The following is a 144,179-nucleotide window of genomic DNA, read 5'->3' as shown; positions in this document are numbered from 1 at the left end:
TGCTAGCAGAATATCTGCAGCACACGTGCTCAGGTTGTGTTCTTTGTATGTTTTTAAAGTTAAAACAAACTTTACTTGAAGGGTGATTTAAAACAGTAGGTTGATCATAACGCACCGTCCGTGCTTATGCATTTTAATTCTTTTATTAACCCTGGTATTTTAAAGGTATGTGTTTGATACTGGTGCTAAGCTATCAGCTTCTTTGTTAGCTTCAACTGCTAACAGGTAAGGACATGTGCTTGCTGCTAAATAATATCTACCCAGAAAGGTTTAGTTTCAATCCAGTAAATAATAGTCCCTAAACATCATTTACTAGATTTGATAAATAAGTAAACACCATTAAGCCCCATTTCTCCAGAAAGATTTGGCTCTTTTCCTAAATACTCCCTTAATAATATTTATTCAAATATTATTTTAATAAATAAAGGCAGCTAATTAGACACCGTTGAGAAATGGTCATCCAGAAGGTTGGTTTTATTCAGCAGATCATTATTTAAAACATTATTAAAATAATATTTTACCTGATCTTGCATTGTGAATGGTTGTCTAAAGGTATGCTGGTTATTGTCTAAGTTAGTTCCAAGACTTAACTTAATTTCCAGATTCTTCAAGATAATCCTTGGTCCTCAAACATAAACATTACATGTTAATGTTGCATCACTCTTTTGGTCATGATTTTCAATCATCTTTAATCAACTTGTTTATATTGTACATAGCCTATTAGTCTTCGTTATTCTTTAAGTCTGCTTGGTAGTTTAGTTGGATTGTTTTAGCATAGTAAAGAGTTTGTTGATTGAAATATGTTTGACTTTGAGTTGACTTATTTTTGTTAATAAATTCTTGTATTTTAAGAAATTGTATGAATTCATTCCATGTGTATGCAGAGTTGATGCTGTTCAATAATGTCAGAGCTCATCTCACACCTTTCTATTTTGTCCTAATACCATCACCTTACTGGGCTGGTATTCACAGGACAATCCTTAACAGACCGAAATATTATTTGATAAAATAATAAAATATTAATATTAAATAATATTCTCAGATTAATAATCCCAACACAGCGATCATTCAGTTCCGGCCAGAAATGTTGGTGCTGACATTGTGTTGACAGTAAAATAGTAGCAAAATGGTAGGGGCCATATGAGATCCAGAAGAAACTTGCACAAATGACCTACAAGGTCGCCAGTCCAGATCAGCCCCGCTCCAGCAGAGTACTACATATCAACCCGCTTAAAGAATGGGTGGAAAGATCAAAAGCAGATGTTTTTTTCTTATTCAGGAGGTGTCTGACAAAGAGGAAGTGCATGATCAGTATCTTCCAAAACCTGCGCCTCGAAGACCTTAGCCTTTGTTGCCAGTTTTTGAGTAGTTTCCAGGTTTGACCTCTTTTATGGGCCCAGTATATTAATTTTTGTATAATTTATTCAAGTTTGTTTTTCTGTGTTACACAAAAGTCCATTTTTTTGCACTTTAACCTGTGCCTCACTGTCCTTTACTGCTCGACCCACCACATTCAACATAATTGCAATTAATGATGTGTAAGAGGTTACGGTTGGCTCATGACTTAATATGAAAAAAGTAGGAATGTAACTGAAATTAACATAATTTTCTGTCTCTAAAGCTCCCTGTAAAACAACTGAACAAGGGGTAGTTGCAAGACAACATAGAAACATGTTTAATCAGAAAGGAATACCTAAATATGCAGCTGCAGAAAACACTAATTGAAATACAACTGCTGGAACATCAGTTACATGTGGGTGAGGTGCCCACAGAGATGGATGATTTTATTCGTTTGAACAAAATCCTGTAGTTTCACTTGCAGGCAATAAAGAACACTTTTTGAAATGACTGTTGTCTTTGGTTTGGGAAGTGATTATAGAAATTATTATAACAAATATTGTTTTTACAGTACAAAACTACAATTAGCTGCTATGTCAACTACATTTTTATTTATTAAGTGTAGTTAATACAGAATAGAATAGAACAAAACCCAGTCTCAAACCCCCAGTCGGTCGTGGCAGATGGCTGCTCACACTGAGCCTGGTTCTGCTGGAGGTTTCTTCCTGTTAAAAGGGAGTTTTTCCTCTCCACTGTCGCTACATGCATGCTCAGTATGAGGGATTGCTGCAAAGTCAACGCCAGTGACTGTCCACTGTCTTTACATGCTCATCCAGGAGGAGTGAATGCTGCAAGTCACTGACTGGATGCAATCTGTTGGGTTTCCTTAGACAGAAAAACTTTTTATCCAATTTGAATAAATAGCTGAATCTGACTGCACTGTTCAATGGTTAGGATTATTTGGAATGTATGAACCTGACTTGTGAAGTGCCTTGAGACAACATGTGTTGTGAATTGGCACTATATAAATAGAAGAAAGAAAATGTACGTTTTTCTTCGTGTGTTTTTTAAGTAAATGGTCTTAATATTTTAATATGTTATAGAACATCAACCTATATAATAGGTTATATTAGTGATCGACTTCCCCTAGCGGTCTGGTGCAATTTCGTTTTGTGGAGCGAGTTTGCAGCTTTTGTTGTTTTTCCTATTTGCAGCCTTTTTCCCCTTGATGTCTATTTTCTGTGACTGCAACATTTTTTTCTTTTGCAGGGTTTTTCTGTTGCATTGGATTTTTGTGTTTGTGTGTTTTGAGGTTTGCATTATTCGTGTGTTTGCAGCTCATTTTCACTGCTTCTGGCGTGTTCAGCTGTTTGCTGTACTTTTGCACCTGTCAGCCACCGTTAAATGGTAATATGTTTAAGATTACAGCATAAGTACTAATTTCCACGTTGGCATGCTTTCATTGTTGCACATAAAAATAAATGCTGGTTTATTGTACAGGTCCTTCTCAAAATATTAGCATATTGTGATAAAATTCATTATTTTCCATAATGTCATGATGAAAATTTAACATTCATATATTTAAGATTCATAGCACACTAACTGAAATATTTCAGGTCTTTTATTGTCTTAATACGGATGATTTTGGCATACAGCTCATGAAAACCCAAAATTCCTATCTCACAAAATTAGCATATTATTAAAAGGGTCTCTAAACGAGCTATGAACCTAATCATCTGAATCAACGAGTTAACTCTAAACACCTGCAAAAGATTCCTGAGGCCTTCAAAACTCCCAGCCTGGTTCATCACTCAAAACCCCAATCATGGGTAAGACTGCCGACCTGACTGCTGTCCAGAAGGCCACTATTGACACCCTCAAACAAGAGGGTAAGACACAGAAAGAAATTTCTGAACGAATAGGCTGTTCCCAGAGTGCTGTATCAAGGCACCTCAGTGGGAAGTCTGTGGGAAGGAAAAAGTGTGGCAGAAAACGCTGCACAACGAGAAAAGGTGACCAGACCCTGAGGAAGATTGTGGAGAAGGGCCGATTCCAGACCCTGGGGGACCTGCGGAAGCAGTGGACTGAGTCTGGAGTAGAAACATCCAGAGCCACCGTGCACAGGCGTGTGCAGGAAATGGGCTACAGGTGCCGCATTCCCCAGGTCAAGCCACTTTTGAACCAGAAACAGCGGCAGAAGCGCCTGACCTGGGCTACAGAGAAGCAGCACTGGACTGTTGCTCAGTGGTCCAAAGTACTTTTTTCGGATGAAAGCAAATTCTGCATGTCATTCGGAAATCAAGGTGCCAGAGTCTGGAGGAAGACTGGGGAGAAGGAAATGCCAAAATGCCAGAAGTCCAGTGTCAAGTACCCACAGTCAGTGATGGTCTGGGGTGCCGTGTCAGCTGCTGGTGTTGGTCCACTGTGTTTTATCAAGGGCAGGGTCAATGCAGCTAGCTATCAGGAGATTTTGGAGCACTTCATGCTTCCATCTGCTGAAAAGCTTTATGGAGATGAAGATTTCATTTTTCAGCACGACCTGGCACCTGCTCACAGTGCCAAAACCACTGGTAAATGGTTTACTGACCATGGTATCACTGTGCTCAATTGGCCTGCCAACTCTCCTGACCTGAACCCCATAGAGAATCTGTGGGATATTGTGAAGAGAACGTTGAGAGACTCAAGACCCAACACTCTGGATGAGCTAAAGGCCGCTATCGAAGCATCCTGGGCCTCCATAAGACCTCAGCAGTGCCACAGGCTGATTGCCTCCATGCCACGCCGCATTGAAGCAGTCATGTCTGCCAAAGGATTCCCGACCAAGTATTGAGTGTATAACTGTACATGATTATTTGAAGGTTGACGTTTTTTGTATTAAAAACACTTTTCTTTTATTGGTCGGATGAAATATGCTAATTTTGTGAGATAGGAATTTTGGGTTTTCATGAGCTGTATGCCACAATCATCCGTATTAAGACAATAAAAGACCTGAAATATTTCAGTTAGTGTGCAATGAATCTAAAATATATGAATGTTAAATTTTCATCATTACATTATGGAAAATAATGAACTTTATCACAATATGCTAATATTTTGAGAAGGACCTGTAGGTTTACACTGCACAGTTTATTATTAGTTTATCCAATAAATGTATAATTTTTTATATCGTAATTAATGAATCCAAGACCACAATGGCGCTACTGATTGGAGCCTGGGAGCTCTGCTCTCTCATTTTCTTTACCTTCAGGTTGGCGCTACAGAGTGCTGCCTGGTAAAACCAGCTCCCACAGAGACAATTTCTTCCACCAGGCTGTTTTCTGATGAACACTTGTCAGAGCTCCAGAACAATACCATGCATACTTGTACTGATCTCAAATTTTATTCGATTGTAAAGTAAATTGTGTATACATGTACATTTAAAAAGATATTCTTTATTATTCAGAGCAAAGTGTACCGGAGTCAAATTCCATGTTTGTCTGTACAAATTCAAAAGCTTAAGTCCAAGTGCTTCCCACCAACAACCACCTGAAGAAGTCAATACTATTTTGTGGCACTGTATATTTTTACAACTTCTGTGATTCGCAAAAGTATCCAGTCAGCATTTCTTCCTCTTCTATTTATCAGCTACGACTGTTGCCCAAATTTCTTTTTAAGTAGATGTCTGCCTTATAGCAACTTTTTTCTTAAGTGGAACATAGGCTTGCCTTGAAACCCTGAAATTTTCCAACAGTATATGATTTATTGCCAAGAACTAATCAACCAAACACAAATTTCATTACTTTTTGTGCCTATTTTAGTTTATATTTTATACATTTTGATAGTTGAAGTTTACCGTTATAAATTAGAAAATAACTATGGACGTTCTTTGTGGAGTTTTCATGTGCTTCCTGTGCATGTGGGTTTCCTCCAAGTTCTCCCGGCTCTTCCAATATCTCCTGCCCCCAATAATAAATGTGTGTTAGGATAGTTGGTAACTTTAAATTGCAATTAGGTGTAAGTACATGCGTGCTTGTCTGCCTTTGTGTGTCTTTGTGGTAATGATGTGATGCATTGGGCTGTACATTGCCCTTCCTTTGTTGACAGCTGAGATATTCATCTCACTTGACCCTGAGCACCAAGTCAGTGATAAATCTTCTGTTGGTGATGATTCTAGGGGCATCCTTTCTCAAACAAAAGATGGGACACATGTGCTGTCGTCGGGAATGGTGGGATCCTGGCAAACAGCAACTGTGGAGAAATGATCAACTCAGCTGAGTTTGTTATCAGGTGAGAAAGTCACCGAGGGTAAAACCCATCTTCAAAATGAAAAAAATAAAAACATTTTCAAATCTGAATTCATGTTTGTTCTTCAGATGCAACCTACCTCCTTTGTCAGATGGATATGAGAAACATGTTGGTACCAAGACAGACCTTGTGACTGCAAACCCAACAATCTTCTTTAAAAAGTGAGTAGATATTAAAATTCAATTGTCACCTTACAAATATTACATATAGTTGTGTTTCTCAAAATATGTTTTATTTGTAGGTTTGAGTCTCTTGTAGGACGCCGACGTCCACTAATGGAAAAGCTGAGCAGCTACGGCAACTCGATGGTGCTCCTTCCTGCCTTCTCCTTTGGAATGAACACAGCTGTATGTATGCGGGCTCTTTACACCATCCAGGACTTTCAAAGTGCCATCCAACCTGTTTTCTTCAACCCTGAGTACCTCTATAAACTCTCTCTCTTTTGGCGCTCACACGGGCTGAAAGAAGCACGGCTCAGCACTGGAGTCATGATGACAAGCCTGGCTTTGGAGCTCTGTGACAATGTGCATCTTTACGGGTTTTGGCCCTTCAGTGTTCATCCATACAGCTTCAAGAACCTGACCAACCACTATTATGATGACATGAAGCCAAATACAAATTTTCACTCCATGCCAGTTGAGTTTAACATTTTGTTGCAGCTACACAAACAGGGTGTGCTACGCCTACACCTTGGCGAGTGTAAGCCAAATGATTACTAATCACGTAAGGGATTAAGAGTCTTTGTTTGGTGATGACAGGATGCAAATGATTGACACACTTAATCCTTTTTGAAGAAGGGACTGTGCCTAGTGCAAATATTGAAAATAATTTTCTAGGCTTGTTAAACTACCATAACATACAATGTATTCTTCAAAAGAGGTAAGGTCTGTTTATATTGATAATAATTGACAAAAACAGCAAATAAGAACCAACCTGCCCAATAGCTTTCTTAAGGTGATTGAGATTTACAAAAGAGGCTGCACAGAAAAGGGTATTCCATTTGATTTAACAACACTAATAACTAATGACACCTCAGTACCAGAAGTAATAAAATGTGCTGTCAATGCACTCAGGAGGAAATGTAGATGTTCCATTGATTTCTCCATGTAGAATAAACAGAGGAGGTGGCAGCTATGTGTTACTAATTATTAAGCTGCCCTGACAGACAAAACATATGAAATTAACATCTGGTTTTAACCACATGTGAAGTTACACATGTTGTAATCACATGTGAAACACAGCTTTTGCATATTAGCCACATGTGGATGTTGAACATTTTGATGTTGTGAAAGCCCGAGTGGAGCAGACGAAAGTGATGCAGGAGAGACTGTGCACTTTGAAGGGGAGAGACAGAATCAGGCTTACGCCTTAATTTAACCGCATCGCCAACTCCATCGTCCGTCTGAACGTGTATGACTTCATGGGAGTTGCCAGAAGAAAGCCTCTTCTCTTTAAATAATGAACATGGCAACGCAATCAGTTTGCAAGGCTGCAACTAAATGAGCCACAACCACAATGTAGAGTGCTATGCAACTGCCAATGCTTGACCCAAATTAAACAGGACAATAATGTCAAATGTAGCATCAGATTGACAGCAGAGTGGATAAAAAACAAATAAATAAAGCTGTTGTGATGGACCCGTCAAAGTCCAGACCTTAACCTGATTAAATTGCTGCAACAAAACCTTGAGAAAGATGTGCAGAAATGAACAGACGAACCTCAACAAACTAAAATAATCTTGTGAGGAGAATGGGCTAAAAATCCTCTTTAAAATGTGAGACACTAAATGTTAAACAGACAGAGACTGCTGAGTTACTGGTGTTAAACATAGTTTAAGCTGTTGAAACACAGGAAGTTTGTTGTAATAAGAATGCACAAACAGGTATTTTGAATCATTGTCATTGTAAGTCTGCAGTCAGTCCTATCTTTTAGTTACTAATTATAACTTTTCAAATCACAGTTATTGTATTTTCAAGGTGGCCCATTGCCCCGGGTTGAGCATTTTCAATGAAACCACTTTCACACTGATTAGGAAACTTCTTTAGACATTTTTCCATAACAAAGCTTTTAACCCGTTTAAACAAAGTGTAACTTAGTTAAGAAAAATGTTTGTAATTAGAAAAACTGATAGTAATGAATGTATTTTCCACAAACAAATAGTAAAGCAGGTTAAATATGGAGACTTCAAAGGAATGAGGTGCTTTGTCTGCATTGTACAGCTCCCCACAGCTGGTAATACACATGTACTGGCACAGTTGTAAATTAATAAATGCAATATTTACAGCCTGAAGTAAGAAAATATGATCATGAAGAGACAATTTAAGAGCAAAATTTTGTTCACGAGGGTTTTTTTTTTTGCAACAGTTTTTTCAACTTTTGTCAGATCTTACTAATTTTCATGTTTGCACATTACTTTTCTGTGTACCACACCTAATTGGTGTCAGTAGCTGAAATGACACAACCAGTTTTATGGACATCTCGGTCTGATGATTACTCTGTACTCTGAAGTCATAAATTCTTACTTTCAGGTGAGAAAATCAAACAGAGCAATGGCAATAGTAGGTAATAACCCCACTAATAGTCTTACTCTGAGATCCCAGTACAGCCTAAAGATCAAACTCCAATATGATTGTCACATCAACGTATCAACTCTGACAAGTCTCCTGCTTGTAATGACACTTTTGTAAATCCATCTGCTGGAGTTCACGTAGTACTGCTGAATTCACTTTGGATGTCAGTTCTGTTGGCAAGGAGTGACAAGAATGGCTGTTGAGGAATTTCATGAATCAAAGTAAAACAAAACCTCATCATACCAGAAATCACATCACACCCAGGTACATGTATTAATCAGTGTTCTTACTGGCATTTCAACAGTTTTTTTTATATGCCCCATGACTAAATTAAAAAGGCTTCAATGCCTTTGTTTATTCTGTCATCGTATTTAAAGAACAGGCATGTCAAAATGTCCTGACACTGACAAATCATCTGAAAAGGCTATGGTATTGTCCTTCACCTTTCTTTTGGTTTACATGTTTCTGTTCTAGACTAAGGAACAGTTAAAACACAGTTGTGACGCAAGATCTTGAACATACTACTTTATTTAGAATCAGAACTACAACCAAATTGAGAAAAAAACTCTCTGGTCGGTGCATGAGCAATAAATAGTTTATGTAAATAGAAAAATAAAAGCAGTTGTTAAAAGAATAAAATAAAAACATTGGAAACACAGCACATGTACACATTCATACTATCTGCGCTTTCCCTTTATTGAATCCTACTTTACATTTTAGTTGTTTTGAGTTTAGCTATTGCTGTTGGATGGAAACTGTTGTTAAACCTGTTTGTTCTTGCTTCAGTTGATCTAACTGATGATAACAAATCAAACAGATCGTGAATCAGATCTTATGTTCTGGGCCTTTTGGAGACAGTGGAAACTGTGAAGTTGTTTAAGTGTGTGGAGAGGGCTACCAACAATCTTTTGGGCCACATTAAAGACCCTCTGGAGCGCTTTCCTCTGAGTTACTGTACAGCTGTTGTACCACACAGATGCAGTAGGTCATTTTGCTCTCAGAAGAGCACTGATACAAGAACACCAGCAGTCTCTGTGTGATGTTAATTCTCCTAAGAACCCTCAGGAAGCACACTCTCTACTGGGACTTAATCAGCAGCTCAGAGATGTTTATGCTCCAGGTCAGGTTCTATTCGATGTGGACTGCCAGGAAGCGGAAGTCAGCCAACCTCTCCACACCGTCCCCGCTTGATGATCAGTGATGAAATATCCATCCTCTTTTTTCCTAATGTCCACTATTATCTCCTTGGTTATGGAAATGTGGAGCAACAAGTTGTTCTTTGTGTAGCACGCTGTCAGCTGCTTCACCTCGTCCCTATAGGCAGACTCATCACCCCAGAGATGAACTCTAGTACTGTGGTGTCATCTGCAAACTTGACAATAGTGTTGGTGTGGTGAGTGGGGGTGCAGTCGTAGGTGTAAAAGGTAAAGAGCAGGGGGCTGACCCAGGCTAATCCCAACAGCAAGCCGTGGATCCACATGCAGGTGGAGTGTGGCAGTCCAGTGTCCCTCAGTTTGTCCACCAGTCTGTGGGGATGATGGTGTTGAATGATGACCTGCAGTCCACAAAAAGCAGATGCATGTAGCTCCCCTGCTGTTCTAGATGGGACAGTGCAGCATGAAGGTCTGTGGCTACTGTATCCTCAGTGGATTTATTAGCTCTGTACGCGAGCTGGTTGGAGTCGAAGTATTTTGTGAGGAGTGATGTGATCCCTTACCAGATGTTAAAAGCATTTCACGAGCACTGGTGTCATTGCAACTGGTCGGTAGTCATTCAAATTATATAAACAAGCTCTAACAAATAGTAATGCAGGTAAAATTTGTAGCACATGTCAGAATTGGTGGGATCCTAGCAAACATCCGCTTGTGTTTTTATGTCGGGTCTAAAGTAATTAAATTTTTGACTCTAGTTTGACTGCTTTTCCACCACACTTTCAGACTGGTAGCAAAAACCTCAGGTGGGTCTAATGTGAAACAAAGAATAAATATGATGAAAAGCACCTCAAGGTCATCACTGGGTTTTTAAGCAGGATAACCATTAAAAACCAAATCAACACAAACATTTTCAAAAGACACTGAAAAACTTTTTCCTGTGGTCATTTCGATCACAAGACCTACATCCTTTAAAAACCTCTGGATGATCTGGAGCGAAGTAAAGCAGGAAGTTTCCCTGAAGTGAAACTTATGTCTCTTAATGAGACAGTACTGCCACAGGCTGTGACAACAACTGGCAAGTTTCTGAAGAATTCTAATGGAAACTATTTACTCATAGCAAAGCAATAAGACCAGTACTAAAATATACACACCCATTCAGTAAATTGGAATATTATTGAAAGTACATTTATTTCGGTAACTCAATTCATTAAGTGAAACACATTATATAGATAAAATACCCACAGACAGATGTTTTCAACCCTTCATTAGCTTAGTGTTTTTAGAACAGTTTTACAGTTTTAGAACCATGCTTTGCTTTGTCAGCTTCTCATAACAGAACCACAACAATAGAACAGTAAACTCAGTGCCGACTGTGGGCTTTGCCTTGTTATATGCAGACTAGGCAAATGCATAGGTCTTACAAACCATGAGGGGGGCACAAAGCTGTGCAAGTAAAAATCGCTGTCCAGCATCAGTGAGCTTGGCCAAAACGGTTCAAGTGCAACATTGTTGTGCTGATTTGGGACTTAGCTGCTATCTCGCTCTTTGCCACATAGTGGCAATACACTTAGTAAACTGAGTAAAGTTTTTTTTTTGTTTTACTCAAGTGTATTGTAATCTATGCTATATACGACTTTTACCTCTGCCCACACAAAACAATTGGGTAAGACCATATCACCAGTTAAATACGTGTTGACTGCTTTAAAATCCAATGTAAAATATAAGTAGATTTCTATTGTATCAAATAGTGGTCACCAGTCGTAATTTCATTTTATTTACTATGAAAAGTACGATGTGTAAATAAAAGCAGTAAACCTTATTAGGAAAATATAATATATATATATATATATATTTTTTTTTTTTCCTAATAAATCACATTTTTATATTTAGCTTGCTAACTAAATATGTAGTTTGAAGCTATTCTTTTAGCTTGCTAATTAAATATTTAACTTGCTAACTAAATATTTAACTTGCTAACTAAATATTTAGTTTGGAGCAAAATATTTAACATGCTGTGATGGCTGCAGTTACAGTCACACAAATTAGATAATTTCTATCCAACGTCACATTGCCACAGTAGAGAATTACACATTTCACTACACTTATTTTCTGCTTTCTTTAAATATAGCATTTTGATTTCTGGGTTACTTCAGTGGCATAATTCAGAAGGAAGGAAGACAGCAGAGACCGCATCACCGTGGTTACGGTAACGTGCAGTGTGGTTGGCGGACACATCAACAAGCCATCTTTCATACGCAGCTAAGGAGGTTAGCTGTAGCTAACCATTGTTCACTGTGGATACTTTCTTCAAACTTCGTCGTCACCCGGACAACGTTTCTCACCACAGTTCATGAGGTTAAGTGTTTGGGCCGAGAAATAGAAGGATTTAGATTGAAATGATCTAAACGTTTTTCTTTTCATTTTATGAAGTTTGGTTTTGTTTGTGCTGAACTATCTTGGTGCTAGCAGAATATCTGCAGCACACGTGCTCAGGTTGTGTTCTTTGTATGTTTTTAAAGTTAAAACAAACTTTACTTGAAGGGTGATTTAAAACAGAAGGTTGATCATAACGCACCGTCCGTGCTTATGCATTTTAATTCTTTTATTAACCCTGGTATTTTAAAGGTATGTGTTTGATTCTGGTGCTAAGCTATCAGCTTCTTTGTTAGCTTCAACTGCTAACAGGTAAGGACATGTGCTTGCTGCTAAATAATATCTACCCAGAAAGGTTTAGTTTCAATTCAGTAAATAATAGTCCCTAAACATCATTTACTAGATTTGATAAATAAGTAAACACCATTAAGCCCCATTTCTCCAGAAAGATTTGGCTCTTTTCCTAAATACTCCCTTAATAATATTTCTTCAAATATTATTTTAATAAATAAAGGCAGCTAGTTAGACACCGTTGAGAAATGGTCATCCAGAAGGTTGGTTTTATTCAGTAGATCATTATTTAAAACATTATTAAAATAATATTTTATCTGATCTTGCATTGTGAATGGTTGTCTAAAAGTATGCTGGTTATTGTCTTAAGTTGGTTCCAAGACTAACTTAACTTCATTTCCAGATTCTTCAAGATAATCCTTGGTTCTCAAACATAAACATTACATGTTAATGTTGCATCACTCTTTTGGTCATGATTTTCAATCATCTTTAATCAACTTGTTTATATTGTACATAGCCTATTAGTCTTCGTTATTCTTTAAGTCTGCTTGGTAGTTTAGTTGGATTGTTTTAGCATAGTAAAGAGTTTGTTGATTGAAATATGTTTGACTTTGAGTTGACTTATTTTTGTTAATAAATTCTTGTATTTTAAGAAATTGTATGAATTCATTCCATGTGTATGCAGAGTTGATGCTGTTCAATAATGTCAGAGCTCATCTCACACCTTTCTATTTTGTCCTAATACCATCACCTTACTGGGCTGGTATTCACAGGACAACCCTTAACAGACCGAAATATTATTTGATAAAATAATAAAATATTAATATTAAATAATATTCTCAGATTCATAATCCCAACACAGCGATCATTCAGTTCCGGCCAGAAATGTTGGTGCTGACATTGTGTTGACAGTAAGCTGTTACCTACAATGGTAGGGCCATATGAGATCCAGAAGAAACTTGCACAAATGACCTACAAGGTCGCCAGTCCAGATCAGCCCCGCTCCAGCAGAGTACTACATATCAACCCGCTTAAAGAATGGGTGGAAAGATCAAAAGCAGATGTTTTTTTCTTATTCAGGAGGTGTCTGACAAAGAGGAAGTGCATGATCAGTATCTTCCAAAACCTGCGCCTCGAAGACCTTAGCCTTTGTTGCCAGTTTTTGAGTAGTTTCCAGGTTTGACCTCTTTTATGGGCCCAGTATAACAATTTTTGTATAATTTATTCAAGTTTGTTTTTCTGTGTTACACAAAAGCCCATTTTTTTGCACTTTAACCTGTGCCTCACTGTCCTTTACTGCTCGACCCACCACATTCAACATAATTGCAATTAATGATGTGTAAGAGGTTAAGGTTGGCTCATGACTTAATATGAAAAAAGTAGACATGTAACTGAAATTAACATAATTTTATGTCTCTAAAGCTCCCTGTAAAACAACTGTACAAGGGGTAGTTGCAAGACAACATAGAAACATGTTTAATCAGAAAGGAATACCTAAATATGCAGCTGCAGAAAACACTAATTGAAATACAACTGCTGGAACATCAGTTACATGTGGGTGAGGTGCCCACAGAGATGGATGATTTTATTCGTTTGAACAAAATCCTGTAGTTTCACTTGCAGGCAATAAAGAACACTTTTTGAAACGACTGTTGTCTTTGGTTTGGGAAGTGATTATAGAAATTATTATAACAAATATTGTTTTTACAGTACAAAACTACAATTAGCTGCTATGTCAACTACATTTTTATTTATTAAGTGTAGTTAATACAGAATAGAATAGAACAAAACCCAGTCTCAAACCCCCAGTTGGTCGTGGCAGATGGCCGCTCATACTGAGCCTGGTTCTGCTGGAGGTTTCTTCCTGTTAAAAGGGAGTTTTTCCTCTCCACTGTCGCTACATGCATGCTCAGTATGAGGGATTGCTGCAAAGTCAACGCCAGTGACTGTCCACTGTCTTTACATGCTCATCCAGGAGGAGTGAATGCTGCAAGTCACTGACTGGATGCAATCTGTTGGGTTTCCTTAGATAGAAAAACTTTTTATCCAATTTGAATAAATAACTGAATGTGACTGCACTGTTCAATGGTTAGGATTAATTGGAATGTATGTACCTGACTGTTGTGAAGTGCCTTGAGACAACATGTGTTGTGAATTGGCACTATATAAATAGAAGAAAGAAAATGTATGTTTTTCTTCGTGTGTTTTTTAAGTAAATGGTCTTAATATTTTAATATGTTACAGAACATCAACCTATATAATAGGTTATATTAGTGATCGACTTCCCCTAGCGGTCTGGTGCAATTTCGTTTTGTGGAGCGAGTTTGCAGCTTTTATTGTTTTTGCTATTTGCAGCCTTTTTCCCCTTGATGTCTATTTTCTGTGACTGCAACATTTTTTTCTTTTGCAGGGTTTTTCTGTTGCATTGGATTTTTGTGTTTGTGTGTTTTGAGGTTTGCATTATTCGTGTGTTTGCAGCTCATTTTCACCGTTTCTGGCGTGTTCAGCTGTTTGCTGTACTTTTGCACCTGTCAGCCACCGTTAAATGGTAATATGTTTCATTTAAGAGTACAGCATAAGTACTAATTTCAACGTTGGCATGCTTTCATTGTTGCACATAAAAATAAATGCTGGTTTATTGTACAGGTCCTTCTCAAAATATTAGCATATTGTGATAAAATTCATTATTTTCCATAATGTCATGATGAAAATTTAACATTCATATATTTAAGATTCATAGCACACTAACTGAAATATTTCAGGTCTTTTATTGTCTTAATACGGATGATTTTGGCATACAGCTCATGAAAACCCAAAATTCCTATCTCACAAAATTAGCATATTATTAAAAGGGTCTCTAAACGAGCTATGAACCTAATCATCTGAATCAACGAGTTAACTCTAAACACCTGCAAAAGATTCCTGAGGCCTTTAAAACTCCCAGCCTGGTTCATCACTCAAAACCCCAATCATGGGTAAGACTGCCGACCTGACTGCTGTCCAGAAGGCCACTATTGACACCCTCAAACAAGAGGGTAAGACACAGAAAGAAATTTCTGAACGAATAGGCTGTTCCCAGAGTGCTGTATCAAGGCACCTCAGTGGGAAGTCTGTGGGAAGGAAAAAGTGTGGCAGAAAACGCTGCACAACGAGAAAAGGTGACCAGACCCTGAGGAAGATTGTGGAGAAGGGCCGATTCCAGACCCTGGGGGACCTGCGGAAGCAGTGGACTGAGTCTGGAGTAGAAACATCCAGAGCCACCGTGCACAGGCGTGTGCAGGAAATGGGCTACAGGTGCCGCATTCCCCAGGTCAAGCCACTTTTGAACCAGAAACAGCGGCAGAAGCGCCTGACCTGGGCTACAGAGAAGCAGCACTGGACTGTTGCTCAGTGGTCCAAAGTACTTTTTTCGGATGAAAGCAAATTCTGCATGTCATTCGGAAATCAAGGTGCCAGAGTCTGGAGGAAGACTGGGGAGAAGGAAATGCCAAAATGCCAGAAGTCCAGTGTCAAGTACCCACAGTCAGTGATGGTCTGGGGTGCCGTGTCAGCTGCTGGTGTTGGTCCACTGTGTTTTATCAAGGGCAGGGTCAATGCAGCTAGCTATCAGGAGATTTTGGAGCACTTCATGCTTCCATCTGCTGAAAAGCTTTATGGAGATGAAGATTTCATTTTTCAGCACGACCTGGCACCTGCTCACAGTGCCAAAACCACTGGTAAATGGTTTACTGACCATGGTATCACTGTGCTCAATTGGCCTGCCAACTCTCCTGACCTGAACCCCATAGAGAATCTGTGGGATATTGTGAAGAGAACATTGAGAGACTCAAGACCCAACACTCTGGATGAGCTAAAGGCCGCTATCGAAGCATCCTGGGCCTCCATAAGACCTCAGCAGTGCCACAGGCTGATTGCCTCCATGCCACGCCGCATTGAAGCAGTCATTTCTGCAAAAGGATTCCCGACCAAGTATTGAGTGTATAACTGTACATGATTATTTGAAGGTTGACGTTTTCTATATTAAAAACACTTTTCTTTTATTGGTCGGATTAAATATGCTAATTTTGTGAGATAGGAATTTTGGGTTTTCATGAGCTGTATGCCACAATCATCCGTATTAAGACAATAAAAGACCTGAAATATTTCCGTTAGTGTGTAATGAATCTAAAATATATGAATGTTAAATTTTCATCATGACATTATGGAAAATAATGAACTTTATCACAATATGCTAATATTTTGAGAAGGACCTGTATTTTTTATTGCAGGTAACAGTCTGTATTGATTTATGCTTATTAACTGCAATGGCCAAACAAACAGTAACATATCCAATATAGTCCTTAAGGGGTTGACTGTTACATGTTTAGTTCTCTACTACATCCAACAATATTAGTGTTGCTACAGGTGTTTGTGATTCTATTGTTTGCAAATTGATATGCAAATCAGTGGGTAAACTAATTAATTTGCCCCTACAAAGCTAAATTATACAAATTTCATAATTTCTAAACAGAAAAAACAAATCCAGTGAGGAAAAAGAGGGATTTGTAGCCGTTACAGCGAGAGAAGCAAAAATATGCAGTGGACCAAATAATAAGTGATTTTTATTGAGTGTCCTGCGAAGAAAATTTAACTCAGCACTTTTAGCACATGTTGAAGTCAAAAAGACTTTTAACACATCCAGACTTTGACATTAGGCAGATAATAAGGTAGATTTCACTTTTCTATCAGAGAAGACAAAATAATTCAAGAACCATTTTGTATGAGTAGTTCTTGAAATAGTTAAATAGTAAAAACACAAGAAAACTACAACCTTTGCCCTAAAATTTCATTTTAAAGTGTGCAGAAACATAATGGAATCTTCAATAGTGTTAAGTTTCAACAAGGCATAATAAGTGTAATATTATAAAACTTTGTTTAGAAACACATACAAAATGTAAAATTTCACATTTCTTCTGCAGCTTTAAGAATTGCTTTGGTTTTTTTTTCCAGCATGCTTGTTCACAAATAGGTTTTAATTTCATTTCCTGTTTAATGAGAAGTGGTTGTCTCTCAGTTAACGTTCTCTGCAATCAGTGCTGTGCCCTCCAGTCATCTTTACATCCTAAACCACAAAATCGGTGCCATTTTTCTTTTATATATTTTCATCTTAAATCTGTAAGGTTAAGTAGTGGTAAAACATTTGAAAAGAATGGTAAAGTAGAGTGAATTATTTTACAAGAGTTTTCGCCACCTAGTGGTTGAATCCTGTATAAAAATACCTGAAACGTTTAATGTCCTGTGTTTGTTTTTAAAATTAGAGATTTGTGAGCTCGTTAGAAAAAAATGAAGGACCAAAGAAGAGTTAAAAGGTCTGACCAATTAGGATTCAGAATTTTCTTTTAAAATAAAAATAGTTTATCCCTTTTAAGTACTGGAGCTAAATGTTTAATCTAAAAACGTTTCGACACATCTAAACCTTTGATATTTGTGCAGCCCTTTACTTGTTGTCTATTTATTATTTTTGTTTGTTCTAAACAAGCAACAGATTTTTCTTCACCCAAAACATTGATAAATGTTTTAATACTTTCAGATAGAAGGTTCTAATGGCCATTACAACCATTGCAGGAAGTATAAAATATACATGTGCATCACTAAGTGACTGTTTACATGCCTTACACAAGGTGTTTTGCTGTAGGTGATTTTGTCTGCTTGTGACATTTGCCAGCTTCGACGTTTCACTATGAATGTTTCTTAGACATGCAGGGCGTCAATCGGTCAAACAGGCACAAGCTTGCAGGCCTCATGCTAAGCAGCTGTGGAATGCACAAGGATCAGCTGTTCCTCAGCCACATGACACCTTACTGCCCCCCCGTAGGCCCATGTCTTCCATCACAACTCCTGTGGAGCCATTTGCTAGTTACAAACTATGAGAGTTAGGTACAGGGAGTTTACAACTGAGGAGCTAACAGCTGGAGAACAAAAAAAAAATCCTATGTTTGGGAACGCTAGTTCGCTAGAATGTCTTTTACCTTGTCAAGTCCAAGGCCTGATAACATCCAAAAGCTGCCATTACTCAGAAAAATGGGAAATTCCAAAGATCTTAGTAAAGCTCTAAAGAGAACTGAAGATTTAAACATGAAGATTTAAACCAGTTAGGAAAGTCTTTGGAACCATTTCTAAACAACTGCAACTTCCCACATGTTGTGATTATTAATCTGAGAATATTATTTAATATTTAATTTTAATATTTTATCAAATAATATTCCGGTCTGTTAAGGATTGTCCTGTGAATACCAGCCCAGTAAGGCGATGGTATTAGGACAAAATAGAAAGGTGTGAGACGAGCTCTGACATTATTGAACAGCATAAACTCTGCACATATATGGAATGAATTCACACAATTTCTTAAAGTACAATAATTTATTAACAAAAATAAGTCAACTCAAAGTAAAACATATTTCAATCAACAAACTCTTTACTATGCTAAACCAATCCAACTAAACTACCAAGCAGAATTGAAGAATAGGGAAGACTAATGGGGCTATGTACAATATAAACAAGTTGATTAAAGATGATTGGAAATTATGACCAATAGAGTGATGCAACATTACCATGCAATGTTTATGTCTGAGAACCAAGGATTATCTTGAAGAATCTTGAAATGAAGTTAAGTTAGTCTTGGGCAACTTAGGCAACAATCAGCAAACGTTTAGACAACCAATCACAATGCAAGATCATATAAAATAATGTTTTAAATAATGATCCGCTGAGTAAAACCAACCTTCTGGATGACCATTTCTCAACGGTGTCTAATTAGCTGCCTTTATTTATTGAAATAATATTTGAAGAAATATTATTAAGGGAGTATTTTGGAAACGAGCCAAATCTTTCTGGAGAAATGGGGCTTAATGGTGTTTACTTAGTTATCAAATCTAGTAAATTATGTTTAGGGACTATTATTCACTAGCTTGAAAACTAACAACCTTTCTGTTAAATACTCTTTAGTAGCAAGCACGTGTTCTTACCGGTTAGCAGTTGAGCTAACAAAAGAAGCCAATAGCTTAGCACCAGAATCAAACACATACCTTTAAAATACCAGGGTTAATAAAAGGGTTAAAAAGCATAAGCACGGACGGCGCATTATGATCAATGTTCTGTTTAAAATCACCCTTTAAATAAAGTTTGTCTTAACTTTAAAAACATACAAAGAACACAAACAGGGCACGTGTGCTGCAGATAGCCTGTTAGCACTAAGATAGCTGAGTTTCACACAAACAAAACTTCATAAAATGAAAAACGTTTAGATCATTTCATCCTAACTGTTAATCTGCCCAAACCTAACCTCATGAACTGTGGTAAGGAATGTTGTCCAAAAGACGATGAAGTTTGAAGAAGGTATCCACAGAGAACAAAGGGTTAGCTCCGGAGCTGTAGCTGGGCGGCCCATCCTGTCCGCTGACCACACGGGTTAACACGATGATGCGGTCTCTGCTGTCTTCCTTCCAGACTGGGAGACCGCGTCTTTGCAGGGGTTTCTGTCGAACACCGTTTGCTTCTGCAGGGCTCGGAAGGAAAGTCAAGCAATGCTTGTACCTTAATTACCCCCGTTCATGAATGAAAATACCGGATACACAGACAGTATTTCATTCGTACTTATCTTTGCATATGATCGATGATCGTATGACACTCTTGGATCCAGTTTGAGGAGTTTATGTCTTTTTGCTAGCAAGGAGACATCAGCGCGGTTGTCTCCCCTGTCTGGTCTCTTTCGAAGGCCGTGTGGAAGAGGGCGGATGTAGCAACAGCTGTGCTTTTATTTGGGTAGTGGCGTCACAGGAAGTCCGCAGTTATCCCGTTTCCTGGCTGTACCAGAAGAAGGTTAATGCACTTTATTTTGAAAAGTTCCAGAGGAGTTTGTACCGGAGTTTAATGTTGAAATCCATGGCTGTGGGTCCCAACATCCCCCCTTTTAGTTCCGAAGAATGGGATAAAGTCCACAGTTTTGGGGCTAACAATTGGTCCTCAGCCATGAGAAAAGAGTCACTGGGGTCCTGTAGGTAGGCAGAGTTCAAGAGTTCATTCTGGTTCAGAGGTTAGTGTTTGGACAGGCGTGAGACAGGCTTGGGCAGAGATTAACACTAATAAAATGTTTTAAAGAGAAAAAAAAAAAAAAAAGCCATGCATTAATTTTCACACAATAATACTGCTTTTAAAACCTTAATAATTTTTCAAGTTCAAAACCATAAGAAAGAAAAAGATTAAAACAGAATATAGGGTGTTGGAAATTATTTACCATCTTCATACCTTGTTTGATAGATTTTACAGGGTTGATTCTGGACTGCAACAGCTTGCCATGTCTTTTAGAAATGCCGTTACCTCAGTTATAACACACCTGCAGATCATCTCAAACTCCTCCTTTGTGATGACATCTTTGGAGTGGCTCAACTCTTTACCACCAACCTTACAGGTCGATGTTGCACTGTGAAAAGGTGTTTGTCTTTTAACTGGTGGTTTGGGTTGTGGCTGGCGCCAGTTATCACCCCCCTGGTTCTGTTGCATCACTTGGGGACTTACTTTGCGCTTCTTCTTAGGCCTGTTCTCAGTTTGAATGTTTAACACTCTAACATTGCCTTTTCCTGCTCTGTCTGAACGAACACGTGTTTCCCACACAAGCTGAGTATATCTACGAGTCTCCTGCATGGAGAGATTCTCTGTTAGGCAATGCATGGTCACGTCATACTGCACGCTAACGTGGAGGTTGTGAAGAAACAAAGACTTAAAAGTGTGGTCTTCTTCAAGACCTGGAGCATAACATTCCTGAAAATAAGCTGTCTTTAAACGGTGGAAATATTCTCGGGGAGGTTCATCCTCTTTTTGCAAAAGTGTCAAAGCATTAATAATGGCAGCGGCTTCATCTCTGTAAACATAGTACTCTTCTCTAAGAGCCTGTCAGAGAGCTGGATAACTGTCATTAATGTCTGGAGGAAGAGTTTTTATGAACACATGAACACTCTTAGCTGTTGTTTTCCAAATAAGCCTCAGCTTCTCACGATCAGTAGGAAAACGCAAGTTAAGAAGGTAAGCCTCAATATTTGACTCCTGGCTACCTGGATCAAAAACTTCTATGTCTTTAGCAAGGGATTCAAGCTGTTTGAAATGGACACCATGCTCCCAAGGTGGACCACGTCCATCTGAGAATTCACGTTGGTTAGGTTCATGAAATGGTGGAAGATCATGACAAAACCTCTGGGGAAGGAAACAAGTTTTCTCATGATTTAAATGAGAGCTTTCTAATGAATGGACTCGTGCAAGTGGTGGTGGGTCAGGTTGGATTGAGTCACCTGAGAGCCATGTGCGTCTCTCCTGGCCCCTAGGGGTCGACACAGAGTCACAAGGGAGAGGGGTGCCGATCAGGCCAGAAGGGTGCTCCTCCCGCCCAAGTGGACCACTTGTGGACGCTGAGTCAGGCACTTGGTCATCTTGGTGTTTGTTCACTGCCATGGGATTTGGCAGGACACCACTGGAGACCATCTGACTTCCAACACTTCTGTTAAGGTCTGTGGAAGTAAGTTGAACACTTGGACTAAATTTAGGAAGGGGAGACTCTGACCTAGGTGCTGGATGCCTGCTGTCTGAGTCTGCCCACTGCTGTGGCTGCTGCAGCTGCTGTGAGTGAAAATGCAAATTTGGTACCTGAACGGTGGGGGTCTGTCCCCCCTTTGGGATGAAGCTTTCTTGAGCTCATCTGCCTTCAGGTCCACTAACTTTGCTTCAGCTTTCTTGGTCCTCTCCTCAGCTTTTGAGAGCTCAAGCTTTGCAGCATTCTCTCTTTCGAGGGCCATCTGATGGTCAATCTGTAACTGAAGATATCTTTTAGCTTCCAGTTGTGATTTCTGCTGATACAACAAGGTAAGCTGACAAAGAACATCTGAAATCAGAGCCTCTCTAGTCGGATACTTAATGAAGTTTATTAACTCCTGAATCCTCTCATCACATGTGGCAAGGTCAAACTGATTTAAAGCATCCCACTCATCTGGAGACAAACGGATGAGATCAGCAACCACCACTTTCTGCATCTCCACGTCTGCTGAATTCATAATGGATTTTGATTCCATCATCCTGGCAGACACTACAAAACAACAACAAAGTTATGAGAATATTGCTAAAAGCAACAACATCTAACAAATGTATGTCCAGCTATATATGTATTTTTGAATATACATATATTGGAAACATTTGATTTTTAATTTTTCACCTTTCTTCGGGAGAACTAGTGATTAGACACTAAAATTGGGATTTAATCTGGCAATAAATCCTTTCTTTCAAAACATAAAACAAACTATAAACTTCCTGAATGGATACATGCATCAAAATTAGGTCAGATACTAAAATTAACTGCAAAGTTAATTCAGTTTCAAATTGTGGTCGTACACAAAACACAGCCTCTGGATACAGATGTGCAGCAACTGTCTGGACATTGAGGTTAACTGAAGTTAAACCAAGTCTCAAGTTATTGCTTACTCAGAAGAAACCAGACTGAGTCAGAACATCTAAAATTTTTCCTATGTAGCAGAGTTGATTGTTACTAGCACGGAGACATTGGAGTTATTAATTTTGACGAAAGTCTAAAATTGTGAACTCCTGGAGTGTCACGAGTTATAATGTTCTCTTAAATATTATCAGTGACATCTGATGTTAGAACTCTGATGTTTTGAGTCCTATTGTGACCAGTGACAGCTGGTCTTAAGCTAATCACTTGGTACATCAATAATGTGCAGTTGTGGTTTATTCATTCGCATTTATGTACAGTGCAAGCTGTTCATAATAATGCCCACCCAGGGCACCACCCATTGTTGGACCACTTGTTTGCTGAATATTGGACCATTTGCACGTTGTTGGACGCCACTATGCCTTTCCAACGTCATCGGCCATTTTGTACCACAGGATAGTCCTACAAAACCCAGCAGCCCCTGCGGCTGATAAGACAGGGGCGTCGCAGCCCTGAGGCCACCGTCGACTATATAACAGAGGATGAGATGACCCACCATTTGCCTTCAGCTGGAGACCGTGACGGTGACCACGCAACTGAAGCATCATCTGGAGAGGAGTCCCGAGTGGATATCATTTATTCTCCTTCGTTGGTCAACAAAAAATTCATAACTGAGGTTTCTGGAATGAGAAGGCTAGAAATTTCACTTTGCCAATCGAAGACGTGAGTTTAACACATAACCAGAACCACGGAGTTTCAAGGAGACGCAACTTTCCCTTCGTGCTCGGTTCTAGCCGACTGCTGACGGTCAGATAATATTTTTCCTTTTTACCAAGGAGGACAAAGGACAAAAATTGACTGCTCTTCCCGAAGTTAACTGTGGACGCACATTAACTTCCAACTTTTTTTTTTCCTCTCTTCAACTCTGCTCAGAAGGAGACAACGACAAGTAAAACCCATCCTTTATTTTTATTTCTTTCTTAGAAAGTCTGAGCAGGGTAGAGGAGGTTTTAGTGCAATTAGATTCGCCATTTAATCTAATGTGTTCTGAATTATATGTGCATGCAACCTTTTTATTGAAACTTTGACGTGCTGTGTTGGATGTCTGGAAGCCGCAGTGCTACCCAGCTTTCTGTGTGCTTTGCGGGGTTATTTACCACCTGGGAGCAAGCGCAGGTGCGCTGTGAGACTGGACTGTTAACCTCATGGTGAAATTCACCCTTTTCTTTGTCTTCAACTTTACTGCCTACTAGCTTGCCACCAAAAGTTTTATAACGCTTTGTGTGCTCAGCCGCGCAGAGTTGGGTGATGTTTTATGACTAAATTGCAGTTTGAGATCCGCTCATAACCTCCACTCACCACCACATCCCTTTGTCATATTATCATTATTGCCATAACTGCTGGTTTGATCCCATACACACCCACTGCTGTTTTGCTTTATTTTGTTTAGTTAGATATTTTACCCCTTTTGTGTAGAACTTTGCATGTTTGATTAGGTGAAGATTATTGAATCGGAATAGCGAGGGAGATCAGGCGGTTGATTCAATAAAGATTCACGTAGATAAAGAAGGCGGTTTGTGTTTATTTTGTGTAAGAGTGACTCGTCAGTCAAGATAAGGTTGAAGTTCCACACGTTTCGGCAGAAACGGTCGATTAAACGGTGACATCTCTGGTAATAGTTATTAATTATTACTCAGTATTTAAGGGTTGTAATTATCAAAGGCGTTGAGCCACAATTACAACACCAGAAGACATCTCTGGTCTCGATTCTTAAAAGAGAATTTTGGTTAAGAAATTAATTTTGTCAAATTATGATTTTTAATTATAATTATTGATAAAGATTAATTAATCAATAATCATAATTCTAACACCATTGTTGTGATTATTAATCTGAGAATATTATTTAATATTTAATTTTAATATTTTATCAAATAATATTCCGGTCTGTTAAGGGTTGTCCTGTGACTACCAGCCCAGTAAGGTGATGGTATTAGGACAAAATAGAAAGGTGTGAGACGAGCTCTGACATTATTGAACAGCATAAACTCTGCACATATATGGAATGGATTCACACAATTTCTTAAAGTACAAGAATTTATTGACAAAAATAAATCAACTCAAAATAAAACATATTTCAATCAACAAACTCTACTATGCTAAAACAATCCAACTAAACTACCAAGCAGAATTAAAGAATAACGAAGACTAATGGGCTATGTACAATATAAACAAGTTGATTAAAGTTGATTAAAGATGATTGGAAATTATGACCAATAGAGTGATGCAACATTACCATGCAATGTTTATGTCTGAGAACCAAGGATTATCTTGAAGAATCTGGAAGTGAAGTTAAGTTAGTTTTGGAACCAACTTAGGCAATAATCAGCAAACGTTTAGACAACCAATCACAATGCAAGATCAGATGAAATATTATTTTAATAAAATAATGTTTTAAATAATGATCTGCTGAATAAAACCAACCTTCTGGATGACCATTTCTCAACGGTGTCTAATTAGCTGCCTTTATTTATTGAAATAATATTTGAAGAAATATTATTAAGGGAGTATTTTGGAAACGAGCCAAATCTTTCTGGAGAAATGGGGCTTAATGGTGTTTACTTAGTTATCAAATCTAGTAAATTATGTTTAGGACTATTATTCACTAGCTTGAAAACTAACAACCTTTCTGTTAAATACTCTTTAGTAGCAAGCACGTGTTCTTACCGGTTAGCTGTTGAGCTAACAAAAGAAGCTAATAGCTTAGCACCAGAATCAAACACATACCTTTAAAATACCAGGGTTAATAAAAGGGTTAAAAAGCATAAGCACGGATGGCACATTATGATCAATGTTCTGTTTAAAATCACCCTTTAAATAAAGTTTGTCTTAACTTTAAAAACATACAAAGAACACAAACAGGGCACGTGTGCTGCAGATAGCCTGCTAGCACTAAGATAGCTGAGTTTCACACAAACAAAACTTCATAAAATGAAAAACGTTTAGATCATTTCATCCTAACTGTTAATCTGCCCAAACCTAACCTCATGAACTGTGGTAAGGAATGTTGTCCAAAAGACGATGAAGTTTGAAGAAGGTATCCACAGTGAACAAAGGGTTAGCTCCGGAGCTGTAGCTGGGCAGCCTATCCTGTCCGCTGACCACACGGGTTAACACGATGATGTGGTCTCTGCTGTCTTCCTTCCAGACTGGGAGACCGCGTATTTGCAGGGGTTTCTCTCAAACACTGTTTGCTTCTGCAGGGCTCGGAAGGAAAGTCAAGCAATGCTTGTACCTTAATTACCCCCGTTCATAAATGAAAATACCGGATACACAGACAGTATTTCATTCGTACTTATCTTTGCATATGATTGATGATCGTATGACACTCTTGGATCCAGTTTGAGGAGTTTATGTCTTTTTGCTAGCAAGGAGACATCAGCGCGGTTGTCTCCCCTGTCCGGTCTCTTTCGAAGGCCGTGTGGAAGAGGGCGGATGTAGCAACAGCTGTGCTTTTATTTGGGTAGTGGCGTCACAGGAAGTCCGCAGTTATCCCGTTTCCTGGCTGTACCGGAAGAAGGTTAATGCACTTTATTTTGAAAAGTTCCAGAAGAGTTCGTACCGGAGTTTAATGTTGAAATCCATGGCTGTGGGTCCCAACACACATTATGATGAAGAGTGGAAAATGTACAGTTTCCTTTGTTGGGACATATCCATCTCTTTTTTGTTCTTACTCAATGATAATCAAAATGACTGGGAATGAAAGTTCAGAGCCAATTCTATGAGTGCCCCAAGTGGTCAAATAACCATTAGCTGAAGTAACAATAAAATAGATCAGGCTGTCCTACTGTTGGAGCCACTTCGAGCATTCTGCATGCCGAGGCAAGGGAATCTCACTCTGAGTCTGCCTGGCATAGTATGAGAATAATCTGTGGCTCAGTGGATAGAATAGTCACCTTGTAATCTGAAAGTTGTGGGTTTTAGCCCGCTTCCTCCTGCCACATGTTGATGTGCCCTTGGGCAAGGCACTAAATTGCAAGTTGATAAATGTGTGCGAGTTTGTGAGTGCGATTGGCTGAATATGGCTCAAGTGTAAAATGCTGTCAGCGTTTAGCATAACTGGAAAAGCATTTTATATATATATATATATATACAGGGGTTGGACAATGAAACTGAAACACCTGTCATTTTAGTGTGGGAGGTTTCATGGCTAAATTGGACCAGCCTGGTAGCCAGTCTTCATTGATTGCACATTGCACCAGTAAGAGCAGAGTGTGAAGGTTCAATTAGCAGGGTAAGAGCACAGTTTTGCTCAAAATATTGAAATGCACACAACATTATGGGTGACATACCAGAGTTCAAAAGAGGACAAATTGTTGGTGCACATCTTGCTGGCATCTGTGACCAAGACAGCAAGTCTTTGTGATGTATCAAGAGCCACGGTATCCAGGGTAATGTCAGCATACCACCAAGAAGGACGAACCACATCCAACAGGATTAACTGTGGACGCAAGAGGAAGCTGTCTGAAAGGGATGTTCGGGTGCTAACCCGGATTGTATCCAAAAAACATAAAACCACGGCTGCCCAAATCACGGCAGACTTAAATGTGCACCTCAACTCTCCTGTTTCCACCAGAACTGTCCGTCGGGAGCTCCACAGGGTCAATATACACAGCCGGGCTGCTATAGCCAAACCTTTGGTCACTCATGCCAATGCCAAACGTCGGTTTTAATGGTGTGAGGAGCGCAAATCTTGGGCTGTGGACAATGTGAAACATGTATTGTTCTCTGATGAGTCCACCTTTACTGTTTTCCCCACATCCGGGAGAGTTACGGTGTGGAGAAGCCCCAAAGAAGCGTCCCACCCAGACTGTTGCATGTCCAGAGTGAAGCATGGGGGTGGATCAGTGATGGTTTGGGCTGCCATATCATGGCATTCTCTTGGCCCAATACTTGTGCTAGATGGGCGCGTCACTGCCAAGGACTACCGAACCATTCTTGAGGACCATGTGCATCCAATGGTTCAAACATTGTATCCTGAAGGTGGTGCCATGTATCAGGATGACAATGCACCAATACATATAGCAAGACTGGTGAAAGATTGGTTTGATGAACATGAAAGTGAAGTTGAACATCTCCCATGGCCTGCACAGTCACCAGATCTAAATATTATTGAGCCACTTTGGGGTGTTTTGGAGGAGCGAGTCAGGAAAAGTTTTCCTCCACCAGTATCACGTAGTGACCTGGCCACTATCCTGCAAGGAAAATGGCTTAAAATCCCTCTGACCACTGTGCAGGACTTGTATATGTCATTCCCAAGACAAATTGACGCTGTATTGGCTGCAAAAGGAGGCCCTACACCATACTAATAAATCATTGTGGTCTAAAACCAGGTGTTTCAGTTTCATTGTCCAACCCCTGTATATATATATATATTTTACCATTAAACCATGCTTTGCATGGACTTATGCTACCATAGCCTTTGCAGCAGTGTGCAACATTTACAAAATAGACTTTGTACTTCATTTGCAACACCCTTTTCACATGAGGATTTGTTAAAAAAAAATAAGGATATTGTCTAAAGGTTAATTTTGACACACTGTCAGATTTCACTTTATACTGACTGTATTTCTATTAAACTTTAAATGGAAGCTGAATATGTTAATGACTGAGAGAAAGAAAACATTAACTGTGACAGTTTTGGGAAAATCCTAAGCCTTCCGCTCGTTTAGCCACTCTCAGATTCTTCAATAAAATTTTGTTATTTTAATGTCAAAGTTATTACCAAATGTGTTGGCACGTTTGGAAGTCTCCTCATATCAGACACATAGCATTTTGCTCAAGTAGGAGTTGCATTTCTTCAATATATTATTACTCAAGTAGAAGTAAAAAGTTGTCATCCAAAGAATTACTCAAGTAAGAGCAAAATAGTATTTGATAAAAAGACTAGTAACTGATCATCTCATATAATTCAAAATATGATGTAATCAGATGGACAAAATTCTAAAGTTATGAGAAGATTCTGGTATTTAAAAGAATAAAATAAGAAATTTGTAAAATAAATTATGATCATTACAAAATAACAAATTCAGGCAGAAGAAACAGACATTTCCAAATGTAGTTTTTACATAACATAAAGTTTTTAAAACCAATACTTAGAGTTAATTTATATGTCAGTGCAAAGTACTTCTAGTCACAATATATACAGATTCCTGTATATTCAGTTGACCACCAAATGACACAGCAGGCTAGAAAATAACAGAACAATAAAGCTTGTGTACAAACAGAACAACAAGTATCACTTTAACATGAATTGTGTTTTTTGTTCCTGGTGCATTTTGGGCTAAAACATGTTTGTCCTCAATTAAGTGGCATAACTGGAGGCGGGTAGAGTAGCCAGAAATTGTACTCAAGAGTAGTGTTAATTGAAAATAATATTAATCAAGTAGAGGTATGGTGTTTTCAAAAAAAGACTCTAGCAAATGTAACAGTAAATGTCACCTCTGCCTCTCATGCTGAAGTTACAGAAAATGCAACGAAAAACTGAGTGTAATCTATGATCTGCACTTCTTTCACCACCTGTTTACAGATAGGCCCTCAGATAGTGAGAGTAAAGCAGCTATCTATAGCAAGCAGTTTTCTGATTCACTGATTACCTCTGTTTAACTGTGTGACAGACAATAGATTTAGCTTATGCAACTGCAGCGTGGTCAGGGACAGAAGCAAAAAGAGTTTAGTCAGTCTGCCGGAAGAAAATGAACACAGTCATACTTTAAGACTCAGGCGAGCGGAAAAACAAGATAGTTGCAACGTACTCGATTTGCACCTAGTGTTTCTGACATCTGCAGCAAAAACAGTGCTAGGAAAAGTTTTTTCCCCTGTGTAGATTTCTTCTGTTTTTGCTTTTTGTCACACTCATCTAGCCACATACTATGAAATGTAGGGACATCCTTCTTAAATTTTTGGTCTAAACCATTTTTCCCTCTAATTTCACAAATTCAGTCTATACAAAGTTTTGCTCTGACCTTTCCTGTCTCAGAATGACAGATGAAACCCAAAAAGCGTTGTCTTAATGGCACAACCGTTCATCATTCCTTATAATTTGGGAATCAAATGGATTTCAACATGCAAGTGAATTGGACAATGCTGGACTGTCTCTTGCATTACAAGATTATGAATGTCATCATAAAAAATACCTTCTTTGGGTTTAATATAGTTAAAAAGCTAATGGGGTCTTGAGATGGAAATGGCACCGACTGTAATACTCTAATCACTGACGTGTGTGTGTGTGTGTGTGTGTGTGTGTGTGTGTGTGTGTGTGTGTAGCATGTTGGGGGGAAACGCAACATGGCAGATTGTATTCAGTGGAAAACAAGTTAAATCTAGATATTTTCTTCAACAGCTTGCCAGAAAAACAGGCTTTCTGCTCTTTTTTGATACAGTATAAATATTTGTTAGCGCTGCGCCATTTGCCCAGAAGCTTCCTATTATATCAACACTTGCAAATCTGAGTTATCTCAGACTACCCTTCACATATCTTGCTGTGTCTCATGATGCATGACAGGTCATGCAAATATGTGAGTCTTTCTCTCACTGGTGATGTATTGTTCTCCTGTTACCCAATAACTGTTCTGGCTTCACTTCAGAAAAAAATTGTTTCAGATCTCAGTTTCAGTAAATTTGAATGTAGGGACTTGTAGTGGCAAATGATGGCTGTTATAATTTTGCATACCCATTAAAGATTTATAAAATCCAAAGATAGTGCACATCCCACATGAGAGGCATAACTACTACATTTGATCAGAATTAAATAAAGACTGAAAACACAGAAGACATTTTCCAAGAAACCCCTGTGTACCCTCTAAAAAACCTTCCACAGACTTGTCTGTTTTGGGTTGTCTATGTGTTGGCTGATGAGACTGCTTTTGCACATTTTTGCTTACTCAGGATGCAGGCATGAAGCATGATTCATTTATTGCTCACAGAACTGCAAAGGTCTATCCTGTTAAAGCCAGAATTACTGGGTACAGATGCAGTCCAGATGGGGGAGCAATTTCCCAAGATCCTCCTTCAGCTTCACCTTCAAGAGTTCATTCCTTTTTCTAGCACTGTTGAAAATACAGAGCTCTGAATGAGAGCAAAAGAACCAAGAAGTTAGAGTTTTTGCTTAATGGTTCTGTTATTTCTGCCACTGTTAAATTAGGTGATAGTTAATCTACTCTGTAATGACTAAATAGGTTTCCTTAAAGGATTTTTTCCTCTTCCAAAGTAAAACAAAACAAATCCTGTTTTTTGCAGAGCTGATACAGCTGGGAATGTTTGCCATTTGGATGAAGGTGGCTTGTGTAAATAGGTGAGATTTAGAGGCATTAGGAGTCCAACAGTGGACCAATTCAGCACTGGGAACTCATGTTACTGCCCTGCCTTCTCTTTGTGAAAATAGGAGAAGGGAGAGGGGGCTTAGGAAGTGTGGGCAGAGCACAGATGGGGGTGGGAGGGGCAAGCAAATGGAGAAGGCTGAGGCTCTGGCATGGGGGTGGAGAATAGAAAGACCTCTGCCTGTGGGACTGTGGTGGAAAGTAGGGCTGTGTGAGTTTGTCTGTTTAGGCAAATGTGGAAAGAAAAAGGGACAGAAGACAAAAACACGGTGGCTGGACCAAAAAGACATGAAAAGGACTTACAGATGAAGAGGATGGACGAAACAGCAGTTTCAATTCAACTGATCTGAACCCAAAAAGAAGGAGAGAAAGATAAAGTAGCGCTAGAGAAGACCGGGGACATGTCGGTACAGGAGGAAAGGAAAAAATCAGTGAGCAGTCTTTGACTTATGCCTCTAACAGTTGAGGGGCAAATTCAGTCACACCAGTTAGACAGGAAGACAAAGAGAGGGTCTGTTCCAAAGTGTTAGAAAACAGGTGGACACAAAGAAAAGATTGCGTATCTAGTCAGAGCAAGCAAAAACGAAAGGGAGGAGGAAATCTGAAATCATAGCAGCCGTGACAGTCAGCAGATAAAGTGGAGGTTGTAATGGAGAGGGGGAACAGAAGGTGAGGGGAGCGTAACGGGTGAGGAAGTTATGAGGGGACAGCTCTTGAAGACCTTCCTCTCTTTGATGGTCACTGTCCTGTTGGTGAGCCTTCTGACAACCTTCATGTGGTACAGGCTAGACAACAAGTAAGTTCCTCTTTTACACGGTTGGTGTTAATGTTAATCATAGAGGGAAAGCAATGCTGCTGGGATTTAACAGCAGGAGTCAAAGAGACTATTAAGACGGAAATAGTAGTAGAAGTAGTAGTAGAAGTAAGTTAGTGTTAAGAAAATTAACGGTTCCCAGCATAAGCAAATGCATCTCATGATGATTGACATGCGTAAGGAATTTTTTATTTTTTAGTCTATAAAACACAGGGAAGTCATTCATTGCAGACATCCTTCAATATCTAAATCCCAAAGTTATAAATAGAGAGGAAGAAAGTTTGCTTGGTTGATAATCATAAATATTTCTCAACATTTTGCCACAATGTTTTTCCTGCAACAAATAAGAACAGGAATCAACAACTTAATTTAAAATCTCGAACAATAAAAACAAACTCCAATTCATGCAACAGATTCAACTTGCACATTTGAAATACAATCTAATCTAAAATCAGGTCATCAAGTGAGTAGACTTGAAAACAGGAAGAGGAAGCCATGAGAACACAAGACACTCATACCATAGACCAAAGCAAGTCTCCAGCTGAGAGATGACTAAATGGCAGCGGTGCTTGCATCACAGTTTGCAGACTGGCTGCTAACGTATACGTGTACATGCAAAAGCATATCCCTTGAACCTTCTTCAGATTCAAACCACAGACTTCAATGTATTTTAGTCCTTTTTTATGTGATTAACCTAAGCAGAGTAGTGTGGTGTGCATCTGTGTTAATGGTTCCTGAAATAAAACTTTGTAGAAATAGTTTTGCGGAAGTATTTTTTGCAGAGTACGAGTTTGAAATTTTTGCCCATACTTCCATGCAAAAGAGCTTAAACTCCATCAGAGTACATGGACTTTGACAGGGCCCTTCGAACACATGAATATACTTTGATAAAAACCATTCCATTGTAGCTATGGCTGTATATTTAGCGCTGCTCTTGCTGGAAGGAGCTTAAAAAGCTTCAAGACCTGCCCCTGTTTCTTAGACAAGACGAAACCAACAACAGGTTTTGTCTTGCCAGTCTGGATAAAGGCCAGATTTGTGGGGTGCGGGACTAATAGTTGAGGTGTCTACCAATTCACCCATGCAAGCTGTGGGTCTCTGCAGTTCCTCCATGAGTTTCCATGAATTTCTTGGCAGCTTCTCTGATTATTGCTTCCCTTGCCTGGCCCGTCAGTTTAGGTGGGTCACAGGTCTTGGTAGGTTTGTAGTAGAATATGGTAGCATACTCTTTCCACACATGATTTATTGAACAGTGCCCTGTCAGATGTTTACAGCTTGGCATATTGTTTTTTAACCTAAATATTCATAATTCTCCACAACTTCATCCCTGATCTGTCTACAGGGTTTCTTGGTTTTCATGATTGTGTTTATTCATTTATGTTTTCTAACAGGCCTCTGAGGACTTCACAGAACAGCTGGATTTATACTGAGATTCAGTAACACACAAGTGGACCATATTTACATATTAGCTGAATTCTCAGGCTATTAATGGTGCTGGATTTTTTTAAAGGAACATTCTTCCAGAGTAAAAGGGGCTTGATAAAAATGCACAGCACTGTTCAGTGGTGATACCATTGGTCCTTTTACTTTGCTTAGCAATTTCACGCTACGTTCGGTGGACCTGTCACATGGAATACAGTCAAGTGTCTGGTTGTGATGTGACAAAATGTAAGAGTTCAAGGAGTATGAAGACTTTCTCAAGGTAGTAAATGTTTAAGGGTTTATTCATTAAGACCTGCACATGTTTGATCACATGCAAACAACAGATCTGCAATGATTAAGCTCTTGTCTTATGAAAGCTTATATTTTCCACAGTAATGTGCAACCTCAGCGATCACATCCTCAAAAGAATAGTGCTCCTAAATCCTCTGCTTCATGCAAAGACTGCAGGTGAGAAAAAAACTGATGCAGCCTTGTTTATACCACAATCAAAAGAAGTCATAACAGGAATACTGAGATGACAAACATCACAGTGTATCTGCATGTGTTTATCTATGACAGGGAGAATATAAATAAAGTGTTAGAGCTCTACTCAGGAGCCTGGAAGAAACAAGAGGCGAGTTACCAAACGTTCAGGTAAGATGTTAAACGGCCTAAAAGCGCTGAATCTGCATCTTTTATTCTGTTCGAGTCAGAATAATGAAACTAAAGGAGCAGTTTTATATTTTTGATATTTTTATGGAGACAGTCTATAATCAGTCTGTGAAATTTGACCTTAAAAATACGTTAAAGACATAATTGATGACCAGACTTGCCTTTCATTGATAAGAGGATGCCTAACCACAGACCAGGAAGGAGAGCAGAATAGAAACAAGGATTAAGAAAGAGGAACTAGACTGCATTATGTAAATATAACTTTTCAACTTCCCTTTATTGTAATGTAACACATTATTTTCATTAAATTACTACTGACAGCTTTATCTATTTCTTGATCTATCTACCAGATTTAAAACCTAAATAAGTGTGTCAGTCTTGGTATATTTTAAGTGAAATGGGAAATCTTATGTTGTTAACTTCACTGTGAGAGTCATCAGAGTACTTGTGGCTCCCCAGGTCGCAGCTGAGCACCAAGTGCCATGGTTTTGAGAAGGCCACCATTACCCAGACGAACACTCCAGTGGGAACAAAGCTTGTTTATGATGGAGACAGGAAGAGAACGCTTCAGGTGAACCTGGAGATTTTCAGCACCTTTTATAAAGTAGGTAATTTTCTATTTCCATTTGAAACCAGATAACTGTAGTAATCTGCGGTTGAATGTTGTACCACTGTTTTATATCCCCTGCCTGTATTAGAGTAATAGGCAGTTCTGTTTTTGCTTTTGTGTCATCAAACAAATTTTGATATCAGAACAATATAATCTGAGTAAATAAAAAATGCTGTGTTTCAGAGGGTTTCATATATTAAAGCAAAAATGGAGTTCAGTTTAAATAGCCACACCCAGGTCAGATAATTACCGGACCTGTAGAATCAATAAAACATAAAATCTATCTGACAAAATAAGTTGTCCAAAGCATTACAAAAAGCATTACATTATGGACTGATCTTAGGAAATTTCAGAACAGATGAGAAGCTTACAAAGGCTTACAAAGGTTTTTCCAGTGCTTTTGGACTCCGGTGAACAACAAGAGCCATGCAACAGTTCATAGGAGTGACTGGACTACTAAAATTACCCTAGAAGCACATAACAACTCATCCTGAAGGTAACAAAAAAACAAAATGAACAAGAAAAAAATTATAAAGCAGTTCGGACCCCACCTGCCTCTGTTAAAGTCAGTGTTTATTATTCAGCAGTATGAAAGAGACTGGGAAAATGCCATCCATGGGAGAATTCCAAGGCTAAAAATAACACAAAGGCCCCTCTCAACTTTGACAATAAAACATTTTCAGGTATGTGTCCTCTTGCATATGATGGAAAACAGAAATTTTACCAGTCTAACATGGTATTTTAGGTTTTGTGTTCTGAGTGCTTTACTGCTTTACGACCTGGTTGACTTCCTTCAATTGGTGAAACCATGAATTCTTCTCTCTACCAGAAAATTCTGAAGGATAATGTCTGGCCATCCCATTGTAACCTTTAACTTAAGCACGATTGGGTTATGCAGCAAGACAATGATCCAAAGCACACCAGCATTTCACCTCTGACTGACTCAAAATTATTACATAAACGTTTTTATTTTATTTATTTATTTTTTTTTTTTGTTCGAATAGCCTGGCCAAAGTCTAGACCTAAATCTGTCTGAGATGCTGAGGCCTTACGTTCTTGCTCAAAATGTCATGGTGTGGTGAAAGAAGGAGTGTGGCTGTGGAAAAATTAAGTTTTAATGAACAAAAAATAAGGCGGTAAACTTTCAAGGCAGTCACAGGAAGAATAATAAACTGGGTAATGGGAGCAATCATAGCAGACTAACAAACCATAACCAGAGGAATCCAACGATGAACAGAGAGAAATCATGCGCTTAAATTCTGAGGCAGCGGAGGAGAAATGACAAGCCAGCCAAAAGAGCAATCGGAGAAGATGTGTATCAGCTGTGACAGAAGGAAAGCAGGGAATCTGAAGGTGTTGGACCACTTGTTTGCTGAATATTGGACTATTTGCACGTTGCTGGACGCCACCAGGCCTCCTGGCGTTTTTGGCCATTTTGTATCCAGGACATTGCGACTAATATGACGGGATGCCCCATGTCTGACGTCACAGGGCGCTATATATGGAGGCACCCATTTTGAACACCCCGCATTCAGCTGGAGATCGTGACCCGATCCCCAACATCTGAAGCATCACCTGGAGAAGAGTCCCGAGTGGATCTCATTTATTCTCTCTCGTTGGCCAACGAACAATTCATAACTGAGGTTTCTGGACTAAGAAGGCCAGAAATTTCACTTTGCCGATCGAAGACGTGAGTTTAACACTTAACTAAAAACACAGAGTTCGAGAGACGAACCGCCACCGTGTTTCATCCTAAGTCAACTTTGATGGTCAGATCACGTTTTTCCCTTTTCGCCAAGGAGGCCAAAGGACGAAGACTGACCGCTTTCTTGGAGTTTAACTGCGGACGTGCAGCCACGCTTCACCCCCCTTTTTCCCTCTCACTCGCTGCCCTAGAAGGAAACTTCACCAAGTAAAACCCATCCTTTGTTTTAATCTTTTCATTTCTTTATTAGGAATAGCCGGGCAGGGTAGAGGAGATTTTTAGTGCAGTTAGAGTCTAATGTGTTCTGAATGATATGTGCATGTAACCTTGTTATTGAAACTTTGATGTGCTGTGTGACATCTGGAAGCCACTGCGCTCTCTGTGCGTGTTTTGTGGGGTATTTACCACCTGAGAGTCAGCGCAGGTGCGCTGTGAGACTGGATTGCTAAAATAACCTCATGGTGAAATTCCCCATTTTCTTGGTCTTCAACCTCACTGCTTGCTAGCTTGCTGCCAAAAGTTTTATAACTCTTTGTCTGCTCAGGAGTTGGGGGAGGTTTTATGAGTCAGAATAACTGAGTTACAGTTGGAGCTGCGCCTCCCACCCTCCACTCAACCCCACACCCCTTTGTCATATTCTCATTTTTGCCATAACTGCTGGTTGATTCAATACACACCCACTGCTGTTTTCTTTATTTTGCTTAGTTAGATAATTTACCCCTTTTATGTAGAACTTTGCATGTTGAGTAGGTGATTTAATAAATGTTCACGTAGATGATAACAGAAGGCGTTCTGTGTTTATTTTGTACAAGAGTTATTTGTCAGTCAAGATAAGGTTAAAGTTCCACACGTTTCGGCAGAAACGGTCGATTAAACAGTGACATCTCCGGTAATAGTTATTAATTATTACGGAGTAGTTAACGGTTGTAATTGTCAAAGGCGTTGAGCCACAATTACAACACCAGAAACATCTCTGGTCTCAATTCATAAATGAGGATTTTGGTTAAGAATTGATTTTGTCAAATTATGATTTTTAATTATAATTATTGATCAAGATTAATCAATCAATAACCATAACTCCCAACAAGGGGAAGAGACAAATTAACACAAATGGAGCTGAACTGAGACATAAAGAAACCATTAAGCTACAGTGGAAAATAAAGAAAGATCTAAGAGAAATAAATCCAAATGTAAAAACAACAGGACACATAAATAAAGGCAACAACTTACTAACAATAATGAGCACAGCAAAATTAACCGAATAGGGCAGGACCAAAAGAACATAAAAAACAAAAAGGGAAAGGTCAAAACCCAAACATCTACAGATCATGACACAAAAACCATCCAATGTCACTCAATTAAAACATTCTGCAACAAGAGTTGGCCAATATTCCTCCACAGTGATGTGAAAGACAATCACAAATATATCACTAATGATAGACAGCAATTATTACCACCCAGTATGGCATACCCATACTGGGGGTAATTAATTTTACATGACGCCGGTTGGGTTGGGATACGTTTTTTCACTTAATAAATGCAGTGATCAAACCTTGCAGTTTTATTGACTGTGTGATAAAAAAGAAAAAGCAGAAGAAATCTACAAGCAGGCAGCTACTTTTTCACATCACTGTAAACAAAACCAGACCATATATCCAACGAATGAATCCTGACATATGTAAGTAAATATGGGATGCTGGTCTTTTTGGGTCTTCACCATTTCAAACCTTTGCAGTTTTGATTGTTTTGCAACCAACATTTTCTAGTATATAATGGCTCATCTTTTCTGGGAACGTGCCAGTCATGCATCAATTCACATCCACCTTAGGGACGTGTTTTTTACCTGCTTTGAAAACCACTGATTTAAAGAAATAATCTATGATCTGCTCCTAGTTTAGCATAAGGAAATGTATTTATGTAAAAAGAGATCATATCTACCAGTAGGAGATCAGACATTGTTATTTTGGTTTAATCGGGGCTCATAAGATCAGGGATCAGGACCACAGTTAAAGGAAATAAGTTGTCATATAAAGTCTGCAGAGAATATTATACATATAAAATTACACTCTACATTAAATCAATGCACAGACTGGTATGTAATTGGTTGCTTCCTGACAAAAATGGAAGAAGGTTCAGATAAAAGCAGGATTGGGGCCTGGTGATGGGAAAAACTGACCCAGAGGTCAGAGGTAACATTTTGTAGGCTCAATTTAAAAGACCAAATGGCACTACCACTCTAAACGCATAATTTCTAGAATTGCGCCGCTCAAGGTGGCAGCAGGTTGGAGTAGCTCTGTTACTTTTGATTCTGATTTATTCTTTTTTGGGAACTATTCCTCTTGTGGTGGATACAGTTGATTTTTTTTTGGATGACTGTCCACTCCAGTGTCGGATGCTGTGCAGCTTGGAGGATTTTTCTTAATACTTTCTATTTTTGGACATTTGTTATGATGCATTGCCATGGCAACGGGGTTGTTTCTTACAACCGGGAGCAGCTGATTAATATCTCAAAAGCTCAGATAATACTTCAGCTACAACCCCAAATCCCTGATGAGTTGAAAAGGAGACGCCGTGGATGCAGAGCAGGAGCTAAGAGAAGAGAGAGAAGGAGGAAGTTCAAACCATCTCTTCCGTCGATTTTGATGGGCAATGTGAGATCGTTGGGAAACAAGTTGGATGAACTCCAAGCCGTACAAAGGACCCAGCCAGAGTACCGGGCATTCAGTATCATGTGTTTTACTGAGATATGGCTGCAGGATCATATCCCCGACTCCAGCGTCTCCCTGCCGGGCTTTTTAACCATACGAGCAAACAGAGATTTAAAGAGGAGCAGCAAATGTAAAGGAGGTGGACTGGCAGTACTTGTGAACAACAGATGGTGTAATCCAGGACATGTTACTGTGAAGTGTCATCTCTGCAGTCCAGATATTGAACTGTTGGCAGTAAGTTTTCGTCCATATTATTTACCCAGAGTTCACCAGTGTTATTTTGGCAACAGTTTACGTTCCACCTTCCGCTGTTGCTGACACTGCATGTGATGCCATCAGTTCAGTTGTTGCTAAGCTATAGACACAAAACCCCAATGCTTTTGTGGCAATTTCTGGTGATTTTAACCATGCTTCACTCTCTGCTACACTTCCAACGTTTCAACAATTTGTCAGGTGCTCTACCAGAGAAAACAAAACATTAGATTTGTTTTATGCAAATGTCAAGGACTCATACATCTCTACAGCAAGACCTCCTCTAGGCAAATCAGATCACAATCTTGTTTTTCTCTGCTCGAAATATAAGCCCCTTGTTCAGAGGCAACCTGTAATAAAGAGGACTGTGAGAAAATGGTCACAAGAAGCTGAAGAAGCTCTGCAAGGTTGCTTTGAGGCTACAGACTGGGATGCACTGTGCCAGCCACATGGAGATGACATCAATGCCATGACTGAGTGTGAAACCGACTATATAAACTTCTGTGTGGATAACATCATCCCCACCAGAACCGTGAGATGCTTCCCCAATAACAAACATTGGATCACCAGTGACCTGAAGCACCTGCTTAACAAGAAAAAAAGAGCCTTCAGAGAGGGAGACAGAGAATTATTGAGGATTATACAGAGGCAACTTAAAGTCAAGATAAGAGACAGCAAGGAGGTGTACAAGAAGAAGCTGGAGAGCAAGCTCCAGCAAAACAATATCAGAGATGTGTGGACAGGGATGAACAAGATCACAGGCTTCAAGCAGAAGGACGAACAGACCGATGGAGGTCTGGACAGAGCCAATGAACTGAACACATTCTTCAATAGGTTCAGTTCAGAAACCATCTTCACATCCTCCTCTCCTGCTCACAGCCAAACAGACATTCCATCTTCCTTTGACCCACAGGACCCACAGCTGTCCAGTAACACTTCACATTTTTTATCTTCCACCTCAGCCCTAGACCCTTCTGCTTCTACATGTTTGCCTTCAACCATATCAGAAGATGCTGATGCTTCCTTTGCTTCCCCCTTCCACCTGTGTGTCTCAAGAAGTCAGGTGAAGAGACAACTGGAGAGACTGAATCGGAATAAGGCTGCAGGTCCAGATCATGTCAGCCCTAGAGTCCTGAAGGGCTGTGCAGAGCAGCTCTGTGGGATTCTGCAGCACCTCTTCAACCTTAGCCTGGCCCAGAAGAAGGTTCCGGTGTTGTGGAAGACCTCCTGTCTTGTTCCGGTACCAAAGAAAACTCACCCATCAGTCCTCAATGACTATAGACCTGTTCCCCTGACATCTCACATCATGAAGGTCCTAGAGAGACTCCTGCTGGCCCACCTGAGTAAGCAAACAGTAAACCATCAGGACCCCCTTCAGTTTGCTTATCGCTGTGGAGTTGGAGTTGAAGATGCCATCATACACCTGCTTCAACAAACCCACTGTCATCTGTACAAAGCCAGTAGCACTGTGAGGATCATGTTCTTTGATTTCTCCAGTGCATTTAATACAATCCAACCTGATTTGCTTTGTCAGAAACTCCAGAAGACTCAGGTGGAGGCCTCAACAATCTCCTGGATTAAAGACTACCTGACAAACAGACCACAGTTTGTGAGACTGAAGGGTTGTCTAACCAGGTAGTCAGCAGCACAGGAGCACCACAGGGGACTGTACTCTCACCATTCCTCTTCACTCTGTACACCTCAGACTTCCAGTACAAGACAGACTCCTGTCATCTGCAGAAATACTCGGATGATTCTGCAGTCGTGGGGTGGATCAGAGATGGACAAGAAGCTGAGTACAGGAAGGTGGTGGACCGCTTTGTGGCATGGTGTGGAAACAATCATCTAATTTTGAACGTGACTAAAACAAAGGAGATGATTGTAGATTTTAAGAGAAACAGGAATAAGTCAAAAACTATTTCTATCATGGGAGAAGAAGTGGAGGTGGTGGAGGAGTATAAATACCTCGGTGTTCACCTGGACAACAGACTAGAGTGGAGATGCAACTGTGAAGCCATCTACAAGAAGGGACAGAGCAGACTGTACTTCTTGAGGAAGCTTAGGTCCTTTGGTGTTTGCAGCAAGATGTTGCATATCTTCTATAAGTCTGTTGTGGAGAGTGTGATCTCTTCTACCATCTTCTGCTGGGGAAGCAGCATCAGAGCCAGGGACTTAAAAAAGCTCAACAAGCTGATAAAAAAAGCTGGCTCTGTTCTGGGGACTCCTCTGGAACCTCTGGAGATCATTGTGGAAAGACGGATTCTTCATAAAATGAAGAACATTATGGAGAACCCTGAGCATCCTCTTCATGAGACTGTCTTACAACAACAGAGTGTCTTCAGTCAGAGGCTTCTTCAGATCTGCTGTAAGACGGAGCGCTACAGGAGATCCTTCCTGCCCACAGCCATCAGCATCTACAACGGCTCTTTGAGGAAACCTTCATAATATGAGCTACAACAACATTTAATTTCCCTTTGGGATTAATAAAGTATTTTTGAATTTTGAATTTGAATAACAAAAAGAAGTGGGAATCCCCAACCCCCCTAGGAGGAACACGAAAAACGTTGAGGTACAGGGGAAAAGTTGAAATGTTTTTAATCCTTAAGTAATATTACAGGTCCTTCTCAAAAAATTAGCATATTGTGATAAAGTTCATTATTTTCCATAATGTCATGATGAAAATTTAACATTCATATATTTTAGATTCATTGCACACTAACTGAAATATTTCAGGTCTTTTATTGTCTTAATACGGATGATTTTGGCATACAGCTCATGAAAACCCAAAATTCCTATCTCACAAAATTAGCATATCATTAAAAGGGTCTCTAAACAAGCTATGAACCTAATCATCTGAATCAACGAGTTAACTCTAAACACCTGCAAAAGATTCCTGAGGCCTTTAAAACTCCCAGCCTGGTTCATCACTCAAAACCCCAATCATGGGTAAGACTGCCGACCTGACTGCTGTCCAGAAGGCCACTATTGACACCCTCAAGCAAGAGGGTAAGACACAGAAAGAAATTTCTGAACGAATAGGCTGTTCCCAGAGTGCTGTATCAAGGCACCTCAGTGGGAAGTCTGTCGGAAGGAAAAAGTGTGGCAGAAAACGCTGCACAATGAGAAGAGGGGACCGGACCCTGAGGAAGATTGTGGAGAAGGGCCGATTCCAGACCTTGGGGGACCTGCGGAAGCAGTGGACTGAGTCTGGAGTAGAAACATCCAGAGCCACCGTGCACAGGCGTGTGCAGGAAATGGGCTACAGGTGCCGCATTCCCCAGACCTGGGCTACAGAGAAGCAGCACTGGACTGTTGCTCAGTGGTCCAAAGTACTTTTTTCGGATGAAAGCAAATTCTGCATGTCATTCGGAAATCAAGGTGCCAGAGTCTGGAGGAAGACTGGGGAGAAGGAAATGCCAAAATGCCAGAAGTCCAGTGTCAAGTACCCACAGTCAGTGATGGTCTGGGGTGCCGTGTCAGCTGCTGGTGTTGGTCCACTGTGTTTTATCAAGGGCAGGGTCAATGCAGCTAGCTATCAGGAGATTTTGGAGCACTTCATGCTTCCATCTGCTGAAAAGCTTTATGGAGATGAAGATTTCATTTTTCAGCACGACGTGGCACCTGCTCACAGTGCCAAAACCACTGGTAAATGGTTTACTGACCATGGTATCACTGTGCTCAATTGGCCTGCCAACTCTCCTGACCTGAACCCCATAGAGAATCTGTGGGATATTGTGAAGAGAACGTTGAGACACTCAAGACCCAACACTCTGGATGAGCTAAATGCCGCTATCGAAGCATCCTGGGCCTCCATAAGACCTCATCAGTGCCACAGGCTGATTGCCTCCATGCCACGCCGCATTGAAGCAGTCATTTCTGCCAAAGGATTCCCGACCAAGTATTGAGTGCATAACTGTACATGATTATTTGAAGGTTGACGTTTTTTGTATTAAAAACACTTTTCTTTTATTGGTCAGATGAAATATGCTAATTTTGTGAGATAGGAATTTTGGGTTTTCATGAGCTGTATGCCAAAATCATCCGTATTAAGACAATAAAGGACCTGAAATATTTCAGTTAGTGTGCAATGAATCTAAAATATATGAATGTTAAATTTTCATCATGACATTATGGAAAATAATGAACTTTATCACAATATGCTAATATTTTGAGAAGGACCTGTATATAGAAGTATAGCTAAAACAAGTTTAGAATATTGTGAAAAAGTTTAATATTTTTTGTCAGTCATTCCAGAAAGTTAAACTCATATGTTATATAGATTCATTTCACCTAGAGTGAAATATTTCAAGCCTTAATTTTTGTAATTTTTAAGATTATGGCTTATGGTTTATAAAAACCCAAAATTGAATAAAGGTTTGAAATACACTATATTGCCTAAAGTATTTGTCTGTCTACTTTTACATGTACATAAACTTTGATGACATTAACTCGCATTAATCTTGGATTAATCTTGGATAATTCATACTTTGTGTTGTGTTGATTCCAGGGGCATCCTTTCCCAAATAAAACATGGCACACATGTGCTGTTGTTGGGAATGGTGGGATTCTGGCAAACAGCAGCTGTGGTAAAATGATTGACTCAGCTGAGTTTGTTATCAGGTGAGAACTTTTTCCAGATTTTTCACATTATAAAACTCCACATTTGGAAATATCCTCCACTACTAACTGTGCACGTGTTAATTCATCAGGTGCAATCTACCTCCTTTGTCTAATGGGTATGAGAAACATGTGGGCATCAAGACAGACCTTGTGACAGCAAACCCAAGCATCCTTTTGGAAAAGTGAGTACTTTTCCCACCTTAAATAATATTACTTTAGTTTGTACCTTTTTTATCAGACCATCTTTATGTTTGTAGGTTTGGGGGTCTCATGGGACGTCGACGTATGTTTGTGGAGAGTCTGCGCAGCTATAGCCACTCTTTGTTGCTTCTTCCTGCCTTCTCCTTTGCCCACAACACTCCTGTGTCTCTACGGGCTTTTTACACACTGGAGGACTTTGAAAGCCCCATCAGACCAATCTTCTTCAATCCAGGGTACCTCAAGAGTCTGGCCCTCTTCTGGCGCTCTCAGGGCCTAAGAACAGTACGGCTCAGCACTGGTATCATAATGACAAGCCTAGCTCTGGAACTCTGTGACAACGTGCAGCTGTATGGATTCTGGCCCTTCGATGTTCATCCACATAGCTTTCAAACCCTTACTAACCACTATTATGATGACAGGAAAACCAAAGCAAAGTTCCACGCCATGCCAGATGAGTTTAACCACTTGTTGCATTTGCACACACAGGGCGTGCTCAAATTACACCTGGGAGAATGCAAAGCAGGGGCAAACTAGACCCTTTAGGAAAAATAGCAAAGTGCCTTCTCTGTTGCTTCAGGATGAAACCCATCTTTAAGACATTTATAATCTTATTTTAAATAAGTGGACTGTATGGAATAGACCGAGCATAACCCCACAATTCAGCAAATCTATCAGCAGCTACAAACTTGTACTCTGATTGAAATGCAACCATAAGAAGACAAGGAGCAGCCTGTAAATGAGGTTACATTTTTTTCTCCAACTTTATTTATTGTGTTTTGTTCTAGCTGAAGTCAGGTGGGAGTTGTGATGTAACATGTGTGCCCTTGTGAGGCCATTTTCCAGTATCTTATGTTCTTATGTTATTGTAATTTTAGGTCTGGGTGGATGTGAGTTAAAGGAAACCAAATACCTCCTTTAGAAGACTTTTGTGACTAAAACGAACACCAGCAAACTGAATGTAAAGGTTTTAACACATTTCACCACTTTGAAAGTTTTGTTTAGAGGGAAATATACCTGCCTAAATCACATGAATGTGCTGATACTGAACGTTTTCTTCGCTCTGACAGACTTTGGATGAGTGATGGGACCTTTGTTGACTTAAATAAAGGCATCCTGATAGAAATACATGTTGCACTAATCTTCACTGACATCACAACACCACTAACAGATCTTAGGTGCTTTTGGGAACACTTTGTCTGTTCTGTTAAGTTTTCTATTGAGGTTACCAGCCTTGAAAAAATATTATACTGCCACTTTGTGGTGGGAAATATGTATTGCTGCATTGTCAGCACCAGTCTGGATAGAACAGAGTAATTTTGTATGTTTGCTGCACTGAAAGTAAAGGGGCCGAATAATATTTTCAGTTTTTTATTTGTTAAAAAAGTTTGACACATCCAATACATTTTATTCCACTTCACGATAGTGTCCCACTTGTTGTTGATTCTTCACAAAAAATTTGAATTTTATATCTTTATGTTTGAAGCCTGAAATGTGGCAAGAGGTTGAAAAGTTCAACGGGGCCGAGTACTTTCGCAAGGTACTGTATATCAGGACAAATATGAATTACCTTGAAAATGTTTTTGGGTCTTTGTCTTAAATTATGTGGCAGTTGCTTTCTTTGTCAGTCAGCAATGCCAAATATTGATAGGGCTTCTTTTTGGGTTGTAAGTATAGCTACAGAAAAGCGCAATAAACAGTCCTGTCAACTCAGATGAGTTAATGCATATTCAGCTTGAAGCTTTAACTTTCAAACTGGAGAATTAGACTCTGAAAAAAGGGACAGTGACCTTTTTTATACTATAGTGATTTGTTTCATACAAGTTATCACACTTTAATTACAAAAAAAAACACCCACTGTGACCACAGAAAGTTATATACATATGTATGTGTGCTTGTGTTCAAGAGGAAGAAGAGAATCTCAAATTGGCATAGCAAACATTTGGCATGGCAAACAGCAGAAAGGGAAGATTATGAGCCACAAAGAAACAAAGGGTGACAGAAATAGCAGGTGAAGTTAGAAGGAGGAGGAATTATGAGGGGATTGCTTTTACTCTAATCTGAATTTCCTGTTTATGGTGAGGCTACTGACAGCTGTCATCTGGAATAGATTCAACAAGTAAGGTCCCTTTGAACTTAAACTATGTCGATCTATGTTGGATGAGTTTTAACTAGGTGATGTATGGATCAAATGTACAAAAGGCAAAGGCAGGCTGCTGGGATTTGACTAAAGTGGTAGAAGGTCCGTATATATCAGACGAGAAACAATTTAACTGCACAGTGTATTGTGTTGCATTTGCAATCATAATGTGGGGGTATGAAATATTTCTGACATCAGATACTGCTATAGTGAAAATGACAACACAATGTCTCTCTAAAGCTTACACATGATGCATAAGAAGCATCATATGCACTAAAGTGAAAAGCCTGATTAAGCCTGATAGCCTGTGGTAATTAACAAATAATATGTATGTAATAAAACCCAGTTTCAATAAATATGCTGTAATAATTTTATCAGTCTCAAATTTCTCAACATCTGTCAGAAGTGTGAATTCCCTTGAAATGGAAGGAGGTGCTGAACATTTTTCTGCTTATCAGTAAGTGGGATATTTTCAACACAGGAACAGCGTGTACAGAACAAAGCAAGGAAAGCAGGCGAGAACAAACTGTTTTCTGCTTCATGTAATCAACTGTCAACTCAACATATTCAACATTGTATCCAGATGCGCTTTGTTTCTCAGGGAGAAAAACAACGTTTTAGAAGTTTGCTAAAAGTCTGGAAAAAAGAAACTTTAGTCTTCTCAAGGATATTAAGAATTTTTATGATTGCTTTTTGGAAAATGGTTTGCTGTAAAACTGTTATCCATGTGTGGTATATTTAAGGATAATTAATTGCCCCTTGAACCTTTCATATTTTTTCACATTACAACCATGAACTTCGATGTATTTTTTTTTAGGATTTTATGTTAAAAAACCAAACATAGTGGCACATAATTGGGAAGTGAAGGAGAAAGAAAATGTAGCTTTGAAAACTTTTTCCAAATAACGTGAAAACTACTATTCAAATTTGTTTTATGTCCACTTTACTGCTATACCACTTAATAAAATCAGTGGCAACCAATTTCCTTTTAGAACTGAGCTAATCAGAGGTTAGATAATGTTAGTGAGCATCATGGAGACCATGAAACGCAGCCGACAGGTCAGGGGTGAAGCTGTGGAGAGGTTTAAAGCAGGATTATGATAATTAACAACAACACAAGCTTTAAACCTCTCACAGAGCATGGTTCAGTCTGGTTCACCAGGGCATCCATTTGAACTGACAGGGTAGGCAAAGAGAGCATTAATGAGAGAAGCAACGAAGGGGCCCATGGTAACTATGGAGGAGATGCAGAGGTACTATTAATTGTACACTCCACAAATCTTACTGTTGTGAAGAGACAAGAAGAAAGTTACCATTGAAATAAATTGATAAGAAGACCTGTTTAAAGCTTGCAACAAGAAAGGTAGTGAACACAGCAAACATGTGGAAGAAGATATCCGATCAGGTAAGACCAAAGCTGAACTTTTAACCCTATATGCAAGATCTGTGTCTGAAAACTAACACCAACCTGTGGCAAGACCTAAAAATTGACAGTTGGAATAAGCTTGAGTTATTTTGCAAAGAAAAATGGGAAAAATTCAGTCTCTCTCATTTTCCTGCATTTCACAATTATACAATACTTTGCGTTGGAACCATTACATAAAACCAAATAAACTTAACTGAAGTTTATTTGGAAACTACAATTCAAGTAAAGGAACCCAACCTAATTAGAGGAGTTTACAAATAAATCTTCATATGACCCTGGCAGGTCATATGGTATAAAACTGTAACCTAGAAGAATCATAGCATGATTCAAATAATGTTACTTTGAAATTCAGCTTCTTCTCAGCACATATAACCAACAAACAATGGTGAAACTGTGTAAATTATATGTCACAAATTTTTTTTTTTATTTCCCTTTTTTCAGGGTCACATGCAGGAGCAAAGACTTTCTCAGTCTTCTGACTCTTGTAATGACTGCAGGTAAGATCAAGCTCCTCCAATTTTGTCTTTTGCCTTTAATTGAATGCCTGCATCTTTGTTTTTGTCTTAACAAATCAAGTCATGAAAGACCTTCGCAGACCACATCAAGTATTTGCATGTGTTGATGTGCAACAGGGACAAAATAAATGAAATAATGTTCGCAACCATGGGTTAAAAACGATGAACAGCACCAAGAAATCAGGTAAATTTATTAGATTTTACCTAGAAAATTAGACAAATTAGACATGTAGACATGTTTGATACACAAACAGAGATGACATTTGAAGAAGTCTTTTTTTTTCTTAATATTTTTTCAACTGTTGAATTGTTACTGATTACACTACATCTCAAAGTTCTGTCAAGTGATGATCATTTAGTCACTTTTATCTAATATTTAAATTTCAAGTTCAAATGAAAAAATCTGTAGAAGATGGTTATTTGGTATATGGAAACATTGTAAATAACAGTGAAAACATATTGATTATAGACGAAACAACTCAATTCCACCAACGATGAAAATTTTATTTTACATGTACTTGCATTTGTGAACCTGACCAACCATTATTGTGAAGATGCATAAGCTAAAAACCATGTATATGTAATGCTGGATGAGTTCAAAATTTTGTTGCAGTTGCACAGTCAAGGTGTGCTAATTTTTCTACAACATGCTGCACCCGGGAAATGTGAACCAAATGAATAGGTCAGATAGACAACTCCTGTGTAGATGTTTCAATAGGTTTATTAAAAAAAACAGAGTAACCTTTGATTTGGGGTCAAGGCTTCTCATCACTTCATGTCCATGTTGTCATGGAGTAAAAAGTATCTGTACCCTTGAACGTAATTTGTAGTGTATTTTTAAGGAATTTCTGAATTCTTACTGGTGTGCAAATGTCTCAGTGATGACTCTGCTTTGACACAGACTTTAGTTAAACTAAGACTTTATTCCAACCTGGCCAATTTGAAAATGACATTGATTCAGGGTTTTAGAGCTTTTTTTTGTTGGACAATTTATCTTTTTGTCAAACCACAAAAAGACAAATAGTCTGACAAAGAGTCAACATTTTACTGGCTGAGAACTCAAACCTGCAAACAAACCGGTTTGAATGTTGCTGAAAGTAACATGTTGCCTCTTACAGAATGTACCCTTATGCAACAGATGTTACGAGTGCGATCACAGCCAGTCACCAAACTGACACGCTTATCAATTTAAACATTCCAGGTGAAACAGAAAAAGCAGCAGACAGAAACCTCAACGTACCTACAGGGACGGGGAAATTTTACAATCATGGTAAAAAGAAAGTATTCAAACTTTAAACTATAGGGTTTATTTATTTTGTACGGGGTGTAATTAGGTTTACACAGCTTTTAGAATTAGATTTTATTTTAATTTTTTTAAGCACTTGGCTCTTTGGAATCAGTGGTGAGTGGGTTTTAGTAAACTTGAGGTTAGATTTAAAGAAGTTTATTTGTTTACATGTTTAAAACCGATAAATGACAGAAGATGTCTTTTCTTTATACTACATCCGTCCACGTTATTCCTGGACCCTGTGATAATATACATTGTGTGAATTCTGTAAGCAAATGTTGAAACTGGGGGATTGACCTGCTACTGACTATATGTGTTTTTTTTTACCTTTTTGAGGTAAAACAAAACAAAAAATAAAAACACAGTTACTGACTACAAAAGATGTAACTTTGTTACTCTTTTTTTCTGAAACCTAAAATCAATCCTGATCTGCTCTCAGCAGCGCTGTTAACCTTCTTAAGAAGCCAATGTTATTTCTGTGGTGGTCAATCATTGCCCAAGCACTGGGGTAAAGTTTTCTTAAGAATTTTGGAAATAAATTTACAATTTTACACATACCAGTGGCTTTCTGCAGTTGCTTTATACTTTGATTGTTCGGGCACATTAGTCTTTAACAACCACCAGCTGAAACCACAGGTTTGTGGTAGATGTATGATCATTGTAATAGGCAAAAAGGAAGAAATATCGCTTAAATGCTAACCAGTTAGCTCACTGAATACTAAAATAAAATGCTTTGCTGCAAGCTGCCATTATCAAAGCAAACGTTGCTAAAATAATCAATACCCCAGCATCACTACCAGGAAGAAGGCGGATATATTTATGTTTTTATTTTCAGCACTTCATCAAAACTCCCTGGATAGAGTACATCTGTTCTTAGGGTAATTTGTTTATTAGAGTTGTGTGCTTTAAGACATTGTCACATTGTGTATGGTTTGCATTTAGTTGGTTCTTTTCGAAAGCTTTAAATTTGTTGCCAGAGCACTTTCTGGTAGTCTCGTGGGAGCGATATTGAGCTGCCTTACACTGTTGCCTTTTCAACCTATCTGTTCTTCCTGGCCTTTGACACCATCATGTTGACTTTTAAACTGTTTTTACCTCATTCTGACCGTGTGATTGTTTAAGTTGCTACTTTAACACAGGCCTGCTATAGTTATTTTTAGGTCCTACTGATTTTATTATTTATTTATTGTTCTACCATGTGACTGCTGTTTCATTTTTTCTGTGTACACCTCTGTGGTCCTGTGGGTGTTTAAAGTGCTCTATAAATAAAGCTGGGATGGTATGTTATTCAGAAATGAAAAAAAAGAGAAAAAGTGGAAAAAAAAGAATAAAATGATACTCACCAGATTAAAAGTGTGTTTTTCATACCAATGTTATCCCTGAAAGCAGATCTCTCTAACTGTATTTCCTAAAACACGATTTGTTGTTGTTTTATTTTTCCTTCTGCTCGTGACCTGACAAGTGTTTTATTGACTGAGGTTGCTAGTAGAATAATTTTTTTTAAGGCCAAGAATGCAAAATGTTGCATTTACATGAAAAACATCTTCATGTAGTGGAAAACAATAAAACTGGAAATGTTTATGGAATTAATGCACCGGGGGTTGACAACAAAAATTAAAGAAATGGAAATGGAGTAGTAGTGTATGCAAAAAAAAAAAAAAATCATTTTCTACCGCTTATTCCATAGTGGGTCACAGGGAAGGTGGTGCCTATCTCCAGCAGTCTATGGGCAAGAGGCAGGGTACACCCTGGACAGGTTGCCAATCCATTGCAGGGCAACACACAAACAACCATGCACACACCTACTGGCAATTTAGAGAGACCAATTAACCTAACAGGCATGTCATTGGACTGTGGGAGGAAGCCAAAGTACCGAGTGAGAACCCACACATGCACAGGGAGAACATGCAAACTCCATGTAGAAAGACCCCCAGCCAGGAATTGAACCCAGGTCCTTCTTGCTGCAACTCAACAGTACTACCAACTGCACCACCATGCAGCCCTGAATTAGAGTGAATAGAACAAAATATTTCAGGTGACACTATTTTGTTTAAAGAAAACAAATACAGCCAGGACAATTTTATACCATTGATAATAACACAGCAAACGTTTTCCAAATATAAATTTATCACAAAAAACAAAAAAAACTTTCAAGGATGGTTAATCGAAGTAATAAAAAACATATCGGTTGTGGATTTAAGACCAACAGCGACCTGTTGGACATAGGAGGAAAATGCTCTCATCTGCTTAATTTTTGTCTGCATGTATTTGGTGCTGCTTTGTGAATTTAGAGCAGGAATAAAGGCAATAGTAAAATTTTTATTATACTGCTCTGTAAATGTCACCATAGGTTTTTATCTTTACCAATATTTCCCTTTCTCTAACTTTGTTTTAATCGTCTAAGTGTTTTGAGGGAAAGATTTTTATTAGCCAGATGATGGTAAACAAAGAAAATTATGACTCTGCAAGATAGGTTTTAAAGACTATTAAAGCCGCATGATGGAGCAATGTGTTGAGTGCAGAGAGATGAACTTTGTATCTTTACAAATAATGCTCTTCTGCGTTGGACAAACCTTCAATCAATAAACACAAAACTGATCAACTTTCTAGCTAACTACATGCACCATATGTCAGGATCTGAGTTGTGTTTGTGTTTTGTGCTTGCTACATGTGTTTAGTGTTTTCAGACGGTGCTGGAGTTCTCAGGTGTGCTGGGTGACAGGTGTGACTTATTCCACTGATTACTTTGAGAAGTACTTAAGCAGGAGGCTGCCAGCACTTCGATGCCAGAGTGTTTTGCCCACAGTGGTAACAAGCTCAAGCCAAACATAAGTCTATGCTTTGATCATCGACCTCGTGTAACTTTGTTTATGCTCCTTCGCAGGCTAAGTAAACCTGAACCCAGTATTTATGTCACTGAATACTGACTACGTGTCCGGAGCTCTTTCTGGATGTTCAAGACTCTACGTTCTGAGGATTTCATCTCCTATCTATCGTCTTCTTTTGGATTCGCATCTAGCTGGCAGTTTTCCTGCTACCTTCGCCTCCTGGACCGAATCGTAAGCGTACCCTGTCCGCCCTCCAATGTGAACATCTGCACACCGAACTTATTCCTGTTTGTTCCGAGCTCACACTGAACAGCACCTAAGAACCTTTGACAAACCTGGATCCTCTTCCCCTGGTGACCTGACCACAACTATTTAATAAGCTATTCTCTTGATTGCATTAATTCATTGTTCTTAGTTCGATATCATTCAGTTCCCTATTTTCACCAGGTCTCTTCCCTTCTTCCCATATAGTTGGAAAAGCATCCGTTCCAGATTATCTTTGTCACAATAAACATCCTTTACATATTCTGTTCTCCGGAGTGTTTTCTGTATGTGGGTCAGATCTATTGCAAACAAAATGACAGAACACTGGCCAACAAGACCCAGCAGAAGCACTCCGTAGAACTCTCTCTGAACATGCAAATCAAATCCACTTCCGTAACTCTTCTCTCTGTTCCCTTTCAGAGCAACAACGCCAGACTAGCCAACAGCTAGAGCAAATTGCTTCCATGTTGCAACAGACCTTAGGTACTCAGTCCACCACACCTGTAGACTGCATTACCGGTATCCCAACAGCTACCTCATTCTCATGACGTCACTTCCCCTAATCCTGAAAGGTTTTCTGGTGAGGTGGGCAATTGTGGGGGGCTCTTGCTCCAGTGCTCCCTGGATTTCTTATGTTATTGGATTATTGACAGGCAAGGCTTTACAGTGGGCTGAGGCCCGGTTTCCTGATTGCAGAGAATTTAGTTGTACTTTTGAAGATTTTGTTAAGGAGTTTAAAAGGACCTTTTCCCCTGTGTTAGACAAATCTAGTGCTGGCCGACAGTTGAGGGGCTTAAAACAACGTCATAGACCCATTACTCAGTTTTCTATCGAATTTCGTACGTTAGCAGCTACCTCGGGCTGGAATAATGAAGCTTTAAAAACTATCTTTTTGCACGCATTAGATGATTCACTAAAGGATGAGTTAGCCATGATTGATGAACCCCCTACCTTAGAGGAAGTTATTTCCTTAGCTACCAGAGTTGACAACAGAATCAGAGAGAGGAGAGCCAGAGCAGAAAGGTCCAATTACAAACATCAGCTAAAGAGTAGTTTTCCACCCAATTGTCCGTGTCCACCTCAGCAACCAGTTCCTGAACCTGAACCCATGCTGGTGGGACGCACTCGTCTTTCTTCAGAAGAGAAACAGAGACGCAGATTATCCAAACAGTGTTTTTACTTTGGTTCTTCTGATCATTTTGTAGCAACTTGTCCTGTCTGCCCCGGGCCATTAAAAGACAGGGTCCACCGGGTTGGTGGACCACGCTCAGATTTGGAAAGCCCCCAAATTTAGCTTACCTGCTACTATCATAGTGAACCAGCATACCATGACCTTATCGGCATTGATAGATTCTGGCTGTGAGCAGAATTTAATAGATTCAGAGTTGGTAAATCAGGCAGGTATAGAAGTTGAATTACTTGATTCCCCACATTCTGTTCTAGTCTGACGTTAAGAAGTTGCAGCAAAAAACTCAAACCAGTAGAACTTTTATTGTCACGCAATCATAGAGAGAAGACATCATTTTTTGTGCATCCTGTATCTCAAGGCTCATTAGTCTTAGGTTTCCCCTGGTTGCAAGAACATAATCCGCATTTAGATTGTTCTACGTGTCGTATTGAGTCCTGGTCCACTAATCGTCACTCATCTTGTCTCCAATCCGCCTTTTCCCCTAGTCAACCTAAAGAAGCTAAGAAAGAGGACGAGGTAATTGATCTTACTCATGTACCCCTTGAATAACATGATCTTAAGGGAGTCTTTAGTAAAAATAAGGCCCTGTCCCTACCACCTCACAGACCCTATGATTGCGCAATCAACCTTCTTCCCGGTGCGCCTCTGCCCACTAGCAGACTTTATAACATCTCCCGTCCAGAGCAAAAGTCTATGGGGAACTATATAAATGACTCCTTGTCTGCAGGTATTATTCGGCCCTCATCCTCACCACTTGGGGCATGCTTTTTATTGGGAAGGACGGTTCTTTACGTCCTTGCATTGATTATAGGGGTTTAAACCAAATCACTGTTAAGAATAAGTACCCACTTCCTCTCCTCACCTCAGCTTTCGAACCGATTTATGGTGCCACTATATTCTCTAAGTTAGATCTCCGTAATGCTTACCATCTGTTTAGGATCCGCCAGGGGGATGAGTGAAAGACGGCTTTCAAGACACCGTTAGGCCATTTTGAATACTTGGTCATGCCCTTTGGACTATGTAATGCTCCTGCTGTGCTCCAGGCTTTAGTCAATGACGTGCTCAGAGACCTTTTGAACATTTTTGTTTTCATATACTTGGATGACTTATTGATCTACTCGAAGGACGTTCAGGAGCACCGTAGGAACGTTTGACTAGTACTGCAGTGCCTTTTGGAGAACCGCTTGTTTGTTAAAGCCGAGAAGTGTGAGTTTCATCAGTCTTCCATCACATTTCTGGGCTACATCCTTGAGGGTGGACAGGTACGTTCTGATCCAGAGAAAATAAAGGCAGTACTGGAATGGCCGGAGCCTGACTCTCGCAAATCATTACAGCGTTTTTTGGGTTTTGCAAATTTTTACAGACCTTTCATTAAGGATTATAGTCTCATTGTTGTACCTCTGACTGCCCTACCTTCCTCTAAGTCTTCATTTTCCTGGTCCTCTGAAGCCGAGGCAGCTTTCCAAACTCTCAAAGAAAAGTTCTCTCAAGTCCCCATCTTAGTCCATCCGGATTCCTCAAGACAGTTCATCCTGGAGGTTGACGCTTCTGACATTGGAGTTGGGGCAGTGTTCTCACAGAACTCAGAAGAGGGAGACTTCATCCTTGTGCTTTTTTTTTTTGTCAGTAATACAGAGAGAAACTATGACGCGGGTGACAGAACAGCTAGGAATTAAACTGGCCCTTGAGGAGTGGCGCCACTGGCTGAGCATCCCATCCAAGTCTGGACTGATCATAAGAACTTGGCCTACCTCCAGTCAGCTAAAAGACTTAACCCACGCCAGTCTCGGTGGTCTTTATTTTTCTCTCGTTTTGACTAATGCATTCTTTCAGACCCAGACCTAAGAACACTAAGCCGGATGCCCTCTCCAGACAGTTTGCCACTGATGATTCCGTGAAGGAACCAGCTCCCATCCTGCCACCCAGTAGGACGATTGGAGCAATAAGGTGGGAGATGGAGGACACTGTTCTTAGGGCCCAACAACAAGAACCTGATCCTGGCAATGGAACACCAAACCGCATCTATGTTCCATCTAAAGTACATTCCCGACTAATCGATTAGTTGCACACAGTAAAATTTTCTGCCCATCCTGGTGTTAGTAGAACTATTGCTCTAGTTCAAAGGAAGTTTTGGTGGCCCTCGCTGCATAAAGATGTGAAAGAGTTTGTGCAGGCTTGTGCAATTTGTGCCAGAAATAAGTCCAGTAACCAGTCACCCGCAGGTTTTCTCCTACCCCTCAGCATCCCAAATCGACCTTGGTCTCACATAGCATTGGATTTTGTCACTGGACTCCCCCTTTCCTCAGGTATGACAACAGTTCTCACAATTGTGGATTGTTTTTCTAAGGCGTGTCATCTCATTTCTCTCAGGAAGCTCCCGTCAACCCTACAGACAGCCAAACTACTCACTAAACATTTGTTTCGTCTTCATGGTATCCCTAAGGACATTTTATCCGACCAAGGCCCACATCTCGCAGGTTTGGAAACAGTTTCGTTTAGCTCTAGGAGCTAAGGTTTCATTAACCTCAGGTTATCACCCTCAGTCTAATGGTCAAACTGAAAGATTAAATCAGCAACTGGAATCCACCTTACGATGTCTCACATCCACAAACCCCTCAGATTGGTGCTTATACCTACCTTGGGTTTATGCATTAAATCCACACGTTTCTTCAGCTACTGGACGTTCACCTTTTGAAGCTTCCCTTGGTTATCAGCCACCCCTGCTTGCTGCCGACGAAAAGGATATCACGGTTTCATCAGTCCACCAACACGTCCGCCGCTGCACATCCATCTGGAACTCGACTATCCAAACCTTGCACCACACTGCTGACAAAAACAAACGTTTCGCTGACCCAAAACGCAGGCCTGCACCTGAATACCAGCCTGGACAGAAGGTATGGTTGTCAGCATGTGATATACCCCTTAAACCCATGTCTAGGAAGCTTTCGCCTCGTTTCATCGGTCCCTATGAGATTGAGTCTGTGATTAGTCCCTCTGCTGTTCGCCTTCGATTACCTGCTAGTCTTCGCATTCATCCTACATCCACGTATCCAAAATCATCCGTTCCAGATTATCTTTGTCAAAATAAACATCCTTTACATATTCTGTTCTCCGGAGTGTTCTCTGTATGTGGGTCAGATCTATTGCAAATAAAATGACACCATAAAGCAAAATAAAACAACCAGATCAAAGTTAAAAAGCAGGGGGAAACAGTTCCCTCATTAACCGAGTCATCTTTAGTCAAGATGGCTTTTGTTTAAAGGGAGCATCTGGTTTGGAGAAGGTTCTCAGGTTTGAAATTCACAGACAGTAAACCAAGATAATGCCTGCAACAATACCAGTTATTACCACTTTAAAAAAGACAAGTCACTTTAATTGATAGTTGATGTCAAAACAACCACAGTTTAATGCATTAAAGCAAATAGTCTTTCCACAACAAATTCTGAAAAAATTATCACATATAGTCAGTACACCTGTTTATAATGCAACTGATCGGTAATAACTAACTATACACAGTATACTGTCATTTTTCCGTGTCCGTTGTTTTTTAGTATTTTTTATTTTAACCTATAAAAGCCTTTTGTATAAAGCTTTTACAGAGCCAACAAAACTGGTAAAAAGAACAAAAATGGCTTCTTGAGTGTTGTAACAATTTTATTGCTTGAAGCGTTGAAGGAGCAGGCAATGTTTAACATGTAGCGCATTCAGGTCTGTGTTCAGAGAGCAGTCCCAGGAAGATCAGGGTCTCTGATAGCAGGATTTACTGACAGCAGACAACGAGTAAAGGTCATTAAAAGAAAAACCAGCAAAACCTAACAGGGGTCAGCCAGAGGGGGAAGGTATGAGGGGACAGCGCTTCCTGTATTTCAGTCTCCTCATTTTGGGGAGTCTGCTGACCACTTTCATCTGGTATACATTCAACAACAAGTAAGTTTCTTTTCTGCCTAAGCAGTACAAACAAGAATGAGGAACTTATGAGTTTGTTTGGTGTTGAGGGTCCGTTAGGTCATATAGAATCAAAGGCATGCTAGTGATATAATGAGAAGAGAAAACAAGAGAAACATGGCTTTATTTCTGTGAAGTGATTCATTGGTATTTTCTACAATTATGTTGTCTACTGAGTTAAAAGAAAAAAAAAACATTGACGCAATCTTACAGAAAACATAGTATCTGGTTTCTATGAAAGCATCAGATAGTTACTATTTTGCTCAACCATTTTTTTCTGTTGTCTATGAAAGAGAGTAAATCCATCTCCTGCAGTTTTAATAGAAATATATTCAGGTGTTTTATGACTAACTGCTGTTAACTTTAACACAAAAACAGAAAAACATATATATAGTTTTTTCTAAATTAGTAGCTTAATATTCTACAAATATTAAGCAATAAAATGATTCACTGGCTATTCTATATGTATATCTAACAGAGTGTTACACTTGGTAAAGGTTTATAGCAGTGGCGTCCAAACTATTTTCCACGTGACCTTAAATCAGCAAGTTGAAAGCAATCGCAGGCCACGGGAAAATATAAAAATTCTTTAAATTTAAGATGCAAAAATGGTCCTTGTTTTATTTTTTTTTAAACAACTACATATTAAATATGTTGAATGAAAAAAAAGTTCTTATTTTTAGAGAGAAGGGATCTAAAAATGATTGTAGATTGGAAACATAAAAAGGTGTCACACTTTTGCCGTACAAAAAATAATCATAAATCTTTCTAATTTTGTGGGGGCCAACTGTTTTCTTCTTTGTTAGTCTAGAAAAAGGTTTTTTCTGTGGTTAGCAATAAAAACGGAATATGGGTCCCTCACGCTTGCTGTATCCAGCCAGGTTTATTAAATAAGTGTGCCCAAGTCTGCTTTTGAGTAAAAGTTGTTGAAACTTTGTGGTCGTCTTACCATTAAATAAATAAAAAAATTTTAAAAAGCAAAAAATGTGGTTAAAAAAAGGTTAATACTTTGTGTTGTACCCAAGGACTTAACTTTGGGTCTAACATTGTGGGGATTAAGCGATCTGCCTATTTATTTATTTAATGAATCATTCTCTTATGTAAATTGAGTCAGGTTAATTTGGGGTTCCTGTAATAGAAACACAGCAATGCTTTTACTGTGATTTACTTAACCTTCCTGTTTTCTTTATATTTACTCTGCACCTTCTCTGTTCCACATCAGTTCAACAAGTAATAAAAGGCTTATTTTTAGGATTTTATTTTCTTACACAGTACCAAATTTTTTATATTTTTAGAGCAACATTATATTCATGAATGCTGCATCATGGTGTTTTGGGGGGTGTGGAACAGATTAATTGTATTTCAATTCACATAATAGGCACACACATATGAACATATGAATAATTCCAGTTTAGAACTCTATCTCGGAACAAATTAAATTATAAAATAAAGGTACCACCAGGGACATAATTAGTCTTGAAACACTAGGGACTTTAGCTTAGGACCCTAAATAGTTTAGTTTTCATAAAATAGTGGCCCAGTTTATAAGTAATTTTAAGTTAGAAAAACATAGGACATGTTGTACCAGTTTTTGCCTTGGCTGGATTTTCATTGAATATAAATTATTGTGAATCAAACAAAACTTTTACAATAATTTTACCTATTTTTTTTTTGTTTTTTTGTTAGTAGTTGAAGTGAAGGATAAAGAGAAATGGAGTCCAGGGTAAATGAGAAACACATTTTGCTGAAGCAGATGTTGACAGATGTTGTGATATTTAGAAAAAACTTAATGTAATAAATAAAAACTTAAACTGAATTTCTGCTCAGTCTGACAAAAGTAATTCTTGAGCTGAGAGAAACTGTTTACCGTGGGTCAAATAAATGGGCTTCTTTTCGCATCGGCTAAATTACCTTTTAAATCTTTACTGTCATCACGCTGTATCACTCCTGAAGCTCCATGGTCTTAATTTCTTACATTTCAAAAATGGAAACTGGAAAAAAGTTGATTTTCTTAAATCTTAGTCAAATGGTAACATCCTAAAAACACATTTCTTTATTTTAATTTTTGAGCATGTGAGTCTTTACTATCTAAAACTTTCTGTAGAGAAAAAAGTTGTTTAAAATATAACACAGAGCCTCATCCTGGACCTTTCTTGGACTCTCATCTTTTGTCCTGTTATCAGTACTAATATTACACTAATACACTAGTATTACAGTGTACATAAAACTGCATGTATGTATTATCTTGAGTAAAACTGTATCCTTGTTTAATTAGTTTAGTTAATATTACATATTTATTGTATTATTCAGAGATGTAAAACAGTTATCTTATTAATGTTCCACCTGTGATTAAATGCTTTGATTTATTTCTTATTAATCCACCTTTAAACAACCCAGAGCTGGAATTTGAGAATAATGTTCAAAAGAACCTCACAAGAGTCTACGCATGTTTTCATCAGCAAAGGTGCATTGACTATTGCAATGCACTGCGTGATGGAAAAAAACAGGGTTCTTTCAATCGGCTCCAACTGGTCCAGAACGCTGCTGCTAGAAGCTCAAAGAGAGGGTTTCTGCTGTTTCCTATCACCGGCAGGCCATGTAACTTTAACTGTAGCTCAGATGATGGTCCTTCTACTCTCTGTTACTCATTATGATCCTGATGATGCTCATTAGAGTAAACATCCAGTTCATGTCTTGCTGGGTGAATAAGTGATTAACTGTAGCTTATAATTATTCCATTCTGAGTCAGCATTCAATTTTTCCAGCTAACTTCAGCCTGGGTTAAGCTGCTCTTCTCCCACCTGTTCCATGCACACACCCACCAGGATCCCACTGTCCGGTTGGCTCCTCGGCTGCTCTTAAATGAGCCATCTTCCCTATTGTAACCCTGTTCAGACAATCAATTTCACATGCTGTTGTGCAAATGGAATAGACAACAGGGGGAAATCTTTGGTGATTAGCAAGACACACTCAATAAAGGAGTGGTTCTGCAGGTGGGGACCACAGACCGCTTCTCAGTACCTCTGCTTTCTGGCTGATGTTTTGGTCACTTTTGAATGTTGGTGGTGCTTTCACACTCATGGTAGCATGAGACGGACTCTACAACCCACACAAGTGGCTCAGGTAGTGCAGCTGTTGGGACCACAGAGCCATGGGTTTTCAACACTAAAACTCCGGTACATACTTTCCTGGAACCTTTCAAAATAAAGTGCATTAACCTTCTTCCAGCACAGCCAGGAAAGGGGGTAACTGCGGACTTCCTGTGGCGCCAATACCCAAATAAAAGCCCTACCTTTCCACAAGTCTTTCTCTTCCAGAGGGACCGGTCAGGAGGGAACAAAGCACGCTGAATGTCTTTTGCTGGCAAAAAGACATAAATTCAACTGGATCCAAGGACCGATCATTTGCAAAAGTTAAGTAGAATGAAATACTGTCTGTGTATCCGGTATTTTCATTCATGAACGGGGAAATTAAGGTGTAAGAGTTGCTTACATTTTCTCTTCGAGGCCCCACAGAAGCAAACGGTGTTTCGAGAGAAGCCGGTGGAGAAGCTGTTTCGACAAGCCGAGTCTGGAGGAAAGACGACGGCCGCAATCGTGTTTACGGTAACGAACAGCTGGTCACCTTCTGATCGGGAGAAACTGAGGAAGTTAGCGGGAAGCTAACCTTTGTTCACAGAACAAACGCACCTTCGGATCGGAAGAAACTGAAGAAGTTAGCGGGAAGCTAACTCTTTGTTCACGACGGATATCTTCTTCAAACTTCGCCCTTGGACAACATTCACTCAACAGGGTCAGAGGTTGGGTTTTGGGCAGATTAACAGATTGGTTTAGGATGAAATGATCTAAAGGTTTTCATGTTATGAAGTTTGAACCGTCACCTTAACGTGGTGGAGGGGTTTGAGTGCTCAAATGATCCTAGAGGCTATGTTGTCTGGGGCCTAAATGCCCCTGGTAGGGTCTCCCATGGCAAACAGGTTCACCACAACGGACCGGAACATTACCCCCATTACTGCGGCAGCCGCACCGATCCGTCTGTCGATCTCCCGCTTCATTCTTCCCTCTCTCGTGAACAAGACCCCGAGATACTTAAACTCCTCCACTTGAGGCAGGAACTCCCCTCCAACCTGAAGAGGACAAGCCACCCTTTTCCGGTCGAGTACCATGGCCTCGGACTTGGAGGAGCTGATCCTCATCCCAGCCGCTTCACACTCGGCTGCGAACCGCCACAGCGCATGCTGTAGGTCTTGGCTAGAGGGGGCCAGCAGGACCACGTCATCTGCAAAAAGAAGAGACGAACTCCACTGGTCCCCAAACCAGACCCCCTCCGGCCCTTGGCTGCATCTAGAAATCCTGTCCATAAAAGTTATGAACAGGACCGGTGACAAAGGGCAGCCCTGCCGGAGTCCAACATGCACCGGGAACAGGTCCGACTTATTGCCGGCAATGCGGACCAAACTCCTGCTCCGCTCGTACAGGGACCGGATGGCCCCTAATAAAGGGCCCCCGATTCCATACTCCTGGAGCACCCCCCACAGGGCATCATGAGGGACACAGTCGAATGCCTTCTCCAGGTCCACAAAACACATGTGAACCGGTTGGGCAAACTCCCATGAACCCTCGAGCACCCTGTAGAGGGTATAGAGCTGGTCCAGTGTTCCACGGCCGGGACGAAAACCACACTGCTCCTCCTGAAGCCGAGGTTCGACTATCGGTCGGACTCTCCTCTCCAATACCCTGGCGTAGGCCTTACCAGGGAGGCTGAGGAGTGTGATCCCCCTGTAGTTGGACACACCCTCCGGTCCCCCTTCTTATGAAGTCCAGAGGCACTGTCCCTGACCGCCACGCAATGTTGAAGAGGTGTGTCAACCATGACAGCCCTACGACATCCAGAGACTTGAGGTACTCAGGGCGGATCTCATCCACCCCCGAAGCCTTGCCACCGCGGAGCTTTTTAACCACCTCGGTGACTTCAGCCTGGGTGATGAAAGAGTCTAACCCTGAGTCCCCATCCTCTGTTTCCACCACGGAATGCGTGATGGCAGGATTGAGGAGATCCTCGAAGTACTCCTTCCACCACCCGGGAGACTGCAGTCGAGGTCTGCAGTCTCCCACCCCCACTATAAACAGTGTTGGCGAAGCACTGCTTCCCCCTCCTGAGGCGCCGGACGGTTTGCCAGAATCGCTTCGAGGCCAACCGGTAGTCCTTCTCCATGGCCTCACGGAACTCCTCCCAGGCCCGAGTTTTTGCCTCTGCCACAGCCCGGGCCGCAGCACGCTTGGCCTCACGGTACCCGTCAGCCACCTCAGGAGTCCTACAAGACAACCACAGCCGATAGGACTCCTTCTTCAGTTTCACAGCATCCCTTACTGCCGGTGTCCCCCACCGGGTTCTGGGATTGCCGCCGCGACAGGCACCGCAGACCTTACGGCCGCAGCTATGGGCAGCAGCATCGACAATAGATGCGGAGAACATGGTCCACTTGGACTCTATGTCTCCAACATCCCCCGGGATCTGGTCGAAGCTCTCCCGGAGTCCAAATATTTAAATGCAATGTTTATTTATATAACTGCGGTGCTGTGAGTTATCATGACCCCACAGAATTTTTACAAATAACCAAATTCTGCACTTTATCATCAGGAAGTAGAACACCGCCACCTCACCTTCTGTTTTAACTGAAGTCTTCTGTTAATTGATAAGTAGGTTTATTATATACCTTCCTTATGAATGTTAAGAAATGTCATCCAGCACATAACGGCATTAGCATTTACGCTTTTCAGCTATTGTAATTCTGGTAATTCAGCCTGTAATTTTACATTTTAGTTTCTGACTTTTCTGAAATATGATTTGAGAAAAAAAATTATTTAGACAATATTAAAGAAATGTAATATCTTTTATTGTTTGTGGGGTGAGTAGTAGGCTATCTAGAACAATAGTTCTAGGTGTATTTGTAAATTTAAAGCCACCACTCACCAACATGAAAGTGAGTCAGCATGAAGCATTCCGATTTTATTGAGCCAAGAATTGTTTAACTAGTTGGCCGAGGCAAAGCTACTTTTTAGGCCTGAAGTTTGCGGCAATCTTTCTGCAGCCTAGGCTGCTAAAGCGAATGTAGACTACAATGAAAGAAAATCACACTTTTTAATGTGACATTATTTGGTTCATTGCCAGTGCTATGTTAATGCAGTTGTGCGTCTGTTTATCACAGAATCCAATCATTCTGGACCTGACTGCATCCTTATGCAAAAAAACAACTGAGGAGAGACACGAGAGACATCGTCCTTCTTAAGTTTTACGTTTCTGCAATGCTATATTAATCTTAATGATTGGCCAATATTTAAATCAGTCTCTCTCTCTCTCTCTCTCTCTCTCTCACACACACACACACACAAATGTACATACAGGTCCTTCTCAAAATATTAGCATATTGTGATAAAGTTCATTATTTTCCATAATGTCATTATGAAAATTTTACATTCATATATGTTAGATTCATTGCACACTAACTGAAATATTTCAGGTATTTTATTGTCTTAATACAGATGATTTTTGCATACAGCTCATGAAAACCCAAAATTCCTATCTCACAAAATTAGCATATTTCATCCGACCAATAAAAGAAAAGTGTTTTTAATACAAAAAAACGTCAACCTTCAAATAATCATGTACAGTTATGCACTTAATACTTGGTCGGGAATCCTTTTGCAGAAATGACTGCTTCAATGCGGCGTGGCATGGAGGCAATCAGCCTGTGGCACTGAGGTCTTATGGAGGCCCAGGATGCTTCGATAGCGGCCTTTAGCTCATCCAGAGTGTTGGGTCTTGAGTCTCTCAACGTTCTCTTCACAATATCCCACAGATTCTCTATGGGGTTCAGGTCAGGAGAGTTGGCAGGCCAATTGAGCACAGTGATACCATGGTCAGTAAACCATTTACCAGTGGTTTTGGTACTGTGAGCAGGTGCCAGGTCGTGCTGAAAAATGAAATCTTCATCTCCATAAAGCTTTTCAGCATATGGAAGCAAGAAGTGCTCCAAAATCTCCTGATAGCTAGCTGCATTGACCCTGCCCTTGATAAAACACAGTGGACCAACACCAGCAGCTGACATGGCACCCCAGACCATCACTGACTGTGGGTACTTGACACTGGACTTCTGGCATTTTGGCATTTCCTTCTCCCCAGTCTTCCTCCAGACTCTGGCACCTTGATTTCCGAATGACATGCAGAATTTGCTTTCATCCGAAAAAAGTACTTTGGACCAATGAGCAACAGTCCAGTGCTGCTTCTCTGTAACCCAGGACTGGGGAATGTGGCACCTGTAGCCCATTTCCTGCACACGCCTGTGCACGGTGGCTCTGGATGTTTCTACTCCAGACTCAGTCCACTGGTTCCGCAGGTCCCCCAAGGTCTGGAATCGGCCCTTCTCCACAATCTTCCTCAGGGTCCGGTCACCTCTTCTCGTTATGCAGCGTTTTCTGCCACACTTTTTCCTTCCCACAGACTTCCCACTGAGGTGCCTTGATACAGCACTCTGGGAACAGCCTATTCGTTCAGAAATTTCTTTCTGTGTCTTACCCTCTTGCTTGAGGGTGTCAATAGTGGCCTTCTGGACAGCAGTCAGGTCGGCAGTCTTACCCATGATTGGGGTTTGGAGTGATGAACCAGGCTGGGAGTTTTAAAGGCCTCAGGAATCTTTTGCAGGTGTTTAGAGTTAACTCGTTGATTCAGATGATTAGGTTCATAGCTCGTTTAGAGAGCCTTTTAATGATATGCTAATTTTGTGAGATAGGAATTTTGGGTTTTCATGAGCTGTATGCCAAAATCATCCGTATTAAGACAATGAAAGACCTGAAATATTTCAGTTAGTGTGCAATGAATCTAAAATATATGAATGTTAAATTTTCATCATGACATTATGGAAAATTATGAACTTTATCACAATATGCTAATTTTTTGAGAAGGACCTGTATACAGAGTTCAGGAGTTCAAAGTTCATTAGCAATTTAGCTACATTTCTCCTTTTTGACTGTGTAGGTTCACAATTCATTGAGTACTACTCTTGGAAAAGTTAGCATCTGATCCATTATTTCTCATCTCTGTTCCTTCTCTTTTTTTCCTCCCTGAAACACATAGCAACACCCAATATGATGAACGCTGCTTTAAAATTCATTACTGTGATAAGGTGTTGGATTATACCTTTTTGTAGTGTTAATAAATTACACTTGGAAGTATTTAATGTGTCCGCTCTTACTTATTCCCATTAACTAACTGCATGGATTAAGGTGTGCAGTTTTAAAGAGTTCTACAGTTGGTATACACATTGTAACGGCCGAAAAGGTGTGCGTTATTGAATGTTATGGGCCGGTCTGGTATTAAATGCCAGGCCCGTTGTATTTTTTTCTTTTTTGGTCCCCTGGTTTTCAGCATATGAAAATAACAGATTTTCAGAGTGAAACTGTTCAAAGTAGAAACTTTTATTTATATTTGGAAAACTTTAAATTCTTTTTTTCCCATTTATATACAGCTGGCACCGACCTCTGAAAAAAGATCCTGAAATTAAAAGCAGTGACTCATGTACAGATTGCAGGTGAGAACACATTGTTTAAGCTAATCGTTTCATGGCTTGTTTGTTCCTGTTATAATCCAAGGTCATGTCAGTATAACATATTTTACTGCATGTACGGATGTACTTTGTACCACAGGGAGGAAAAACACATAATAGAACTCTGCTCTGCCTCCCGGACACAAGAAAATCAAAAAGTCAAGTAAGAAAGTCCCCTCAAAGATTTGTGTTAGTAGTTTTACATTTTCTTTTGTTTCCAGAAAACCTTGCCTCAAACAGTTGTACATAAACAGTACCCTTCTCACCCATTAGTACCCTTGGTAAATGTGAGAGAATTTAAGTACACCCTTTCATCAAACTTTTTGACAGGTGGGTGGGACTTCCGGTGAGGGCGGGATTTCCGGTGGGGGCCATATGGGCGCCATGTGGGCAGGAGGTCACGTGGTCAAGCAGGTGGTGTGTCCAAGGGGGCGTAACAGTGGATGCTGATTGGTTGTCGTCATTAGGGGCAATACCTTAAATGAGTCAATTAAAACACAGGGGTGTGTTTGTTATAAATAGAACAAGACAAATATGGTATTATCGGAAACTGTTTGGCATCAGCACCAATTAAAAATAGAGGGGGTGTGTTTGTAAGCATCGTTAAACCTTGAATAACCCAATGAAAACAATAGGGCGTGCCTTAGTGTTTACTTTAAATACAGAGATAAAACTCTGCACTTTACATGCAGCATTCGTTGGAAAAAAAGAACACCCGTTCAACAATGACTAGAGTTAAGAGAGTTTATCGTCAAGCGGAGGAGAAACGCAACGCGTGCCAAGATGATGATGATGAACAAGCAACTGCATCATATACTTCCTCAACGGAGATACCTATCGGAATTCCCGTCGTGACATACTCTACCGATGATGAGGATCCAAAATCAACTTCAACAACCATGGTTGAAAATCAGACCTCGGTTCGGCCAAGAGGTATGTCAGTTCTGTGCGAAACCCCAGTGACCGTCTACCAGTATTCATCCCGTGAATTGAATGCTCCTAAGAAATCAACATACTACATCTGCAGGGTACAAAGACCCCCGTTCAAGACTCTGCAGGAAGAATGGTCTTTGGAGCCATATGGCCTGGTTGGCAGCTGGGGTTATATTTTCATGTATGAAATAGGAGAGCTTTGCCTGTATCAATTGGATCAAGAAGAGGTATTTAATGGATCACTGGCTCTGTGTACACTCACCCACAGCGACTGGGCTGTGTTAAAGCTTGCAATCCCGCACCTTAATGATAGCCCTGAAACAGTCTCAAGGCAGGAGAGGGAGGAAGAAGAAGAAGAAGAAAATGAACTGTCTCCTCGACCTGTAAAACGGGCGAGAATGTTTCATATACCATCCGATGTTGAAATAGCTGAGAGAGAACCTCTCTTTAGCGCAGTGTGGGGGTCAAAAACCACAGCAAATGGCCGCTGGTCTTTTCGGGCAAGCAGACGCAGGAACAACCGGACGAGTCCCTCAGATCTGTTTGTGTTGGAGGCTTTCAATCAAGACTGCGGCGTATTCAAGACAATGCTGGCTCTGCCGTTTGAAGCTTGGGCAGAGAAGATGAGTGAAATTGGACATCGTCTTTCCGACCTTTTCCAAAAGTCACGAAGTTGGATCGATGTCATGTCAGTGAAAAAAACGCTGACGTTTCCTGTTTTACGTTTAGAACGAACCCTCTTCTGAGGACACGCCCCTTCCTATGATATATATACGGGGGGATAACTGCAAGCTCACAGACACTGAGAATCGTATCATGAGAATGAGTGGACCGACACCATACAGGGATCTCTACAACCACCGAGCAGAGATCCACTTCTCTCCTGAGCACGATGAAAGCTTCAACATTGGACCATATCATCCGCCTTCCCCTGACCTCTTCTCACCATCCACCTCAACATCCTCATTCTCAGAGAACCACTACAGTCCTGCATCACCTACAGGATACAACATGAAATATCTACCGCTTTCTCCAGACCTCTGCTCACCATCACCGCTATTCATGGCTGAGTCTGTAGACGCGAATGTCCTGCCTGAAGACATGAAGGTGGTCGTGGAGGAGGAGGTAGCCACCGGCTACTCACCCTCTACCGAAGCCCCTACACAAACCCTGGAACCGATGGAGGACCCTCAGCCTTCAGCAGAGGATGAGAGTAACCAGGAGGACGAAATTGACGGTTGGTTCTCAACCACCCTCATCAATACGGTGAAAACAGCGATACTTCATTTATTCAACATAACCTCTTTGAACTATCTCAGAGAAACCTGCTATGGATGTATAACGAACCACCCAAGCCAGCGTCAACACCATTGCCTGGAGGTACTGGGGGAGGATTATTACCAAGTCAACTTTCAACGCATCGTACGACGACTCGTAACCCCCAAACTCATTCCTGCTATTCAGAATCTTCTGGTACTTCGAAGCATACAAGCGGATGACTTCAGAGTGAAGACGATTGCCAAGACGGTTTTATATGAACTGAAATCGGTACAAGGCATCCACAGTGCAATAGCGCACGTTTATGATCGCATGGTCGATGAGAAACATCTCAAACAACTTAACTCTGTTTCAGAGTGCTATGGACTGACAAACTGATCTCACATGTTTGATGACTTGTTGTTGTATCATTTTTTTTTTTAGTATTCCAGTACTTTAGTTAATCTGCATTATATGATTTTTCTTCTTTTTTCTTTTTTACTATTAAATACAATTAAAGTAGGAACCTTTCCCAAAAAGTGTTGTTTAAAAAGCTAGTAGTGTTTGAATTCATCTGCATTTTATCTGATTTTGTTTTCTGGTTGTTTTTTGTTTATATTAAATAAAAAAAATAAAATAAAAAAAAATAAGGATAAATCTACCCTCCTGTGTGTTTTTTCTCATTATTTAACAAGTAATCGGCAGAGTAAGCATAAGGCAGAGATGGCAGGAAGACGGCTGATGAAGAAAGTATATTATAGCCCTTCAAATCCGGGAAGTTTTGGGGGTGTAGATAGGCTGAGGAGGGTTATGCAAGATGAAACGGGAAAGAAGGTTGCGGTTGAAAAAGTTAAAGATTTTTTATCAGGAGAAGATACCTATACTCTACATAAACCTGCAAGAATAAAGTTCCCGAGAAACAGAGTTTTTGTCACCAGACCATTGAGGCAGTTCCAGGCTGATCTCTGTGACATGCAAGCTCTGGCCATGGAAAATGATGGTTATAATTATTTATTAACAGTCATTGACATCTTTTCAAAAAGGGCGTATGTACGAGTTTTGAAGAGGAAAACAGCCGCTGAGGTGGTAAAGGCATTTGAATCAGTTTTTACAGAAAGTCAGATCCCCAAAAAACTTCAGACTGATGCCGGTAAAGAATTTTTTAACAAGAAATTTAAAGTTTTAATGGAGAAACACGGTATTGAACATTTTGCCACAGCGAGTGAAGCAAAAGCTTCAGTGGTCGAGAGATTTAACCGCACATTAAAAACAAGGATGTGGAGATATTTTACAGCTAACAATACCCGGCGGTACGTCGATGTACTGCAAAACCTAGCTAGAAGCTACAACCATTCCTACCACTCCAGCATTAAAATGAGCCCTATGGAAGTGACCCCAGAAAATGCCTTTCAAGTGTTTCAGAATCTGTATGATGTCAAGTCCAACAGATATTGCAAGGACTCAGTGACAACGTTTAAACAAGGGGATCTTGTCATAAAATCCAAGGTCCGTGGAGTGTTTGACAAAAAATACGAACAGAGTTTTACGGATGAAGTGTTTACAGTGTATGACCGGATACCCCGTTCTCCTCCTGTATACAAACTCAAAGATTTGGATGGAGAACCTATCGAGGGTTCCTTTTACGCTGAGGAACTTCAAAAAGTAAAAATATTTAACGACAAGATGTATCAAGTGGAAAAAATATTAAAACGACGTACGGTCAAGGGAGTCAAACAGGTTTTTGCAAGCTGGAAAAACTGGCCTGAGAAATTCAACAGTTGGATCAAGTTTGATGAACTTCGAAACGTATAAAAAAGGTTTGCACTAAACCTCACAGTTGACACAGCATCATGAACCGTCAGGTAGAGGATGATGGCTTTTACGTTACTCTTCCATCTAATGCTAGCATGGAAGTGTTTAAAAATAATACCAGTTCAAGTTTCCGTGTAAATTTAGCTCAACATATTGATTTAGAAGGCCAATGGATGGTTGCATTAGCCGAGATTTCATACCCTCATACATGGCATAATTTACCGGATTATGATGCCTACTTTGAATGGAGGAAGGTTGGTGATGTGGAGATCAATACGCAAAGGATCAGAAGTGGCTACTATAACAGCGTTGTTCAACTCGAGACAGAGATGGAAATGTTTTTCAAAAAATTGAAATCGGGTTTACGCATTAAATTCAGCAAAGTTCAAAAGAGATTTGCATTTCAAGCAAATAGTCCGTATGAAATACGCTTCTTCAGCACTCTAGCTTATATGATGGGCGTGAAACCAGGGGAATGGATTCATGTTTCTGAACCAAAACTGGCTCCTTTTCCGGCGGATATAAAGGCTGGTTTCTATCACCTATACTGTTACAGCGACGTGGTCAGCCCACAAATAGTAGGCGACACTTTTGCACCTTTACTGCGGACCGTCAAAGTACAAGGCACATTCAGTGATATGATTACTCAGACGTTTAACCCAGCCCACTACCTTCCAGTCTCCAGAAGACATATTGAAAATATCAATATAGAAATTAAATCGGACCAAAACGTTCCTGTAAATTTCGTCTATGGAAAGACCGTCATAAGACTACACTTCAGACCGGTGATATCACAACGTAGCCTGAGATAAATTTTATTTGTATAAACTATTCCAGAGATATGTATATAACCTCTAAGATTGATTGGTTATCATTCATATTACGCTGGTCATTCAACACTGCATCAAGCAGGCAAGAGAGAACATGGCACATCTAAGTCTGAGACGTGATCCAAATCGCTTTGTAAATTACTATGTAAGTCAATCAGGCGGTAATCTGCCAGGGTTTTATGGGGCCCCGGTCATGTACGGACGCGGAATTGGATCATTATTTTCAAAATTATTCCGCTTCGTATCCCCTCTGGTTAAAAAAGGATTTGCAATTGCAAAACCCCATCTTAAAACGACTGCATCAAATATCGCTTCGGATGTCATCGGTAGAGCCGTGAGTAAAATGAGTGGTTCTACACACATCGACGGTCAAGAAGGTTCAGGAATTATGGTTTTATCCAAAAGACCCAGAACAAGACCCCCTGGTGATCATTTAAGGACAGTTAAAAAACAATGACAAACGCGAAAAAGGAGATCAGTCGCAGCTGACAAACGAAGAGGAAGGAAGTCATACGCAAGTTTTGATATATTTAAATAATGGCTCTTTTACATAACAAATCATCAGAGTGCACGCTGGCAGAGTTGGACTTATTTTCTGCCCCGATGACGCAGCTATCGATCGAAGATAAAATTTACACCGAGATCCAGCCTTTATCAGCAATCACTGATGGAGGGCCGATCGAGTTTTTCATTCCGGGAGACGGAGAAAAGTATCTGGATCTCAACGATACGCTGTTGCATCTCAGAGTGAAAATTACTAACGAGAATGGAACAAACCTGCCAGATGATGCACCTGTAGGGCTCATCAACTACCCGTTAAACACCATCTTCAGTCAGTGTGACGTCACTCTCGGAGATCGAATGATTTCACAATCCAGCGCTACACATCCATATAGAGCCATGATTGAGACATTGTTAAACTTTTCTGAGGATTCTTTAAAAACCCAGTTTAGCTCCGGTCTTTTTTATAAAGACACTGCAGGTGCTCTGAACTCTATTGTTACAACTAACGGCCCTAACCAAGGTCTTAACAGCAGAGCAGGCTTTACGGCAAATTCCAGGGAGGTACATCTCCTAGGCCCCCTGCATGCAGACATATTTTTCTGCGAGAGACTTCTTTTAAACTCTGTTGACCTTAAATTAAACTTACAAGAGCCAACGATGCCTTTTGTCTCATGGCCGCAAGAGACTCCACTTACAAACTCAGGATATTAGGAGCATCTCTTTTTATCAAAAAAGTTACTGTCTCTCCAGCTGTACGACTGGGGCACGCTTCAGCTTTAATGAAAGCAAATGCTCTGTATCCACTTTCACGTGTGAATGTAAAAACATATTCCATCCCTGAAAATTCAAGGGTATGCAACCAAGAGAATCTTTTCTTAGGCATCTTTCCCAAGTATGTGGTGATTGCGTTACTGGATCATGACGCTTTTACAGGAACACGCAATCTCAATCCGTTTGACTTTAATCATTTTGATATGGAATATTTAGCTTTGTGTAAGGATGGCAGACAAATTCCTGCTAAAGCCTTCCAGCCAAATTTTAACCAAGGTCATTCAGTGAGAGAGTATTACAACTTGTTTACGGCTACAGGACGACATCTAAAAGATCTTCCACTGAGTATATCACGTCAGGAATTTAATCAAGGATACTCTCTATTCACATTTAATCTTAACCCGGGTGAGGACACAGATGCTCTATCTCCAGTTTCCAGTGGGAATTTAAGATTGGAAATGCGCTTCAGAAACCCGTTGCCATATACCACCACGCTGATCATCTACGCTTGTTATGATTCTATTTTAGAGATTGATTCAAAGAGGCGTGTGCTGGTGGATTATTATTAATCTAATCAGGCATGAATAATCATGAAATTGAGAGCCTGATCTGCTGGGAGATTTGTTTTGCGGTGTGTGGCCGTGCGACCAGCTGCCGCTGCTAGCTGACAAATTCCCAGGGCCGGCCTACTTTATCGTGAATACACATCCTTCACACATGCCGGGGGAACACTGGCTAGCTCTGACATTGGATGAGAATGGTCAATCCAGCTTTTTTGACTCTTATGGATTCTCTCCGGATTTCGAGTTCTACCCGTCAAGCATCGTAACATTTTTAGAAGACAGATCCTCAAAAATATTGTATCATAATAATCAGCTTCAAAACACTCTGTCCACTGTGTGCGGTCACCATTGCATTTTTTATCTATGTCATAGAGCGTGCGGATTATCAATGCAGCAAGTGTTGTCGAAATACACCGGAGATGTGATTAAGAATGATTTAATGGTATCTAACTTTGTGAAAAAATATCAGAAATGTGTCATTAATCAAAGTTGTACATTTTATACTCACGGAACATGCTCTTTGGAGATGTTTCTGGATTGTTATGGAATTTTAAATGTCTTATTTTTTTTTCATTGTTTGTTTTTTTTTTCTTCTTATGATTTAATATTTGTGTAATGATATCATATGTTAGTGTGTGAAGTAGAGAACGAAGTTAGACTTGAAAAATATAATCAATAAATATTTTATTGAATAAAAGAAATAGACTACATGTTTCATTTTTCTTATAACGGTTTATGGTGAAAATGTAATCCATCGGGGTGGTAGTGTCGTCTTACGAAGAGACCTTTTTGATCTCCCATCAGCATTTTTTGGATCTTCCAGCTCAGATCTCGACCAGTAGGGAGAATGAGTTATCTGCCTTCTTCTTCTTTTTCTTCTCTGCTTAACGCTGGGGGGTGTACCCCCATTTTCAATCGATGTACCCTCTGTTTTGAAACGTCTATATTCTTCACGAGCATAAGGGTTAATGACTGAAGATATAGGTATGTTTACTTCTGACATGGAGTGTAGAAAATCAGACCATCCTCGGGTTTGTGATGCTCCAGATTTTTTAAACGGAAGCATGAGATTTTTCAACAAATCAATCATGTGGGACCCCTTTATAATATTTCCGTTAAATACAAATTCACCTCGCGAAGTCCAACTCTCACTTCTTTCGGATAATTTCTTCAAAATGTACTCGGCATTTTTACGATTGTGTTTAGGAAGGCTTTTCAGTACTTCCGTAAGAACCTGATCCTTAGGGGCCTCGTCCTGCCCTGGGCCTTGTTTTTCTTGGGACCGCTCATGTTCAGGAACCTCTGTGTCACGCTGCAGCGTTAAACTGACCCGCTGTTTTTCTTCTTTGACACCTTGCTTAAGTAAAGTCAGATACCTCTGGAGAAGAGCATCGTATCTCTTGATTTTTTCATAAGAAGTCAAACCCGGCTCGTTTAATATCGCTCTCATTTCAGCATCCAAATTCTCCTCCGCCGTCTGTCTGATGGACGTGTCTGACTGGGTCAGACGCTTGAATTGATGAGGGGAAATGAGAAACATCTTCTGCGATGTTCTGAGAGACATTATCTCCTGATGATTCCACCCACTAGATCACCGATCAAGGGTGCAAGAGCCGTTAAGATGGGGAGAATAAAAACCACCTCGTTGCTTTTTGAGAGCCAACTGTTTAGTTTTTATCCCGGTTCTTTTATCACCCAACAATCTGATGATATTTCTTTGTTTCTTCAATTGTCGGTGTTGAGAGGGTGATAGTTTAATGTTACCTTTTAGGATATTCAGTGCAATCTCGCACAGAGCCTGAATAAAGTCGGGAGAGCAGTGTGCGAGAATATCTTTACGTTTCTGTGGACAGGCCTGGTACAAAGCTCTGAATAATGGTAAATTCCTTTTTATACACGCTGACATGATGACTTACTTTGTTCTGGGTACGTACACAGCAGGCCACTGCTGAGGAAGTATCCCCGTTCTCAGTCTGAAATGTTCTGGGCAGGTAGGCGTAAAATCGATGATTAAATATCCATGAGCTTCTCTCGTTGCGTCTTCAAAACTCTCCAAGAAGAGACCCTTTTGAGATGGAAACATTTGGCGGGCCAGTATATTCAGCTGGAGTTTATCTCTCGGGTTCTTAAACAACACCATATAATTACAGTTCAAACTAATAGTGCGACTGAACTTTCCCTGATGAAAAACATTCTGAGTCAACATCATAACACTCATATTACGATGGTGACGAAACTGGGTAAAGACCTTCATCACGTTTTCATCATCTGAGGCTTGAGCAATAACATCGTCTAGAATAATCAGATGATTCTGATCAGGAGGAAACATGTTTTCATCTTCAAAAGAATGAGGCAATCCTTCCACAAAGGTAATATTTTTATTCATCTTCTGCAATTCAACATACATGGGTTGAAAAGATGTGTAAATCCATACAATATTTTCTGGAACAATATCCATGACATGATTACAGTTTTGTAAAATACTTTTTACAAAGAAAGTTTTCCCGCAGCCGCTGGGTCCAACTATCATACATGAGAAAGGGGCTCTAAATCTAGGATCAAAATCAATCTCCTGTAAATCCATGTGACTTTTTATTTTATTTCTTCTTCAACTCTAATAACCGAAAGGCAGAGTTGTCCCGTCAGAAAAAAGACGTCTCTTATCATACACCAGTCGAAACTTTTTAAGAAATGTCGCGTTTGTCAAACGGAATCTCTTTTTATCCCTCCTGATCGTGTGCTGGGGGATTTCAATGACACCCTCACTTGACCCCTGTAAGTAGCCCTCGACCAGCCCTTTGATGCTGTCAAAATTGACCCTCTCGCTGCATTCATGCGTCTGAGTGATGCCTTTAGCACGTATCATTACATTTTTACGGTTTTTGGTCTGGTATGCATAACTCTTGGGTCCTGTCGATGCAAACTCCGAAATGCTGTCACCATCTAACTCGTCAGTAAGATCACCCAGATAATTCCCCAATTCCAAAGGAGTTTCACCACTTTTTGTCACATAAATCAAACTGTCCGTGTCAATATAAATCAATCTGTTCTGTAACTTCTCCATGCTGCTGAGAAGTTTTAAACGTGCATAAGCGGTGGTGAATGCTGCTATAAACACATTATTTGTCTTACTTGGTGGATATATGACACGTTTGCTGTAGTTCCACTGCACTACACACATTTCAGGGTTGAAAAAATGAAAATAGTTAACCCTGTATTTACTCGAGAACATGAAGCTGAAAAAGTCTTCAGGGTTAGTGATGACTGTGGTCTGAGACAGATCACTTCTTTGCGCAAATTTCCCCCAAAAACTGTTTAAACACAATTTTGCAACCTGCCTTTTGGCAGGATTCATCTCGATTTTCTCAGGGTCTAATTGGATGCCCTGATGCAGTTTGTAGTCGCTTATATACTTTGACTTACACTCCTGATCCACTGCTTCAGACGGATAGCCTGAAGCCTCCTGCTTACCCTTTAAAAAGCAATGAATGTAACCTTTAAAGATTGTATCACTTCTCTTTTCAAAATGCCACACCTCTGTGATTTTAGCAAGACGATAACTACACTCCAAAGCTTTACAGAGTTCTGCACTCACCCACACTCCCATCAAAGCTCTTTCTTGATCATTATGCATGCAAGGACCTGACTGGTTATTTAATTCAGCGCATGTGCGGCAGAGAGTGAACACAAGTTTACCTTGGGATGTTCTGTAAGGTAAAACAGGGAACAACAGGTTACGTGGTGGGTAGACCACAGCTTTGATTATACCGAAGTAGCTGCTGGGGTCATCAAAATCTTTGTAAATGATGGTGGGGTGTCCGAGGGGAAAAACGCAGTTGGCGTTTACATAAGGGTACAGAGATGTGTAATCCACATAGTGTACAGTTTCATCCGGTTCCGCTGTGTACCTCAACTTCATAGGACAGGTGCGTCCACCATACAGCGCATCCCGGGGGGATAGCGGTTCGGGTGCATTAACTTTCTCAAGAAAGCTGATCACCCCTCTGATTTTTTCATTTCAATCCACTCATGCTCCCATATGACTTCGAGACGAAGGCCGTACACAGTTTGTAACACCTTGCTTCTCTCAACAGTGGCTGCGTAAAACTGTTCAAATGCGACCCCACTCAACGGACACTTGTCATGAGGCATGTAACACTTTTTACAGCCGTGGAAAAAACAGCCATAAAATTCAAACGCAACTTTGACACCGTTAATCTCTGCATACCCATCAACTGAATATGGCCCGATTTTCTTTTCACCCCTATTTAATGCATGCTCGATAAATATGGCTCTGCTGTCTGCAATCCAGCCGAGCCATTGAATGGACGCGCTGGAGAACGTTTTACTGCTACGTCTGTAGTCCAGAGGTGATGGAATAGCTAAGGTTTGAGGAGGAAGGAAATTGGTTACAAAAACCTTCATGCAGGCTGATGCTATTGTGATACTTTTAAACGGATCCACACTTGTCTCCTTAAAGAACTCGTCTCTGAATTTTAAGCATCCTTGAAAAAGAATTTCAACGTCATTTTTACAATAACGAATAGCTTCTTTCTTAAAGTCAAAGACCTCTTTGCTCGCTTCTCTGTACCAGCTGCTAAACACCTGTTGTTCTTGAAGACTCATGCGTTCTACAGCGTAGCAGGATGGAGGAGGAAAAGCCCCCACATACTGGAGATGTTGTTCAGAGGAAAATAGGTGGGGAAAAAAACCCTTGCTTTGATCGGTAAAGCCTAACGCTTTCGGCATGGCACTAAGCTTCATGCACATGAAGGACAGGCTATCAATGTATTTTAACCTGTTATCAGGGTCGGTTAAACAGAGAAGTTTACTCCCTACCATGACAATATGTGGTTTAATCCCTAACTGCAGCATTGCTGTGAGAATCAGGTAACCATCGTACCCCCGCGCATTGTGCGCTATTAAGGTGTAACCTTTGTACATTGGCCTCCTGAAATGCAGGAGAAATTTTTGGGTGCAATTCAGTCCATAAGCGTACCATTCATCACCTTTCAACGTTTTAGCACAGACCAGAAAGGGGGTATGCACGCCGCTCTCATTGACGAGGCATTCGAAATCATAAAAAATCAGTTTATCATCAAGCTGATTAATTGCACTGCAAGGCAGAATGTAACACTTATGATCATCGCATGTAATGTCTAGGCTGGGGGGTACATTTTCACCGCAAATACTGCATTTTACATTACACACGTGTGGTTTATTCGGTTTACTGATTGGAATAACGTATATCCGTTTGCATACTTTACACAGTTTTACCAACTCACAGTCACTCATAGGCCTTTCAGCACTATTTCTGATGCGCGGTTCCCTGTGTCTGCTGAAACATGAAGAATTACGACAGATTCTTTGACAGCCTGCACAGCTTACAGGATTGCTAATCTCTTGCATACATTTATATGTTCGACACACTGGACAATAACCTTCACAATGGTGTGTATTGGCATTCTGATAGCTGGCGTAACAGTAATTACAAATATATCTGCACCCCATAAAACCTTTGAGATTTTTTATCCCATAGTAATGACCTTGAAATAACAGCAAAAACAGAGGGTTTGAACGATCGGGGAAACTGGTCTCAAATTTACACAGAGCAGTAGAGCCCGTGGTTCTGTAAAACACTACAATTTTTCTCTTCAGAATGGTTTCAAATTTACCAATATCACTAAAAGTAACTGTTGTTTGCTCGTCGAGGCCTGCCTGATGCTGCCATCTCCTCCCCAGTTCTACAGCACGGTGATCCGTGAGCTCAGGATCAGAGACGTGTGCGAGGCTGATTGCAAAACATAACTGATTACCGGTATTGTTTATAATATACAAATGACGCATTTTCTTATTAAACAGTTCACAGTCTAACGTTCCAGTTCACAGTCTAACGTTCCTGCAGCTTTACGCTTAGAACCTCCTGCTGGGTCATTAACAACCTGAAGAACAAATTCCATGTTATTATCTACAGGTATATTTGCATTCGATTGTACTAAATCGTCGAGGAAGTTTTCGAAAGCAGGCAGGATCATATTTCCATCATCTGTAACAGTAAATGTGATGTGACGATTGAGATTTTCACCCACTAATTCCAGCTGCACAACGTTGTTACGTCTGGTTAACGATCTCGCAGCGTCGGCTAATTCAATTATAATACGCATGATGTCTGTATAGAATGCTGCTAAATCTGGAACGTTACTTGGACAGGGCGGCGGTATGGTAAAAGGTCTCCTTATTTCATGGTTATTAAAATGTTCACGTTCAACCACAGCTGGAGGATCTCGCTCTATTTGATCAGAACTAACTGCTACGTCCGTATTGAAATGACCCCCGTGCTGATCTGCGGCGTGTGACGTAGAAGGATTCTGATGAGTGTCAGGTGAATCATTTTCCTCAATGCTGCCGTGTGGAGACGGTTCGCTGTTCAAATCGGAAAGAGCCTGATTGATTACGTTTAAAACGTCACCGTGCCGATCTGCGGCGTGTGACGTAGAAAGATTCTGATCATTTTCCTCAACGCTGCTGTGTGGAGACGGTTCGCTGTTCAAATCGGAAAGAGCCTGATTGATTACGTTTAAAACGTCACCGTGCTGATGTTCATTTATTAAATTTTCACTGTTAGCAGGAGATGCATTAACGGGGATTTCGTTAAGTTCATTAACTAAATTTCTTATTTCATCCAGGGCAAGTCTGATTGCTTGATCAGAACTAACTGCTACATCCGTATTAAAATGACCCCCGTGCCGATCTGCGGAGTGTGACGTAGAAGGATTATGATAATTTTGCTCAATGCTGTGTGGAGACTGTGTGCTATTTTCTTCTGCATTAACGGGAATTTTGTTAAGTTCATTAACTAAATTTCTTATTTCATCCAGGGCAAGTCTGATTCGGTTATCCATTTTCTATGAACATAAGAAACAAAATAAAAATAAAACTAACCTACAGAAAAAACTAAAACAAAAAACAAAAACACAGTGATCAGTTCAGTTTAAAATCACCTTGATGTCACCAAAATGCTTCTTTAACAGAATCTGACATGCAGCCAGAAGCGTTAACGATGAGGCCTTATTACGAAGATTCCGTGAGGCTGTAGAGACTGTCTTCCTGCGCTGTCCATTTCTGTATCCAATCTGTCCTACCATCAACGTTACCTCTGTATGGAGAATGAACAAAAAATAAATAAATAAAAATATGTAATAATGAAATAATCACATTAAAGCTGAAAAAAAAAAAAAAAAAAAAAAGAAAAAAAAAAAAGAAAGGGGAATTCAAATTAATTCAGTATGTATGTATGAATTAAAACGTACCGTTCATTAAACCACTCACTAGCGTTGCTCTGCTTTGTAGCGCAAAGAGTCGCTGTCTTTTGGCCGGGGTTAAATATTCTGTAAAAACAGAAGACAACAAAAGTTATCTTACGCTGCGCAGCACAGCGTTCATAAATAAAACGAAAATAGTTTTTAAAATACACAAGTTTTTTTTTAAATCTTACTCCGATTCTTTGCGGTAAAACCTCCAGATTTCACTTCTTGTTGGACTGAAACTGTGCCGTTCTGCTGAAAGCTGTCTTGATCTTTGAAAAGCGACCTTCTGGTGGGCGGATTCAATGTGGCATCTTTGGATGTATCTGTAAACAGGTTTATATGACATTTTATTGAACTATGCTTAAAATACATATATATATATATATATATATTGTTTTTATTTAATTTTTATTTCCTTACCTTGCTCCTGCTCGACAACTATGTCTTCCACAGAGCTCTCAGTCGAATCTGTAAACAGTTTTTTATCTGAGGTTTAAAATACATTCACTCTCAAAGAAAAAATAGATAGTTCTTAGGACTTACTTACTTTCTGGTGGTGCTGGTAACTTATCCGGTGTGTCTTCAGGGGAAATGATGATAATTGACGGGGGGGTATTCAAAGAATCAGTTTTAATTTCTGTGTTAAAAGAAAGTTCAGTTGTTGCGAGTTTTTCTTGTTTGGAAATAATTCGCCTTCTCAATTTTGACTGTCGATTCCAGCCGCTGAACCCTCCAACTTGATCATTCGGGTTTACCTCTCTCATCAAATCTATAAATTGAAACATTGTCAAGGGTTAACTATAATATATATATATATATATATATATATATATTTTTTTTTATTGCATTTAACATTTACTTACCATAATCTGATTGTGTCAAGATTAAATCATCAATGTCATCAGCGGTGGGTTCTATGACAAAGAAACAAATATATATATATATATATATATAAACAATATATATAAACAAAATTTGAGAACATTCACATGCATTTAATGATACTTACTTACTTACTTACGTTTTAAGATGTCATTGTGCTTTTGTGAATTATCAGAAGAAGAAGCCACAATTTCCGGGTTTCCTGAAATATTTACCGACATTTTTTCTTGTTAGTACTGGTATTTTTCAATGTAACAAGTGTTATGGTTCAAAGACATTCAGCATTTGAAGACCCTGACACTGAGGTTAACCAATGAAACAGAGCCCCAACATTTACACACAGTATTTATACTAGAACATGACAGTGTTATCTCAACTGCAAAGACTATGTTTTTAAGACCAAAACCCTTCTTGAGTTCAAAGGTGATATGTTATCTAAGAAACAGACGTAACTGCCCCTTCCTGACATCGCCCCTAACAGTTGTAACCCTGTAACTCTAAGATGAAAAAGTAAAATGTTTTTTAGAAAAGCTACAGGTAACTAAAATTATCATTCCTTTTTTTTTTCCTAAAATGGAGTCTCTCATGATTCAAAAACAAACACATCATTGCTAGAGTCAATTTGTAACTTGGAAACAGTATACTGAAGTTCTTTTTTTTTCTGTTAATCTCATATTCGTCTTACCTATTTCAGCTGCTTTTCCAGTATGTTGACGCAGAAGCTGAAGGTTTTTCTCGTTCCATCGATGTAGTGAAGCACAATTTTTTTATTTTATTTACTTTTTTTAGGTCTTTTCTATTTTGAACGGATTTAGACTGGCTCATATATTCAACAAATAGGTCCTGCTGTAAAGCAAAATTAACTTACAATTCTGTCAGGTTACACAGTTCCTTTACAAAACCCTTCTTGAGTTCAAAGGTGATATGTTATCTAAGAAACAGACGTAACTGCCCCTTCCTGACATCGCCCCTAACAGTTGTAACCCTGTAACTCTAAGATGAAAAAGTAAAATGTTTTTTAGAAAAGCTACAGGTAACTAAAATTATCATTCCTTTTTTTTTTTCCTAAAATGGAGTCTCTCATGATTCAAAAACAAACACATCATTGCTAGAGTCAATTTGTAACTTGGAAACAGTATACTGAAGTTCTTTTTTTTTTCTGTTAATCTCATATTCGTCTTACCTATTTCAGCTGCTTTTCCAGTATGTTGACGCAGAAGCTGAAGGTTTTTCTCGTTCCATCGATGTAGTGAAGCACAATTTTTTTTTTTATTTACTTTTTTTTAGGTCTTTTCTATTTTGAACGGATTTAGACTGGCTCATATATTCAACAAATAGGTCCTGCTGTAAAGCAAAATTAACTTACAATTCTGTCAGGTTACACAGTTCCTTTATTAGGATTTCATGTGATAGGTCAACATTAAGTTGATTATACCTTTTAAAAATATAAAAGGATGCATGTCTTTTTTTTTTGTTTTGTTTTTTAGATGTATTAACGCCTGAAAAAACATACAGATTATTAATAACACCCTTAAACACACCCCTGTGTTTTAATTGACTCATTTAAGGTATCGCCCCTAATGACGACAACCAATCAACATCCACTGTTACGCCCCTTGGACACACCCCCCTGCCCACATGGCAACCACATGGCGCCCACATGGCCCCCACCGGAAGTCCCGCCCTCACCGGAAGTCCCGCCCACCTGTCAAAATGTTTGATGAAAGGGTGCACTTAAATTCTCTAATGTGTTTAAAAATCCTTCACATACATTCAGTAGTTATCGAAGGATCACATTCCCACAGTAAAGAAAAAATGTGCATTATCCTATCAAATTTAAGACTAGAGCTTGAGGTCCCCATTTTGAGTTTAGCCATAGGAAGCTCTCCAGTGGATGATAAAGGAACACAATCTCTTAGGCATCTCACAGTAAAATATCTTCTTCATGAATATTTCAGGGAAATGGCTCAGGAGTGTAGCAGACAGTGTGGATAAAAGCAAAAAGAAGGAAATTCATGTGAGGCACATTTGACCAGACTGTACAACTTGAGGGAATATTTCTTGAATGATCAGTCTTAGACATCTGTTGATTAATTCTTCTTCTGACATGCTAAAGGGTCTTCTCTCTTACTTCCCAGATCTTTATGCAGAGTTACAGATTGCTGGTACCAGATCAGGTCCCGGTAGCATTTGGAAATATTAAGTTTTAACATTTCTGATAATAGGACAAAAAGTATTTCCTCGCATGCCTCATACATTCCAATTGATCCTAACTATCAAACAGTGCAGTCAGATTCAGTTTATTATTCAAATAGGTTAAAAAGATCGCTGCAGCTCCCTGGGGCTTCTGCACTGAAGCTGCTGGGTGGTTCCCCTGGGACTCTCCCCTGCTCTTCTCTGGGGGGGTTGCACTAGTCCCGGAGGTGATTCTGTGCTCTGGGGGGCCTTGGGATGTCTACGGTTCGGATCTCCTCCATATCTGTCCCAGGTCCAGGGGGGCAGGTCTGTGGCTCCTCACAGTCACTATTGCACTATTACTAAAAACCACAAGGATTGGGATACCTCTCTCTGTCAGACTGATTATAACCATTGGAAAAGAGAAGGGGTCATACAGGTAGCAGAAATGGAGGGTGGGTTTGGACCTCAACCATAACTGAGCCAGTTTAGGCTAAACCTGACTCCCCCTTACTCCAACCAACAGGGAGGGAAGAAGATGGAGGTAAAAAATAAGGAAGATAGCTCAGGATAACCTAAGCCACTCTAACTATAAGCTTTATCAAAAAGGAAAGTTTTATGCCTAGCCATAAAAGTATTAGTATTAGCATCAAATTAGTAGAGACTGGGTTGTACAAAACAAGATGTCATTCTGAAGTTTTTTACATATTTTTATATCTTTATTTTCTATCACAGTAACCAACAACTTCATCAAAAGACAAAAAAAAATGCACCTGGGTCTTCTGATTCTTGTAAAGACTGCAGGTAAGAGCAAACAGCTTTGGCTTTTTCTTTATAGGGCTTTATAGTTGTTGTAAATATGAATCTGAGAATATTATTTAATATTTAATATTAATATTTTAATATTTTATCAAATAATATTTCGGTCTGTTAAGGATTGTCCTGGGAATACCAGCCCCGTTAAGGCGATGGTATTAGGACAGAATAGAAAGGTGTGAGACGAGCTCTGGCATTATTGAACAGCATAAACTCTGCACATATATGGAATGAATTCACACAATTTCTTAAAATACAAGAATTTATTAACAAAAATAAGTCAACTCAAAGTCAAACATATTTCAATCAACAAACTCTTTACTATGCTAAAACAATTCAACTAAACTACCAAGCAGAATTAAAGAATAATCAAGACTAATGGGCTATGTACAATATAAACAAGTTGATTAAAGATGATTGGAAATCATGACCAAAAAGAGTGATGCAACATTACCATGCAATGTTTATGTTTGAGAACCAAGGATTATCTTGAAGAATCTGGAAGTGAAGTGAAGTTAGTTTTGGAACTAACTTAGGAAATAATCAGCAAACGTTTAGACAACCCTTCACAATGCAAGATCAGGTAAAATATTATTTTAATAAAATAATGTTTTAAATAATGATCTGCCGAATAAAACCAACCTCCTGGATGACTAATTCTCAACGGTGTCTAATTAACTGCCTTTATTTATTGAAATAATATTTGAAGAAATATTATTGAATAATTTGGAAAAGAGCCAAATCTTTCTGGAGAAATGGGGCTTAATGGTGTTAACTTAGTTATCAACTCTAGCAAATGATGTTCAGGGACTATTATCCACTAGCTTGAAAATCAACAACCTTTCTGTTGACTAGCCTTAATGCTAGCACACACGTGTTCTTACCGTTACCAGTTAAGCTAGCAAGAAGCGGATAGCTTAGCACCAGAATCAACACATACCTTTAAAATACCAGGATTAATGAAAGGGTTGAAATGCATAAGCGTGGGCGGCACGTTATGAGCAATGTTCTGGTTAAAACCACCCTTTAAATAAAGTTTATCTTAGCTTTAAAACATACAAAGAACACAGAACCGGCGCGTGCCGTAGCTAGCCTACTAGCGCTAAAGATCGCCAGGTTCCACAAAACAAAACTTCATAACATGAAAACGTTTAGATAATTTCATCCTAAACCTATCTGTTAATCTGCCCAAACCTAACCTCTGACCGTAGTGAGGATATGTTGTCCAAGGGCGATGAAGTTCGATGAAACGTCCACAGTCAAACAAGCGGAACCTCTGCGTTCGCTCTGTGAATGATAGGGTTAGCTTCCCGCTAACTTCCTCAGTTCCTCCCGATCAGAAGGTGCGTTCGTTCTGTGAACAAAAGGTTAGCTTCCCGCTAACCTCCAGCTGTGGATGAAGAACGAACGTTGTCCGCTGCGGTCTCTACCGTCTTCCTTCAGGCTGAGAGACTGCGTCCTGGCCGGGGCCTCTCTCTCTCTCGAACAGTTTTGCTTCTGTGGGGCCTCGAAGAGAAAATGTAAGCAACTCTTACACCTTTACACCTTAAGTTCCCCGTTCATGAATGAAAATACCGGATACACAGACAGTATTTCATTCTACTTAACTTTGCATATGATCGATGATCGTATGGCTTTGGATCCAGTTGAATTGATGTCTTTTTGCCAGCAAAAGACATTCGCGCGCTGGGCCTCTCCTGAACCGTCCTCCTCGAAGGCCGTGTGGAAAGAGAAAGACTTGTGGAAAGGTGGGGGCTTTTATTTGGGTAATGGTGCCACAGGAAGTCCGCAGTTATCCCCTTTTCTGGCTGTGCCGGAAGAAGGTTAATGCACTTTATTTTGAAAAGTTCCAGAAAAGTATGTACCGGAGTTTTGGTGTCGAAATCCATGGCTGTATGGTCCCAACATAGTGCTTGTTTCTGCCTTATCAAATCCGGGATACACAGGCTTTATTGAATGTCTGCATGTGTTTATGTCCCACAGGAAGAAGAAAAATAAAGTGCTGGAGCCTTACACTCAAGTTTGGAAGAAAAACGAAGAAAATCACCTTGAATTTAGGTATAGATGTCTTATTAAAGCCTTTCTTATTTGAAAATTTTTAGCAGGTTGTTTCTGTTTGTGTCACGCTGAGACCTACATGGTGGCTGCTTTCTAAGAAAAGCAGATGCATGCTTTGATAAGAGTGTCCAATGCAGAACCTGGAACAAACTAGGATGAAATACTCACACTTTTAACCCTGTGTCATTGGAATCGATTGAACACAGACTTTGAGGCAACTTTACTCACTATAGATCGCAGAAAGTTACCAAGATGTGGGTTCAGATCCAGATTTGGAGGGACCTATACCCTGGTTACAGGGTATAGGTCCCTCAGCGTGTCTCCTATCCACTGGGAATAACAGGTGAAAGGTTCTGAATCTGGGTCTAGTGTGGTGTAAGCTGTGGTTTCAATCTCTCTACAGGTGTGTGGTTTCATGCAGCGAGCTGCAATTGCGCGGTAATCCCCTAGAGCTAAAGTGGTTCCTGCAGTTAAAGAATCCAATGTTTGCAACCAAATAGATGCACCCACTGTAATAGGGGGTAATTTGTCGCACAGAGTGGTGAGATCTCCTAAGGAGAAAGGTTTGTATTTTCTTTGACCTCTGGACCCCGGCTGTTCAAGAAGCGGTAAATTGTACGTATGTCCTGGCTCCCTAGACGCCACCTCACGCAAAAGATACCTGTTAGGTATGGGCCCACTATGCATGGATGAGGGCCCCACACCTTCCTCATTTTCTTCCGCTAGACTAGTGGGCTCATTGACTGGGGGGGCTGGATCCGCCGGGGTGGAAGCATTGACGGTCCGTGGAACAAAAATAGGAGTAGGCAAGGGTTGGGGGCCTGGGTACCACTGGCCGTTAAGGGCCATGACTACTGAGCCCTGTGTTGGTTGTGGGGTTTGTGGAGTGTGTTGAGGAGCGGATTGGGTGGGAGTTTGGTTAAGCTCGCAGTAATTGATATGCGGCTGTGGGGTTAGAGATGAGTCAAGAGGACCTGCAGAGTCAACAATCTGTTGGAGACGTTCTCTCATCTGACGCACGTTCCAATTGTCAAGAGGCAACCCTCTGTATGTGTCAAGAGAGGGTTCTTCATCTGTGGATGATTTAGAGGTTCAATCGGAAGAAGAGAAAGGATTTCCGGGAGATATATGACCGGACAGAGGTCCGGAAGACACAGTAGAGAAAGATGCTGTGGGGGGTGGTTGCGGTGGGGGAGCTGAAGCTCCGCCTGCTGGAGAGTTTTGATCAGGCAAACCAGTAATCCTCAGTCTACCCCCAGAAATGTCCAATGTGGGGTAAAGCCCCAATGGAGGGGGAGAAGGAGATTCCTTAGTGGCGGATTTTGGAGGAGGAAGACCATATGGTGCTGGTTTATCTCCAGTGTGTGTGTTGGTGGGTGTTGTGTGGGGTTTGTCAAACATAGCATGTTTACCTCCCTGCCTTATCAGCACCATTTGCGACCAAAACGTCTCATTCTTTGCCGCTTTATCTCTTGTTTCTTTAAACTTCCCTTTAAACCGTCCACTATTTTTGCATTTTTCCTCAGCCAACTCTCTTTCTTTCTTAGCCTTCTTCATATTCAGCCAAAACCACCTTCCCACGTTTTTTTCTGCTCTTTTCATCAGTTCCATCTTTTTCGACCTCCTCCTGTATTTTCTGATTCACTTTCTTAATCAACTTTTCTGCCTGTTTTTCTTCCTGCGTCTGCTGCACCAACTGCCTCACCACATACACCTGTTCCTTAAATGTTTTCCACACTGGTGCCTCTTCACCCCAACCTGAGTCATCTGTTTCCCGGTCAAATTCACCGCCCATCCTGCTAGCCTGTATAAATTCTTCACCAAAAGTATTAGCACCCTAAAACGTTTTCACACCTTCAAAAGTATTTAGCACCCTAAAAAGTTTTCACACCCAAACAAGTTTTCACATCCAAACAAGTATTCGCAACCAAACAAGTATTTGCACCCAAAAAGTATTAGCACTCAGAAAAGTATTGGCACTCAAAAAGTATTAGCACCCAAAAAGTATTAGCACTCAAAAAGTATTAGCACTCTGAAAAGTATTGGCACCCTTCTTCACTTCACTCTGTTCATTCACTGGTTAACTGAGGCCGTCCAGAAAATAAGGCACGCTATGTCCCGGGTATCTGGACTATTTTGAGCGTGACATAAACACGTCTCAAGACACCTCAGTTTCCCCACCTACAATCCAAACAGCGATCAGCGCCCTGTCTTTGTTGACACCAGTTAGGTTTCCATACAGGAATGCTGCATTCATTCACCTGCAATGAGAGTCTGGCGAACCACTGCGCCTCTCTCCAGTCACACCATATTTTTCACACACTCCTCCTAACAAGTCTGTCTCACAGATTATTCTTCCGAGGACAGCTCATTTATTTTATGTGTCTTTATGTTTGTGCACTTTTATCTATTATTGGAGTGCACTAAATGCGCTCCAGTTTCTGACTAGTCTTGCTGAATTATCCTATTCAGCTCATCTTAGCCTGGTCTTGTTACCAATATTATGTATAACTCACATTATCACTCTAATTGTTACTGATCTCACAGGCTCATCCAACCTGTTCACAGTAACTCATAGCTTCACGGGACTTTGACTATGTGTTTTAAGGTTTACCACATCTGTAATCTGGTTTTATTGAGACAGAACTCGAATAAAACACAGCATTCAAACCTTTGTGTTTTGCCCGCGCTTTCTGACTCCAGAATACAATGAACAACCTTCCTAGGGCCTCTAACCCCATAATTTGTAGTATGAATACAATTAACAACCTTCCTAGGGCCTCTAACCCCAGAATTTGTAGTATCCCAAAACTACTGGCCTCAAACCCAGTACTAAATCATGAATTTTCGTCAAAATACATGTGGAGTTGCCAAACTCAGGAAACAGAATTTGTAGTATCTTCAAACTACGGGCCTCAAACTCAGCACTAAATCAAACAGAATTTGTAGTATCTTCAAACTACGGGCCTCAAACCCAGCACTAAATCAAACAGAATTTGTAGTATCTTCAAACTACGGGCCTCAAACCCAGCACTAAATCATGAATTTTCGTAAAAATACATGTGGAGTTGCCAAACTCAGGAAACACATTTCTCACTTTACTTTACTTGACCTCTTTTATATTATCTTAACATATTGGTCTACAAATTTTTAATTTAGCAGAACATTTCACTGACTCAGATATCTGACACCAAAAATTTAGGCCTATCGACAATGCCAAAAGTGCAGAGTTCGTTTAAACAGGTTTCTGCTTACCTTGTAAGAAGTGCGGGGGTACCCCGATGTCAGAGTCTTTTGGTGAAGTTCTGATTTAGCCGAAGGTCCTCGCTTTTCCCAAATCACGTCGGGGTCACCAAGTTGTTGGAGTTGTCCTTCTAAACTCCTGTGCGTTCGTTTATTTGGTCAAAGCATCTTAATTCTGTGCGAGAAAAACTAAACTTAAATGTCTAAGAAAACAAAACACGGACTAGAGGTTGAAGTTGATTCACCCGGCCGGGGAGAGAGGTGCTGTCTCTGTGTAGTCAGGAACACTTCTGCTTTTTTTCTCCCTGCACCGTTCTTTTATTGAACACACACATACTACAGGAAATATACATTTTCCATTTGTTGTGCAGTTTCCTCACACATTCTTTTGCTGAAGTTCATTTCTCACACACAGGAAATATACATTTTACATTTGTTGTGCAGCCCTTCTCAGTTTCTCACACATTCTCTTGCTGAAGTCAGTTTTCTCACACATCTTCAGGAATCTTCAAGGAGAGGAGTACCATGCTTCCCTAATACACTGCCAGCTTTTCACGATACAGACAGAAAACACCTGCAAGCTTTAACCTTGAATAATAAACACTCATTGTGTGACCACACTAGGAGCTACTGTTTAAGGATTTTTCTAACTCTCAAAAGCATAACTAAAAACTCCTAATAATAATCAATCTATAAGCAGCAAATCCCAAATATATCTTAGCTTTAGCTACTAATGATAAGGCATTTATATATAACAGTTTCTAATAATCTTTAATCAACTTGTTTATATTGTGCATAGCCCATTAGTCTTCGTTATTCTTTAATTCTGCTTGGTAGTTTAGTTGGATTGTTTTGGCATAGTAAAATGTTTGTTAATTGAAATATGTTTGACTTTGAGTTGATTTATTTTTGTTAATACATTCTTGTATTTTAAGAAATTGTGTGAATTCATTCCATGTGTGTGCAGAGTTTATGCTGTTCAATAATGTCAGAGCTCGTCTCACACCTTTCTATTTTGTCCTAATACCATCGCCTTACTGGGCTGGTATTCACAGAACAACCCTTAACAGACCGAAATATTATTTGATAAAATATTAAAATATTAATATTAAATATTAAATAATATTCTCAGATTCATAATCACAACACTCTGCACATGGCTCATTTGCAACCCATTGAAACATTGATTTAAGTAATATAGGCTTTCCTTCAGGGCATCTAGTAATCCCTTCACATTTACACTCAGCTAATTTAGCTGGTGTTGAAGTAAAATATTGCTATCACTGATATCCTTGCGGCCTCAACCTCACCCAGTCCGGATGTCGTGAGAAAGAACAGATGAAGAGCAGGAAATTAAGATTAACGCAAGTTTAATTAGGAAGATGATAAGTCCAATGATTTCTAATGCAAAATGAATACACAAAATAACACAAGAAAGAAAATTACATAAGGCCCTTACGGAGAGAGATCACAGATTTCAGCAAAGCATGGCTGTCTTTACCCGGATGTCTCTGTCATTACAAGTTCCAGTACATCTTTATACCGTTGACTTCAAAGCTTACTGACAGTGTCTCCCCTTTTTGCAGTCTGGTGATGTAAATCAGCCAAGCTCCCTTGTGGTATCTATACCATGGCCAAAAGTTGACATTTATTGCTTTATTGTCCCTACGGCCAGCTTTTACTGCTTGCAGCTGCCGAGAACCCCTGCTCCATCCTGACTCCTGCTGTGATCTGTGATCTGTCCTCAAGGCTCACTCATGTTAAATCTCAGTTTAATGTTCCTACATGCAAACTAAATTAATAGCATGAAAATACATGATTTTAATTCTCCACAATTCCCCCTTTTGACCTCTGCAAAAGAGGTCAATATTAAAAAATGTAAGAATGGTAAGTAACAAATGCACACCAAAAGATTAGTACTCTGCGAAGTGACAAAGGTAAGCCATGAATTACAACTGGGCCATTAATTCCCAACCTTCAGTAACAACATTTTGCATCATATTATATGGAGTTGCATGAGTGAGTGCCCCTTTTTCAATAGTTGACGTTATGAGTCGTACTGTAATGGAGCGAATACATGGCACACAAAAACATCCACACGTTACTAGAATACATCCTTTTCATTTCCACTAGGTCTGTTTTGAATGCTTCAATTCTTTTTTATCCACCAAGGATCAATCAGGTGGTGTTTGTGGGGTCCACCTTGAAGGTGTTGCCTGTTGGGTCCATTCAGTCTGGAGAAGTGTCAGGTTATCATTGTCAGGTCAGTGAGGTTCATAAGTCAGTCAGAACCTTTGTCTTTTGGTCTTGGGTCATTTGGTCTGTGCACATAATGTCTCACGGATCCAACGAATGATTAGTCAACAAAAGCTCCAAATAGTGTGATGTTATTTCTCCAGCTTCCAACTATTGAAGAAAAATGTATTGTTAATAAATGAACTGTATTTCCCACGAACACTGCAATCCTCCTGGATGATCATCACCTGTTAAAAAACTTCATTATTATATTAGTCAGTTGTTTCACATATTCAATCAGATCATTAAACATTCCAGTAGGTGAAGTTATTAGTATCTCATGTGAACTGACATATACTTTTGCACATGGAGAGGACCTCAGATTATCCATGTATGCTGCTGCAATGTCTATCATCTCCTCTTCCTCTGATTCTACCCCTTCCCGCTACTTACTGGTCCTGCATAAAATATTTCATCTTCACCATAGAAGGTATCAGTAGGGGGTTGATTTTTCCTTCCACTGACCACCTTTTCAGCATGCATTGCCCAGTTCTACCAACTGCTAACGGAGCAGGTGGGTAGATCAATATTATGTTTTGTGACCCAGTTACGAATCTCAAGTAAAGCATTTGCCTGGAGGGCATTTTTAACTGCTGTTTAAAAGGACTGTCATCAGCATTATCGTGTTGCAGTCCACTATTCCTTTTAAACACTTCTTCCATTCTCAATCTATACTCAATGATTGGCTCTCCTATTTTCTGTTTAGTTTGGTTAATGATAGTATAATCTGCTCTCTGTCTAAACTCTCCTTCTAATGTTTCCCTCAACAGCGCAAATCATGGATTATCTGTTCAACTGGCACAAAGAGTTCAGGGTAATTGCAGCTGCTGCAGCGGGCTGTGGCTGCCTGCCCCTTCCCCTTAGTACACAAGTGATATTATCTGCTTCTCTGGCAACTCCTATATAAACCTCCCTGTTTTTTTTTTACCTGCTTTTCTTTTATAAACTTCCCCTTATTAATTCTTGGCTAGGTTTTTTCCTTTTTCTAAGTTTGTCTTTCTGTTGCAATCTTTGTACCAAATGTGTACAAGCAGGAACTGAAAGATGTCCTTTAAAATCATAATCTTTATGCCATTTAGCGAGATTTTTTACTGTATCTGGATCTTTTGAGTGCATAAACTTTGCATCTCCTTCTAACGGGGGCTGCTTCCGGACGCAGTTCCCCATTTTAACAGTTTTTTTTTTTATATCTATTAAAAACTATTGTTTAGAACAGAGTTCTACTAGTTTATTAATTTATATTAGCGCTATTTATTTTATTCTCTGTTCTTTATTATATATACTTTTATCCTACTTACTCTAGTTTATTATTATTATCTGGACTCCGCTCTTTTTTTTTTAATCTAACAGGGGTATAGTATTTATATATATTTTTGTAGCCTACTATCAAATTAAAACAGAATTCCTCAACGGGCCCCAACATCTCCCAGAAAACAGGCTTCTAGATCAAACACCTAGTTTTTATCCGGTTTTCCGCTTTGAGTTTTACAGGGGTTTTAGACTGAGATTTGATGGCACCTAATATGCAAATCAGCATACCTCATGACACACCTGACCTGTCAACAACTTTATGTTAACACCAGCAAAGTTTCGGGTTGTCCCACTGAGTAAATCATGTGATTCTGCATTCATACACACACCCCCTGTTTATTATCAGGCCTCTTCAAAACGCCGAGCATACCGGCTCGCGTATTCATCTAGCGCTACCGTCAAGCATACCGGCTTGCGTATTTCTTTTTATATACTTAGTTGGTTCTGTCTTACCTGTGTGTTCGTTCACACTGTCAGTCGGAACGCGTCAATTTGGCGGTTACCAACACAGAATTCACTGTACAGGATTTTCGTTCTCCAGATGTTCTGGAGGCTGCGCAGACTGGAACCCCACACGCACCGCAGAGCCCCGGGCGGCAGATTTCTAGTGATCCGGCTCGAAGGACCAAAAAAATGTTAGAGTTATAAAGCTGATGAATACAGACAAGTGTAATTAAAGACACAAGTGAACCATGTAAGTTTGACTTGCAAGGGTGAGACAGTCCTCTGCCAACACAGCGACTTCCTTCTCACAAAGAGAAAATCCTTGCACCAGCCTTTTTTTACAACTCACATTCCAACAAGCAAAAAGCGGGAATTGGTTCAGCCAATTCTTACAGAGATTTCAACTTAGAAGAGTGGTCATTCCCATATATGGTATAAGCATGTCATGTCCAGGGATTGATCCACTCCAGACCACGTTCCTTAACTTTCCACAAACCCTTTTACACACTAAAACCAATCACAGGAATCATCTTCACTATAGTAGAACTTCAAACATAAACATGGTTCAAACTAAGCAATGATAACTTATATACATTTTTCCAACAAACTTTATGTTGAGTTAAAAAAAACGTAGACATCAAAGTTTGGCAAACTAAAGTGGTTAAGTTGAAGTCCCAAACCTAAAAATGCCCTAAAGTTTGTTGCCTTAGAACTTTGAGTTCTGCCAACTTTTCTTTTTTTGTAGTGTAGAAGTAATAGAATTAGAGACACACACTCAAATAGTGCAGGAGACAGAGAGAGGGAGAGAGAGGGAGAGACTGATGAGTCAGCCTTTAAACTAGAGGCAAGCCGTTTCCAAGAGGATCCTGGCTTTCTTGAAACAACCAGAGGCTATATGTTGTATTTGTCACAACCTTAGATTGAATTTCTTACATTATCATAAAGTGCATTGAGACGACGTGTGTTGTGAATTGGCTCTATGTAAATAAACTGAATGGAATTATGACTTCCTTAGTCACCATTACTACCAATTATCTTGGTAGTTTGATTGAGCATTTCAGCAAGTCACCTTCATGAGTCATCCATAGGCAGAGGTGGAGAATCCAGGTCCAGAAAGTAAAACCTTGCCTAGTTTTCATTCAACCTGTTCACTTAACAAGGTGATTAGTTCCTGTCTGTGTCGTGGAGATGGAAATGTAGACGGTTAGAACTAATCTCTGTACAGGCTTTTTACTTTCTGGACCTGGATTGTCCTGGGAAGAGGTGCACAATTAGTGCAGTCTCAGGTTAATATGTAGGGAGAGAGTTATACTTGTAACTGGGAGGCTGCGTCCCAGCAGTGGTGCTTAACACTGTGCAAGTGACTTAAAAATGTTGTTTGAAATACCTAGGAACCCTTTTCCCAATGTCTGTAACAAAATTAAAATCAATGGTACAACCCAAAATTAATGTAGAACTTATCAGAAACTTATCAGAAAATTTGTTTTTTTGATTATAACAAATCTTTAATTGTTGTTTTCCCAGGACTTGGCTGAGACTGAAGTGCAACGGTTTTGAGAATGCCATAATAACCCAGAAAAACACTCCGTTGGGATCCAAGGTTATTTATGATGGGGAGAAGAAGAAAACCATCAAAGTTACTGCAGAGCAGTTTAGCTTTTTTTTTCAAGTAAGTCATGTTATATTTAGAAGTACTAACAGATTTTATAAAGCTGATTTTCTGTTATTTGTGTTTGATATGAGTCTTGTTTTTTGCATCAATTTATTTATTATTCCTTTCTGCTAAATCACCACTTTAACGGGGTGGATGGATTTTGAGTCCCCTTATGATCCCAGAGATTAAGTTATCCAGGGCTTTCACCCCTGATAGGGGTGTCTCTGTCAAATTTGACTCAGATCAGGGGTCAGTCAAAGAGAAATTAAAAGATCTACAATATTTAGCAGACCTCACCCAGATTAGGGACCTCAAGTTACTTGGTCTAATCACTCATTTAGATTGTCAGTCTAGGCCTGCAGTCTTCTAAAACCAGCTACAGCAACGGCCTCTGATGTCCTTTTCTGAGTCATCTTTTGTTTTTCTTGTTCTTAGTCTAAACCAGACTTGTTTTGGGACTTGCAAAACAATGTAATTTGTTTTTATTCTTGAATTAATAACCGCAGGGTCATCCTTTCTCAAATAAAACACGACAAACATGCGCTGTTGTTGGAAACGGCGGGATCCTGGCAAACAGCAGCTGTGGAAAAATGATCGATTCAGCTGAATTTGTGATCAGGTAACAACCTTTTTAACTGTACAAGTTTTTTTTTAAATAAAATCTAACAGAACCTGTGTTTATAACACTTTATCAGATGTAACTTACCTCCCTTGTCAAACGGATATGAGAAACATGTTGGCATGAAAACAGACCTTGTGACTGCAAACCCGAGTATATTCACCAAGAAGTAGGTGAATATTTCTTACTTTAAGCAATATTTCTTCAAACTATTTTCCTCACAGTTGTTTTATAATTTCCGCGACCCACTATGGAATAAGCGGTAGAAAATGACTGACTGACTGACTGTTTTATAATTGCAGGTATGGCTCTCTTTTAGGACGTCGACGTATGTTTGTTGAGAGTCTGTGCCAATATGGCAACTCCATGCTGCTCCTTCCTGCCTTCTCCTTTTCTTTGAACACAGCATTGTGTCTACGGGTTTTATACACCATTGAGGACTTTGGAAGCCCCATTCAGCCTGTCTTCTTAAACCCAAAGTACCTTGAGAGTCTGGCTGTTTTTTGGCGCTCTCAGGGACTGAAGGAAACTCGTCTCAGCACGGGCATGATGATGACCAGCCTGGCACTTGACCTTTGTGACGATGTGCATCTGTATGGATTCTGGCCCTTCAGTGTTCACCCACATAGCTTCCAAGACCTGACCAACCATTACTATGATGATGCTCAAGGGAACAAAGTTTTCCACTCCATGTCAGATGAGTTCAAGCTTTTGTTACAATTGCACAACCAAGGGGTGCTCAAGCTGCACCTGGGGGAGTGTGGAGCAAATGAATAGAATGTCCATTTAGCAGAGACAAAGGTGCCCTCTGTTTAGCTTTAACATGAAGCCAATCCAAAAGACATTTATCTAATTAAATGGATGGACTGCATTATGGAAAATATGCAGAAATCATGGTAAATGGAGAATATGTGCTACATATATCCTAGGGTTAAATGTATTATGTATGTACCTACAGTTTTTTGGTTGTACTTAATTTACCTCCGCCTTTTCCATTTTGGCTTCATCTTTGTTTAGTAAAAACTGAGATGCTAAAAGGTTCAAGGTTACTTTATTTATACCCATGGGCAGATTTGTTTTGCAATGGTTTAAAACACATTCATACCCACATACACTGTAAAAAGTAAAAACATCAACATACTCAGAACCATTCGCACGTAGGGAAGCTCATAGTACTTCACAAGTCAAACACAGCAGGACACATAAGAGAGCCAGATTTCAAAATTAAAATCCAGGCAGTAAAAATGAATAAAATTTATTAAAATCCATTGATATCAAAAAAATAAAAAATCCATGAAAGTACATTAAAATCTTTTAGTGTCAGCATCATTTCAGCTTGTTGAATTCAGTAAGAGCAGTAGGAACAAAGCTGTTTTTAAAACGTCTAGTTCTCTATTTAGAGACCAAAAACCTCCACCTGGAGGGAAGAAGCTGGAACTCCCTGTGAAGGGGAGGAAAGTCGTCTTTTAAAACAGAAGAGGCTATCCGCTGTACCTGCCTGATGTACAGGGATGCAGCTGACTGCTGGGATTCTCCAGTCAGTCTAGATGACAGTTTAGCAATCTGCTGCAGTGAAGTACCCCCTTTAAAGTTGCATGACCAAATCATGACACTAAAGAAAAAGATAAAACCGATTTGATAAAAGCACAATAAAACAAAGTCAGTATGGTTTGGTCAATGTTAAAATGGCTGAGTTTCCTTAAGCAGAAATGGCACTGGCGGGCATTTTTTACACACAGTTTCACAGTTTGCTTCAAAGTTTAATTTTTCATCTAAAATAGTCCCAAGATATTTATATCTCTGCACACTCTCAATGGCTTGGCCTTTAATTAACATGACTGTGTGCTTGTGAGGTTTCCTCCTGAAATCAATGATCATATCTTTGGTCTTACCAGAGTTAAGGTGAAGATAAGACTCCTCACACCATTGGGCAAAGTCATCAGTCACTGGGCTGTGGCTGCTTTCACTCTTTTTAAGAAGGCTAATAATAACAGAATCATCTGCATTATTTATGGTAAACCTGTTTTCATGTCTGCTCTGACAACCATTTGTGTATATAATAAAAATTAGAGGTGACAGACTGCCTGGCCTGACAAAATGTGTTTCACTTCCCTTCCTGCTCCCTCCTGGTGGAACTCCCGCTGTAAAATACAAGATAAAGGAAACATTTATTGCAGAGGAGTCGAGACGTCTCTGCTCTTCCTAGAGGGGGTGCCAGGCTAGATGGGGTTTTTACAATACTGATATAAGGAGGTGATATCCTTTGGGTTGGTTAGAACAGTTTCTGGCTCAGCTCAGCAACATGTCTGACCTGTAAACTGTCTCCTTCATAAAGTTAAATTAATATTTACTTTGGGAGTGTGCTTGGTGTACTGAGTGTTTTTGGACATTTTGCTTGGTGTAATAAAGAGGGGGCTTGTGTTTCTACAGGTGTTTTTATTCAAGAAAAGTAATTTCTGCACAGTAGAAGGGCTCAAACGTTTTTGTTTTTTTGAGACAATTTCTCCAGCTTGGAAAATACTCTTTCACAGGGAACAGAGGAGGTTGGTGTGACTAGGAACTGTTTGGCTGGGTGGTATAGGTTTGGATACAGAGAAAGGCTGAGAGTCCTTCACTATGAAGTCCACAAGAGTTTCATCACGCTCTTGCTTCCTGGATCTTAAAAAAATAAATAAAGAAAAGTAACTTCAATTTAACTTACAAACATTTAACTGTCATTCTTTCTAATTCTGCATATACAGTAGAGACCAAAAGTTTGGACACACCTTCTCATACAAAGATGTCAGATTCAAACAACCTAAAATACTTATAATCATCACAAAAAGAAGAGAAAGACAAATAATTAGTTATTTTACTCGCTGCGAGGAGAACGGACAGAGATGTGCTTTCAGTTACAAATCTCCTACGGCTCTGAAAACCATCTGTCCGTTCCTCTCTTTTTATTATCTTTGGGGGCTCCCTAGTTACAATAAACGTTGCTCTCTAAAGGATGGGAAAAACAGCTGCAACGTATACAGGTCATAAACACCATTATCTTGTAACAACACACTTCCACAGTCTCCCCCATCTTAAGATCAGTGTGTCTTCTGTTCAGCACAATCAGCCATCATCTTTATGACCTCCTCAACTGTGACTGCTTCCTTTCCTGCTCCGCCTTAGATCCTTGCCTGCAGACAAACTCATCACATCCTTACTCACACATACATCATGAAAGGTTATGAAGATCAAATTGTAAAGTTAATAGAAAAGGAAAAAATATAAGATAAATCTATATACAATTATTCCAACAAAAGAGTTTTCCTTATTTTCACGACTATGAATATTGTAGCTTCACACTGAAGGCATCAAAACTATGAATTAACACATGTGGAATTATATACTGAACAAAAAAGTGTGAAACAACTGAAAATATGTCTTATATTCTAGGTTCTTCAAAGTAGCCACCTTTTGCTTTGATTACTGCTCCGCACACTCTTGGTATTCTGTTGATGAGCTTCAAGAGGTACTCACCTGAAATGGTTTTCCAACAGTCTTGAAGGAGTTCCTAGTGATGCTTAGCTCTTGTTGGCCCTTTTGCCTTCACTCTGCAGTCCAGCTCACCCCAAACCATCTCGATTGGATTCAGGTCTGGTGACTGTGGAGGCCAGGTCATCTGGCGCAGCACCCCATCACTCTCCTTCTTGGTCAAATAGCCTTTACACAGCCTGGAGGTGTGTTTGGGGTCATTGTCCTGTTAAAAAATAAACGATGGTCCAACTAAACGCAAACCGGATATTCAGTAGGACTATCAGCTGTGTACTGTATCCACCTCCTGCACAACACAACTGATGGTCCCAACCCCATTTATAAGGCTTGAAATCCCACTTATTAAACCTGACAGGGTACACCTGTGAAGTGAAAACCATTTGAGAAGGTGTGTCCAAACTTTTGGTCTGTACTGTATATCTATGTTATGCTGACCTTGATTGGTGGCATGAGGCTGAGTGTTCTCGTGTTTGGCTCTATAATGCCTCAGCATTATTATTATACGTCAGCAGCTGCGGGCAAAGCAAACACTGCACATGTAAAACCAAGATAACAACCCGTTACTGCACCTCTTGCATGATACCATAACTATTACACTACTGCATAGTATAGGCTATAGGCTTTCTAATAAACACTTTGAATGTACATTACCTTATTAGGTGGCATCAAATCGAAATATTCCACACTTGGGAACGCTTCCTAGATGGTTGCTCCATGACAGAATAATCCACCAAAACTCTGAATATCCAAAAACGAGAGCTGTTCGTAACATATAATACGTGTAGAACGAGGATGTGAACCAGGGCTTGAGCCATCTTAAATACACTGAATCGTGGCAGATGTTTGAAACTCCGCCAGTCAACTCAAACAGTCAGCTGACTCGGTCTGAATGAAGCAGTGAAGTGGTTCACACGTCATCGGTGACATCACATGAAGCAAGCTCCGGCCCACAGCTTCACCATAACTACCCTGTCGAGTTTGAAGCGTGCTTTGAAGCCTCGGTGTTAGAGGTAACATCACTACTGTAAACTGGATTAACTTGTCACCCTGCACCTCGCCTTAATTTGAGTGAACTCTTTAAATTAAAGTAGGAGTTTTGATCCCACTCTGCTTTCTCCATGCTTGTCTGCCTTTGGTACAGCCTAAACAGCATTGACACTTTGTGATTCAGACCCGATGTCCTCTTTTGCATCCTTTGGTTTTATATCACTGTGCTAGTTGTCTCTTGACCCCGAACTGGTTAATTTTACCATATGCTTCACTTTTATGTTTCTTTTCAAAGGTAATGTATATTAAAAAAAAAGAGAGCATACTACTTCTGTCAACTTGGGGGTTTTATAAATGATCTGGGCCTGTATTTACAAAAATTCTCTGTCCTCTCAGAGAGTTTGTATCTTGGCAAGAACTCCTATAGTTTAAGAGTAATTGAGATCGCTGCGAGAGCGACTCTGAGCTAGGAGAGAACAGGAAATGCCTCTTTGTGAGGAGGTGTGGTTGACCCCGTTGCTAGGTGTGGTTGACCCTGTTGCTAGGTGTGATGAACAAAAAACAAACAAATGCGCTCCAAGTTATCAATAGAGATAAATTAAGTGATTGGATTCAGAAATGTGTAAATCATGCTGATGACTTAGCAAGATCAATTTAATTGTCACACAGCATCAAAATGTTTGAACGTAGCTTGTTTACATGTCATTGTTTTCATTTTCTTATTATTATGTTACTTGCCATGCTGGTCTTTTTCATACTGCATCTACAGGTCCTTCTCAAAATATTAGCATATTGTGATAAAGTTCATTATTTTCCATAATGTCATGATGAAAATTTAACATTATGGAAAATAATGAACTTTATCACAATACGCTAATATTTTGAGAAGGACCTGTATGTCATATTAATTTAATACACATATTAAAATTTTGCATTTTACTGAGCATTTAGGTTTAGTTTGGTAAAATGACCAAAACAAACGGGGAAAAAAAGGTGGAGAAAACCAAACTAAACAGAGGAGTGGAGCCTGCTGATGGAGGAGAAGAGAGGAGTGTTGAAAGGTAAATTTGGTCCTGGGATCACAGTGGGAACAAACAGCCCTTCCTGAGCAGATCAATGCGTCGTTCCCTCTGCTTTCAGGACCAGCCTGGAATGTGAGCAGCTCTGGTTCCTGCTGCATTCAGAAGCTACAGAGGAGATAGCAGCAAATCAGAGGACTTCTCCACAGACAAGGAGCGTTGAAGATGACCATTTAGGCTTAGGCTGCTGACATCATCGTCTTGTACAATACAGCAAATACTTCTTTAACTGATTTACATCTTACCTTCTATGAATAAAGTGCTTAGATTATTGTACTGTTGTCTACAGTTTGTGTTTATGTATAAATATTTTGTCGAGTTTTTCAAATTCTTTCCAAATGTGTTTTATGAAAGCATTTTACAGTCTGTAAATATTTAAATAATTCTGTACAATATTGTTTGTATTTTTCTTCACTTTTTTTCATGGTTATTCAATATTGTTCCTATAATTTATTTATTCTTTCTAAGATTACCTTGTTAAAGGTGCACCTTTAATGTGTCCTGCTGCTAAAACTATTTAATTTCACCATAAGGGGATGATAAACTTTATCTTATTTCTATATTAATAATTGTATGATTGTTATAGAAGTTTATGTGCTCATTTACTCGACTGTTTAGGGGGTGCATCCCAGCGGAATCGAGCCGGTAGCATTTTATTACTTTGCTGTTATTCATTGTTCAGAGAAAATCTCTCCTTTCTATTAGTCTTTCCACCATCTTCTCTGCTTCTCTGCTAAAATGGTGTCACTAGAACTTTTAGTCTTAGGGTTCTTTGTGAATATGGGCTCTAGTCTTTACCAGTCTCTAAAATATTATTTAGACTAAACATTACAGATGTGTATTTAAAGCCAAAAGGAAAAAGTTTAAATATTGCAGCCCTAACTTTGTGAAACCCTAGAATTTAAAGATGGTGTTAGCAGTGACTCTTTACAACAATTTTTTATTAGTTTTACATTCTCAGGTTTTACAGTCAGATGCATTCATGTATGAAACTCCTGGATCCTGTTATGCTGCGTTTCTGCTTTTACCAGCCTCACAGCTCTCAGGGAAACTGGTCTTTTGATGCTAGTTTTTGCATGCAAAAAGGTGATGACAGGCTGTTGTGACAGCAGGACAAGACATAGTTGATCTTGATCCACTGCACCAGTTTAAATTATTTCAATATTCTCCAGATACATTATTCAACTCGAAATACCAGTTTGTTCACAGCCTCAAGTCCTCAGGCACAGTGAAAGGTGTTCTTCTGAAGGGCTGCATATAATAGCACCACAGCCTCACCCTACCTTCATGTCATAAGATGTATTTGAACAATTGTACCTTTTGATGTGAACATGCAAGACTGTGAGGTCTCGCTAGTTCTGCTAACAAAGTTGTCCAGTCACTTTTTAAACATAAAACATTATGATAATGGCATAATATTTATAAATAATTAACCCGTTTTCAACATGTTCTAGTCTACAAGGCTCGAACAAATAACGCTTGAGCATTCCTTGTGTCTTTCCAAAATGAGCTGAAGGTCATGAACAAAAATCCAGTCAGTTTTTTGAAACCAAATAACATTCACATGAACAAAATGAGCCGCATACCTTGACATTCTGCCACCAACCCACAAGCAGAACTCTCTGCCTTTTTAACTTACATTTCTTTGTCAGTAAGTGACAAAACGCTAAAAGCAGCATGCTGCTTTGCTTTTGGTAAACTTGTCTCATTAAAACTATATAAATTTTAAATATATTATTTTTATACAATATAAAATTTAAATTCTTTTTTAAATTAAGGTAGGAACTGGAGTATTGGCCTCAGAGTTAAAAATCACTCCTATTAATCTGCTGCAGTTTGGTAAGTCTGGTAAGCAAAGTAAGATAGATCAGAGAGATTTGTAGTACCTACAGTTAGAGAAATTATCAATGATCCTGACAAATATGGGTTTAAATTTTTTTTTTTTATTCCACCAAGAATTTTGTTTCTGATTCAGATTTTTTTCAGTCATCTGTAAATATATACAGGTCCTTCTCAAAATATTAGCATATTTTGATGAAGTTCATTATTTTCCATAATGTCATGATGAAAATTTAACATTCATATATTTTAGATTCATTGCACACTAACTGAAATATTTCAGGTCTTTTATTGTCTTAATACGGATGATTTTGGCATACAGCTCATGAAAACCCAAAATTCCTATCTCACAAAATTAGCATATCATTAAAAGGGTCTCTAAACGAGCTATGAACCTAATCATCTGAATCAACGAGTTAACTCTAAACACCTGCAAAAGATTCCTGAGGCCTTTAAAACTCCCAGCCTGGTTCATCACTCAAAACCCCAATCATGGGTAAGACTGCCGACCTGACTGCTGTCCAGAAGGCCACTATTGACACCCTCAAGCAAGAGGGTAAGACACAGAAAGACATTTCTGAACGAATAGGCTGTTCCCAGAGTGCTGTATCAAGGCACCTCAGTGGGAAGTCTGTGGGAAGGAAAAAGTGTGGCAGAAAACGCTGCACAACAAGAAGAGGTGACCGGACCCTGAGGAAGATTGTGGAGAAGGGCCGATTCCAGACCTTGAGGGACCTGCGGAACCAGTGGACTGAGTCTGGAGTAGAAACATCCAGAGCCACCGTGCACAGGCGTGTGCAGGAAATGGGCCACAGATGCCGCATTCTCCAGGTCAAGCCACTTTTGAACCAGAAACAGCAGCAGAAGCGCCTGACCTGGGCTACAGAGAAGCAGCACTGGACTGTTGCTCAGTGGTCCAAAGTACTTTTTTCGGATGAAAGCAAATTCTGCATGTCATTCAAAAATCAAGGTGCCAGAGTCTGGAGGAAGACTGGGGAGAAGGAAATGCCAAAATGCCAGAAGTCCAGTGTCAAGTACCCACAGTCAGTGATGGTCTGGGGTGCCGTGTCAGCTGCTGGTGTTGGTCCAATGTGTTTTATCAAGGGCAGGGTCAATGCAGCTAGCTATCAGGAGATTTTGGAGCACTTCATGCTTCCATCTGCTGAAAAGCTTTATGGAGATGAAGATTTCATTTTTCAGCACGACCTGGCACCTGCTCACAGTGCCAAAACCACTGGTAAATGGTTTACTGACCATGGTATCACTGTGCTCAATTGGCCTGCCAACTCTCCTGACCTGAACCCCATAGAGAATCTGTGGGATATTGTGAAGAGAACGTTGAGAGACTCAAGACCCAACACTCTGGATGAGCTAAAGGCCGCTATCGAAGCATCCTGGGCCTCCATAAGACCTGATCAGTGCCACAGGCTGATTGCCTCCATGCCACGCCGCATTGAAGCAGTCATTTTTTCCCGACCAAGTATTGAGTGCATAACTGGACATGATTATTTGAAGGTTGACGTTTTTTGTATTAAAAACACTTTTCTTTTATTGGTCGGATTAAATATGCTAATTTTGTGAGATAGGAATTTTGGGTTTTCATGAGCTGTATGCCAAAATCATCCGTATTAAAACAATAAAAGACCTGAAATATTTCAGTTAGTGTGCAATGAATCTAAAATATATGAATGTTAAATTTTCATCATGACATTATGGAAAATAATGAACTTTATCACAATATGCTAATATTTTGAGAAGGACCTGTATATATGTTTTTATATAAACTTGTGTCGAAAAATATGTATCCACTTTTTAATAGCCAATGGAAAAATCGTCATTGTACTCATAGCAATCAAACTGTCTTATAATTGCTTAGCAGGTTTTTGCATATTTTCCACTGGTATTTTAAAAATGTATCCTTGGTAATGAGCTCCATGTCTATGAGGCTTGATGGCCTCCTTACCATCACCCTAATCTTTACCTTCCTCTACAGTCAGGGTTCTGAAAGGGCAACTCCAAAACATTAATATTGCTTCCAGTAAAAAGAAACATGTTTCTTTAAGCCTAACTCTTTCAAAGGTGTGAACAAATTCGGGCTCCAATGTACCATAGGTTTATTAGGAAACAGAGACGAAGCTAAATTCAGTGCTAAATTTCAAAGTTGTTCGAGGCATTGACAGATGTGACAAAGTTCAGCAGTGGAAAAAAAAATAATTTGCCTGAAATATCCTTTGGGGGAGGAGATAGTTTGACAGAGTACATAATGAGTCAAGTACAGGAAAGATGAGAAAACAAAAGGTAAAAGAGGAGATAAGCAGGCAAACTTCACAGTAAGAAATTGGTATGAAGGGACAGATGCTGAAACTGTTTTTCTTTTTGAATCTCTTCTTTTTGGGGAGCCTTCTGATTATTCCCTTCTGGTACACTATGGAGAGAGCGTAAGTTCAATTTCTATCTAAGGGATGCAAACACACATTTTGACATGTTTGAATCTCAGTTGCTCCACATGTTGACCATGTAGAGGAAGAGGTATCGTCCTGCTGTTGCGGGTTGGAAATAATCTAATTATTGGGGTTTTTTCTTGCTTTTTGGCAATGTTTTTAGTCTTGTTTGTGTTTACTTGGGTCATGTATAAGTTAAAAAAAAGATGAAATAATTCTTCTGTGTTTGAGATACACTGTTACTGTGACTTAGAAAACTCAATAGAAGCTACTAAAATATTGTGTTTAAAGACGAAAACAGTTTAAGTCTGTTTTTTAAGTTCTTTCATGGATTCTGTTTCACCTTCACAATTTAAAGGGAACATAGAACAGCTTTAGCTGTCTTCTTAAAGTTGAATTATTTGGGATTTTCATATTTTTTTTCTGTGTATTATAATTTATCTTTCTTACTATTGAAATATGATGCTTATTGTTAGATGCAACACTTACATAAAACAGAAGAACTGGTGAAATTTGTATTTTGTTGATTTATCCTTGAATTCCCAGATTTGTAGGATGTTCTGCCCAGCTAATAGGGCAACTCAGCCCTTATGAACACTTTTTGGCGGTACTTTAAATTCATGAGTCATTACGTCTGGGGATCACCCTAACCAGAAACGCAACTTCTTTCAAGTGTACATGGGTGTGGTCATTTTGAACAGTTACTCAAAGAACATTTAGCGTCTTCTTTACATATCTAGCATTCCTCTTTCAAGGATCATGTTTTATATCCACATTTATAGTAATATTATAAAAGTAAAGATTTTGTTTCAGCTTCTAAATTCTGTAATTATTTTTGTGTCATAATGAAGGAATTACTTTTAAGAACGCTGCTTTTAGATTCCTTAAATACCATCTTTGTGGTCTTATTTGTAAATATAACACAGAAGCACAGAGTGGACTGGTACCCAAACATCTGACTGGAGTGTTTGAAAGGCTGTTTTTTGTTCAAACAAACATTTTTATCCAGTTAGTGTTTATTCCCATTTGTCTTAATTTTAAAAAAAAATCATAAAGTTCATTTGAGTTTCACTTTTACACCTGTAGTGCTTCCTCTCTTCAGCTGCAGTTTTTTTCATTTTAGTTTCTCAGTAAATGGGTCCCTAGACACAGCATGTGTCTTCAAGGAGTCACTCACTCATTCTTCTTTTAAGAATAGACTGCAAAATGTTTCTTGACCAATAAAACAGACTTAATAATTAACCCTAAAAATTACCAAATTGTATGATTATAGATACTTTTCTTGACAAATCTCAATACTTTTTTTGTTCTGCTAAACTATTGCATTTTGTTTTAACAAAAGTAAAAAAAAAAAAAATTTCAACATTTTCTGACTCAACCTTGGACTCAACTTGGGACTTACATACCTTGATTCGAGGTTGGAATAGGAATACTTGAGGCTTACCCATATTTGCTGGACCACTTTGAAAAATCTTTAGTAACGACCTACTCCCAATGCTTTGGTGAAAGACAGGGCACACTGTCTCACAATATAAATGTCAAGCGCGGTCTCCATCGGCAACAGACTGAGGATGTGACTATTAAGGTATAGCGAAGGGGAGCTCTGAACTACTGTGTCCAGCCGGTTTGAACTGCGGAGGATTGCTAAGTACAAGGAGGAATACTGAGGTAGTAGAGTAATAGCACACTTTTTCTTTTTAACATTGCTTTAGGTACAAGAGTATTTATTCAGAATTAAAATGACCACCAAATTGAGCTATCCTATATTTTTTTATCGATGAAACAATCAACTCACTCATGAAACCCTTCATCTTGATCAACCAGAATTAATGCTTTATAGAGCAATGTCTTTCTTAAATCCTAGCTACCCTTGTGTTGCACAATTCTTGTCCTGTCTAAGCAAAACTTAAAATCGGAAAAACTTCCTGTCATGCTTCAGGTATTTATTATCACACACTTGACAGATTAATAATGTGTTTGACAAATTTACATTTTCTAAAGAAATGCAGGGAACAAAGACAGAATGTCCCAGTTATGATGCCTCAGGCTGAATTTTATGCAAATAGTTAACTCGATCTTTGATAGAAAATCTTAAGAGCATAGTGTTTTCTTGGTTCTGTCTGGACTGTCATTGGAGAGTGCCATTCAAACTGCAGAAAAAAAATGATTTCCTGTAAAGTACTAAATAGACATAATTAACACACATGCAAGGGTCTGACCTAGGGTTGCCAACTCCTTGATTAATAAATAAGGGACACCTCCTGGTAGGGCTATCCTACCCCACTGTCTGCACCTCTACCGGCCTGGTGATTTTTTTTCACCCTTTTTGTTTGTGTGAAATGACTTTGGAAACATTGGACTCGAACCCAAGTTTAATTCGATGCATGTTTTTGACTGATGAAAATATCCATGGAAAAACAATTATTCAGCAATTTTTTTAATAATTTATTCTTTTTGCAAAATAAAATTACTAGACAAAAACAAATATCCTTCTAAAATAAATAACCACTATTGAAAAGACCTCTGTCCTGCTTAACTTAAAACAATATAAAAAAGCATAACAGTATAATGCAAAACATTTTCGTAATAGTGAATTTAGTGCAAACAAAAAGTCTGTAGAAAAGTTGTAAACATAAACATTTGTGCCTTAAAGACCATGACTGTACAGGTGTAATGAAAAACATATTGAACTAGTGAACTAAAAACTGCAGTGCTGAATTATGTGGAAACAACCTATTTTTTCCATTTATATTTCATTTGAGCTCTTGTTGCTACAAGGAGTTATTTGCTTTTCAGGACTACCGAGTAAAACTCTGAGCAGGACATTTCATTAATTAGACTGACAATTAGCTCACTTCTCATTAATTCTGTAGAACATTTGTTCCTCACATCAGTCCACTTATTTTTCATGATGGAGAAAATATTTTCCACAAACCCACTAGAAGAAGGGATGCTGAGGACAAAGGGTACAATAACCTGGATGTTGGGGATGTCAGCTGCCTGAAGAACTTGCATCCACCTCTCTGCTGTTCCACTGGACTGACACTTCGCCTTTTCCCGAGAGACTGTAGTGAGGCACTCTAGTAGGCAGTTTGCAGGAACACATTCCTCATAAAGCTCATCCATGGACAGGTTTAACCTATCTATCTATCTATCTATCTATCTATCTATGATGAGAGCACAGTTGCAAAAAAGTGGGACAGCTTCGCCGAAACACGTTGTTTGAGCTTTCACGTGTCCGTAGATCTCCTGCGGCGGAAGCACGGCAGGCTGGTTACGAGCGCTGAACAAGCACGCGCCTTTTTTGCCGCGTGAGCGGCGAGGAGACGCTGGGGAAAGCTGCGTGAAGCTGACACCCCACCCACTTGAAAAATTCCAGCAAATAGACAGAATGGTTAGTGCTTCGTTTGTGCAGGTTTGTGCCGTTAAAATTTTCGTTTGTGCTGTTTTAATATCTGAGATATTATAAGTTTTAATTTCGGCCGATGACGTCACCATCCCCCCATTTTACTCCGAATTGAACCGGAGTGGGCTCATTTTTTAGTGCTTCGTTTGTGCAGGTTTGTGCCGTTAAAATTTTTGTTTGTGCTGTTTTAATTTCTGAGATATAAGGTTTAATTTCGGCCGATGACGTCACCATCCCCCCATTTTACTCCGAATTGAACCGGAGTGGGCTCATTTTTTAGTGCTTCGTTTGTGCAGGTTTGTGCTGTTAAAATTTTCGTTTGTGCTGTTTTATTTTCTGAGATATTATAAGGTTTAATTTCGGCCGATGACGTCACCATCCCCCCATTTTACTCCGAATTGAACCGGAGTGGGCTCATTTTTTAGTGCTTCGTTTGTGCAGGTTTGTGCCGTTAAAATTTTCGTTTGTGCTGTTTTGGTTTATGAGATATTAAATAATATATTTTTTTAGGTCATCCAGAGGTCACCATCCCCCCATTTTGCTCCAAATTGAACCGGAGTGGTCTACCTTTTTAATGCTGTTTGTGCCGCTTTTATGTACAAGCTATATAATTTTCTTTCAGGCGATCACTGACGACTTAAATCGATGACGTCTATGGCCTGCGCTGAACAGCATCACCACCAAGCAAGCAGTTATTAATTTCGTGTTTTTCTTTCATCATGCAAGTTAAATTGTGTTTTTATCCGATGTTGTAAAATGTATGCCTTGTTATAGTGTTTTGCACTTTATTCCTTAATAAAGATTATGAAACTTTTTTGGTCTCAAAGAAATTTGCTTTAAATATGTCTACTAAGTCACCAATACCTTTATCTTTCTACACAGTAATTCAATATTATCCTCTCACAAATGGGAAAAATCCACCAGCTGCAGCTACACATTCCTTGCCCAAAACCTGACATGGTCTGCGACCACTATGATGTAATGTTTATAATTTCAATAACTGTTCTGTGTTACTGTTGTGGTTTTAATAATCTAATTCAGCTCGTGTACGCTGGACAAAAGCGGAAGTGCGAGTAGGTCATTGGCTCAAAGTTCATAACCAAGTAATTTACTTTTTGTTTAAATAAAATTTTTAAATGCGTCAAGCATTAATTTCTAATTTCTGACATTAAATGTAAGAATTTTTAAAAGCGCTTGGCAACTTTGATATACTAAGTTCTCACACAATGTCATAGGGATTGGCTCCACCCACGTACTGACCCCCACCACTGACCTTGTTTTGGCGGTAATTTAAACGTTTTACTACACTTGTACAAGGTAAGTGAGCTAATAATGTTTAGGTTTTAGATAAAACACTGTTTTTTAAAAGTCCAGACTTTTAAAAAATGTTGAAACAAAGATTCTGCAAGGCTTCATTTTGCAGCTATTCCATTCATTTTCAGTCATTGATGTTTAGGCACATCAGTAGACTCCACAGAACTAAGACACATTTTTAAAGTTGAACAGATACTTCAATTGAAAATTCACAAGACAAGTAGTGGTAAAAAATTCAACATTTAAAATAAAATAAAAACATACTATAATTACAACACAGCTTAAATGGCTTACAGATTTGAGAGAACAATTTAAACTGAGTTTTTGAGTTGTGATAGAATGCTGAAATATCAATGTTTTGTGGCTTTGGGAGATTATATTGGCCAGAATAATATTTTGATCAATGCTAATCAAAGCCTTTTCATTCTTTAACTAGATGCCTCGACAGCCATCAATAGACAGGGATTCCCTTATTGCAGTTCTCTGCACTTCCAAAGAGGCTATCCTTCTTAATGGCAAAATAGCCACTCCAGCTGCCACTATTTGGACAGTATTAAGTCAGCAGCTGGAAAACAAGATGTCTCCAAAAGCCCTGTACACTTTTGTAAAATCTAACAGACACAACATCTGGTCATGTTTGGAGATCAGTGAGCAGGAAAGTGATCGTGAGAGCATTGTGGACACAGAGTTTGACTCAGGCTCCATTTCTCCTGGACAAGACGACTGCTCAGGTTTTCAGCTTGAAGTTCCTTTTGAGGAATGGATCAAATTTGTACCTGAGAAAGTGGAATATAATGACAAGTTTTCATCATCTGGCAAAAGGGAATATATGATTTTGAAGCCTGGCACTTGGAGTCATGTAATTAACCATCTGATTTGGAAAAAGATCAAAAGCACATGTACATTTGTGTTCCAGAGAGCAAAGGTTTATCCAACTGTCACAAGCAACTACATAGATATCAAAGGCTTATGTAAAGAGTGTCAAGGCCATATTAAAATGACTTGTGCTAGAGAGCCAACGGTAAACAGCCCAATGCTGCTTCAGTGTTCCATCGAAGACAGTGATATCTCCCTGCACACTGGGCAATCCAAGAGGTTCATGTCTGGAAACCTTCGTGCACAGATTTCAAAAGAACTGTGTGAGGGCAGGATGGAGCCAGCTGTATGGAGGTCAGCGAAGGCATCAGATTTGATGGATATTGGAGATGCTGAGCCAAGTCACCTTCCAAATTTGGCCACCCAACGAAAAGCTAAGCAGGAGAGAAGAGATTTGGAATTAGGTAACAAAGATCCCATTTTGTCTTTGCAGTTATTCAAATATAGCACACCTCACAGTGGTAGTATAAGATACATTGGTCTAGACAAGTTCTTCTGCCACTATTGGAGTCAAACACAGCTACATGTGTATAAGGCATTGTCCAAAAAATGCCCCTCAGTAGTTTGCTTTGACGCAACTGGCTCAGTTGTGAGAAGACTGGTGAGACCAAATGGTACATCTGGCCACATCTTCTTATATCAAGGCGTTCTGACAGGGGACAACTGCTCAGTCCCAGTTGTGCAAATGCTGTCAGAGAGACACGACATTAATGCAATTGCAACATGGCTGACAGAATGGCTTCGTACAGGTGCTGCTATACCAAAGGAAGCCGTGAGTGACTTTTCTCTGGCTATTCTTGGTGCTCTGGTGAAGGCCTTCACTCCTTACCCCAATCTGAAGACATACATTAACGAATGCTTCCGTTTGCTACTTGGGAACCAGTCTGCAAAACTTCCTCCTTGTTTTATCAGGGTTGATGTGGCACACTGCATAAAGATGATCTGTCAGTGGGACTGCCTGAAAAACAAGTCACACCATGTCAAAGATTTATTTGTCAGGGCAATAGCAAAGCTTCTTCAATCACAGTGCTTGGACCATGCAAAACAGCTAATACATGCCATCACTGTTGTGGCCCTCAGTGAGGCAGAGGGTAATGATAGTTCTGGAGTCCCTCTCGAATCAGAGATGTGCAAAAAATATCTAAAAACCCAGATCACAGAAGACTCCATCATCATTCCAGCTGAAGATCCAAATGAAATGCATCAAGTGGATTCTTTTGACGAGATCCAGACTGACCTACACGGCTGGGTATCAAACATATGCGAGGAGAGCAGGTCACTCGCTGCAGCCAATGGGGATAGGGATAATATCCATTTCCTCCCTGATATTGTTCCACACATAATAAGACTAGCAAGTTACTTACCACTTTGGACAGGAGTAATGGTCCCCCTCTTCAAAAGCACCAACCTCACAGCAAGCTCAGCCACTGTTGAAGCAGAATTCAAAAATGTAAAGCATGGCCTTTTTAAACACGAGAACTTACCCATTCGAGTTGATTGTTTTATTTCTCGTCATCTTTCCTTTATAGAAGGAAATATGCGGATTTGTTCTGCAAAAGCGAAAAATGATGAGGAAACATCTGGATTAGCAAAAGTTTCCGAAACAAACTCTGTATCCATGACTACCCACAGTGCTGAAGCCAAGACAAGAATGGATTCTCACCATTCTGTAGAATCCGATGAAACCACAAACATTCCTCCAACAGATGAAGACGTGGTTGAAAACTGGAGGGGACTAATTCTTCCACCCGAAAAAAGGAAGAGAACTTCTTATCTCACTTCCTGCACTGAATGGCTCCATGCAGATCCATCGTTTGGGGCAAAAAGAGTGAAAGTGGGACTATTAAAAAATGGAAACCTGCATCAACCGATTAGAGTTGGGAAATCAACAATCTCTGTTCTGAACACATGTGCATTTGATGCGTTTTGTCAGTGCTTATGCTGTGCTTTCTGTGACAGCTCAGCATTTCAAAATGTTGTCAGGAACAACAGTGACAACCCCATCTTGCTGCTGGTAAAAGCCATTGCTACAGATGGTGTGACACTAAAGATCTATTTACAGAGGGCAGAGCTGCTTAGTGCAATGTTTGAAAAAATCCAGTTGAGGTCTGGTGCCCATCAAATCGATGCCCAGTGCAATATCTCCACGGTCATTGGAAAAACAATGAGAAATATATCCAGCGTTTACATCTCAAAACACTGCTCTTCACAGTTATGCCAGCTAAACAAAGGAACAACAAGGGAAGTACCATTTGTTTCTCCTGACATTTCTGTGCTGATGGACTCTGGCATGGCTCAGCTTGACATTTCAGTGGAAAATGGACTCTTCCTTCCGGAGTCTCCCTGCCTTCGCCCACTACCGAAGGAATCAGAATGTCCACTTGAATTAAAAACAGGAGCCAGCACCTCAGGAAAAATGCTCTGTGCTGGAACTGTTACTCACAGCTACAGCATTGGAGAAATGACATGGATTGACACTGACCTTGCAAACACAACTCAGTTTCCTTTGAGTGAATTTCCCCCCACTGTTGCTCTCCAAGGAAAGACATTCTCTTTGAGAGGAGTCATCGCTTTCAAGGGAAGCTTGACTAAAGATGGTCTGGGACATTACATTGCATACTGCCGAAGAGCTCCATGTGTGTGGGAGCTTTATGATGACCTGGCAAATATAGTGAAGACTGTGTCTGAAAAGAAGACAATACAACCACATGCAGCGTTATACACAGCAGACTGAATGCTGTGAATCAACACATTTTGGGGGAAAATTTCTGAGAAGCCCAGATCAAAAGGCAAATACATTTTGCCATGGTTTGATATTCCTGACCAGAAATAGGTTCTATTTTAATGTTCTTTGTTACAAGTTCTTAGATGGTTAAATATGCCATATTTTGCCTGTGGTGATTTATAACATAAAGTTAATTTTCCAAATCAGAAGTGTTTATTCTTCTTTGAAAGTATAATGTAGATTACATTTTCAAACAGTAACTTGGTTATGCGTGATCTCAGAAGTCATGGTTATCTCTCTCAATTAATTAGAATAGAAAACCTTTATTGTTCCACAATAGGAACATTTGAGTGTGTCAGCACCAAACCATAAGGCAATGAAAGTACACAGGTTCATATTTATCTAAAAAAGTAGAAAACTTACCCAAACTAAAAGCTATAAGAAACAAAGTGCAAAAAACAATCACAAAAAGGCTGAAAGGGATTTACAATAAAAGAGAGGAAAAATACAATACTGTGCAGTTATCAGTAAGGTATAGGTTATATATATTAAATTAGGCGTGCAGAACAATCAGGTGACAGTGGTGACAGCATTTATGTAAACACTTGATCAGATAAAAACTTGATCAGATAAAACTTCAATATTGGCATGAAAGTAGAAAACCTATTGTTTGTTGGAAGCAGTGATGGTTAGTCTATAAAGTCTAACAGCAGCTCTGATCTGCAAAAAAGTACTTTTGTCCACTTAAGGTAAAGCTTCACTTAGACTAAAGTACCTCTCCATGTCTTTACTAGCTTCATGCATGGGATGGGAAATACTGTCCAACTATGAATATATTGGTCATGTGCCCACCTCATGCCCTGAATAAAGTGCAAAACACTATAACAAGGCATATATTTTACAACATCGGATAAAAACACAATTTAACTTGCATGATGAAAGAAAAACACGAAATTAATAACTGCTTGCTTGGTGGTGATGATGTTCAGCGCAGGCCATAGACGTCATCGATTTAAGTCGTCAGTGATCGCCTGAAAGAAAATTATATAGCTTGTACATAAAAGCGGCACAAACAGCATTAAAAAGGTAGACCACTCCGGTTCAATTTGGAGCAAAATGGGGGGATGGTGACCTCTGGATGACCTAAAAAAATATATTATTTAATATCTCATAAACCAAAACAGCACAAACGAAAATTTTAACGGCACAAACCTGCACAAACGAAGCACTAAAAAATGAGCCCACTCCGGTTCAATTCGGAGTAAAATGGGGGGATGGTGACGTCATCGGCCGAAATTAAACCTTATAATATCTCAGAAATTAAAACAGCACAAACGAAAATTTTAACGGCACAAACCTGCACAAACGAAGCACTAAAAAATGAGCCCACTCCGGTTGAATTCGGAGTAAAATGGGGGGATGGTGACGTCATCGGGCGAAATTAAAACTTATAATATCTCAGATATTAAAACAGCACAAACGAAAATTTTAACGGCACAAACCTGCACAAACGAAGCACTAAAAACTGAGCCCACTCCGGTTCAATTCGGAGTAAAATGGGGGGATGGTGACGTCATCGGCCGAAATTAAACCTTATAATATCTCAGAAATTAAAACAGCACAAACGAAAATTTTAACGGCACAAACCTGCACAAACGAAGCACTAAAAAATGAGCCCACTCCGGTTCAATTCGGAGTAAAATGGGGGGATGGTGACGTCATCGACCGAAATTAAACCTTATAATATCTCAGAAATTAAAACAGCACAAACGAAAATTTTAACGGCACAAACCTGCACAAACAAAGCACTAAAAAATGAGCCCACTCCGGTTCAATTCGGAGTAAAATGGGGGGATGGTGACCTCTGGATGACCTAAAAAATAATCTTTAATATCTCAGAAACCAAAACAGCACAAACAAAAATTTTAACGGCACAAACCTGCACAAACGAAGCACTAACCATTCTGTCTATTTGCTGGAATTTTTCAAGTGGGTGGGGTGTCAGCTTCACGCAGCTGCTGGGGAAACCGCATCTGATGGGGAAACGCGAATCGACGTAACACCTGTATCTATTCTTAGCAACGGTACCTGCTGGCCAATGAGATGAGCCGAAATATTCTGTCACCTCATTGGTCACAGAGCAGGATATGGCTGGTAATGAATTTACCGTAATGTTAAATATTAAGCACCCCATAATTTATTAATTCTATTGACATTTTAGACATTTTTGATCCACCTAATAATACGGGACTACGTGCGTCCTGTTTCAGCTCAATACGGGATTCCGTTTTTCAAGGGACGGTTGGCAACTCTAGTCTGACCCCAAGTGTTCATCTATCCATTATTACTTTTTTTTTTTTTTTAAATTGGCACATATGGTGTTGTTTTAAGATAAAACATTTCTAGCTTATTTTAATATCAGATTGTCCACTGCAGATAAGATACTGACTAACTGTTGATAACGACTGCTCCACAGGACCAAACTTAAAAAAATAAAAAGTATATGGTTTGTCCCAAATTTGTTGTGCCTAGATTACAAAAGGATGAAGAATAACCAGCTGTGCAGTCCACAATACACTACTTGTCGTCCTCCGCTATATCCAGGACCGGGTCCCGGGGGCAGCAGACTCAGTAGAGATGCCCAGACTTCCCTCTCTCCAGAGCCTTCCCCTAGGTAACCTCCCAGTGGGACGTGCGTGCCTGGAGCCACCTCATCTTGCTCCTCTCAATGTGGAGCAGTGGCTCTACTCCGAGCTCCTCCCAGATGGCCGAGCCCCTCACCCTATCTCTAAGGGAGTGCCCGGCCACCCTCCTCTCCAATACCCTGGCTTAGGCCTTACCAGGGAGGCTGATGAGTGTAGTTGGAACACACCCTCCGGTCAGAAGGGGGGACCACAACTTGTACTCCTACTTTTAGCAAGACTTAAGTCACTTTTTGTGCAGGTTTTCTTTGCATAAAACACAACTTGATGTTTTCCTAAGGTTGACTCTCCAACATTTTACCTTCATCAATTAGGTAGACTAAAAACTTTTTGTTCTTTTTTTTATTCAGCCATTGCAAAAACAATGTAGTCAAAAAGACAAAGATTGAAATTTTCTCCCTATTTTGGGAGATAGCTACATGTAGTTTGCTACACTGTAAATTTATGTTGCAAAAACAACAATAATTATTACCCGAAAAGACTAACATTGGAGCCACACTGTGTTCACTGCAAATATGTATTTCTGGTTTTGTTTTGCCTTTTTTATTTATCTTTCCACACTCTAAAAACAAATGTTTTGGATCAACAAAAAAAAAGGAATGCAACAGTTTGCATCAGTCTTTTTAAGTTATGATTACTTCTAATTAAAATATGTTCAACCAACAAACAACATTAAGTTAGGTAAATTAGCTTTTCCTGTGTGACCAGAGGTATTTTTAATTACCACTCACTTAATAATTGGCAGCATAAACAAAAAATTTTAAGTTGAATGCTCATATTAATCAAATTGTTCCAACTAGTTTTTCCACATTATTTAAAAGTAATTTTAAGTGTTATGAACTTAATTACCATAATTCTAAAAATAAGTTTTTAAGTTGATTACCGGTACTCAAAAAAAATTGAGCTGTTCTGTAGATTCTTTAAAAGGAATTTTTAAGTATTATGAACTCAATTGAACAGTTTTTTAAGATGATGACCATTAAAAAGATTTAATGTTAGTTCTGAAATTGCAGTTCTTAAAAACACAGATGATAGTCTCATGTTTTTTAAAATGTCGACCAAGGTGTTCAAAAAACTCTCTTTCCGTGAAGATTGTGCTGGCGCTGCAATACTGGCAAGTAGAAGAGAGACTTTCTGCAGATCTGACTCTTTCTTGAGTTTCCTCGGTTTCCTCACTGTGATTTCTGGATAGATGTGATTTAAGGCTATCCCATGTTTTAAAAGTACAAAAACAGTCTTGGTTAAGACATCCACAGTCCAAAGGCTGACAGTTTTGGTCAGACAACAATTTGCCTGCTGTGAACTACAAAGCTGTCTATGCGAATGACAAAGGATAAATGAAAATGTGTTCATGAATAACTTGAATTTATAATACACAATGTAGTTGAGGGTTACACAATTAAACCCATGGGAAGCCCTCTCTAGCTGAGACAATTTGTCGAATTAAACTTAATCATTAGCCACTGCTATGCTAAACTAAAGGGTAGAATGGCCAATTTACACTACTAAATATGACTAAAGTTAGCTAGTAGTACAACAAGCTAACATGCTAATACATCAACTATTAGTAGGTGTAGCTTAACCTCTGTACATGAGTCCACAAATGGTCATATCACAATTACAAATAAGCCCAGAATCATTGCTTCAGTAGAATGTATTTGTAAATGAAATGACATTTGAAAATATCCTCTCCATGTTAATTGTCCAGCCTATTGGTCCTATAACACATTGTCTTAACTGAATTTGTCAAGGCATGTTAAGTGAGCAGGGAGGAAATTTGAAATCTTTAACTCAAGGTGGAGAAAAAATAAGTTATCAAGCCAATTTCATTAAGTTACTACAACTTACATTTTGTTTTAAATTGATAAACACAAAAATTTGAATTTAAATTACACACAATATTAAGTTGTTTTAATTACCAACATTATGTCAACACAAATTGTAAAACTAATGTTTGAAACTTAAAAGGTTTACCTAAATCAATAAATTACATTTTCTTTATTTTGCAATCATCGATTTAATTAAATGGTGGTGAAAGGTCCCCTGAATTACTTTTTAGAATGCAGCTTAGTAATAACAGCCTTATTATAACAATCTCAAACGTAATCAGAAAGATAAACTTATGAGATCGTGATTGAACAACTGTTCTATTTCTGTTTTTAAGCTGCTCATACAGTCTGCAGTTATGAAGTATTTTATTAAGTAATATACACCCACTGGCCACCTTCTTAGGTAAACCTTGCTGATATGGGGTTGGACCCATTTGCCTTCAGGACTTTTTTTTTTTTTATGTAGGTTTGTTGGACTTACAAGGGGCAAATTCTCCTGCTTTACTACATTCCAGATGTGAAACTGGTTTACGATCTGGTGACTGTGCAGTGAACCTGTTCAAGTGCAAGAAACCAGTTTAAAGTTATTTAAGTTTTACACAATACATTATTCTGTGGAAAGTTACAGAAAGTGAGTACAGTGTGGTTATAAAGCTGTGAACAAGGCGACTGTCAATCAATTGTTCTCCCTTATTTAGAGATTTTGCCCGAGAAACATTTATCGTATTATTATCCCCCTTTACAAAGTGAATTAATGTTCTGGAGTTTGTAGAATGTTTAATTATATGTTATGCTTCAGTGTTTTATGCTGGAAGAAGTAGATCTTTGGACCTTTTGAGTTTGAGGATGAGGATCACCTCCTCAGAAAGACTGGGTGGTGTCTATTAAAACACTTGTGAAGTTTATAGATTGTGTCTGTGGTGACATCAAAGTAAGATTCACATATGAGATAACTCCTGTAATAATATTAGTTTATGCAAGGAACACACACTTAAACAAGCCAATCTGTGAATAAAAATGTATTTTCTTCTCAACATACTTATACACTGTGAAGATTGAATTGAAAATAGCCTTTTTTAACCTCTTTGTTGTCACAGGTCGGAGAAACCTCAGCTGACTCTAATGCAAACCACAAATTCATGTAACCTCTGTCAGTAAGTTGAAACTGTTGCTGCTTTTTTTTTTTTCTTTGTTCATCCAGTCAAATCAAAGTACATCACCAATGCTCATTTCTAAAGTGCTGGGGTTTGTGTTTCAGGGAGAATAAAAATCAGTTCATAGATTTTTGCTCTCAAGCCTCACAAACAAAGGAGGTCATTGACAAAACATTGAGGTAAGAATTTAGTTTTTTTCTTACAAAATTTAACAAAGAAAGGCTGCTTTAATTTTTAGGTACCCTAAAATAATTTCATCTTATCAAATTCAATGAGCACATACAGTGCCTTGCGAAAGTACTCGGCCCCCTTGAACTTTTCAACCTCTTGCCCCATTTCAGGCTTCAAGCATAAAGATATAAAATTCAAATTTTTTGTGAAGAATCAACAACAAGGGGGACACAATCGTGAAGTGGAATGAAATTTATTGGATGTGTCAAACGTTTTTAACAAATAAAAAACTGAAAAGTGGGGCGTGCAATATTATTCGGCCCCCTTGCGTTAATACTTTGTAGTGCCACCCTTTGCTGCAATTACAGCTGCAAGTCGCTTGGGGTTTGTCTCTATCAGTTTTGCACATCGAGAGACTACCGGGTCTTGGTAGATTTGCAGTGTTCTGATACTCCTTCCATTTCAATATGATTGCTTGCACAGTGCTCCTTGGGATGTTTAAAGCTTGGGAAATCTTTTTGTATCCAAATCCGGCTTTAAACATCTCCACAACAGTATCTCGGACTGTTCAAGGAGGCCGAATACTTTCGCAAGGCACTTTATACATTCACTTTCTTTTTAGCTCTGAATTCTTGCTAAACAAGCTAACCACAGTCACTGGGGATCTTTGCTTGTTCATCTCAGTCAAATCTTGTCAGTCTTGATGGATGATATGTCCTGCATAGGTAAAGTTTTTCAACTTAGGTCTTGATCTCTTGGGTGACTCCAGTGTTGTGTTTAGGTGGCATAAAATGTTTAGAAAAAGAATCCCTGGTAAATTCACGGGACATCAGGTTGTCGTCACATAGCAAATAGCACTTAACTGCTGTGGTATTTAAATTTCTCCCATTCTCACGTAAACTGTATTATAATAAAGCCAAAGTCCCAATAAATCCATCATTCACATATCGTCATCCTTTGTTGTTAGACAGCAAAAATAACATAATAATATTATGTATTTTATTTGTTATTAACTTTAGAGTTCGAAAGGAAATCTTTAAGTACCACAAATAATTAAACAGGAGTATAAAAATACAACTAAAACACATTTGTATGGTAAAATAAGAGCCAGGTTCTCCTATGAAGAAAGATTTAAAGATCACATTTAAAACTGTTAAATGGCCTTTAGAGTCTCAGGGAGAGCATTCACTAGAACCATGAGGGGTCTTCTGGGTGGAAGAACATGATTTGGTTATGTGGAGAAGAACAAACATGTTCAATACAGACAGACTGTTAAATTGGGAGGATCTTTCCAGAAGATATTGGTAGGTTTGGGAGATACATTTTTGTATTAAATCCTTGCAATCATGGATATCAAGCAAAGCGAGTATTAAATGGTGGTTAAATGAGTATGTTTCAGCACACAACTCTGGAGATTTTTGCTAAAAAAACAAATGAGAAGGGCCTTCAGTTAAGCTAGGAGGACTGGTTTTTCAGCATTACCGAGGGTTATCTTGGAGTAAAGTTTAGAAATATTTGTGAGATGGTAAACGGAAATGTTACTAAGCATTAAAATTCTGATAGAAAGAAGTCCCTTAATTCATTTTTAGTCATCTAATAAATTACTAACCACTTGAAATAAAGGAAACAACTGCTCTTGTTTGAACTGCAGCATCCTACAGTTTACCCCTTTCTTGGTGGAGCAAGAAAGGACTGTGTGCATGCCTAACCTGGTGGATTGATACAGCTAGCATCCTTAACCAACATATGATACAGTTGATCTAGGGACAATTGGATGATTCTGATCTTTGGCCAATTGACTTTACATCTCTAATTGAGTTTCCACAAAGAGGAATGCAGATAGGATTTGTGTGTATCAGGATGGCACCATGGTGTTCTCACCATATGCAACTAGTACCTGTCCTTGAGTTTTGCTAAAATTGCTGAAATTTTCCCTAAATCCTGTGGTGAAGACTCATAGTTAATGAGTCCATAGTTATTGTTTCAGCACAAACTGTACTTCTCTAAACACCCACTGTTCAGAGTCAGTGGCGTTGTTAGGTCTGAGATCCGAAGGAGAAACTGTGAAGGGAGTGACAGATTGGGGTGATGGCAAAAAAGTCACACAACTTCAAGTACTTAGTGTCATAATTGAGGTATTTTGTGGTGGACCAGAGGCAGACAAGCACAGAGGAAGCAGAGTGGGATCAAACTCCAACTTTAATTTTAAGAGATAACTCACATGAAGGCGAGGTGCAGGGTGACAAGATAATCCAGTACAAAAATCCAAAAGACATCTCACGAGGACATGGAAGAGACATAACGACACTGTGTGGAACAAAGGACGAAGGCAAAGTTAAATACAGACAAAGGTGGACAAGAAACAATAGGGCAGGTAATCAGAGGAACAGGGAACAGGTGACACAAGGAGGCTGGGAGGCAGAGGGAGCAGGTGAACCTAATACAAGTAATTAACAAGACACCGAGCAGACCTAAAACAAAACTATAAACAAAGATAAATAAAACATAAGAATCAAGAATAACATGAACTAAAGGAAACCTGAGAACCTCGAGGGAATACAACAACCTAAGCACTTAACAGAATAGGAACCAAAAAAGAACCCTGACTAAAAAATAAACAACCCTAAACAAACACTGACTGAACCAAAACTGAGGGTGAAGCAGAGGAAACGAGGACTAGAATAAAAGTAAACAATAACTAAAGGTAACCTATAAAGGAGGAAATAGAAAACAAGGATAAACAAGAGGAACAAGGCTAAAGGGGACCGGAGGACTAGTAACAACAATAATAATAATAATAATAATAATAATAATAATGAAACCATTCAAAGAACAAGAGAGCAACACCAAGGGAACAAAGGGTGAGAGAACACACTGGGGGGCAGAAGAAAACTAGAACTGTAGGAAAAAACAGAAAACACAACTAACATGAATACAAAACACAAGTAAGAACATCTAACTAAAAGGTAAACAAAAACACAAAACCACAAACAGAGTCCAAAACATCACATCCTGACACTTAGAGCTCATCACCAAACATAAACACCAGTAGAAACATGCAAGAACTTGGTCAGCAATTATAAGAAGCATTTGATTGTTGTAGTGCCAATAAAAATGTATAACTAAATCTTATATAAATAATATTTAATGGTATAAATAACTTAATTAATAATTGTATAAATAATTTTAAACATGCAATTTTTGAATTATGATTTTTCTGTGAGTATAATGAGAATGTCACCATTACAAGGGTAACAACCAGCCATCCTGACCAGAACCCTGGCCTAAAGCTGATGGTGTGATATTTCATTTTTGAACAGTTAAGAGATTTTTTAGCATTCATAGCCACAAGTGCAAACTCAATTCATGCGTTAAGAAGTCAGAGACAACCAATACTCAGAAAAAAACTATCAACACTAATCCTCCATGCATCATCTTATGGAAGGCCATTCTACTCTTTCAATGTTCTGAGTATCTTTTACCCACACTTTGAGTCATCAATTTCCTTACGCCTCTTCTAGTTTCATTTAGCATGTCCAACTGTCACCAGGATAATAAAGAGGATTAACTTGAGAAAACAGCTGACAACTGAAACGTTCTTCACTAGAATTCAAAAGAATGACTTGAATTCAAAGCAATGTTTTCACAACTTACTCAAGTGCTGGCAGACATGATTAATGTCTGAAGGTTTACTGGTAATTTTACTGACACTGCCATTGTTTCTTTGATCTCAAGCAATAGGGACTCTATGTATAGAAGGGATCTGGAGGAGCTGGCCAAGACAAAAGAGATGGTGGTGCTCTTTTGTAGTAGAGCTTACACTCCTATCCCTCTTTTATCAGAGGTGAAGCCTTGGAGACAGTAAATGTAGTTACACACTTTAACCTTCATCTGTCCAATAACTTTATATGGTCAGGAACAAAACCAACACCATTAGGACTCAATCATTATTATTTTTTATGAGCAGTTTGAAGTATATTGGCCTCTTTTTACCATTGTGTGGTGGAGAAGTTCCTGACATATTCGATCACTCTGCCAATGAAGTCTATGGTGTAATCCTCAGAAAAGACCGAGTGTGGCATAGCCTGAAAAACAGGACTGAGAAACAGCTTCTTAAAGTGTTAGGGCGACAAACTCCTTTCCTTAAGCTATCCACTATGTGAATTTCTATAGGTCTATAGTTCTATCATTACTTTTTCTTAATTGCTTTATTTTAAGTGTTATGCATATGAATATATTATTTAATATTTAATATTAATACGTATAATATAATATAATATAATATAATATAATATAATATAATATAATATAATAATATTTCGGTCTGTTAAGGGTTGTCCTGTGAATACCAGCCCAGTAAGGCGATGGTATTATGACAAAATTGAAAGGGATGAGACAAGCTCTGACATTATTGAACAGCATAAACTCTGCACATACATGGAATGAATTCACAATTTGTTAAAATACAAGAATTTATTAACAAAAATAAGCCAACTCAAAGTCAAACATTTTTCCATCAACAAACTCTTTACTTTGCTAAAACTATCCAACTAAACTACTAAGCAGAATAACAAAGACTAATGGGCTATGTACAATATAAACAAGTTGATTAAAGATGATTGAAAACCATGACCGAAGAGTGATGCAACATTACCATTCAATGTTTATGTTTGAGAACCAAGGATTATCTTGAAGAATCTGGAAGTTAAGTTAAGTTAGTCTTGGAACTAACTTAAACAACCATTCACAATGCAAGATCAGATAAAATATTATTTTAATAAAATAATATTAATAATAATAATATTTTAAAGAATAATTTGCTGAATAAAACCAACCTTCTGGGGGGGGGGGGGGGGGGGGGGGGGGGGCGCAAGTTCAGTTCACTTCAATCTCAACTGATTTAAACAAGAACAACATTTGTTCTGCAGAACAGTGGAAGAGAAACCAGAAGATCCAAACATCAATACAAATATGAAACCAGAACCATTAGAGCCCAGTTAAAACATTCTCCCATGTTTTAACATGTTTTTTTGATAATAAATAATGGATTGGAAAGTCATTTGCAGCATTGCTTTTCTCCCTAGTAAGTTGCTGTTTAAAGGTGCCACAGTAGGTTGTGCTTAGATGAAGTTTGTTAGGTTTAAAACTTGTTACAAATTCACTGAAAATATTAATACTACGTGTCATCGGCTCATTTAAACCTGCTTGCGCACAACACTGGAGTACTCCAGTAAAAATCCAAGCATGCACATGTAAATAACAGGCCAGCAGTCAAGAAGCTGCCCAAAAGAGACTTTTTCATTGAAGTTTACAAATCTTGCAACTTTTTTTTCTTCTGCATTCCCAGTAAAGAGCAACTTAAGAAAGAGCCTGATTATAAAGAAGATGTTCAGCCATGTAAACACTGCAGGTAAGAACAAACCGTTGCAAGTTTTGCTTTAGCACAGTGTTCCGCATTACATTACATTTGTAATATAAGCATATCTACTGAGGTAATATCAAATGTTAATGTAATCACTTGTGTAGACAATGTTAAAGCTGTAAAAAATAAGAGGTGAGAAAAAAGGAATATTATTGCATATGCATATGTATGCACTTTCTCAAGAAAAATAAAGTTGACTGCTCATAAGCCGTTTTGTATTTAGCAATCAATACTAAAAATGTATGTCTACTTCTCTTTCAATCTTTCTTCCCTTGTTTCTCAGTTTGCTCAAAATACATTTAAGGAGTAAAACAGCAACGCAGCATCATCATTACTCTGACAGCTTTTGTACCTTTTTTAATATAATGTGAGGGAACACTTCTTGTTCTAAATGTATTGAGAAAATAAACTTTCCCCGTCCTATACTGTTCTGCATTTGGCTGCTGGACAGACTTGCGTTGTGTTACAACCAGATCATCTAGCACAGGGGTGGGCAAATCTAGTCCTCGAAGGCCGGTGTCCTGCAACATGTGTCTTTGGTCCAACACACCTGAATAAAAGGGCTGAATTATCTCCTCAGTATGCAGTCAAGTTCTGCACAGGCCTGGTAATTAGCCATACATTTGATTCAGCTGTGTTTGAGCCCTCGAGGACTGGAGTTAGCTGCCCCTGTTCTAGTGTGTAGATGTGTTTATCTCACCTCATCATGTCTCCATGGAAACACTAATTACTGTAACACAGAAACAAGTTTTGGTTGCAACACAGTAGGACTATCTATGCATTAGTGGCACTTGCAAGAAATGAAATGAGTAAATAAAGACATAAAGAAATAGATGCCTGGAAGTTTCTGACACCCCCAGGGGGCATGCCCCACAACTTGAGAGTCACAACTTTGGTGACATCTTTGCTTATGCCATGACAGAATCATGTCAGCACTCCACCATTTCCAGACATTGTGTTTTTGCTTTTGCAAATGTGCTGCAGGGAGGAAATAACACAAATGTTAAAGACTTACTCTCAATCCTGGAAGAAAAAGGAGGACAACCACCATGAAATGAGGTAAGGATATCACTCTCAAAACCAGTTGTAGCCTAATATTAATCTCATTCCCATCAGCTTCCTTCCTGCCAGGGTTAGAACATGCCAAACATTTATAAACTGTTTATATATAGGTTTTATCAAGCCTATCCTCCCACACAGGTATCAGTCAGCGTTAATTTGACAGCACATTTTAATTTAGCTGTAGTCACAGTTTTTTGGTTGAAATGTAACAGATTTAGTTGCATTTTAGCCGCCTGTAGTCATTTTAGGTTTAGTCTGGTTTCAGACTAAATCTTACTACATTTAGTGACTAAATTTCTTTCCTTTCCTTTGTAAACCAGTTTGGATTTCTTTGTGCATGAATGGTGCTAAATATATAAACTTCCCTTCCCTTGTCTTACCGTGCCTTTAAGAAAATTGTTTCATTCCATCTACTTGAAATGTTTACTTTTGGATGGGATGAAGTTACATCTTTATCACATCGATACACAAATTGAGCGTTAAAAAAAGTTTTTTTGTATTTAGCTTTTTGGTTTTTCAATAAATTTTCAAAAACCCAAAATCCTAATCAAGATCCAAACTAAAATTATTTTAAAAACTAAAATAACATTAAGAATTTAGATAAACTATCTAAATAGCATTTCTTAAAACCTGTCAGAAACATAAAGTGTAAATATTCTGTTGCAAAATATAAACTTTACAAATAATTGGCAATGATGAAGTAAACCGGTAATTTCTTATTATTGGACTTCAGCTTCATCATGTTTGATGTGAGGCACTCAGCTTATCTGCTGTGTTCAACATAAAAACAAAATCCTCATCTTTACTGCAGTGGGAGGTCGTCATTTGCAGCCAGTCAACTGTGCAGCTGCCTCCTTTTTGGTTTACTGCTCTTTAAAATCACTTTTGTGCTTTGCAGGTGGAAACAGTCTGTTAAGATACTGTCACTTTTTCTCCATTTTGTAGTCCAGGATTTTCTGAGGTCTTCTGTAATGCAAGGCAGAGAGATGGGATATATTTTACTCCAATGGGAAGGTGGGCAAGAAGTCACCAGGGTCAACACAGAGAAATTTTCTCATTCATTTACACATCACATATTGGGGCAACTTGTGGACTTGGTGAGACATTGGGAATACCTGGATAAAATTGGGAGCACAGGAAAACTACTCCCAAAATACAGCCTAATCCTCCTATTTGCTACCCACTACGTTATTTCATGCTGTGTTCCTGTTTGAAATTAATAAATCCATCTAAAGAATCAAATTTACTTTTTATGTTGAGCTCTGACATTTGCCTTCATAGAAGTCCATATGCTGCTGCTAGCCGTAATACAAACACACAAAAACTAAAACGCTGCTGTTAAAGTGTGTTTTGTCAGTTTACTTAACCACTCATTAGCAGAAGAGCCAGTCTGGAGCTTCCGACATGGCCGACTGGCAGATTAACTGCAGAAGAACTGCAGTTACCCATGACACCTGAAGTATTCACACAGAACTGTAAACAATACTGCTAGTTGTTCTGTCACGCATCTTACAGTTATGTACCTTTGCTAACTGCTAGACACTTGTAAATAAAAGTTCTTGTGGTTCTCCAGGATTAAGCTGAACTTAAAGGTCAATGGTCATGAGAAGGCCATTCTTACTCAGGAAAACACTCCAGTGGGATCAAAGTTTATTGCAGATGGAGATAGAAAGAGGACTATTGAGGTGAAGTCAGAGCATTTTGACACATTTTTAAAGGTAGGTTGTTTTCTGTTATACATACAGCATTTCTAATGACATTATTGTTTATTGGTGATTTATCAGACTTATTATCAACTTTTAATGACATGAATTTTGGCCCATATTTATTTCAGACTTGGCATCCCAACTTGCTAAGATGGTGCATTTCCATTTCAGCATCTCATTCACGAAGCAAACGTACTTTGCCTGTATAAGATATCTTTGCTTGGTTGATTGTTTTTGGTCTCTAACAATGCTTTCTGGCAGTAATACTTAAGTTATTTTAAAACCTGTTTATTACTCCTAAAGTAGTGCCACACATGTAAGGAAAAAACATTTTTTGAGCAGCAGAGTTTGTTCCTATGAAAAACGTGCCAAATCATCTCTGCCAGTATAACCATTTAAGATAAAATAAACAGGCTTTCCAACAGTATAAGATTTATTGCCAAGAAATTTTACAAAAAAATTAACTAAAAACGTCCTTACTTTTTAAGCTAAATTTAGTAGGAATAATACAGGGGACCAAAGACACTAATCGAAACCAGCTCCTGTGTCTAAAATTAAATGTTTTCCCATTGCCAGTTCCAGGTTTTAATGGGTATCATATAACAATTAAAGATGCAGGAACAGCATAATCAGTGTTTATTAGGGAGAACCTGTGCTTGCACAGGAGCTTCTGTTCAATCTTGTAATTACAATGGAGTGATTCATTAGTGAATGTTTTTTTTAAGTGTAAAACCATTTGCTGGAGAAAAATGCAAAACATTTTGTAGATAATACATGAGGTCTCTACAAATTTGGATTGTATTAATTAAAATACATAGAAAAAAAACAAAACATGATATGTGACCATTGTTGCACTTTTATTTTCACCCTGTTGATAAAGCAAAACCTCGGGGCAACATCTGTTCATGGCAGACTATTCTCAGTGCAACTGAACCATAATGTGCAATAAGAGTCGATTATTATTTACCAATTAAATTCAAAGTTGTGATTTATCTCTGGTTGTGAAGGCTTGTCTGCTGGGATGCTCTATAATTAAAAAGTTACATAAAGCTTAAACCTCAAAAACAGCATTCTGGACACTTTCGGGACAGTTTGTTTGTGAACTGGGGATGTTTTCTATGCGAGAAGCTCAGCAGGAGGTTTGTCTTCCTGTGTAATTTCTCCATAGCATCAGTTTCCAGCAGCTTTAAGGAGACCGCAAATCTTTCATGTTTTTATATCTTCTTGGTTAAACAACCGATTGTTGAGCTACACCACCTTCTTGCTTTTAGTGGAGTTGATTGCATGAATTAAATATACTAATAAAGAGATTGTTTAGGATTTTTAAGGAGGTTCTATTAAGAGGTTATAAGTAGTAGATATCTTACCTGTTTGTTTGCTCTAGCTTTAAGGCCCAAGGACCTGTCGAAGGGAAGTGCTTGAATGAGGTGTCACCAGGCTGTGAAGAATCGCGTCTGTCTACTTGAAAAGATGTTAAAATACAGACGTAAGAGGCTCTAAAAGCATTATTCTCAGTTGACCTGTGTAGGTTAGTAAGAGGGAAAGCAGTCTTGATAATCCACAGGGCAGCTGGAGAACCAAATTGTAGACCCATGGGTTCTCTGTGGTCTCTATAGTGTAGAAAAACTAGCAACATGTTCCACCTCTTCTGTAATGATTACTAGTTGTTTTCTGGATGTCAATGAAGATTATGTTGTTTATGTTGAGGTGTATGTTGTTATTCCTCTACCCTGAGAAGAGTTACGAGGCCTCTTTGCTGTATGTTTTTTATTATTTTTATTTAGATCCAGGTCACAGTGGTTGTATGATCAACAAATGTAATATTGTTGTGCAGGCTGTGGGTTTATGGCAGTCATAGGCACAAGGTATACAGTAGGTATATGAATATTGGTTTAAGAAAGGCTTAAACAAATATTGTTTTAAATATAGCTTCACATGATGGGAAATTAGATTTGAATGGGATCACTTAAACAAAGACACATTACAATTTCAAAAGCTAGCCTTGAACTATTAAAGGTTTACAGATCACCTCCATTTGTCACCGTTTAAGCTTTGCAAATAGATTCCTAAAATCTGAAATTTACCTTTGCTAATTAGTTAAAGGAGCAAAATACATAATTGATTCTTTTAAATATTCTTACTCTTTAAGATGGGTAATTTACACTTATTTAGTTGCTAAAATAACATATAGTATTTTATAACTTTTCTTGGTATTTTTAGGTGAATCCTTTTGCAAATAAAACATATAGCAGCTGTGCTGTTGTTGGGAATGCTGGGATCCTGGCAAATAGCAGCTGTGGAAAAATTATTGATTCAGCTGAGTATGTTATCAGGTGAGCAAGTTGTCTAAGTATCAGAAGTTAAAATATATTTTACGCAATCCCTTTTAGTTAAAAAAAAGTGTTTGTGTTACTTTTTTAGGTGCAACCTACCTCCTTTGACAAATGGATATGAGAAACATGTTGGTGTCAAGACAGACCTTGTGTCAGCAAACCCAAGCATCCTTTCACAAAAGTAAGAAAGTGAATGAATTTTTCTCAACTTAAGTAATATTATCCTTGTTTTTATTCACAACAGCTTTGTATTTATAGGTATGGGTCTCTTTTAGGAGCTCGACGGAAGTTTATGGAGAAGCTGTGTCAATATGGAAACTCCATGCTTCTCCTTCCTGCCTTCTCTTATGTTGGAAACGTAGCTGTCTGTATGCGGGCTTTCCACACAATTAAGGACTTTGGAAGCCCCATGCAACCTATCTATTTCAGTCCAGAGTACTTAAACAATCTTGACAGCTTTTGGCGCACTCAAGGATGGAAGGCTGTACGACTCACTACTGGCATGATGCTGACAAGCATGGCACTGGAACTCTGTGACAATGTCCACCTATATGGCTTCTGGCCCTTCAGTCTTCACCCACATACCTTTGAGGAGCTGACCAACCACTATTACGATGATAAGAGACCAAAGGGGGGATTCCACGCTATGCCGGAGGAATTTAAGCTCTTGTTGAAGCTGCACAGCCAGGGTGTACATAAGCTGCACCTTGGAAACTGTAAACCCAATTAGGAGCTGTCCCACAGGAAATAGAGTATAGTACCTTCTTTGTGTGTGTGTTCCTAATGAACAGTTGTGGTTGTTAGAATGAATGGGTGTCTGGAAAGGCCCCTCCTTGTGCCACCCCCAATGAACTAAAATGCAGGAAATTATTTAAATTCTGGTTTGGGATAAATGCACTGCACCAAAAGGAGCCTCCCTATTCTCTGCAGGGTCCACCAACTGCTCACTGATTGCACATGGTACCCTCTGTCCTTTCCCTCCCTTTTAATTCTGCCCTGGGCAACTGCCAATATGACCCAGGTCAAAGAGTCTCTAAGATATTTAATAATAAAAACTACAGTCATGATAAAATAATATACACTCTATAATTTGAAGGGCATTTTCTAGATTATATTTTTTTGAGGTTTTTGGGCTATACTTTGTTTTTTACAAATTATTTTGTTCTGGCCTCATTATTTTTCAATAGATATTTATATGATGGGATCTCGGGTTTGCAGTTTTGTATATTTGATGCTAGATTTCAATCATTTTAGAACTTGGTTACTGTAAATGTTAAAAAAAAACTTAAGTTACTTAAGTTTGTACTTTCTTTTTACTCTGACTGTATGCTCATCATACAGTTTAATGCTTGTGAAGCAGGTGGAATTTAAAAAGTTCAAGAGATTTGACTCCATATAATGTGAATAATTATGGATTGTTTACAATGTGAATGTTACTGTTCAAAATGTTTACATTTGTAACAGTTAATCCTAAATAAATTCTTGAATGCTATTATTAATGTGATCACTGCCATAACACTGACTTCTGTAAGGAAGATAATAATCTTGAAGTTATATATGACTAGCTTGTTGACAGAGAGATCTAGACTAATGTGAAAATCACACTGAAAGAGGAATGTTGAAGTGAAAAATCTTGAATATTTATCACAATCTGAAATGTTTGTTCTAGTAGATTAGACCAGAATTCATTTGTTTGTCAAGGCGGTAAATGCTTTCTCCACAGTCGTCTTGTTTTCTGATTTTTCTCCTGAAATGTTTAAGTGTCCAAAGATGCTAAGATTTGCTGCAAAAATGTAGCTTTGTTTGTGCAAGTAATTTACATTCTAGAATTTTCTTCACTTTCTACAATTTTTATACTGATCCTTGCAAAAGTAGTCACACACTTACCGTATTTTCCGCACTATAAGGCGCACCGGATTATAAGGCGCACCTTCAATGAATGGCCTATTTTATAACTTTTTTCATATATAGGGCGCACCGGATTATAAGGCGCATAGAATAGAAGCTACTGCAGTCAAACGTTTGACTGGGGTTGCGTTATGCATCCACTAGATGGAGCTGTGCTAAAGAGAATGTCAACAAAACAGATAAGTCAGTCAGTCAAACTTTATTAATACACTACAAACCAGCGTTCTGATAACTCCATTCACTCTCATGGTAAGGTCTCCTCTACATAGAATTCTATTGAATAGAGCCAACCGCACGTTAGGAATGCATTGGAGTCTATGAAGTTGAAGTTGAAATCAAACGTTAGTTAAAACGTGAAAGGGAACTTTTCCCTGATTCAGTAAACACGTAAAAGAAACAGTTTGATGCACTAAATCAAACGTTAGTACATTCACAATATAGTAGCGTTAACTGTTGAATTCTCTCGCTGCTGCTCTATTCCCATGTTCGACTGACAGCCTTGAGTTTGAACTCAGCATCGTAAGCGTGTCTCTTGAAAGGTGCAATTTTGGGGTCGTTATACACACACAAGTGGTGTTGGACTAGGAGTAAGCACAGTACAGGTGTTTACCGCTATTACTTTGTGACGCCCCTGACTACGGTAGCCGTAATGCTGCAAGCGGTGCGGCTTTGTAGTTTACCAGTCGTACTGAAACATTTTGACAGAACGCCGTGTACAACCAGTATGGATCAACCAATTAACCAATTGATCCATATATAAGGCGCTCCGGATTACAAGGAGCACTGTCATTTTTTGAGAAAATTAATGGTTTTTAAGTGCGCCTTATAGTGCGGAAAATACGGTACACTTATATGCTTTTGTATTTATCTAATTAGTAAATAGTCCACCTGCATTCAATTTATTCTTGTGTTTTGTGAAGGCCTCAGATGTTTGTTAGAAAATATTAGTGAATGAAATGCATCATGCATCAAAACAGCAGACTGGTCAGGGAGAAAGTTGTGGAGTTTAAATCAGGATTAGGTTTTATAACAACATCACAAGCCTTGGACATCTCACAGAGCTCCATTCAATAGAACAGAACAGAAAGATTAGGCACAGCTGCAAACCCACCAATGCATGCCCCTCTACCTAAACAAATAGGCTGGGCAACAAGAGCATTAATCAGACAGACAGCCAAGAGGCCCATGGTATCTCTTAAGGAGCTACAGAGATCCACAACTCACCTAGGAGCAATCTGTTGACAGGCCAGTTTTTAAGTTATTCACTCTACAAAACTGGCCTTTATGGAAGAGTGGTAAGAATAAAGAAATTGTTGAACTAAAGCCGTTAGAGGTCCTGTTTGAAGTTTACTATGAGCCTTGAAAAACAGCAAACATGATGAATAAGCTTCATTAATCAGATGAGATCAGAAACTGAACACGCTGTGTGGCAAAAACCTTAAACTGCACATCATCCTGAACAGACCCCCTTACCATGAACCATGAATGGTGGCTGCCACATCATGCTGTGGGGACACTCTTCTTCAGCAAGGAGAGGAAGATGGGCTTGTGGGAAGTCAGATGTTGCTAAATATGGGCAAATCCTGGATGGAAATCTGAAAGTCTCAAAACGTTTCTCATTAGTTTGTTTGATCAGCTTGTTAAGGTAACACAGAGGGGTTTAAGCCACAACAATTACCCTAAATAACACAGAGCTGGTTTGAAATGCATTGCATGGAATGTTTTTTCACTGAATGTTGCTGTGTATAACAAATGCATTTTAAATATTCATTATTGTTCATTTGAACATTTTCCTTGGCCACTTTTTTTCTTTTTTTCCTCACTGTGCCCATTTTTACTCTGTTGTTGGGGGTTCAGTCTCCAAAGAGACGAAAACCCTGAACATAAAGCAAGTGATGCGATGGAATGATTAAGATCCAAGTATATTAACCTGTTAAAATAGTCCAGTTAAAGTCCAGACCTAAATCCAATTGGAAATTTGACAAGAAAAGTATCCCTCACAGGTGCTCTCCATCCAATCTGACTGAGCTTGAGCTACTTTAAATAACAAATTTTGGACAAAACTTTCAGGATGCAGATATCAAACAGTGCATGTTGCAATTTTCTGATTGTTTTTTGTAAAAATGTTTAAAAACGTCTGTGCTTGTAACATAACAAAAATGTGAATAGTTCAAGAGGTATCACTAGTTTTGCAAGGCACTGTACCTGAAGAAAATGTTAACTAATAAAACCAGTTGTGCAAAAACTGCTTCCAACCTTTTCTGTTTTATCAAAATGTTTTCCATCCAAATTCCTGGAGTAAACATTCACAGACTATAAAAAGTAGCAAAACATACTTAAGCAGTTTTCTGTTAACTTTTCGTTTAATATCGGACTGTAAAGCTGGCCTCAAAACATGATGAGCATACGGTCAATGCATTCTGCCAATTAGGCCATTCATCAGAGGACTGATTGTTTCTTTCTATAAAGACTACATCCTGTTGTCACAAGATGCCATATCAGACTGAACCTATTATGAAGGCTACCTCTTTGTACATCCAGGTGCAGCACTTTAGTCATTCCCATTGGCAAGTTTCTTTGGTGAGCTTTTACTTTTTCCTTGAAACAAAAATGTGATCTCCATTTCTATTTTTATTTTTATATTTTGTAGTATACATTCTTCAGACAACTTGTTCGTGAGGTCACTTTCTAGACAAGTGCCTCTAAACCTAAATGTGGGCATTATTCTACATGCTTTGAAAACACTGATAATGCTTTAAAAGAAGCCAGTTAAAAAAGAAATTAGCTGCTAAGCTAACCTTGCAATCCATGAATATAATTTAAAGCCTCACAGATATTAATGTTCTCTTTACAAGCTGAAGTTAATGTGCCTGCGAGGTGACAAAAAAACTGACTTGACTGACACAAAGTAAAGTGACATCTCCTTGGGTTCTCCCATTAACATGACGTTACCTTTAAAGACTGGAATCTTCCTAACTGGGAAGACATACTGCTTTCCAGTGAGTAAATTAAATGAACTGCCAAACACTATATTATTTACTTAGCTACAACTAAAATATCATTTGATCCTGAAAAGAAAAAAAAAGTAGATAAAATGCATGAATGAATTTGCAGCACTGATTGGTGATCACAAGTTGCAGTGAAATCCCAGGAGATACAGAAATATTCAGTGGTGCAGCGCATCTGACACCATCTAACAGGGAATTCTGCTGCCACTGAACACAAATTTTAAAAAAACAAAGAATGTCATCTTAAGGTAATATTTGAATCACAAATCTTAAAATAAAAGTTGGATTAAATGCATGCATATTTTGCTGTGGACGCTGTGTGTAATAAAAAACTTGAAGCAAATGAAAACTTCAAATCATGCCCATACAATAGTAAAAACATTCGTTACAAGACAAAGTGCTCTGAAGAACTATTTGCCTCCTGACATATTTCTTTTTTTAGCCAACTTGTCACACTTAAATATTTCAGATCATCAAACTAATTTTAATAATACATCATGCAAATTTTACATGACTATTTTTATATTAAAATTAAAAAAAAAGCTGGCACATCTGTGAAATCTAGAAATCACTTGAATTCAACCTGTCCAACTACATAAAGCAGACAAGAAAGTCTCAAAAGCAACATATCATGAACCTACTTGAAATTAAGACACCTTTTTGCTATTTCCATATGTTTTGAGACATGACCAAAGCAGTGAGGGGGGTTGATATCAGTTTGTCTCTGTTACGCTCCTGACTTATGAACGGGCAGAGGGAGCTCAGAGGCACCTCGTATTTTGTGGGGAAGAATTTTGTGTAACAGGCATGTGACATCTAGGTCTGCGATGAGTCTGGAAAGGGTTTTGCCATTTCTAAAATTTTGGGAATCCTGCACACCACTATTACCTACCACTGGATATAACACGGAACAGTGGGAAACTAAAATGACCCCAAGACGGCATCAACAAATCATGTAGTAGGTCTCTAGAGCACCACAGGCCTTGCTTGACTCATGATTCATCATACCACAATAATAAAAAAGAGACTAGACAAAAATGGCATCCATGGGAGAGTTGCGAGATAAAAACCTCTGCTGACCAAAAAGAACACAATGAGCAGACTAACATCAGTCGAATAACAGCTTCATGATCACAAGACATTGTGGACTATTCTGTGGACTGACGAGACAAAGGTGGATCTTCTTGGCATAAAACACAACAATTTAGTGAGAGAACATAATAATGAAAGTCAAACATAGTTTTCTTTTCCACTGTCGCTGCATGTATGCTCTGTATGAGGGACTCCTTCAAATTGAACAACTCAGTACAAGTGACAGTCCCTACATCCTCGTCCAGGAGGAGTTAATGCTGGAAGTCAGTGACCAGATGCAATCGGGAGGGTTTCCTCAGATGGAAAACGTTTTTACCAATTTGAATAATAATCTGAACTTGACTGCATTGTTTGATAATTAGAATCAAACTTGACTGTATTTAATGGACTTTGAATCTGTCTGTATGATTAGATTAAATTGACTTTTTATGTTTTTTTAATTGCAAGTGTTCTGGGCTATGAAACAGAATAGTGATCTAAAGCACACCAGCAAGTCCACCTAGGAATGGTTAAAACAAATTGTTTGTTAGTGACTTTGATGACCTTGCAGCATCATTTTGTAGTGTATATTTCAAAAGAAGAATAATCTTATCTTGATTTAACAGAGGAACAGTTGGCATAAGCTTGAGAAGAGTTGGATTTTGGCCATATAGACAAATGTGGAACGGGAGGGTTTTTATGGGGCAGTAGCAGCTACAGTATGTGAGTGCACAACACTTCATAGGCAAACAGAGAGTGAAAACAACAACACGGTCTATGTTGCAGGATGTCCTTGAACAGGCCATTTATGATCAAAGAATTTCAGTGTAGCTGAATTAAAACAATTCAGTTGGCAAGGGTTTACTATGGAATGGTTCTATCGACTTATCCCACAACAGAACTGCAGGTCTGTTGTTCAAGTTCATATCTGTATGAAGGGAAATGAGCAAATAGTTTTACCAATGTAGTGTATTTCTCACTAACTCATATGTAGGAGGAAAAGGAAATGTCTTATTCTGTTCAAAACGTGCGAGTAATCAGCTGTGGGCTGTCTTAAAAATAGTGAATCCCATATTTGATATTTAAAATTTTAAGTAAAAAAGCAACCACAAAGGAAGTGTGCTAACCAAATATCATCAGGAATCCAGGATTTGGCCCCTCACAGTTTTCAACTTTGAGTTTCCTTACACAGAATAAATATTCAAATAAGGCACATGGACAGAGGTAAAGCGTTGTTGTGCATTCCTATTGGTTATTTTGTGTAAAAGTCTGTATGTCATCTGGAAAGACAGTTTTTAAAGGACAGTGAGAAATTAATGCAAAAAGAAGACATGAAAGGCAGTCATATAAAATAAATGTGCTATAGTATCCATCTTCTGTGAGAAATTCTTCACTTCTTCATGCAAACAGAGTCTAGCCTGAAAAACCTAGAATAGTTCTGTGGATGTGAGGCTAAGCTGCCAGTCATGCAGAACGGAGCAGATGGGGTCTATGAATACCCTCATGGCATCCCTCCAGTTTGCCCATTCTTCACTTTCTGAAGAGTCCCCTCAATTGACAGGAAGTTATCTTTTTGAGGGAGCAGCTGGATTTAACAGCCAAGAGTCAACTGCTGCCTTTAGTCAATTTCATCTATGTATCTGTCTACAAACTGCAGTGAATACTTTGGCTGAAAACTTTAATGAAGGTGAATGAAAAAAAGACTTGACAGAAGATGAGAATCTCTTATTTAATCACCTAATTCAAAAGAGTTCGTTGGTAAATTATGAAAAAATTGTGATTTTTTTCAAATAACAAATCACAGACTAATGACTTTACTAGATAATTAAACTAGTATTTGTCATGTTGTGTGTTTGGAGTGTAGGACCTAGGTGCAGACAGGAACACGTTATGAGCATGGTGATGATTTATTAATAAAGAAACAGCAAAAACCTATAGGGGAGCCCAAGGAGAACAGGGCAAGGAGCATGGGCTGAGAAAAAGGCTGGGTATTGGGAGCAATGGAGAAACAGACAGGCAAACTGTTATGATTTGGGGTTTTTTGGTTTCAGGTTTTTTCCTTATGTTTTTCACTGCTCAAGTTTTGAATCATGCTTTTGTTTATTATTTTTCTGGTCATGTTTTAGTCTTGTTCATGTTTTGTTTGTATATCAGAGTCTCTGTTTTTGCCGCAGCCACGTTTTGTTCTGTCTGTCGATTAAGTTTATTCGGTTCACCTGCACCATGTTAATCAGTTTTGTTTTCCACCTGTACCATGCTCCATTTATACACACCTGTTCAGTTAGTCGTTGCGGAAACAACTCATTGCATTCTCATGTCTTGTTCTCATGCTCATGTCTTGTTCTCATGCTCATGTCTTGTTCTCATGCTCATGTCTTGTTCTCATGCTCATGTCTGCCCGTTTGTTGTTTTGTTCCTGCCTCCTGCTGTGAGTGAGTTTTTTGTTATTAAATCTTTTGCCCTTACCGTCACGATGCCTGCTCGTCTGCATTCTGGGGTCAAATATCTCGCAAACCATAACAGAATGTTTCCGCAAAACACAGACCCCGCGGAGAAACAGAAGGCAGACGCCTTGGATCGCTGGGTTGAACGGCAGAAGGAGGAGGCGATGAGGAATCTGCCAACCGAGCTGCGTGAAGCTGACACCCCACCCACTTGAAAAATTCCAGCAAATAGACAGAATGGTTAGTGCTTCGTTTGCGCCGTTGAAATTTTTGTTTGTGCTGTTTTGGTTTCTGAAATATTAAAGAATATTCTTTTAGGTCATGCAGAGGTCACCATCCCCCCATTTTGCTCCAAATTGAACCGGAGTGGTCTACCTTTTAATGCTGTTTGTGCCGCTTTTATGTACAAGCTATATAATTTTCTTTCAGGCGATCACTGACAACTTAAATCGATGACGTCTATGGCCTGCGCTGAACATCATCACCACCATGCAAGCAGTTATTAATTTCGTGTTTTTCTTTCATCATGCAAGTTAAATTGTGTTTTTATCCGATGTTGTAAAATGTATGCCTTGTTATAGTGTTTTGCACTTTATTCAAGGCATGAGGTGGGCACATGACCAATATATTCATAGTTGGACAGTATTTCCCATCCCGTGCATGAAGCTAGTAAAGACATGGAGAGGTCCTTTAGCCTAAGTGAAGCTTTACCTTAAGTGGACAAAAGTACTTTTTTGCAGATCAGAGCTGCTGTTAGACTTTATAGGCTAACCATCACTGCTTCCAACAAACAATAGGTTTTCTACTTTCATGCCAATATTGAAGTTTTTATCTGATCAAGTGTTTACATAAATGCTGTCACCACTGTCACCTGATTGTTCTGCACGCCTAATTTAATATATATAACCTATACCTTACTGATAACTGCACAGTATTTTATTTTTCCTCTCCTTTACTGTAAATCCTATTCAGCCTCTTTGTGATTGTTTTTTGCACTTTGTTTCTTATAGCTTTTAGTTTGGGTACGTTTTCTACTTTTTTAGGTAAATATGAATCTGTGTACTTTCATTGCCTTATGGTTTGGTGCTGACACACTCAAATGTTCCTATTGTGGAACAATAAAGGTTTTCTATTCTAATTAATTGAGAGAGGTAACCATGACTTCTGAGATCACACATAACCAAGTTACTGTTTGAAAATGTAATCTACATTATACTTTCAAAGAAGAATAAACACTTCTGATTTGGAAAATTAACTATATGTTATAAATCACCACAGGTAAAATATGGCATATTTAACCATCTAAGAACTTGTAACAAAGAACATTAAAATATAACCTATTTCTGGTCGGGAATATCAAACCATGGCAAAATGTATTTGCCTTTTGATCTGGGCTTCTCAGAAATTTTCCCCCAAAATGTGTTGATTCACAGCATTCAGTCTGCTGTGTATAACACTGCATGTGGTTGTATTGTCTTCTTTTCAGACACAGTCTTCACTATATTTGCCAGGTCATCATAAAGCTCCCACACACATGGAGCTCTTCGGCAGTATGCAATGTAATGTCCCAGACCATCTTTAGTCAAGCTTCCCTTGAAAGCGATGACTCCTCTCAAAGAGAATGTCTTTCCTTGGAGAGCAACAATGGGGGGAAATTCACTCAAAGGAAACTGAGTTGTGTTTGCAAGGTCAGTGTCAATCCATGTTATTTCTCCAATGCTGTAGCTGTGAGTAACAGTTCCAGCACAGAGTATTTTTCCTGAGGTGCTGGCTCCTGTTTTGACTTCAACTGGACATTCTGATTCCTTCGGTAGTGGGCGAAGGCAGGGAGACTCCGGAAGGAAGAGTCCGTTTTCCACTGAAATGTCAAGCTGAGCCATGCCAGAGTCCATCAGCACAGAAATGTCAGGAGAAACAAATGGTAATTCCCTTGTTCCTTTGTTTAGCTGGCATAACTGTGAAGAGCAGTGTTTTGAGATGTAAACGCTGGATATATTTCTCATTGTTTTTCCAATGACCGTGGAGATATTGCACTGGGCATCGATTTGATGGGCACCAGACCTCAACTGGATTTTTTCAAACATTGCACTTAGCAGCTCTGCCCTCTGTGAATAGATCTTTGGGGTCACACCATCTGTAGCAATGGCTTTTACCAGCAGCAAGATGGGGTTGTCACTGTTGTTCCCGACAACATTTTGAAATGCTGAGCTGTCACAGAAAGCACAGCATAAGCACTGACAAAACGCATCAAATGCACATGTGTTCAGAACAGAGATTGTTGATTTCCCAACTCTAATAGGTTGATGCAGGTTTCCATTTTTTAATAGTCCCACTTTCACTCTTTTTGCCCCAAAAGATGGATCTGCATGGAGCCATTCAGTGCAGGAAGTGAGATAAGAAGTCCTCTTCCTTTTTTTGGGTGGAAGAATTAGTCCCCTCCAGTTTTCAACCACGTCTTCATCTGTTGGAGGAATGTTTGTGGTTTCATCGGAATCTACAGAATGGTGAGAATTCATTCTTCTCTTGGCTTCAGCACAGTGGGTAGTCATGGATACAGAGTTTGTTTCGGAAACTTTTGCTAATCCAGATGTTTCCTCATCATTTTTCGCTTTTGCAGAACAAATCCGCATATTTTCTTCAATAAAGGAAAGATGACGAGAAATAAAGCGATCAACTCGAAAGGGTAAGTTCTCGTGTTTAAAAAGGCCATGCTTTACATTTTTGAATTCTGCTTCAACAGTGGCTGAGCTTGCTGTGAGGTTGGTGCTTTTGAAGAGGGGGACCATTACTCCTGTCCAAAGTGGTAAGTAACTTGCTAGTCTTATTATGTGTGGAACAATATCAGGGAGGAAATGGATGTTATCCCTATCCCCATTGGCTGCAGCGAGTGACCTGCTCTCCTCGCATATGTTTGATACCCAGCCGTGTAGGTCAGTCTGGATCTCATCAAAAGGATCCACTTGATGCATTTCATTTGGATCTTCAGCTGGAATGATGATGGAGTCTTCTGTGATCTGGGTTTTTAGATATTTTTTGCACATCTCTGATTCGAGAGGGACTCCAGAACTATCATCACCCTCTGCCTCACTGAGGGCCACAACAGTGATGGCATGTATTAGCTGTTTTGCATGGTCCAAGCACTGTGATTGAAGAAGCTTTGCTATTGCCCTGACAAAGAAATCTTTGACATGGTGTGACTTGTTTTTCAGGCAGTCCCACTGACAGATCATCTTTATGCAGTGTGCCACATCAACCCTGATAAAACAAGGAGTAAGTTTTGCAGACTGGTTCCCAAGTAGCACACGGAAGCATTCGTTAATGTATGTCTTCAGATCGGGGTAAGGAGTGAAGGCCTTCACCAGAGCACCAAGAATAGCCAGAGAAAAGTCCCTCACGGCTTTCTTTGGTATAGCAGCACCTGTACGAAGCCATTCTGTCAGCCATGTTGCAATTGCATTAATGTCGTGTCTCTCTGACAGCATTTGCACAACTGGGACTGAGCAGTTGTCCCCTGTCGGAACGCCTTGATATAAGAAGATGTGGCCAGATGTACCATTTGGTCTCACCAGTCTTCTCACAACTGAGCCAGTTGCGTCAAAGCAAACTACTGAGGGGCATTTTTTGGACAATGCCTTATACACATGTAGCTGTGTTTGACTCCAATAGTGGCAGAAGAACTTGTCTAGACCAATGTCTCTTATACTACCACTGTGAGGTGTGCTATATTTTAATAACTGCAAAGACAAAATGGGATCTTTGTCACCTAATTCCAAATCTCTTCTCTCCTGCTTAGCTTTTCGTTGGGTGGCCAAATTAGGAACGTGACTTGGCAAAGCACTAAAAAATGAGCCCACTCCGGTTCAATTCGGAGTAAAATTGGGGATGGTGACCTCTGGATGACCTAAAAAATAATCTTTAATATCTCAGAAACCAAAACAGCACAAACGAAAATTTCAACGGCACAAACCTGCACTAACCATTCTGTCTATTTGCTGGAATTTTTCAAGTGGGTGGAGTGTCAGCTTCACGAAGCTACCTGGAGGTTCTACCCTCTCCACTGCTGCTGGAGCAGATGGAGCGTGAGGCGGTTCAGCGCCGTTCTACGCCTGCTCTTCTGGCTGCGCACTCTGGTCCGGCAGTGAAGCCCTCGCTCTCCTCCCGCCGCAAGAAACGTCGGCGCGGAGCGCCTTCCTGTGGTTCGGCTGTCGAGGAGGTGGTTTCCCAGCCAGCCGACGTGAGGGCTGCAGCTAGTAAGCCCGCATCTTCATCTGCCACAGCACTGTCTGCCAGGCTCGCTACAGCTCCGCCCATGCCGTCTTCGCTCGCTCCAGCTCGGTGTTCTGAGGCAACACCTGACGAGCTGGAGCAGCGGTTAAGGTTTTTTGCTCGCCATATAAAGAGCTTAAGGAAGACCAGCTTCATGTATTCATCTCCGGAGCTGATGGAGAGAATCAGACAGGTGGAGAGGGACTATGAGACTGCAGTAAGGTTGTTTTACTGCCGTCCTCCTTCACCCACATGAGTGCTGCTGCAGAGCAGCCCACGCCAGGACTCCAGGGAGCTGCTGTAGAGCTGCCTGACACACCACAGCCTGACCCTAAGTCAGCCTCTGCTCACGCCACTGAGGGTCCGGCTGACGCCTCAGGCTCTGCTTCAGCCTCCGATGGTTTGCCAGGCTCCACGCCTCCGGAGTTTCACAGAGTTTCTGGGGGGTCCTCTACTCTGCTTGGTCGCCCGCTGGAACTCTGTGCCTGCTGGGGATGACCCCCTGGTCGCCCGCCTGAACTCTGTTCTTGTTTCCAATATTAAGTAAACCATAACACAAACAGATAATAACGGTTATGTTAACAGAAGATGAACAAATGATACCCTGAAACTTAAAAACTGAGGGAGGTATGGAGAATGACTTTAGATACAGGTGAGTAAATCAGTGGATAAAGTGGAGCAGCTGGGGCAGAACGGAAGCAGGGAAACAGGGATAGAGACTAATAAACACAGAGATAGTTGAACTTCAGACACAAAAACTACAGGACAAGGGGAAAAAGGAAAACCCAGGCATCAGGAAGATCTACACTACTCAAAAAATAGTGCCTTCAGGTCTTTCTGAAGCTCTCTGTGATTGTTTCCACACTCCTGGACTACTCTTTTCATTATTTTTTTGACTTCTTTCTCAGAACATTCATGAAGGTCACCTGGACTAACTGGTTAAAAGGAAATTATGTTATTCTCATCTCTGGAGTATGGCTCCAGTGGTGCTCACTGGAACATTCAAGGTTTGGAAATGCAGCAGTAACCATGGCCATTAGATTTTTGCAGCAGTTATTTTTTGTAAAGATACCTTTGCTTTTACATTCAACTCTGTAATACTTTGATAATGATAAACATTTTTATAGGCTATCTGTTAATATTAAACCAGCTAACTATTTCTACATACTCACAGAATTCAACTAGTCTTTTTTTTTTATGCCATATCCTTTTCTTCATATGTTCAATACCTATTCCCTATACCATTCAACTTCATTACACATATTTGTGTAGATTACTTGGATTTTTACTGAGATTTTATGTAAACAGAAATATTAAAAATAATTTTTATCAGAAAAATGTTGACATATGAAATACTTATTTTACCTGCTGTAAAGCTGTCAATTA

The 144,179-nt window shown here is 39.3% G+C and overlaps 4 protein-coding genes and 3 long non-coding RNA genes across 18 annotated transcripts; 6 read left to right on the top strand and 1 right to left on the bottom strand.

Annotated features, from left to right (window-relative positions):
• Positions 1-5,082: 5,082 nt before the first annotated feature.
• On the top strand, positions 5,083-6,341 carry LOC124864173 (alpha-2,8-sialyltransferase 8E-like). Its single transcript, XM_047358838.1, has 3 exons — positions 5,083-5,604; positions 5,691-5,783; positions 5,864-6,341. Exons 1-3 carry the CDS (start codon positions 5,576-5,578, stop codon positions 6,339-6,341), a joined length of 600 nt encoding a protein of 199 aa, XP_047214794.1. The 5' UTR covers positions 5,083-5,575.
• Positions 6,342-30,997: 24,656 nt separating this feature from the next.
• Positions 30,998-46,368, top strand: LOC124865065 (alpha-2,8-sialyltransferase 8F-like). Of its 2 annotated transcripts, XM_047360074.1 has the most exons (8): positions 30,998-31,649; positions 33,059-33,369; positions 33,483-33,557; positions 33,669-33,743; positions 34,221-34,365; positions 43,544-43,656; positions 43,746-43,838; positions 43,914-46,368. In XM_047360074.1, the coding sequence occupies exons 2-8, from the start codon at positions 33,296-33,298 to the stop codon at positions 44,389-44,391; spliced, it is 1,053 nt and encodes a 350-aa protein (XP_047216030.1). In that variant the 5' UTR covers positions 30,998-31,649; positions 33,059-33,295; the 3' UTR covers positions 44,392-46,368. The 2 variants fall into 2 exon arrangements, with proteins under 2 accessions (XP_047216030.1, XP_047216029.1); XM_047360073.1 differs by lacking the exon at positions 33,059-33,369.
• A 10,874-nt stretch (positions 46,369-57,242) lies between these two features.
• On the top strand, positions 57,243-96,854 carry LOC124864048 (alpha-2,8-sialyltransferase 8F-like). Of its 6 annotated transcripts, XM_047358654.1 has the most exons (9): positions 57,246-57,431; positions 65,974-66,036; positions 66,152-66,214; positions 83,821-83,889; positions 85,885-85,959; positions 94,777-94,921; positions 95,413-95,525; positions 95,602-95,694; positions 95,828-96,854. In XM_047358654.1, the coding sequence occupies exons 1-9, from the start codon at positions 57,346-57,348 to the stop codon at positions 96,300-96,302; spliced, it is 1,182 nt and encodes a 393-aa protein (XP_047214610.1). In that variant the 5' UTR covers positions 57,246-57,345; the 3' UTR covers positions 96,303-96,854. The 6 variants fall into 6 exon arrangements, with proteins under 6 accessions (XP_047214616.1, XP_047214611.1, XP_047214613.1 ...); XM_047358655.1 differs by lacking the exon at positions 85,885-85,959 and having other exon boundaries at positions 57,244-57,431; XM_047358657.1 differs by lacking the exons at positions 65,974-66,036; positions 66,152-66,214 and having other exon boundaries at positions 57,244-57,431.
• Positions 96,855-105,057: 8,203 nt separating this feature from the next.
• Positions 105,058-130,952, top strand: LOC124863973 (alpha-2,8-sialyltransferase 8F-like). The gene is made up of 9 exons (XM_047358567.1): positions 105,058-105,393; positions 119,346-119,402; positions 119,507-119,581; positions 124,921-124,983; positions 125,980-126,054; positions 127,631-127,775; positions 129,984-130,096; positions 130,185-130,277; positions 130,355-130,952. Exons 1-9 carry the CDS (start codon positions 105,299-105,301, stop codon positions 130,824-130,826), a joined length of 1,188 nt encoding a protein of 395 aa, XP_047214523.1. The 5' UTR covers positions 105,058-105,298; the 3' UTR covers positions 130,827-130,952.
• Positions 108,794-109,616, top strand: LOC124863975. Of its 2 annotated transcripts, none has more exons than XR_007037232.1 (2): positions 108,794-108,811; positions 109,313-109,616. It is a non-coding gene; the product is annotated as an uncharacterized LOC124863975 (long non-coding RNA). The 2 variants fall into 2 exon arrangements; XR_007037233.1 differs by lacking the exon at positions 108,794-108,811 and adding an exon at positions 108,945-108,956.
• On the bottom strand, positions 111,472-115,434 carry LOC124863974. Of its 4 annotated transcripts, none has more exons than XR_007037230.1 (5): positions 115,365-115,434; positions 113,475-113,676; positions 113,242-113,348; positions 112,357-112,419; positions 111,472-111,950 (listed from the first exon to the last, which is right to left on the bottom strand). It is a non-coding gene; the product is annotated as an uncharacterized LOC124863974 (long non-coding RNA). The 4 variants fall into 4 exon arrangements; XR_007037231.1 differs by lacking the exon at positions 115,365-115,434 and adding an exon at positions 114,493-114,595; XR_007037229.1 differs by lacking the exon at positions 115,365-115,434 and adding an exon at positions 112,142-112,237 and having other exon boundaries at positions 113,475-114,345.
• Positions 130,953-139,883: 8,931 nt separating the features above from the next.
• LOC124863976 lies at positions 139,884-141,720 on the top strand. 2 transcript variants are annotated; one of them, XR_007037235.1, is made up of 4 exons: positions 139,884-140,215; positions 140,342-140,448; positions 141,268-141,330; positions 141,554-141,720. It is a non-coding gene; the product is annotated as an uncharacterized LOC124863976 (long non-coding RNA). The 2 variants fall into 2 exon arrangements; XR_007037234.1 differs by lacking the exons at positions 141,268-141,330; positions 141,554-141,720 and adding an exon at positions 140,884-140,952.
• Positions 141,721-144,179: the final 2,459 nt, after the last annotated feature.

Source organism: Girardinichthys multiradiatus, chromosome Y, assembly GCF_021462225.1.
Source record: "Girardinichthys multiradiatus isolate DD_20200921_A chromosome Y, DD_fGirMul_XY1, whole genome shotgun sequence".
Lineage (NCBI taxonomy): Eukaryota > Metazoa > Chordata > Actinopteri > Cyprinodontiformes > Goodeidae > Girardinichthys > Girardinichthys multiradiatus.
Note: the sequence above shows the minus strand (reverse complement) of the source record. Positions and strands in the feature narration are given on the sequence as shown.

Bases quoted from the DNA above. Each gene is read 5' to 3' on its own strand.
- LOC124864173 (XM_047358838.1), top strand. From the start codon at position 5,576: ATGATCAACTCAGCTGAGTTTGTTATCAG. The intron at 5,605-5,690 runs GTGAGAAAGTCA...TTTGTTCTTCAG, and splicing joins TCAGCTGAGTTTGTTATCAG to ATGCAACCTACCTCCTTTGT. The intron at 5,784-5,863 runs GTGAGTAGATAT...TTTTATTTGTAG, and splicing joins CCAACAATCTTCTTTAAAAA to GTTTGAGTCTCTTGTAGGAC.
- LOC124865065 (XM_047360073.1), top strand. From the start codon at position 31,552: ATGAGGGGACAGCTCTTGAAGACCTTCCTCTCTTTGATGGTCACTGTC. The intron at 31,650-33,482 runs GTAAGTTCCTCT...TATTTTCCACAG, and splicing joins TGGTACAGGCTAGACAACAA to TAATGTGCAACCTCAGCGAT. The intron at 34,366-43,543 runs GTAGGTAATTTT...TGTTGATTCCAG, and splicing joins TTTTCAGCACCTTTTATAAA to GGGCATCCTTTCCCAAATAA.
- LOC124864048 (XM_047358654.1), top strand. From the start codon at position 57,346: ATGAGGGGACAGCGCTTCCTGTATTTCAGTCTCCTCATTTTGGGGAGT. The intron at 66,037-66,151 runs GTGAGAACACAT...TTTGTACCACAG, and splicing joins GACTCATGTACAGATTGCAG to GGAGGAAAAACACATAATAG. The intron at 83,890-85,884 runs GTAAGAGCAAAC...TATGTCCCACAG, and splicing joins GATTCTTGTAAAGACTGCAG to GAAGAAGAAAAATAAAGTGC.
- LOC124863973 (XM_047358567.1), top strand. From the start codon at position 105,299: ATGAAGGGACAGATGCTGAAACTGTTTTTCTTTTTGAATCTCTTCTTT. The intron at 119,582-124,920 runs GTAAGAATTTAG...CTGCATTCCCAG, and splicing joins GTCATTGACAAAACATTGAG to TAAAGAGCAACTTAAGAAAG. The intron at 124,984-125,979 runs GTAAGAACAAAC...AATGTGCTGCAG, and splicing joins CAGCCATGTAAACACTGCAG to GGAGGAAATAACACAAATGT.